Source organism: Hoplias malabaricus, chromosome 2 (assembly GCF_029633855.1).
Source record: "Hoplias malabaricus isolate fHopMal1 chromosome 2, fHopMal1.hap1, whole genome shotgun sequence".
Classification (NCBI taxonomy): Eukaryota; Metazoa; Chordata; class Actinopteri; order Characiformes; family Erythrinidae; genus Hoplias; species Hoplias malabaricus.
This window is the reverse complement of record NC_089801.1, coordinates 21,058,315-21,202,493: the sequence shown is the minus strand read 5'-3', so window position 1 is coordinate 21,202,493 and position 144,179 is coordinate 21,058,315. Positions and strand designations below refer to the sequence as shown.

At 39.0% G+C, this 144,179-nt stretch overlaps 8 protein-coding genes and 2 pseudogenes across 8 annotated transcripts; 1 reads left to right on the top strand and 9 right to left on the bottom strand.

Annotated features, from left to right (window-relative positions):
- Window positions 1–15,235: 15,235 nt before the first annotated feature.
- On the bottom strand, window positions 15,236–19,218 carry LOC136676152 (elastase-1-like; annotated as a pseudogene).
- A 17,650-nt stretch (window positions 19,219–36,868) lies between these two features.
- On the bottom strand, window positions 36,869–40,848 carry LOC136684907 (elastase-1-like). The gene is made up of 8 exons (XM_066659268.1): window positions 40,730–40,848; window positions 40,516–40,622; window positions 40,326–40,426; window positions 40,113–40,235; window positions 39,489–39,625; window positions 37,385–37,527; window positions 37,131–37,280; window positions 36,869–37,024 (listed from the first exon to the last, which is right to left on the bottom strand). Exons 1-8 carry the CDS (start codon window positions 40,767–40,769, stop codon window positions 37,013–37,015), a joined length of 813 nt encoding a protein of 270 aa, XP_066515365.1. The 5' UTR covers window positions 40,770–40,848; the 3' UTR covers window positions 36,869–37,012.
- Window positions 40,849–55,343: 14,495 nt separating this feature from the next.
- Window positions 55,344–57,939, bottom strand: LOC136686092 (elastase-1-like). The gene is made up of 8 exons (XM_066659609.1): window positions 57,788–57,939; window positions 57,574–57,680; window positions 57,384–57,484; window positions 57,171–57,293; window positions 56,544–56,680; window positions 55,861–56,003; window positions 55,609–55,758; window positions 55,344–55,502 (listed from the first exon to the last, which is right to left on the bottom strand). The coding sequence occupies exons 1-8, from the start codon at window positions 57,825–57,827 to the stop codon at window positions 55,491–55,493; spliced, it is 813 nt and encodes a 270-aa protein (XP_066515706.1). The 5' UTR covers window positions 57,828–57,939; the 3' UTR covers window positions 55,344–55,490.
- Window positions 57,940–82,034: 24,095 nt separating this feature from the next.
- On the top strand, window positions 82,035–85,603 carry LOC136685994 (elastase-1-like). The gene is made up of 8 exons (XM_066659492.1): window positions 82,035–82,114; window positions 82,222–82,328; window positions 82,439–82,539; window positions 82,630–82,752; window positions 83,555–83,691; window positions 84,939–85,081; window positions 85,186–85,335; window positions 85,442–85,603. Exons 1-8 carry the CDS (start codon window positions 82,075–82,077, stop codon window positions 85,451–85,453), a joined length of 813 nt encoding a protein of 270 aa, XP_066515589.1. The 5' UTR covers window positions 82,035–82,074; the 3' UTR covers window positions 85,454–85,603.
- A 2,509-nt stretch (window positions 85,604–88,112) lies between these two features.
- On the bottom strand, window positions 88,113–92,237 carry LOC136685072 (elastase-1-like). The gene is made up of 8 exons (XM_066659280.1): window positions 92,186–92,237; window positions 91,972–92,078; window positions 91,778–91,878; window positions 91,565–91,687; window positions 90,948–91,084; window positions 89,329–89,471; window positions 89,075–89,224; window positions 88,113–88,968 (listed from the first exon to the last, which is right to left on the bottom strand). The coding sequence occupies exons 1-8, from the start codon at window positions 92,223–92,225 to the stop codon at window positions 88,948–88,950; spliced, it is 822 nt and encodes a 273-aa protein (XP_066515377.1). The 5' UTR covers window positions 92,226–92,237; the 3' UTR covers window positions 88,113–88,947.
- Window positions 92,238–96,202: 3,965 nt separating this feature from the next.
- Window positions 96,203–109,195, bottom strand: LOC136676139 (elastase-1-like; annotated as a pseudogene).
- Window positions 109,196–112,448: 3,253 nt separating this feature from the next.
- On the bottom strand, window positions 112,449–115,673 carry LOC136686262 (elastase-1-like). The gene is made up of 8 exons (XM_066659926.1): window positions 115,610–115,673; window positions 115,396–115,502; window positions 115,202–115,302; window positions 114,989–115,111; window positions 114,246–114,382; window positions 113,073–113,215; window positions 112,819–112,968; window positions 112,449–112,712 (listed from the first exon to the last, which is right to left on the bottom strand). Exons 1-8 carry the CDS (start codon window positions 115,647–115,649, stop codon window positions 112,701–112,703), a joined length of 813 nt encoding a protein of 270 aa, XP_066516023.1. The 5' UTR covers window positions 115,650–115,673; the 3' UTR covers window positions 112,449–112,700.
- A 2,831-nt stretch (window positions 115,674–118,504) lies between these two features.
- LOC136686266 (elastase-1-like) lies at window positions 118,505–121,720 on the bottom strand. Its single transcript, XM_066659934.1, has 8 exons — window positions 121,659–121,720; window positions 121,445–121,551; window positions 121,251–121,351; window positions 121,038–121,160; window positions 120,295–120,431; window positions 119,122–119,264; window positions 118,868–119,017; window positions 118,505–118,761 (listed from the first exon to the last, which is right to left on the bottom strand). Exons 1-8 carry the CDS (start codon window positions 121,696–121,698, stop codon window positions 118,750–118,752), a joined length of 813 nt encoding a protein of 270 aa, XP_066516031.1. The 5' UTR covers window positions 121,699–121,720; the 3' UTR covers window positions 118,505–118,749.
- Window positions 121,721–126,297: 4,577 nt separating this feature from the next.
- On the bottom strand, window positions 126,298–128,759 carry LOC136676129 (elastase-1-like). The gene is made up of 7 exons (XM_066653001.1): window positions 128,720–128,759; window positions 128,280–128,383; window positions 128,086–128,186; window positions 127,886–128,011; window positions 127,630–127,766; window positions 126,877–127,019; window positions 126,298–126,468 (listed from the first exon to the last, which is right to left on the bottom strand). Exons 1-7 carry the CDS (start codon window positions 128,757–128,759, stop codon window positions 126,298–126,300), a joined length of 822 nt encoding a protein of 273 aa, XP_066509098.1.
- Window positions 128,760–138,085: 9,326 nt separating this feature from the next.
- Window positions 138,086–140,495, bottom strand: LOC136676122 (elastase-1-like). The gene is made up of 7 exons (XM_066652990.1): window positions 140,456–140,495; window positions 140,099–140,202; window positions 139,912–140,012; window positions 139,709–139,834; window positions 139,333–139,469; window positions 138,915–139,057; window positions 138,086–138,253 (listed from the first exon to the last, which is right to left on the bottom strand). Exons 1-7 carry the CDS (start codon window positions 140,493–140,495, stop codon window positions 138,086–138,088), a joined length of 819 nt encoding a protein of 272 aa, XP_066509087.1.
- Window positions 140,496–144,179: the final 3,684 nt, after the last annotated feature.

The following is a 144,179-nucleotide window of genomic DNA, read 5'->3' as shown; positions in this document are numbered from 1 at the left end:
GAACTGGATAAGCGGTTACTGATAATGAATGAATATATATATATATATATATATATATATATATATATATATATATATATATATATATATATATATATATATATTCACTCGGCAGGCTGCAGCTGCTCTTATTCGCGCGTGAAACTAAACTACAATCCGGCATTGTAGGAAATGTAGTTTAGTTTCACGCGCGAATAAGAGCAGCTGCAACCTGCCGAGTGAATATATATATATATATATATATATATATATATATATATATATATATATATATATATATATATATATATATATATATATATATGTGTGTGTGTAACATTTAGCCGTTGATTCAACGTTGAAATAATGTAATGACTGTTTTGAAAATTTGAAAAGACGTCCAAACACAGACATTGAAAAGACAGCTATTAGGCATATTTTGGACATTTAAAATATGTCCTTGATGGACAGACTCTTTTAGGCCTATTTTGAACGTCCAGGGACGTTCCTTGTTTACTGGGATATATATATATATATATATATATATATATATATATATATATATATATATATATATATATATATGTGTGTGTGTGTGTGTGTGTGTGTGTGTGTGTGTGTGTGTGTGTGTGCTTTTGTATACTGCATTTATTTGTGTTTATATACACATGGCTTATCAGTTGATTGCGAATTGCGAATTTTCCAAACACATTTTTTCACTAAAAAAAGTTAAATAATCTTCTACTAGAATGCTTTGGTTCAGCATGTCATTTTCCAAGCGGCCTTAGAGGCTAGGGGGCACATATCAAGTTAAACGTAATTAAATGTACGTTTTAGTAATACACACAAGGCAGTGTATTAGTATCTGCTATAAATTATTCTACATGTGTTGCACACTACTTTTGTCAGTGCATTGTGGGATTGTTTGAGGGCACTACTCCAAAGCGGAACCCCAAAATGGTGCACAATATCAGTGTCTGGTATATAATATCAGTATACAATATCAATCGGCTGCAGTTTTGGACATAGTGATGGTGTAGCTTTGGATGTGCTGATAGGCCGCCATCTTGTTTTGAGTTGCAAACTTGAGGTATATTTATCAGACGGCCTCATAAGACAGTATTAAGAAATGTTCAGTGTGTTTTTATGCTCAGCCATATGAACATAAGTATGTGCGTTACAGAGAGGGATGTTTAGGATAAGCTGTCAGTGAGGCAGGACACTATTAATTTTACACCCTCCCTTAAGTGCATGCAAATGTAAACTATTCTCTATGTTTGCCTTATTTGGAAAGGAGAGAACAATATAGGCAAAAGGATCCGAGCCAGCGGGGGAGAGAGACAAATAGACACGGGACAGAGATGATCGGAGCGCTCAAATTGAACACCCTCTCACGGGATCCTTAAGAACCTGTAAGACACTGTTTTGGTAAATAAAGATGTATTTACACTTTTAACCGTGTCTGCGGAGATTCTTTTCCATCACCTGTCTTCACAACACAGCAAAAGTTAACAACAAAGTTGGCGACGAGGATGGGATATGAGCTGTGACCTGTCTGCTTCAGATGACCCCTGCACTCAAACTCCCGCTTAAAAGCCGGCAAATAGAAGGTGAGATTTTCACAAATTTGAGCGCTGGTTGGGTGTTTGGGCTGTCTGATGCAGAAAGAGTTGCACCGAGATAGACTCATTAGTGTATGCAGTGTTGTGTTGGAAATGGTGTTGGATAAAGATTCTCCGTTCTAAATTTTTAACTATAGTCAAAATAATAGAGAAATGAAGGAAATAAAAGGGAATGATTAATAAGAGTAAAAAGGAAAAATAAAAGGAAAGGAAATGTTGAAGTATAAGTGTAGAATAGCTTAATTAGTAACGATAAGGTGAGCTGATGATGACATGCACGTTTGGGTAAACAGGGCCCTATTTTTGCTTAAACTGTAAGACATGAATCACAGTCATTGCGTGAAAGTAAGCTTTGAGTATTTTGGAATTGGATGATATTGAAATAGTGAGAAGCCCTGGGCCCAGTGGCATTTGGTTAAAATTTATTTAAGGTTAAATGGAATTTAAGGTTTTAAGGATAACGAAGAGAAATATATGGAAAATAGAGCAAAAGAGAGTTAAATAAAGAAAGGAAGCCGCAGATTTCGGATTTAAGCCCTCGTGGAGGCGGGGTTAGCCCGGCCGCAAATCCTGAAAAATTCACTAGGTGATTTTTTGGGTCAGTTTGATGAGAAACTGGAGGTGTGATGCAGAGATTTACTTAGGGGTGCCCACTCGAAACACTGTTGACGAACACTGTATTGATGCTGCCTCTTTTTGAATTATTACACCTCATAAGGTAGCATAAATTAAAATAAGGAATAAAGAAATAAGGAAATAAGGTAAGGGCGGCAATAAAAAGCATGCTGTTAATGTGTGAATGGGTCGACTATGAGAAATTGTGTTGAAAATGATGAGTGTGTGTAAGCGCTGTTTGGAGGATGTTGGATTATGTGTGTGTGCCTAGTGAGTTAAAAAAAAAAAAAAAAAAAAAATGTCTGGCTGTGCATGTGTGTGTGTCAGCTGAAAGAATTTTTTTTGGGAGAAAAAGGGGGAGTGATCAACCCCCTCCCTTCTGTGGTTGCTATTGAGTGTGTGTGGGGGAGAACTGGTCTCTCCCTTGCGCTGTAAAAGAGCCATGAATTTTCTGTGGGAGTGTTTTTAGAAAACGGGGGAATGTGATAAAGAATAAGAGATTTAGAAATTAATAGGGAAAGAAATTTGTAATGGTAAAAATTATGAGCTTCGTTCAAGGACAGTTATTTAAATGAATATGAACCTCAATAAAATGAGGGGTTTGTTTATTTATGACAATGAGCCTGAACGGAAGACGTTTTTAAAGTAAAAATATATAAAGTAAAAATAAATGAGCTTTCTGGGAGACAGTAAATTAAAGAAAACAGTAGAAAATGAGCTCCAGAAAGACGTTTTTATGAGCTTTCTTGGAGATTATACATTAAGAAAATATAGACAATGAGCTCCAGAAAGACGTTTTTAGATGCTGAGAATAGGAGAAAGGAGAGCAAGGTGCAAAGCTGAGTAATTAATAGGGTACATTGGGGAAACTGTAAGGTTTAATCATGGGAACTAAAGGGAAAATTGTTATTGGGGAAAGGAGAAAAATTTTTGAAATCTCCATATGATGGTTTTATTGGGAGAAAAAAGGGATCATGGGTCTAGTTCCTCTCATTTTATTGAACTTTTGAAATCTTATGCTTTGCAAGGGGGGTCTCTTTCTGCAAGTGTGTAAGGCCTAAAATTCACTCTTGAAAAAGGAGAGAAATGTCAGGACTTTGATTTGTGATGTACTGATAAAAGCCACGTTGATTTGATTTAAATAGAAACTAATAGTTATTGGGCAAATTAGAAAATATTGAGGTATAGTGCTGTGCAGGGGTTTGAAGCTCCTGATAATGGGTGTGGTGCTTGTGTTGTGCTTATGATCTAAAATAAAAGGGAATAGAGGATTAATTTAACATAGTGGGTGAGAGTGAATTGGTGGAGCAGTAATTTGTTTGTGTTCTCTTTGAATGCAATAGTTTGATGAAATTGAGATACATTGAATGGGGTAATTGTTTTAGGCCAGTGGAACTGAGGAATGGCCTTATATGGAGGGAGCTGCATTAAGGATGAACTTATTGCCATCAATCACTTTAGACCCTTTTAAGGGGGGTTGAGATTAAGGTCGTTTGGGCTTCAAGCCAATGAAGAGATTTGTTGGAGGTGTTTACAATATTGAATGAAGGGTAAAAATGTTATGAATGATCTAAATGTTGGTAAATAAAATACAAATACGCATATTGAATGTTTAATTACTAAGAAGTAAGCTGAATGTATTAAATTTATATTTGTCTTTTTATCCTGTGGGGTGTGTGTGTGTGAGTTCTCAAATTTTAAAGGAGACGGTGAGAAGAGGACCAGGAGGAGAAAAGGGGGGTCAAAATTTGCCCAGAACAGAGCAGACTGCACAAAGGCTAGTCGTTTTATCCACAAACTTCTTTCACAAACACCTGCATTGATACATTTAGATTAAATCATTAATAGGTCTCATTATTAAAAAGTAATAATTGGAAATTCATTGATTTGTTTATCTATTTGCATTTAGTTCATTAGAGGTGCTATAGTACATGACATAGACTTCTTCAAAGAAAGCTTGGCAACAGGTTGTTCATTTTTAAGGTAATAATTTGATTATAAAGAATTAACAACGTGGTTTATGAAGAAAAATTATTATTTGAAAAGGGATTTCTGATCTAAGCTTTGCTATAAGTGTATGGGGTTGCAAATATTTAGTGGTAATCATATTTAGAAGTGCTTGTAGAGTCTTATATAAGTTTGTATATTCTTTAATTACAAGATAGTTACTGAATGTTTAATAAATCTAGGTTTATGGTGCACTTAGTAGTTATATCACTTAGTAAAGGGGATTTAGTGGTGTGAATTGTATTGCATATTAAGGTTTGATTTCTCTGAAGTTGGCAAATTCAATTGGGGATTGATTTTTATTGATTGTGGTAATATAGTGGCATATAAACAGAGGAAAAAGGGGAGAGAAATAATTAATAAGTGTAAGTTGGGAACATAATTAGTCATTATTATGCCAAAAATGGGCACTAATGTTTCAAAAGGGGTTACTCCTGTTGATATAGTTAAGAAAAATAATCCTTTAATAAAAGGCATTGCAAGAATATCAGAAAAATTTTATAAGCGATGGCCTGACATAGACCAACCATGGCCGGTAGAGGGGACACTTAACCCAGATGTAATTAAAACAATAGAGGTACTTGTATCAACATATAAAGCAGGACAGAAAAAAGGGCGTCAAGGAGAAAAGCGAAAGGAAAAAAGAGAAATAGAGCTTGGCATTCTCCAGTTATTTGAACAAGAGAGTCAGAAACTGATGAAGGCAGCGAAGGACAAGAGGGAGAAAAGTGCAGACGCGATTAACCAACTTACGAAAAAAAACCGAAAGACAGATGGCCGAAGTTAATGTGTCTTTTTCACATGTGGACTCAGTTAAGACACCACCACCTTATGAGAAGGAAGTGAAAAGTGAAAAAGCCTATCCTCAGCTTCCAGTGATTAGTCAAGGAGGAAATTATCACATTGAAGATGAAGATGAATGCATCATTGAAACAGGACAAGCAGAGACAACGATAAAACTGTATCCAAGTTCCAAAAGCAAGAAGAAAACTCGACGTCTGCAGACTAGAGGTGAACTGAGAATGAGAAGGAGGACCATTGGAGATGAGGATCTGAGTGACCAGGAGGAGGCCATGGGTGGATATGACCCAGCCATCAGACGAATGCTAGCTAAAGCAGAAAAAAGAGGAGATGTGAGTAGAAGGAAAGAGGACTCAAAAGATGGAAGTTCTGATGAAACAGAGAATGAAGAAAGTGATGATGGATGGAAGAGTAAGGGATCTTTCTCTGAAAGAGGATTATTTCCTGAAACATCCAGCACAAAAGGAGAAGACAGACGAAGAACTTTGAGAGAAGTAGAAAAAAGTATAGACCAATGTTTATTGAACTTAGATAATGCTTCTAGCTCACTGGAGACACAACTGAAAGAGTTGCAGACATATGAGGAGGATCTGAAAAATGAAGACACTAAAAAATCTGAAAAACAATACACTTTGCGTCCAAGGAAAGGGAAATCACTTGAAAAGATGTGTCCAGTGATAGTCCGTGGACGGAATTTGGAATACAAGCCTTGGCAAAATACAGATATGTCAGATATCATGGAAAAGTTACCTACTTTGCAAGAAGGAGCACATCCTTGGATTTCAAAATTGGAAGAGCTTCTGGTGGGAACGCAGCCAGCAATAGGTGACATAAAGAGACTTTTAGCAAATCTCCTGGGAGTTCCAGCCATGGAAGAAATTCTACAGAAAGCGGGCCTAGAACGATATGTAAGAACTGCTGTTAATGATCCAGAGCTGTTTGCTGCAATCAGAGGTCGAATGTGGAGAGCATTGAAAGATTCATTTCCAACCAATGTGCATCCTGACAATATCCTGATTGAGCCTTTGGGAGAAGATGAGAACCCGAGAGCCTATGTGTCAAGAGTCCATCAGGTATGGAGAAATGTCACAGGAAATGATCCAGATTTAAATCAGATGGAACAGTCAATTTTGCGAGCCAAATTACAGAAGGGACTACCCTTACCAGTGAGAAGTAAACTGGCAGAAGTAGTGGGTCTCGGAAGCATGGCAAAGAGTGTCTATACAGATCATATAGCCCATCAAGTGGAGCTATATAGAAAGAAGGAACATGATCAGAAAATACAGGATGAAGAGACCCTCAGAAAGCTGAACCAAATACAACTGGTGGACAACAAGAAAAAAGAAAAGAAACAAGCTGTAGTCATACAAAGTCAGCCTCCTAATCAGCCAGGACCACATCTGGATCAGACTCAACCTCAAGTGAGCCAGTCAGCATCAGTTGCTCCAGTGACTCCCTGGCCACAGCCAGTGTTTGGTCAGGTGCAGACATGGAGAGGAAGAAGTCAGGGAAATCTAGGAAGAGGAAGACCAGGAAGATTCAGTCTGAACTTTCAACAGCCTCCTGAAGTGTGCTATAATTGTGGAAAGTTTGGTCATTTTGCTCGTGAATGCAACCGGCCAGGAGGAAACTTCAGGGGATACTTTAGAGGAGGATTCAGAGGAGGATTCAGAGGACAACAAAGGTCAATCAAGGGACCTGTGAACCCTTATAGGGGCCCGGAACCAGGATTCTAGGGATGCCCGGAGAACTCGTGTGGGAGGTGTCAGCTGGTAGCAATAGGGCCGGAGAGAGATCCAACAATAGAGGTGAAAATAAATAATCGACCATTGACAATGATGGCAGATAGTGGAGCTGCTTTCACCTGTATTCGGCCTGAAGATGCTATACACCTCCCCAAGTCTGGTCAGATGATTCGGACAATCGGGTTTGAGGGAGTAAAACAGCTGATTCCTCTCACAGAACCAATTGAGCTCTGCTATAAACATCTGAAGACTACAATACCCATACTGGTATCAGAACATACACCTATTGCACTTTTGGGAAGAGATGCTTTGTGCAGACTGAACTGTACAATAAAATGCACACCGGACGGCTGCCTGGTAGAAGTGCCGAGTGAAATGATTAATCAACTGATGATGAAAACAGAGACTGATGCTTCTTCAGTATTTTGGATTGGAAATCTTAGCGAAGAATTCTTGGAACCAGCCAAGATGTGGGAGAAGTTTATTGTAGCAAACATGCCTGATGCAAAGACTCCAGAGTATCCATTTCATTGTACACTGAAATACTTTAAGGATGCTGAACAATCAGATGGAGAACAATGGCTGAGTCATCAACCAAAGCAAGTTGAATTACGTTCATGTTGCATAATTTTGGGACCACAAGGAGCTGCTATGAAGATAGACAAAAATGATTACTTGCATAAAGAGTTTGAGATGGGAAAAAGTGTACCACATGTGACTTTGCTGGTGTCTGAAGACTGTGAGCAGAAACAAATAGGTGAAATGATGGCAGAAGCAGAAGAAGTTGTCTTTAAACCGTTTAAAGAGAATCTTTCCATCTGGAGGAGTGAAGATCAGCGATTTATCAAGATTATGATTACTGCTCAAGGACAAGGACAGCCACAAGTCGTCAGGATGACACATGAATCACTTTACAATGAGAAGATGGATTCAAACTCTTTGAAAGAGGAAATGCTGCGATGTGTTCCAAAATGTTTATGGTCACAACATAGCACTGACATTGGATTTGTGAAGTCAGCTCAACCAGTGAAAGTTGAACTCCGACCAGGAACAAAACCTCCGTGGAAGCCTCAGTATCCTTTGAATGAAGAAGCAATCAAAGGGATCGAACCACAAATTGAAGGTCTTGTGAAGGCAGATGTTCTGAAGATAACACAGAATCCGCAGAGTAATTCACCTTTGTTGCCTGTGAAGAAGCCAGATAACTCTTATCGTTTAGTACATGATTTGAGAGCAGTAAATGAAGTAGTCGCAGACTTTCCAGCAGAAGTGCCAGATCCACATGTTTTGTTAGCCCAAATTCCTCCGAATGCAAAGTATTTCACAGTATTAGATTTATGTGGTGCATTTTTTAGTGTTCCACTAAGTGTAGAAAGTCAGGGTTTATTTGGGTTTACTTACAAGGGACAATTCTATGAGTATAAGAGATTACCACAGGGATATAAACATAGTCCTCACATTTTCAATAAAGTATTGAAAGATGATTTAGTTGGGGTAGATCAGAAGTTAAAAAGTACTGTCATTCAATGCATGAATGATATTTTTCTTTAGAAAAATATCTAGAAAAAATGATATTTTTCTTTAGAGTTTAGCTCTTTTAGAAGATGATATGACAGCATATGTTGCATACTTAGCTAATTTACATAAAAGAATATCCACATACGTTTCAGAAAAGCAAAGAAAAGAGGAGGAGCAGGAGAGACTGGATGAGCAAAGGAAGAATACAGTGCAGCCTGGAGACAAGGTGTTTGTAAAGGTATTTAGAAGAAAATGGTATAACGAACGCAGAGAAGGACCTTTTGAAGTTGTTCGCAGTACTGGAACGGCAGTTCAAGTCAAGGGGTCTCCAACGTGGTATCATTTATCTCACTGTGTTAAAGCACCAAGTAAAGAGGAGCCTTTCTCAAAGGGAGGAGATGTTGCAGGTTCAGGAGAACCAAAAGAACATGAGGGAGAAGAGGTTGAAAATAACATGCAAGAAACAAATCAGAGTAGATCTCCTGAAGAGGAGATTGTCCCTGGTTTGGATGATGCTGATGACTCTGTGTATATTTCTGATGATGCCAGACATGACACAGCAGATTGTAAACGAGACAAAAGGTTTGGAGAAATTGAATTTCAATATGTCCCAGAAACAGCAGGTCCCATTCCAGAAAGCAGTAATTCCATTTCAAAACAGTTCAGAGACTTGGATCAAGAGAAGAGTCCAAGACCAGTTCGGAAAAAGGTTAGACCTAAACGGTATGAGAACTAAAGAGAATGAAACTTTAAAGAATTTTACTTTTTCAGTGTTGAAAGTTAGTGAGGGGGTAAATGGATCACATCTAACTACACTAGTGCCTTTAATAATTTCAACAACGTCATCACCTTTCAAGACAGTGGTTAAAGCTAAATTAGGTAAAGCAGTTCATCTTCCCTGTAAATGTGGAAGATTTAATACAGGGGGTAATAGTCCTCCTGAGTGGAAAAATAGTCGTGGTGAAAAAGTGGTGTTAACAGGACCTGAAGTTGATCATTTGCCTCATGACCAGAGAAAGTATCTTTTGTTTAATGCCTTTAGGTGGTTCAGAGTTAGAGATGATTGTTCAATTCTTTTACGTAATGTTACATGGGAAGATCAAGGGGAATACACTTGTACTTATTTGGAACCAGAGCTTAAGTTTGTGCCATTTCAAAATGTGTGGAGAGAAGGGTACATAACTCGTACAGTGATAGTGATGATAAAGGACCAGAGTCCTATTGAAGTTTTTACATCTATTAAAAGAGTTCAGGACCAAACCACTATGGCAATGACTTTAAAGGTTACTAAAGAACAAATTAAGCCAATTACTTTAGCTCCAGAAATAAGTAAAGGAAATAATGTAACTAATCGGATTACTACTATAGATATGCCATTAAAGGAGATGAATAGTACTACACTGACAATGATGACTTCTGCTTCGGGTACATCTGAGTCTAGCACAACTGTTGAAAATGGAAAAATAACAAGATCACATAATGTTGTAAAAGTAACCCAGACTCCAGAAGTAATGTTCTTTCCATTGCAGAAGGAAATAAACATAACACAGGGTCCAGAGTTAAATATGGAGCATGAAGTGAATATCAGTCAAGTGACTTTTGAAGCTAGAAACCCAATGGAAGACATGGATTCAAAGGGTTTAGTAACCACTGAGAAAATCACTTTAGAAGGGCAGAGTGAGTTTTTTGATTCTGACTGGACATCTGAAGAAATGACTGACCATTATCATGCATTACAGAAAAGAGAAGCAAAATGGAAAGCATAAGGATTTGATTCTTCAGTGTTACAAATCACAGACCCATGGGCATCTAGAAATTTATGGTTTCAGCAAATAACCCATTCCGTAAGAATGAGTACGAGGTTGACTGGTCCATGTGTGGTGAAAGTTCCATCACCAAGCACATGGCCATCAATTTTAGAGACAGTACCAGAACCATTGCATTCTATGTGTCAATCTTATGCTTTATCGTGGTTAATATATCAGCAAAACTCTGAAGAAGATATAATAATGGCTTTATCAGTGCATTTGTTTAGACCTAGATTAAATTGTACTTGGTTGATGAAGTTACCATATGTGAATTTCCTTAATCAGCATGAAAATATACTGACAGCACGGCCTGATGCGATGGAAGTAAAATCTGTGAAGACTAAAGACTGTTTTTGTTCCAATGATACTCACAATGGACAGGGGATGTTTATGAGAATATCTGATTGTGCTCGTTATAAGATGAATTTTAAAGAGCCTAAACCTAAGGACGTTTTGTTTAAAGTGAATTTTCATACACCAGATAGCAAACATAGTAGAACATTAATGGTGCAGTATGACATTTTGCCTGTAAATGTGACTATAGGAAATTTTAAGGATATTTGGTGGGTTTGTGGAGATAAAGCATACATATTTCTACCATATGGGTGGACAGGCTGTTGTTATATGGCAACATTAAAGCTTCCTTATGAGGTTTATACTCTCCAAAAAGTTGAAGCAACTGATGAAGGGAATTCTGAAGGTAATTCTGTGAGAAGAAAGAAAAGGGAAATGGCTCAGTTTCATAACTTGGAAGCATATCATTGGAGAATCAGTATAGGAGAAAAATGGGGTATAGGATTATTTCCATGGTATGGTGTGACATTTTTAGCAGATCATATAGATAATATTACGTACACTTTACAAGGGTTTGCTAATGAAACAATAAGAGGGTTTCAGTTTTTGTCAAATACTCAAAAAAGTCACAGATTAACATTGTTGAAACATGACATGGCTCTGGATTACATTTTAGCTAAACAAGGAGGTTTATGTGTAGCTTTGAATCTGACAGGGGATGCCTGTTATACTTTGATTCAGGATAATTCTGATAATATGACTAGTGTTATAGAAGCATTGAAGCATATAAGGGAGGAGTTTGGTCCATCAAAAGGAGCTGGATGGTCTGTGAATGCTTGGTTATTGGAGAAATTAGGACCACTAGGAGCAATGTTGGCTCAAGTTTTTGGAGCAGCTCTTTTAGCAGTGTGTATAATGTTTTGTTTTTGTACACTGTTGTTAACTTGTGCAAAAGCTATGATTTTGAAATGGGTTGGAGTGGTAATGCCTGGAAATCAAGTACAGATGCCATTATTAAGTAGAACCGACTCAGGCAAACATGAGGAGGAAATGTTGGAAAACAACCTGGTAGAAAGATATCCATTTTGAATATCCACTTTTATATATTTTTCCATTCACTTATGATATTATCTTTTATTTTGTTAGGTTTATTATAAGTAATCAAGTAAAATGATTGTAGGATGAAGTATACACTGTAGCTTATAAAACGTATTAATCCATTAATGTTACTATTATTAAAGTTTTATTTGATGTTTATTTGCATCTGTCATTTTTTGGAAAAGATACTGGCTGTTGTTTCTTTCTTCCAGAAAGAAAAAGGGGGGAAGAACACTGTAAGGGAGGATGGTTGTTTGAGATTCCTGAAATGCTACAGGGATCCAAAATCTCAAAAGAGGACAATAAAACAGAAGGACTTTGAAACAGAATGGTGAAGACTTGCTGAAGCTCAATATGTCATCAACATCACATCAGAAGACAAAATTGCTGAAAAGACAATATTATGTCATATGTCTCTATTGAATTGTTTATTATTAGTAATCTTTGATAGTGATAAACTATTATATGAGTGATATTAAAAATTGTAACAACTGTTTATTATGAAGATTTATAGACTGATGAAATGTAATCTGTGTAAGTGTATTGAAATCTCAGAGTTTTTGTTTGTTTTATCGATGTTAGGGCCAAGGGGTGTGTCAGGTAGGGACAGGTCCACTGGAAGGTCCGATGGGTCGACCAGCCTGAATTTGGACATTGGTTTGATTTTATTTTCTGAGATTTTTATATACATTTACTTAAGTCAACTCCCTACACATATAGAATAAATTTAATTGGATTGGAGTACAATTTTTTTGTGATCGCCTGGGCAGAGAGGGATTGTTGAGGGAATTTTTCCTGTCTAAAATGTTTGAAGGATTTTCAAGAAAGATTGCTGCCGGGCAGGTTTTTTCGCCCTCACACTCCATGACATTTTGTTACATCATAATGCAAGTGATGTTAAAATTGTGTGTAGGAAGGTATCACTTATTTGTTATGACATTTACATGTATGGGTTGCTTGAATTTTTACGAGACTTTAACAGTCTCGAAGGGAGGAAATTATGAGGTATATTTATCAGACGGCCTCATAAGACAGTATTAAGAAATGTTCAGTGTGTTTTTATGCTCAGCCATATGAACATAAGTATGTGCGTTACAGAGAGGGATGTTTAGGATAAGCTGTCAGTGAGGCAGGACACTATTAATTTTACACCCTCCCTTAAGTGCATGCAAATGTAAACTATTCTCTATGTTTGCCTTATTTGGAAAGGAGAGAACAATATAGGCAAAAGGATCCGAGCCAGCGGGGGAGAGAGACAAATAGACACGGGACAGAGATGATCGGAGCGCTCAAATTGAACACCCTCTCACGGGATCCTTAAGAACCCGTAAGACACTGTTTTGGTAAATAAAGATGTATTTACACTTTTAACCGTGTCTGCGGAGATTCTTTTCCATCACGTGTCTTCACAACACAGCAAAAGTTAACAACAAACTCCTCTCTGTATTGAGAAGAAAGTTTGATGCAGTCCACAAGCTTTTAAAGATACTAATTGTCTGTCCCGATGCTTACAGAAATGCCAAATATGTCCAAACACCCACCGCAGCAGAGGATAGCAATGTAAGTGAAATGCTACCTTCCCCAGTGTAGAGCACACATGCAGCAGTACATCACAAGCCTAACAAATGGAGTTGATTAACACAAGACTTGCTTTGGATATCCCAAACATGGTGCTCAGGATGAATTGTTATATTGTATTCAGTGAGGGACTAGAACATGATACAACCATCCTGTACATCATTTATGTGCCCAGCACCTCTTAGCAGGTAGAGCCCATTAAAATCATCCAGTGCCAATAAATAGACTATAACCTTCTGGACAGTCTGACACCTCTGTTAAACTTCCACTTCACTGTCTTTTTAAAAAGTCAAACAAATCTTGTTTACAGAGAACAGTGTAGGTGGTAGAAAATCGGCACCCAATGGGCTATGTCCATTCCAGTATCCAAAGAAATAGTTTAAAGGATGCACAGCACCTGCAGTAGCAATCCAACAGACACTATATGTCATCCACCCATGAAGATGCATGCTTCCCTGTCACTGCCTGTACCAGACAGCAGCTAGAGCTACATATTCTCGTTAAGTAAGATTTAATAACCCTACCATAGATTTGAGAGAAAAGTGGTTCACCAGTGCCTTTAACTCCACATTGTGTGCAGTTAAATGCCTTAAGATCTTATCTTTGACCTTTGTTGACCCAACTATTAATTTACTTCAAAGTATGGTCATAATGTGTGTTAAGGTTAGTTAATGCCATGGATCAGACACAGCAGTGCTGCTAGAGTTTCAAAACACTGAGTGCCTTTACATGCACTCAATAAACTGAAAAATACACAAAATCAGATGTTGTGAGTTATCTGATCTACACTTTCACACTCACTTGGGTAACCAGGTAATAGCCAAGCTCAGCATTTACATGAGTCTGGCAATTATCAGATTTCTTTTTTGTAACAGCCAATAATATCACAGAAAGATGTGCATGTCTCTCCATTACAGACAGAGACCCAAGCTGCTGTTCATGTTTGCGGCGAGGACTGGGGTAAAGAATTTTCAGATACATAACAATGAAAGAACTAAGTGTGTTTAACATATACATTTTCTGACCAACGTGTTTTGTTTTCCAATTAGAAAAAAGCCTGTCAAGAAATACACCAACACAAAATTATTTACTGTATTTAAATGACGTTTTTTCTGCTTGGATGCCAAGAATCATTTTGCCACAATGGTTTGCTAATAGATTGTTATTCATTAGCATGGTTTACAATCTACAAACGATATTTTTCTAAGTTCATTACACAATGTAAGATAATGTTCATTTACTCTTCTGTCTGGTTCCCAAGGATCAATAATAAGCCCAATATTGTTTTCAATATACAACCCCAGTTCCAAAAAAGTCAGGACACTGTGTAAAATGTACATAAATGTAAATAGGAACGGGATGCAATAACTTGCATATCTCATATTTTATTCAGAACAGAACAAAGATGTAGAAGGTAAGACTTTTTAACCATTTCATAAAAAAATATTAACTAATTTAGAAATTGATGGCAATAACACATCTCACAAAAGTTGGAAAAAAGGACAACAAAAGTCTGGAAGAAAAAGTGGTACTAATAAAAAAAATGTCAACACCAGAAATGCTGCTGTCTTCTCTGGTCCATCCAGTTCAAAAACCTGCATACCTGCGTTAATGCCTATGGCGTGGACAGCTTACACATCTGGAAAGGCACCATCAATGCTAAACCGTATGAAGAAGAGGTTTTAGAACATATGCTCCCATCCAGACTGTGTCTCTTACAGTGAAGGTATTTCAACAAGACATGCTTAACCACACACAGCATTCATCACAACACCGTGGCTTTGCAGAAGAAGAGTCCAGGTGCTGAACTAATAAAATACATTTGGTAGATCAGGAATTGAAAATTTCACCAAACTCAGGACTGTGGAGCGGACAAGAAAGGGACAACATTCCTCTTCCAAAAGCAGCTCATCTCCTCACTTCCCAGATGTTTACAGACAGTTGGTAAAAGAAGAGGGGATGCTACACAACAACAGACAGGGCCCTGTCCAAAGTGTATTGATATGTGGTTCTGCCATGAATTTCTGTATGGATTATTAATTTTTATGAAAACAAAAGTTGAAATGTATTATGATCAGCTTCTTATATGTACTCTATGTTCAATTGGGAATAAAATATATTGCCTGCATATAAGGGGGTTTGTTTGTTTTCATGGGGGTTGTTTGTTTTTTCAAGTCGAACAGAAAATTCTAAACGTCTTTGCATTGTATTGGTGCTTTCTACTTACGCTCTGAATCCAGGGAATGTAGGCAGACACACGGGTGAAGACGGTGGGTTTCAAGAAGGTGTTGTAACCAGCAGTGGACACAAAGCTCGTAATTCCATGGACCACATAGCGGTTAGCAACCAAACAGTTCAGAGGGCCACCACCATCCCCCAATGATGAGAGAAGACCAGACCAGTGTTTCATTTAGTAACACTGTCACTCAGAATCCGTGTGTATTTCACAGAGATAAGAAAGGGAACTGTAGCTCATCTCACATTGCAGCCTGAGTTGATGCTACCACCAGCACAGATCATGTTGGTCTTGACTGTAGCGCCCCACCAGTTGCTGCTAGAGCAGGTAGCATAATCGACTATAGGCAGCGGAGCCTGCCTCAGCTGAGCAGAGAGATAACCACCCGCTATGAGAGAGAATGAGAAAGAGAGAGAGGGGGAGATTTTTTACAAATTATTTTAGATGTAAACAATGTATTATTGAGTGCTGGGAATGACACTAGTAATTTCTTTACATATTCTGATTATTTAGGCTTTTGTAAGACAACTTTTTAACAATTTTTAAGCAGATCCTATCAAGCATTATGAAGTTATGCAGCATTTTCTGAAAGTAGGCAATATGTACCCAAAAGTGCTTATATATTTAATAGTCTGTCACAAATCATAAAGGTGCTATTGATTTTCTTTTTTTCAGTAATAAAACAAGTACATTCAGGTTTATTCTAAAATATTTTGATAGCTTTCCATAGGGCTCCTTCAGCAATCAGCACTTTTCCCCTCTCTTAGGCCCAGCGAGTGAGTGATCTCAACACGTTGCTTCTCTTTGTCTTTGTCTGTGTCCCTGCTATTGGTTTGTAGATGCATCAATCACTTCTGACCCGCCCACAGAGAGCTGTTATCGAATCCCTGTGGAGAGTGCGTACCACAGCAACCCACCCCACCCCCACATCCACCGCTGATTGGTCCACAGCTATACTGATGAATCTAAGAGGGAACGCCCTCAGCTTTGAATTCATGAAGGTTTTACATAACATTTAAGTCCCATTGCCAATGCTAGGGGCTCCTGATCACTGCGTTAATATTACACAGGAAAAAAAGGAATGTTTGCTGTGACATGGCGAGTAACGGATGGCAGACCTCTATCGATCTTTTTGGAGACTTTCTTTAGTGCGGCTTCTCTCCTGAGACTGTAAGTGATTTTGTAAAGACTGAGGTGATCTGTAATGTTTTAAATGGTGTTCTGCTGCAGGTGTAAACAATCGGTACTAACAGGCTGTGCCCTCTTTCTTTACTGTAAACGGTTGAAATTTGTTGTATGTGTAGTTAGATAACCCAGACAGCGAGCATATAAAATGATTATACTAAAAATGTTGACACTGTGCTGGATTAAAATGATTTACTAATCTTATTTATAAAGACAACAAAAGATGAATGAAGAAAAAAATGTGAATTGGACTGTGAATGGAAAAGTGCTAAAAGGTGGCATTTTGTCTAAAATTATGTTTAATCACCAGTGGTCTGCCCAGAAAATGCTGTGCAAAACACTAGTGAACCTCCAGCATTGCCCTCAGTGGATCAACAGTGGTGCATCGTCTCATTGCTATCAGGGAACTTTCTGAATAAAATAAGTTAGTGTTGAGAACCGTGTGATAAACTTTTTAAACGCTATTAATTTATTAACTTGTTAATTTTTATTAAGAAATAGGACCCCGGAGGTCCAGATTCATTTATACTCTTTGCCAGTGCTGCTACTACGTATGTGTGGCTCAGATTGAGATATACCTTATGTAAGACACAAACACACACAAGGCTTAATGCAATGCTTATTCTACTTATTTGGCAGCTCCTTATTCATATCTTCGGTACCACCTTAAATGACTCAATTTGTCCCAGTGGCAGAATAATGCTATGTCCCAAAACACACTACACTTCACTTTACCTCCTAAACTGCTGAGGAACCTTTTCTCTCATGTACAACTCTGAACGTTAAAACACACAGAGGCACTCAAAAAACAGTGGCTGTGCAAATCAATTTATGTTTGGAATTATCGGTTTCTTTACTATATTTTGGAGTGAAGGCAGTGAGTAAATCACCTGGTCATGGCTCAGCACAACTTGTGTAATTGGTCCAAAATGTCTGAACCAACCAAAAAGTGTTTTCACACTACACACAAATCAGACTTTGATTCAGTTTGTTCCAGACTGACATCATCTCTTTTGGTTGAACCAAGTTTTGGTCCTTTGGTCTAGACCACGGTCTTAGGCACCTTCCACATGTGCTATTTATTTTAATTCAGAACAAACTGATAAACCTGAAAGTCCAGACCAAACAGGGCATGTGTGAAAGCACACTATCTTCAAGAGAAAAACTGTAACTCACTCTGAGTGGCCCCCCAGCCGGTGACATAGCAGAATGTGCTTCCTGGGAGGATCTGACCAGTGGGTGGCAGGGTAGCCAACTGGACAAACGTGTTCAGGATGGCCTCTGAAGACAGATGGATCAGGGCAATGCCGTTCCTGAGGTAAGAAAACCACTACTGATCGTTTATAGGTAAAAGCTACTGGAAAAACTCATCAGGTTTTTGGAGAATAACCTACAGAGATCTTTACATGTGGAGTTATTGCAGTTTTAAAATAGGTTCTTTGCACTCACATCGTCTTCAAAGAACTCATTGTCCAAAGAAAAACAAGCATCTCAATTTTCACTTTATAGTTTACCACATTATTTAAACAGTCTATCACACTGTGCAAATTTCATGTTGAATAGACCAGAAAATTAATTTGGAATAAAATAATTTAACACTGACTTCCATTGTAAATTCATTCATTCATTATATGTAACCACTTATCCAACTCAGGGTTGTGGTGGGTCCAGAGCCTACCTGGAATCATTGGGCACAAGGCAGGAATACACCCTGGAGGGGCGGCAGTCCTTCACAGGGCAACACAGACACACACAGACATTCACACCTAAGGACACTTTTGAGTGCCAATCCACCTACCAACGTGTGTTTTTGGACTGTGGGAGGAAACCGGAGCACCCGGAGGAAACCCATGCGGACACGGGGAGAACACACCAACTCCTCACAGACAGTCACCCGGAGCGGGAATCGAACCCACAACCTCCAGGCCCCTGGAGCTGTGTGACGGCGACACACACCACCGTGCCGCCCCATTGTAGGTTAAGAAGGTTATTTATATATTCCTCTCCATTATATATTCCCCTACGTTTTGTTTTTTTTTTTTTTTTCGATGACACGACAAGTCAATTATTAAAAAAGAGAAAAAACAATTTACAACTGACCCTGAACTTAACACACCGTTCCAGCTGGGGTGGATGTACACAGCACTGACTCCATAGTACTGTTCCTTCTTCTCAGGTATAGTCAGATCAAAGTCTCCAAGAACAACAAGGGCCTCATTAATGCTACACAGGAGAACACAAAGACATGAGAGTTTAGAAGTGAGTACTCTTAGATGGTTGTTTACCCGTCCACACACTGAGCAGCGGCCAGCACCCAACCCTTTCTGATCAGAACTCCTCGCAGATGTGGTTATAGACCGTGCCAGATTGAGTTTGTATTGATGCCTTTTAGAAAGGAAGATCATCAGAGTTAACATTCATGAAATATATGTTTTAGTTAGTTGACAAGGCTTAGCTTGCATTAATGATGGTGTTCACCTGTCAGGGCCAAGCGTTGGGAGTGGACACAGAACCCCCAATGACTCTGGCCTGTGGATTCCCCTGCGTAGCATTTATGTAGGGAACAACATTACTGTCACCCAGCGCTGTTTTATGGAGACAACACACGTTTCTGTGACTACTCAATGTCTTTTATTTGGTAGTAATCAGAAAATAACAGATGCTCACCCAACTCGGTTCAGTCAGAACTTACCGAGGGCTGCAAAGGTGACAAAGTAGAGGATTCTCAGCATCTTTGCAAACTGTCAAGGAGGTGTGAAAATTAAAAAGTTCTGAAGCCTTTTATACAATTAGTGTGCATCAGGAGGGTGGGGTTGGACACAGTTGATGTAATCAGCAACAAAAAACTTTACAAAGGTTCATTGTACTTAAGGAAATGGCAGCCTAAAACATCCAAAAAATCTTCTGACCACAGAATGAAGAATCAAGTTTTAAAATGTTTTTAATTGTTGGCAGAGTATGACTTTTTTTCCACATTTTTCTGTGAAGTGAAAATGAAACGATACACTCCGAAGGTCTCCAAGATCTTTTTATAAATAACAATCTGAAAACATGGCATGAATTTTGTATTCAGCCACCTGTACTCTTATACCCATTAATAAAATCCAGTATTACCAACTGCTTTCAGAAGCCACCTAATTTTTTGTAGAGTCCACTTGTGTGCAGTTCTCAATGTAACTATAGCTGTTCAATGAAGGCCTCAGAGGATTGGTAGAGAACTTTAATAATCAAACAGCATCATGAAAACCAAGGAACACATGAGACAGGTCAGAGATAAAGTTGTGGTAGTGTAAAGCAGGGTTAGGCTATTAAAAAAAGGAGTATGGCACAACTGCAAACCTACCAAGACATGGCCGTCCACCTAAACTGACTGCCCAGGCAAGGACAGCATTGATTAGAGGAGCAATCAAGAGACCAATGGTCACTCTGGAGGAGCTGCAGAGATCCACATCTTGGGTGGGTTGAGTGAGTCTGTCCACAGGACCACCATTAGTCATGTACTCCACAAATCTGGCCTTTATGGAAAAGTGGCAAGAAGAATGCCAACTTAAAGCAAGCCATAAGAAGTCCCAATTCTATGTAGGGGACACAGTAAACATGTGGAAGAAGATACTCTGGTATCTGGATATAATGGAATAGTTTAGCTCAAAGTATGTGTTTGAATGGCCCAGACAACATCCAGACCTAAATCCTATTCAGATTCTGTGGTAAGACTTGAACATTGCTGTTCACAGAGGCTCTCCATCCAATCTGACTGAGCTTGAGCTATTTTGCCAAGAAGAATGGGCAAAAATGTCAGCCTCTGGAAGGTGGTCCTACAAAGTATTGACTCGGGGTGCGAAACACAAATACACACCACCATTTTCAGATATTTATTTATACAATTTTTGAAAAATGTATTATTTTTCATTTCACTTCACAATTAATTGCTACTTTGTGTTAGTCTGTCATTTAAAATCCCAATGAAAGACACTTAAATTTGTGGGTGTAATACGGAATTTTTTTTTTTAAATTTCAATGGGTATGAATAGTTTTGCAAGTCAAAGTACATACTTTAAAACAGAGGTCTCCTGAACCTGAACTTGGAGCCAGGTTCCAGGCCACGATTTTAAAATGGCCATCAAGAATAACACTAGAGTTGCAACTGTTAATGTACAGGCTGGACTTTTTAAAAGCTCGACCTGGAGCCTGGACACGGGCTGGATTAGAAGACCTCTGCTTTACAATTTTTTAATTTATCTACTACAGTGTGCACAGATTAAACAATTGTACACACAACTTGCGTAATTTGCTTCTAAAAATTCTAAGGAGACCACATGCCCACAAACCATTAGCTACATATAGTGTCTATATGAGATGTTTTTGTAACAAGTTCAAAGCACTGAAATACAGTTCAGAGATGTTTGGTCAGTGCTGAGCTCTGATGCTCTGATATGAGGGAACCTCGTCTAAGGCATGATTTGTGGGTTTTTTTTCATATATATATATATATACACAGGGGTTAGACAATGAAACTGAAACTTCGGTGCGTCACTTCAGTGCGGGAGGTTCCATGGCTAAATTGGACCAGACTTGTGGCCAATCTTCATTAATTGCACATTGCACCAGTAAAACCATGTGCACCCAATGGTTCAAACATTGTATCCTGAAGTCAGTGCCCTGTATCAGGACGACAATGCACCAATACACAAAGCAAGACTGGTGAAAGATTGGTTTGATGAACATGAAAGTGAAGTTGAACATCTCCCATGGCCTGCACAGTCACCAGATCTAAATATTATTGAGCCACTTTGGGGTGTTTTGGAGGAGCAAGTCAGGAAACGTTTTCCTCCACCAGCATCATGTAGTGACCTGGCCACTATCCCAGGTACAATCTTAAAATCCCTCTGACCACCGTGCAGGACTGGTATATGTCATTCTCAAGACGAATTGACGCTGTATTGGCCGCAAAAGGAGGCCCTACACCATACTAATTCAGTTTCATAACCCCTGTATATATACCATTATAACATTTTTGTCCATTTTTAAATTACTTAATTCATTTGAACACCCCAACTATTTATGTGAATATTCATGATGAATGAACTAATAAAAATACTTCACAATTACTTGGAATAAAATATTTTTACATTCACTTTTATTGAAAGTTAAAAGGGTATTTTTTTCTGCTGTAAAGTTATTATTTTGAGAGATGCATGTTTGCAAATTTTACAGAGTCAATTGTAGTCATGAATAAAAGACTTGGGTATTCTACAGAACAGGAATTTTAAAAGTTATTTGCTGTGGTTTCGTGTTTAACGCCTCATGAATTGCTAACATTTTGCAGACAGAACAGCTTGTTACAGCCAACCCAACTTGGCAACAATCACAATTCTTACCTGCACCCGTTCTAGTGTCTGCCCTCATGATCTGTGTTGCACCATCATCCTAGAAGTATGTTGTTGTCTCATTTCACTGTGTAAGAGTACATAGCTGGAATAAAAATACAGCCTCTGAACTTGAACCACAAGAGGAAGAAAATCTCTTTTTGAAAATAAAAAGGAAGAATTAAACTTCCATTTAAACTGACCTGAAGTAGCAGGGTTATAAGGAAGGGCATTCAGCATGGTGTTTTACCACAAGGAACCAGAAGCACATTTCTATGATCCACCAGATGCGGCAACAGGTCCTTAAAATGCTCAAAATATAGTTTCAGGATCATTCTAAACACTTCACTAGCCATATATTTAACTCCCCTCCAGGGTGTGTTCCCGCCTTGTGCATAGTGATTCCCGGGTAGGCTCCAGACCCACCGTGATCCGACAATGAATGAATAAATCAATTAATATTTTTATAATATAATTATTAATATTTTGTAATAACATTGTTTATCTCAAATTAAACCCATGTTGTGAAACCCAAGTGGAAAAGGAATTTCAAAGAGACTTACACTGTAAACCTTAATAAGTTAAGTTTACTCAAATAATTTAAGGTAGTTTGTTGCCTCAAATGAATTAAGTTTTCGAAATTTAGTTATTTAAGTTATAATAGTGCATTGAGTTAAACTAACACATGTCTTTAAGTTCAATATACAATCCAAAGTACCTGATACTCAAAATGTTCTTTTAACTTAATTTTTTAAGTTAAAGTAACTTCTGCAAAGCTGATCTAATTTACTCGGTTAAGTTAACTGCAATGATTATAAAACGTTTTTGGCACTCATCAAGATAAGTACATTGCACTAATTTTATACCCAAAATCATCTAAATTAAGATTTCACTAATATTACAACTGCAATAAATCCAAATAAACATAAGTACAAACAGTAATGGTATCAGATAATACTTTGATTGAAAAGAGTAGCATTTTCACACAATAGTTTGAAAAACGTGACAAAACTTTGACAATACTTCACAAAGCCCCATGCAGTGTGAATGTTGAACAATTATAAAAAGGAAATGGTCTTTACATTGTTTAAATAGTTTAGGGCAAATGGGCTACTAGAAATGCTGCCAAACTATTTTTAAAAATATTTTTATATTCTTTTGTATGCAAATTTCAGACTTTCTTTACCTTCTCCTATAAAGTTACCATTTTAGAAATGCATGGTTTTCTTTGGCATCAGCAGTACACATCATAAAATAAGAGATGGAAAAGTGAGAAGTGTTTGACATGCATGCTAGCCAAATGATTAGTCTGTATCTGCACTTACAAAATGCATCTCTTAAACAGATTAACAGATTAGTAAGTTACTAAGTATGTTACACAGATAGTATAACAAACTATAGAATAGAAAAGTTTACTTAAATAAGAAAAATACATACATGAACATTGGCTTGCTGGAGAAATCTTGACAGAATATGTCCAGTATGTCCCCTCTTGGTTCTGAAAACTTCAACGAGTCAAAAGTTGTGTTGATCAAGGCCTCCATATAAGTACTGCTTTAAATCAATCCCAGCAATTCTAGTGAATTCCATGTAAACCTTATAGAGAGAACAGGAAAAAATTTTTTTCAAAAGACATCATTACATTTCAAATAACATTTGGTCACAAATTCATACCTGATTTTCTTGGAAAAGTGCAGGCCATCATTCCTCTAGTTGGCAAACTGCAGGTTTCTCCACCACATCTTTTCGGCGAAGAGCAAAAGAGAGATCCGTGTCATCACACTTGGAGTTCTTTTCCACATTTCTTCAACCAAAACAATGCGGGCAGTTTCAAGGCTAGTTTGATCATGACCATCAGGTAAATCTGGCAAGAAATTTATCTTGCATTTTTTTGCCTTTTTTATATTCTATCTTGACGGTTCTCCATCAGGCAAATTCATTCCACGTTTTCGACCATTGGCTGCAACATCATGGCTTCCTGATTTCCGCCTTTTGGTCCTGTAGTGTCCCATCTTAAATTTGAGGCTGTTTTTCCATCCACTCCAACCATTACACGAAACACTCTCTGTGAGACATGGGTGTTTCTTTACAAATGCAGCAGCAACCTCATCATATTCTGCATCATCTGGACATGCTTTGAATGTGTACATTCTTTCTGCTATTCTCTTCAAGATTTTGCGCTTGAGCTCTTTAGTGTCTTTCAGAAGAGTACCATCTTTGAGATGAGACAAGTTTCCCTGTCGAAGCCTCTATTCTACATCGACGCTGAAAGGTGGGACATCAAACTCTTCTGGCCATTGACCAATTCTTTGAAGAGATGAAAAATTAGAAAGTATCTCAGTGTCAGCATTGCTGAGTGTATCACTAATTTGCTCATTGGGTGCACCTATACGCATCATCTGTAGTGTAGGGATAACTTTCAGTGTAGGTTTTTCAGGATGCTCTGATATGTCGGTCAGGTTGCACAACGAGTTATTGAAATCTGGATCCTCAAATTGTAGTGTGAAATTAAAATCAAATCCCAGAGTTTCTTGAAGTTGGCATATTAGCTCTTCAACTGAGGCTGGTTTTGCAGGCAAAATGCCTTTCCTAATGTCAGCTTCTGAGATAATGACCCTCATGAGCATTCTTGAATTTGTAGCCATCTAGTAGAAAAAAAAAACATAAAAGTAATAGTAAATTAAAAAACTACCCTTTCAGCAAAAAATAAATTGCTTTGGTGTCACCATCAGTTTTCCTTTTACTTTGTAAGCTGACAGGGAAAAGATATCGTTTAACTCTGATTTCCGAATAACACACAGAGGTGGCTGTTTGAATTCAGGGAGCCCTGAACATGAACCAGCAGAGAGTATCATATCTGCACTGTATTTAATTCCATCAATAGAGACAGAATTTGCAACAAGAACTGAAGGCATCTGTGAAGCTAGTTCATCAAATGTGTTCTGTATATTCTCAGGGTATGATGAGACCAATGCAGATCTAACCTTGTCCATCTCAATGCAGGGTTCGAAAAATGAGATGGAATCCAAATGGAAAGCCAACATTTTTTGGTGTTTGGTGGCCAATGTAAGAGCAACATTTTTGTAATTTTGAGAGAAACGAATTATCTTTTTTAATAACTTATGCTTGCCCTCAAAATGCATTGTCCACACATCTGAAAGAGGACCAAACATTCTAATCAGTTCAGGATAATGTTCCACAAAATGGTGTTTTGGTCGCAAGTGAAAATTAGGGAAAGTACTTTGCAGCACCTCTCTGTGCTCAATTCCAAGAAATTAACAGAATCTTCAGTGTGTCTTGGTGCCACAGACAATTCCACAATATCTTTGAGAATCATTAGAACTTCCCAAGCACTGTCCCCTGCAGGGAAACTGTGTAGCGTTGTAACAGTATTTGAATGCTTTCTGCTTAATGGTGATTATCAATTATAAATTATTATTATTATTACTAATTTCAGATAATAACAATATTAATAATTTATCAGAAATTGGGATACTGTTCACGCTAGGTAGTGAGTTTCAGGATTTTCAGACTTTATGAATAAACTCTATACACAGTATTATTTAAAATCAAAGAATATTTTATCAGGGCGGCACAGTGGCTTGGAGGTTGTCGGTTCGATTCCCACTCCGGGTGACTATCTGTGAGGAGTTGGTGTGTTCTCCCTGTGTCTGCATGGGTTTCCTCCGGCTGCTCCGGTTTCCTCCCACAGTCCAAATACACATGGTGGATTGACGACTCAAAAGTGTCTGTTTGTGTCTGTGTTGCCCTGTGAAGGACTGGTGCCTCCAGGGTGTATTCCTGCCTTGCGCCCAATGATTCCAGGTAGGCTCTGGACCCACCGCGACCCTGAACTGGATAAGTGGTTACAGATAATGAATGAATGAATGAATGAATACTTCATTAAAAAGGAATAATAATTATTTGATACATTGCATGATTATCAAATATTAACTGGGATCAATGAAGGTGAAGCCCATCTTCTGACTTAATAATTGGCTAGGCTATATGACCTGTGACTAATATGTGTTGCTAAATGAAGTTAATTAATATGTAAATTTATCAAGAGACTTAATAAGACATCAGCTTCTGAAAATGATGTTTTTATGAGCTTACGTGACGCAGGTGTTGTGGTGACAGCAGAAAGTCCAAGCCTAGCTCTTCTGATTCTCCCGGTGTTAGCTGCTGAGGCTGGGTTCGCTCAGGAGTCATCACTTATGGGGCAGGCCTCAGAGCGTTGTGACATCAGTTGAAAAATTTCCTCTGGCTCACTGTCCTGGTTGGGAGTCCCGAAATGAGGGTGCATCGAAATAAAGCTCTCTGTTTCTCTAATTTTCAGAAGTGACGTCTTGAAGTCTGCATCTACCGTTAATATTCTAATTATCAACTGATCTCAGAGGTGGCCCCTTATTCTGGCCAAAAATAGAATTCACTTTTTTGATCAGCCTTAAAAGGAGGCTTTGATTGGGCGACAAAAGAACGACAAACATAAAATAAATTGAGACTCGCTGACGGAGTTATTTCTACAGGCTTCTATCTAACTCAATCACTGTTTAAGCAATGCTAACTGGCCCAAGTCGTCCCTTGTTTGGTTGCATGAAGATCGTTTTTTTGTCAGAGCCTCTTTGAGAGTCGACTCCATTCAGCTGTTCCGAAGCGATTCTTTTCTCCTGCAGCAGCTCATTTTCCTGAAGAGAATCTTTTTTTCTGACGAGACTGACTCCTTCCGACGCGAACTCCTGTTTATAATGTGGCGTCATTACGCCCACTTGGGAGGTAGCCATTCTCTGATTGGCTACTGGGTTTGGGAAGTACATGTGACCGTCTCAAATTTTCCAGGGAAATAAAATTGCTTACTGCGGCTTGGGCGAATAGAACTAATTAGAATAGAATTAATACCTCATATATACTTGAATATAACATATTGAGAATACTTATGTAATTACACCAACTATTCTAGTTATTAGAGATTAATTAACATTCTTTTAAATTGAGAAAGGAATTGGTCTTCGTGATTTGGGCAAATCTATTCATGTTACCGTACATTCACCTGAGAGAGAGAGAGAGAGAGAGAGAGAGAGAGAGAGAGAGAGAGAGAGAGAGAGCGAAAGAGGAATGCTTTTGGTCACATATGATTTCACAAATGTCCACTTGGAGGCACTGTTGGTCCATGCTGTTTCTGCTGGGTTGAACTCCGATTAGAGAGAACAGTATTCGGGGGCAATCTGCCGATCTTGCGATCTTGTGATCTTGTAACCAAAGCTGGGTGATACGTGCTCCAGGTGGTCTGGGGGTCTCCTCACGTGGTGAGTTTTATGACTCAGTTCCCAAGGCTCTGTTGGCGTTATCTTTGGTTTAATGGTGGTTGTGACCACTTAGTATAGGTATGGACATGTTTGTGATCGTCATGAGGTCACTGGAAGGGGTTTTTTACGAGCTTCTAATCTTCAACAGACTAGGCGTGTGTGTGTGGGGGGGGGGGTGCATGTGTGTGGGGGTAGTTTTCAACACACACTGCTGTGGAATTCTCCATTTCTTGATCTAGATCCAGAGTCTTAAAAATAAGGTTCAGCATACCTGGACCTTCCTCCACTACATATATACAGGGGTTGGACAATGAAACTGAAACACCTGGTTTTAGACCACAATAATTTATTAGTATGGTGTGGGGCTTCCTTTTGCGGCCAATACAGCATCAATTCATCTTGGGAATGACATATACCAGTCCTGCACAGTGGTCAGAGGGATTTTAAGCCATTCTTCTTGCAGGATAGTGGCCAGGTCACTACGTGATGCTGGTGGAGGAAAACGTTTCCAGACTCGCTCCTCCAAAACACTCCAAAGTGGCTCAGTAATATTTTATCTGGTGACTGTGCAGGCCATGGGAAATGTTCGACTTCACTTTCATGTTCATCAAACCAATCTTTCACCAGTCTTGCTGTGTGTATTGGTGCATTGTCGTCCTGATACACGGCACGGCCTTCAGGATACAGTGTTTGAAACATTGGATGCACATGGTCCTCCAGAATGGTTCGGTAGTCCTTGGGAGTGTCCCAAGGGGGCACTACCTTGGGGGTAGTCCCATCTAGCACAAGTATTGGGCCAAGTGAATGCCATGATATGGCAGCCCAAACCATCACTGATCCACCCCCATGCTTCACTCTGGGCATGCAGTAGTCTGGGTCGTACGCTTCTTTGGGGCTTCTCCACACCGTAACTGTCCCGGATATGGGGAAAACAGTAAAAGTGGACTCATCAGAGACTCATCAGGACTCATCATGTTTCACATTGTCCACAGCCCAAGATTTGTGCTCCTTGCACCATTGAAACTGACGTTTGGCATTGGCATGAGTGACCAAAGGTTTGGCTAAAGCAGCCCGGCCTTGTATATTGACCCTGTGGAGCTCCCGACGGACACTTCTGGTGAAAACAAGAGAGCTGAGGTGCACATTTAATTCTGCTGTGATTTGGGCAGCCGTGGTTTTATGTTTTTTGGATACAATCCGGGTTAGCACCCTAACATCCTTTTCAGACAGCTTCCTCTAGCGTCCACAGTTAATCCTGTTGGATGTGTTTCGTCCTTTTTGGTGGTATGCTGACATTACCCTGGATACCGTGGCTCTTGATACATCACAAAGACTTGTTGTCTTGGTCACAGAGGCGCCAGCAAGACATGCACCAACAATTTGTCCTCTTTTGAACTCTGGTATGTCACCCATAATGTTGTGTGCATTGCAATATTTTGACCAAAACTGTGCTCTTACCCTCTGCTAATTGAATATATATATATATATATATATATATATATATATATATATATATATTAATTTTTTGGTGGCCTTGATAAAATCACAAATCATGCCTTGGATGAGGTTCCCTCGTGTCAAAGCAAAGAATCAGAAATTCAGAAATTGAACTGACTTATGGGTAGAGGTCAAGATAACTTCATCTACACAATAAATCATTGCTCTGCACTGACCAAACTTCTCTGAACTGTATTTCAGTACTTAGAAAAAACTTACACTATATGTTGCTAATGGTTTGTGGTCACGTGGTCTCTTTAGAATTTAAATTTGAAGCACATTTATTGGTTGGAAAGTGATAAATTGAATGTTCCTTCTTTGCTGCTTCTAGATTTCTTGGAAGATTTACACTAGATCATGGTGGATTGCTGTGGTGATTGGACTGCACTCAGCTTCAAGAACTTTATGCTGAAGTAAGATGATTCATTCTGGATCACAGCCACCAGTCCAACTCATCTCAAATGTATCGGACACAGGTCCATCCTGCTTGAGAATGCTGTAACCGGTCCCCGACTGCATGCTAAGAGGAGAGAGCTTTTACAACTCTTACTGACACTTTGTTTTCAGTATGTTGAGCTTAGGTTTGCATGCAGCTGCCTTAATGTCACATTTCATTTTATGTTGTTCTTTTCTTTGTGCAAATTAGACAAGTTGTGTGTACAACTGTTTAATCTGTGCACCCTGTAGTAGATGAATTTACATATTCAAAAGCAGAGGTCTTCTAATCCAGCCCGTGTCCAGGCTCCAGGTCGAGCTTTTAGAAATGTCGGCTTGTACATTAACAGTTGCAACTCTGGTGTTATTCTTGATGGCCATTTTAAAATCCTGGCCTGGAGCCTGGATCCAAGTTCAGGTTTGGGAGATCTCTGTTTTAAAAGATGTACAGTGCCTTGCAAAACTATTCATACCCCTTGAAATTTTCCACATTTTTTCATACTACACCCACAAACTTAAATGTCTTTTATTGGGAATTTAAATGACAGACCAACACAAAGTAGCAAGTAACTGTGAAGTGAAATGAAAAATAATACGTTTTTCAAAATTTGTATGAATAAATATCTGAAAATGGTGGTGTGTATTTGTGTTCAGCCCCCTGAGTCAATACCTTGTAGGACCACCTTCCAGAGGCTGACATTTTTTGCCCATTCCAGCAGTCAGCACACAACCCTTTCTGATCAGAGCTCCTCCGCAGATGTGGTTATAGGCCGAGCCAGATTGAGTTCGTAGTGATGCCTTTTGGAAAGTTAACTCAGCAAAGTTAACATTCAGGAAATATATATTTTAGTTAGTTGACAAGATTTAGCTTGCATTAATCATGGTGTATGGGCGGCACGGTGGCGCAGCAGGTAGTGTCGCAGTCACACAGCTCCAGGGGCCTGGAGGTTGTGGGTTCGATTCCCGCTCTGGGTGACTGTCTGTTAGGAGTTGGTGTGTTCTCCCCGTGTCCACGTGGGTTTCCTCCGGGTGCTCCGGTTTCCTCCCACAGTCCAAAAACACACGTTGCAGGTGGATTGGTGTCCTAGTGTGTGAGTGAATGTCTGTGTTGCCCTGTGAAGGACTGGCGCCCAATGATTCCAGGTAGGCTCTGGACCCCCGCGACCCTAGATTGGATAAGCGGTTACAGATAATGGATGGATGGATGGATAATCATGGTGTTCACCTGTCAGGGCCAAGCGTTAGGAGTGGATACAAAACCCCCAAAGACTCTGGCCAGTAGCTTCGCCTCTGTAGCATTTATGTAGGGAACATTACTGTCACCCAGCGCTGTTGTATGGAGAAAGCACACATTTCTGTGACTGCTCAATGTCCTTTATTTGGTAAAAATCAGAAAATAACCGATGCTCACACAGCTCATTTCAATCAGACCTTACCGAGAGCTGCAAAGGTAGCAAAGTAGAGGATTCTCAGCATCCTTGCAAGATTTCAAGGTGGTGTGCAAAGCAGAATGTTCTGAAGTCTTATTGTGCATCAGTGGGCTGGGGTTGGACACAGTTGATGTAATCAGCAACGAAAAACTTTACAAAGGTTCATTGTACTTAATGAAGTGGCAGCTTAAAGCATCCAAGAAATCTTCTGACCACGGAATGAAGAATCAAGTTTTAAAATTGTTTTAATTGTTGGCAGAGTATGATTTCTTGTAAAATGTGTTTCGCATAAAACCTGTTCTATCACTTGCCTTAATCATAAGACTCAGTTTCATCCAGAATTTCACTTTGTTATTTATTAAAAACAGACGATGGAGGCACTCTTTATGACATTTATATCAATCTGAAAACGTGGCATGAATTTTGTATTCAACCCCCTGTACTCTAATACCCATTAATAAAATCCAGTATTACCAACTGTTTTCATAAGCCACCTAATTTTTGTAGAGTCCACTTGTGTGCAGTTCTCAATGTAACTACAGCTGTACACAAGCTTCAATGAAGGCCTTAGAGGATTGGTAGAGAACTTTAATAATCAAACAGCATCATGAAAACCAAGGAACACATGAGACAGGTCAGGTATAAAGTTGTGGTAGTGTAAAGCAGGGTTAGGTTATTAAAAAAAGGAGTATGGCACAACTGCAAACCTACCAAGACATGGCCGTCCACCTAAACTGACTGCCCAGGCAAGGACAGCATTGATTGTCAAGAGGCCCATGGTTGAGTGGGCCTGTCCACAGGACAACTATTAGACATGTACTCCACAAATCTGGCCTTTATGGAAAAGTGGCAAGAAGAAAGCCAACTTAAAGCAAGCCATAAGAAGTCCCATTTCCATGTAGGGGACACAGTAAACATGTGGAAGAAGATACTCTTGTAGTGGAGGATGGATCCAGATCAAGAATGGAAAAATTAAGACTCTGACTCTCCATTCTTTTTTATATAAAAGGAGAAAACGGGACCTGCATTCCACAGAATGTGCATGCTGAAAGACTACGCACACATCCCCCCCCACACCCACACACACACACACAAACACAAACACAAACACACGCACACACCTATATCTGATAGCCAGAAGGCTAAGCAGAACACTTTTCAGTGACCCCCAGGATGACACTGAGTGGTCCTCTTCAAACTTTATGATGAACAGATGACTAATAAACCAAAAGATTACTCACCAGAGCCTTGGGAATGGGAAAATAAACTCACTCAGGGGGAAGACCCCAGGACCCCCCGAGACCCCGTGGACTCCCCAAACCCAGGAACCAATCAGAGGACGGAGACCTCCCAAGTGGGCGTGACTGTACCACCTATGAAAAATTCTAACCGGTTTCACCTGCATTGATTCCGTGAGACTTTGATGATTTTGCTATGTTTATCAGCTTATTATCATTCCTCTTAATAAAGTATTTCCATTATTTGAAATAATACAGTGTGTGGTGTCTATTCCTGAGAGTCTGAAAATCCTGAGAACTTACCTCTAGCGTTGAGAGTATTTCAATCTCTGACAAATTATTAATATTGTTTTCATCTAAATTCAGTATAATAATAATAATAATTATAAGTGATAATCACTATTAAACATAACTTACTCAAATACTGTTACTATGCTACACTTTGGTCAGATGAGACTTGGGCAAAGGTTCGCATTCCAGCAGAAGAACGACCCTAAACTTACAGCCTGGCCTACAATGTAATAGTTTAGCTCAAAGTATATTCATGTGTTTGAATGGCCCAGACAACATCCAGACCTAAATCCAATTGAGAATCGGTGGCAAGACTTGAACATTGCTGTTCACAGACGCTCTCCATCCAATCTGACTGAGCTTGAGCTATTTTGCCAAGAAGAATGGGCACAAATGTCAGCCTCTGGAAGGTGGTCCTACAAAGTATGACTCAGGGGGTGGAACACAAATACACACCACCATTTTCAGATATTTATTTATACAAATTTTGAAAAATGTATTATTTTTCATTTCACTTCACAATTAATTGCTACTTTGTGTTGGTCTGTCAATTAAAATCCCAATAAAAGACATTTAAGTTTGTGGGTGTAGCATAAAAAAATATGGAAAATACATCCTTTAAAACAGAGGTCTCCCGAACCTGAACTTGGATCCAGGTTCCAGGCCAGGATTTTAAAATGGCCATCAGGAATAACACTAGAGTTGTGTAACGGGTGTGCTTCTGGACTTTAAAGTTGTCAGGACTGTCCATCCGCACTCATATTAACCCATAAATACTCTGAGTTGTGTTCTGTGAGATCTGTGATGTGCAAAGGAAGGACTCGGACCGAGGCCACTGCTGGTTCGGGTTCTTTAATACTGTATAAACAGACAAATAAACTCAAATATCTGGAGTGAGCATGTAGCCCTGTAGTGAACATACACACTGCTCTCTCTCTCTCATACACGCAGGTTATCAGCCTCCTCCTCTCAACTAGGAATTCACAGACTGAGGTTTTCTAAATACTCTCTAAATTATATAAACGCACATGAAAATCACATAAAACTAAATTTGAATTTGTCATAAAATTACATAAACCAGCTCTGTATGTAAATACAATTAGCAAAAACACTGTAACTTAATAAATGTTTGTTTGAACAGTGAACAGAAATGACTGGGGGAATTACATGCCTGTATAAATAGACAAATAAACTCAAATTTCTGGAGTGAACATGTAGCCCTGTAGTGAACATACACACTGCTCTCTCTCTCATACACACAGGTTATCAGCCTCTTGTTAGCAGAAATGCACATGGCGGGCGTGCAGCCACAGAACACATATCTCAGTTAAAACTCAACACATTTTACAAGGTTCACTTTCAAACTACTACATATTTAAACGTTCAAAACCCTGCTTCTAGGGTTTAATACTGTCCATTTTATGTCACTTTACACAGAAAAAAATGTGTTTTAAGCACAACCATCAAAACTACCTACCTCCTCTCAATTAGGAACTCACAGACTGAGGTTGCTACAGAGATGGCACCAAGCAAAGCTACGTCTCTTAAAGAGACAGTGCACAATTAAACAACTCCTTAAAATAAAAGGTTCCCCAGTACAAATATGAAATCAGTGGAACACAAAACCAGTTATTTATATAAAAATCAGGATTTGTTGGAATTTTTAACAACAATAACATAAGTAATTTTTTTACTTGTTACAGTTGCAACTGTCGCCGGCCTTTTAAAAGCCCGACCTGGAGCCAGGACACAGGGGCTGGATTAGAAGACCTCTGCTTTAGAATCTGTGAATTCATCTACTACAGTGTGCACAGATTAAACAGTTGTACACACAACTTGTGTAATTTGCACAAAGAATAGAGCAACATAAGAAAATGATAAAATGAAATGTGACATTAAGGCAGCTGCACGCAAACCGAAGCTCAGCATACTGAAACTGAGTGTCAGAATTGTAAAAGCTCTTTCCCCTTAGCATGCAGTCGGGGACCGGTTACAGCATTCTCAAGCAGGATGGACATGCGCCCAATACCTTTGAGATGAGTTGGACTGGTGGCTGTGATCCAGAATGAATCAGCAACATCAGCTAACATCAGCATAAAGTTCTTGAAGATCTAGTGTAAATCTTCCAAGAAAACTAGAAGCAGCAAAGAAGGGAAATACAATTTATCACTTCCTAACCAATAAATGTGCTTCAAATTTAAATTCTAAAGAGACCACATGCCCACAAACCATTAGCTACATATAGTGTAAGTTTTTGTAACAAGTTCTAAATACTGAAATACAGTTCATATAAATACAGGGTTATAAGGAATTCAGCATGGTGTTTTACCACAAGGAACTAGTAGCACATTTCTATGATCTATGATTATGTGACAAAGCCATATTCAATATGTTGTTTTATTTTCTAAAGTCCCTTGGCTATTCAAATATGTAATCACTTGAAGTTTACATGCTGACCGATATTTAAATTTTTCTATAAATTTGTCATGTTTAGACTAAAATTTTACCAAGCACTTGCTTTTTTTTTTTTTTTTTGCATATTTCTCAATGTACAGCCTTGAAATCATATTCCCACCTCAGATACCTTTGCACAGTGTCACGCTCTTAGCACATGGCTCTGTTTGTAATTGTCCATGTCTCCGGCCATGTCCCGCCTTTGAACCTCCTCCTCATCTGTGTCTCATTTGTAGTCCTGCCCCCTCCTTATCAGTCTCAAGTGTCCTTGTGTGTATATAAGTCCAACAGTCTCTGTATGTTTGTCGGCCATTTGTTTCATTTCCCATGTCATGTTGTTTAGGTCTCTAGTCTGTCGGTCTGTCTCGTTTGCTTTAGTTCTCTGTGTTTAGGTTTAGTCTGTCTAGCTCTTTGTAATTTAGTTTAGTCTGCTTACCTCCCTTTGTCTGTCTCTGGTAGCTCCCTGAGTGTTGACTTTCTGTTGAAGTCCTTTTGTTTTGTTATTTTGTTTAAATAAATATAACTGTGTTTTAGCGTGTGTGTCCGCCTTCAACAGTCCGCCCCTGCGATCCTGACACACAGGTCTGTTAGTGTGATGTGTCTCTTGGTTGAAAAAATAAGCATCTTTGATGATAACTAATTACATGGCATATTACTGTGACAAAATAAATTTGTAGAATCAGACGGACTTATTTTTCTGGATATTCTAAACTCTGGGATGTATAACTGAAAGCTCTGACAGTCACAGCAGGCCCAGACTTTCAGGAATTTATTTCAGGGCAAATATGGACAATATCCCAACAAATAAAAATTGTTTTGGTATTTTGGCAGTTTTCTCAGCTGCTTATAATAATAACAACAATTATTATTATTTTTATCATTTTTTAAAAATATGATTAAATAATACTTGTTTATTTATAATATACACAAAGAATAATTATTTTAGCTTTTTAGTTTATATTTGTTGATCAAATGCAGTGTTATTTGATGTGAAACCTACAAAAACTTTGATCAAAAACTATCAATCAATAATAGGAATATGTTTTTGCTGATGTCTCATATTTTTCTGCCAGGAGACAGGTTGACATCATGTGACTCAAAACGAAACTGAAAGTAAACACCTCTTTCTTGTCCTGAGCAAAGATCTAATGTTATGATTATAGTGAATATAAAACAAAATAAAACATAGATTTTGAAGGAGCACCTTTTTTTTTAGGTGGTTTTTCACACTGGATTACTCACAGAGGCTACACAGCACCATGACGAGAGCGCTATTTTTAGAAACGGTAGGATCTGCGGTTTCTAATGGTATTCAGAGTTCACAGAAGCAGTCAGGCATTCAAGAATTATGAAGCTGATTATGTAAGTTGTGCTTTTTACCCCGCAAACTGCGGAGTTCTGGTCCAAAGAGTTAAAAGGGTAAAAAAAATGTCTACTTGTGGCAAAGAAAAGGCATCTGGAGTTTTAGACAATGTAGAGAACTCCAAACATTCAAAAGCATGACCCGAGATGAGGCTTTTGCTCTATTCCTGCTCCATAGGTGGATAATATTGACTTATTTTTGCTCTTTTGGATCACTTAAGGTGGAAATGACTCCAAACTCAGTAAACAGCTAACTGCATTACTGACAGTACTACAAAACTAAACAACTCGACTTACAATTTGTTTATTCAAACTGTGAATATAACTTAGACAAACCATTTTATTCCCTCTCTAACAAACCGCTTCTCCTTAAAAGATGCAGAGCTTCTGAATGAAAACAAATCAAAGAGAACATCGTTTCCCTACAACTGTAGGCAGTCCCTTTAATGTGGATTGCAAAATTCCAGTAAGAAGTCAGAATACTTAATGTTTGGAATTAAAAATTACTTATACAGGGGTTGGACAAGGAAACTGAAACACCTGGTTTTAGACCACAATCATTTATTAGTATGGAATAGGGCCTAATTTTGCAGCCAGTACAGCGTCAATTTGTCTTGGGAATGACATACACAAGTCCTGCACAGTGATCAGAGGGATTTTAAGCCATTCTTCTTGCAGGATAGTGGACAGGTCTTTACATGGAGGAAAACGTTTTCTGACTCGCTCCTCCAAAACACCCCAAAGTGGCTCAATTGTAGGCATTCCCTTTAATGTGGATTGCAAAATTCCAGTAAGAAGTCAGAATACGTAATGTTTGGAATTTAAAATTACATGTATATGATTGTGTCATATACATTAGTTGGTTTGTGTTAGAAAATAAGGAAATCAATTTAGTTTAACGAAATGTAATTGTTCCACAAGAACCTTAAAAGCCTGAAAGCAAAGAACTAAACACTAAATACCATATGACTCAAATAAAAACGCTTAAAACAATGGACTTTAGATTTCTTTTTTTATTAATTTTATAAGGTAGTAAATCATGTGGATACATATTGGATAATTTGATTACATGTTTGGAATAGATGATAAAAGAATCTCTAGGAGTCCCTCCGGGTCATGGCACCATCTCTCCCCTGCTTGGCTCCATTTAGCCAGCGATCTGATGAAGATAAAGTGTAGATTGTATTAAACAATAAGTAATAAGTATTAGTAGCTTGTGGTTGAATTAAGGACTCATTTGCATTGTATTGGTGCTTTCTACTTACGCTCTGAATCCAGGGAATGTAGGCAGACACACGGGTGAAGACAGTGGGTTTCAAGTAGGTGTTGCAACCAGCAGCGGACACAAAGCTCGTAATTCCATGGACCACATAGCTGTTAGCAACCAAACAGTTCAGAGGGCCACCACCATCCCCCTATGATGAGAGAAGACCAGACCAGTGTTTCATTTAGTAACACTGTCACTCAGAATCCATGTGTATTTCACAGAGATAAGAAAGGGAACTGTAGCTCATCTCACATTGCAGCCAGAGTTGATGCTACCACCAGCACAGATCATGTTGGTCTTGACTGTAGCGCCCCACCAGTTGCTGCTAGAGCAGGTAGCATAATCGACTATAGGCAGCGGAGCCTGCCTCAGCTGAGCAGAGAGATAACCACCCGCTATGAGAGAGAATGAGAAAGAGAGAGAGGGGGAGATTTTTTACAAATTATTTTAGATGTAAACAATGTATTATTGAGTGCTGGGAATGACACTAGTAATTTCTTTACATATTCTGATTATTTAGGCTTTTGTAAGACAACTTTTTAACAATTTTTAAGCAGATCCTATCAAGCATTATGAAGTTATGCAGCATTTTCTGAAAGTAGGTAATATGTACCCAAAAGAGCTTTTATATTTAATAGTCTGTCACAAATCACACAGATGCTATTTGATTTTTTATTTGGTGATAAAACAAGTACATTTAGGTTTGTTCTAAAATATTTTGACCCGGATAGCTTTCCATATCAGCAATGAGCTCTTTTCCCCTCTCCTAGGCCCAGCGAGTGAGTGATCTCAACACATTGCTTCTCTTTGTCTTTGTCTGTGTCCCTGCTATTGGTTTGTAGATGCATCAATCATTTCTGACCCACCCACAGAGAGCTGTTATCAAATCCCGGTGGAGAGTGCGTACCACAACAACCCACCCCACCCCCATAGCCGACTCTGATTGGTCCACAGCTTTACTGATGAATCTAAGAAGAAACACCTTCAGCTTTGAATTCACAAAGGTTTTACATAACGTTTAAGTCCCTTTGCAAATTCTAGGAGCTCCTGAGCACTGCGTTAATATTACATAGTAAATAAAGGAATGTTTGCTGTTACATAGTGAGTAACGGATGGCAGACCTCTATTGATGTTTTAGGAGACTTTCATCAGTGTGGCTTCTCTCCTGAGACTGTAAGTGATTTTGTAAAGACTGAGGTGATCTTTAATGTTTTAAATAGTCTCCTGCTGCAGGCGTAAACAATTAGTACTAACAGGCTGTGCCCACTTTGTTTACTGTAATCGGCTGAAATGTGTTGTGTGTGTAGTTAGATAACCCAGAAAGCGAGCATATATCGGTCCGCTGGCATACAAAGGCTGGGACACCACTGACTGTAGACCAAAGCTGGTCCTCTATCGGACCACTCAGAATACTGTCCTGTACAGGATATAACTCATTTTTAATCTCCTCAAACAGATTTTAAATTTACAGAGACTTTTTTTCTAGAAAACAAACTAATACAAATATTAAAAACAACTATGAGAGATATAATAATGAGTATAAACCTGATATACAATGATTATACTAAAAATGTTGACACTGTGCTGGAGTAAAATGATTTACTAATCGTATTTATAAAGACAACAAAAGAACCTAAAGAAGGAAAAAATCTAAATTGGACTGTGAATGGAAAAGTGCTAAACTGTGTTATTTTGTCTAAAATTCTGTTTAATCACCAGTGATCTGCACAGAAAACACTGTGCAAAACAATAGTGGACCTCCAACTTTGCACTCAGTGAGACAACAGTGGTCCGCTGTATCCTTACTATCAGGGAACTTCTGGATAAAATAAGTTGGTGTTGAGAACCGTGTGATAAACTTTTGATGCTATTAGTTCATTAACTTATTCATTTTTATTAACAGAAAAGGACCCTGGAGGTCGAGATTAATTTCTACTGTTTACCAGTGCTGATACTACTTATGTGTGGCTCAGATCGAGATATATCTTATGTAACACACACAACGCTTAATGCAATGCTTATTCTACTTATTTGGCAGCTCCTTATTCATATCTTCGGAACCACCTTAAATGACTCAATTTGTCCCTGCGGCAGAATAATGCTATGTCCCTAAACACACTACACAAAAAGTGTGTTTACACTACACACAAATCAGACTTTGATTTAGTTTGTTCCAGACTGAGAACATCTCTTTTGGTTGAACCAAGTTTTGGTCCTTTGGTCTGAACCACGGTCTTAGGCACCTTTCCCATGTGCTGTTTATTTTAATTCAGAACAAAATGATAAACCTGAAAGTCCAGACCAAACAGGGCATGTGTGAAAGCACAATATCTTCAAGAGATAAACTGTAACTCACTCTGAGTGGCACCCCAGCCGGTGACATAGCATAATGTGCTGCCTGGAAGGATCTGACCAGTGGGTGGCAGGGTAGCCAACTGGACATACGTGTTCAGGATGGCTTCTGAAGACAGACGGATCAGGGCAATGTCGTTCCTGAGGTAAGAAAATCACTACTGGTCATTTACAGGTAACATCTACTGAAAAATCTCATAACTACTAAAGCAAATTGGTCTAGGTCCTTCACAAAAGTGTCACAAAGGTTTTTGGAGAATAACCTACAGAGATCTTTACATTTGGAGGTACTGCAGTTTTAAAATAGGTTATTTGCACGCACATCATCTTCAAAGAACTCATTGTCCAAAGAAAAACAAGCATCTCAATTTTTGCTTTTTAGTTTACTACATTATTTGAAAACAGGAGCTGTCAATCACACTGTACAAATTTCATGTTGAATAGACCAGTAAAAATGCTCCAAATTAATTTGGAATACAATTATTTAACGCTGATTTCCATTGTAAATTAAGAAGGTTATTTATATATTCCTCTCCTGTAAAGTTACGTTTTGAAAGATGCACGTTTTTACTTTTGATGACATGACAAGTCAATTTTTAAAAAAGGGAAAAAACAATTTACAACTGACCCTGAACTTAAGACACCGTTCCAGCTGGGGTGGATGTACACGGCGCTGACTCCATAGAACTGTTCCTTCCGCTCAGGTACAGTCAGATCAGATTCTCCAAGAACAACAAGGGCCACATTAATGCTACACAGGAGAACACAAAGAGACACTGTTCAGTGTGTGAAACTCAAAACATGAGATTTTAGAAGTGGCTACTGTTAGATGATTGTTTACCCGTTCACACACTGAGCAGCGGTCAGCACCCAACCCTTTCTGATCAGAACTCCTCCGCAGATGTGGTTATAGGCCGTGCCAGATTGAATTCGTAGTGATGCCTTTTGGAAAGGGAAATCAGCAGAGTTAACATTCAGGAAATATGTGTTTTAGTTGACAAGGCTTAGCTTGCATTAATGATGGTATTCACCTGCCAGGGCCAAGCGTTGGGATTGGACACAAAACCCCCAATGACTCTGGACTGTGGATTCCCCTGCGTAGCATTTATGTAGGGAACAGCATTACTGTCACCCAGCACTGTTTTATGGAGAAAACACACATTTCTGTCACTGCTCAATGTCCTTTATTTGGTAGTAATCAGAAAATAACAGATGCTCACCCAACTTGGTTCAGTCAGAACTTACCGAGGGCTGCAAAGGTGGCAAAGTAGAGGATTCTCAGCATCTTTGCAAGCTGTCAAGGTGGCGTGCAAAGCAGAAAGTTCTGAAGCCTTTTATACAATTAGTGTGTATCAAGGGGTGGGGTTGGTCACAGTTGATGTAATCAGCAACAAAAAACTTTACAAAGGTTCATTGTACTTAAGGAAATGGCAGCCTAAAAAATCCAAGAAATCTTCTGACCACAGAATGAAGAATCAAGTTTTAAAATTTTTTTAATTGTTGGCAGAGTATGATTTCTTGTAAAATGTGTCCTTCCTGTTCCTCGCATCAAACCTGTTTTATCACTTGCCTTAATCATAAGCCTCAGTTTCATCCAGAATTTCATTTTGATGTAAATGTCATAAAGAGTGCCTTGAAAAACACCAGACAGGTCAGGGATAAAGTTGTGGTAGTGTAAAGCAGGGTTAGGCTATTAAAAATGGAGTATGGCACAGCTGCAAACACAGTAAGCATGTGGAAGAAGACACTCTGGTCAGATGAGACTTGAGCAAAGGTTCACATTCCAGCAGGAGAATGACCCTAAACTTACAGCATGACTTAGGAATAGTTTAGCTCAAAGTATATTCATGTGTTTGAATCGCCCAGACAACATCCAGACCTAAATCCTATTGAGAATCTATGGCAAGACTTGAACATTGCTGTTCACAGACGCTCTCCATTCAATCTGACTGAGCTTGAGCTATTTTGCCAAGAAGAATGGGCAAAAATGTCAGCTTCTGGAAGGTTGTCCTACAAAGTATTTACTCAGGATTTTAAAATGGCCATCAAGAATAACACTACAGTTGTGACTGTTAATGTTAACTGTTAAAGCCCGACCTGGAGCCTGGACACAGGGGCTGGATTAGAAGACCTCTGCTTTAGAATTTGTGAATTCATCTACTACAGGTGCACAGATTAAACAGTTGTATACACAGCTTGTGTAATTGCACAAACAAAAGGCCAACATAAGAAAATGATAAAATGAAATGTGACATTAAGGCAGCTGCATGCAAACCTAAGCTCAGCATGCTGAAAATGAAGAGTCAGTTAGAGTTGTAAAAGCCCTCTCCCCTTAGCATACAGTCAGGGACCGGTTACAGCATTCTCAAGCAGGATGGACCTGCGTCTGATACCTTTGATGAGTTGGACTGGTGGCTGTGATCTGGAATGAATCATCTTACATCAGCATAAAGTTCTTGAAGCTGAATGCAGTCCAATCACCACATCAATCCACCCAGATCTAGTGTAAATCTTCCAAGAAAACTAGAAGCAGCAAAGAAGGGACATACAATTTATCACTTCCCAACCAATAAATGTGCTTCAAATTTAAATTCTAAAGAGACCACATGCCCACAAACCGTTACCTACATATAGTGTATATTTGAGAAATTTTTGTAACAAGTTTTAAGTAGTGAAATACAGTTCAGAGAAGTTTGGTCAGTGCAGAGCAATGATTTATTGTGTAGATGTCGTTTTGTTTTCCTCTACCCATAAGTCAGTTCAATTTCTGGTTTTCTGATTCTATGCTTTGACATGAGGGAACCTCATCTAAGGCTTGATTTGTGATATTATCAAGGCCACCAAACAATTTATATAAAAGGGTATTTTTTTCTGCAGTAAAGTTATTATTTTGAGAGATGCATGTTTTTAATTGGACAGCAACAGTTTGCAGGTGTTACAGAGTCAATTGCAGTCATGAATAAAGACTTGGGTATTCTACAGAACAGGAATTTTAAAAGTTATTTGCTGTGGTTTTGTGATTAATGCCCCTGAATTGCTAACATTTTGCAGACAGAACAGCTTGTTACAGCCAACCCAACTTGGCAACAATCACAATTCTTATCTGCACCCGTTCTAGTGTCTGCCCTCATGATCTGTGTTGCACCATCATCCTAGAAGTATGTTGTTGTCTCATTTCACTGTGTAATTGTACATAGCTGGAATAAAAATACAGCCTCTGAACTTGAACCACAAGAGGAAGAAAATCTCTTTTTGAAAATAAGAAGGAGGAATTAAACTTCCATTTAATATAACCTGAAGTAGCAGGGTTATAAGGAAGGGCATTCAGCATGGTATTTTACCACAAGGAACTAGTAGCACATTTCTATGATCCACCAGATGTGACAACAGGTCCTTAAAATGTTCGAAGTATAGTTTCAGGATCATTCTAAACACTTCATTAGCCCGATGGACCCTATCTTTATAGCTATTTTGCAATTCTGCATTTTTTGCAGTGCATTTTTCAAATGCATTCAAACAGTAATTATGTGACATAGCCATATTCAATATGTTATTTTATTTTCTAATGTCCCTTGACTACTCAATGTAATCACTTGAGGTTTACATGCTGACTGATATTTAAATCTTTCTATAAATATGCCATATTTTGACCAAAATTTTAACAAGCGCCTGCTTATTTTGGCATATTTCTCAATGTACAGCCTTGAAATCATATTCCCACCTCAGATAGTTTTGCACAGATTGTTAGTGTGAGGTGTCTGTTGGTTGAAACATAATCATTTTTATGCTAATCTATTACATAACATATTACTGTGACAAAATAAATTTGTAGCATCAGACAAACTTATTTTTCTTGATATTCTAAGCTCTTCGATGTATGACTTAAAAAGCTCTGATAGTCACAGCAGGCCCAGACTTTCAGGAATTTAGTTCAGGGCAAATACGGACAATATCACAACAAATAAAAATTGTTTTTGTACTTTGGCAGTTTTCTCAGTTGCTTATAATAATAACAACAACTATTATCCATTCATCCATTATCTGTAACTGCTTATCGGGTGGTCCAGAGCATACCTGGAATCATCGGGCGCAAGGCAGGAATAAACCCTGGAGGGGACGCCAGTCCTTCACAGGGAAACACACATTCACGGACACTTTTGAGTCGCCAATCCACTTGCAATGTGTGTTTTTGGACTGTGGGAGGAAACCGGAGCACCCGGAGGAAACCCACGCGGACACGGGGAGAACACACCAACTCCTCACAGACAGTCACCCGGAGCGGGAATCGAACCCACAACCTCCAGGCCCCTGGAGCTGTGTGCTTGCGACACTACCTGCTGTGCCACCGTGCCGCCCCACAACAACTATTATTATTTTTATAATGTTTTAAAAGTATGATGAAATAATACTTCTTCATTTAGAATGCACACAATGAAGAATTATTTAAGCTTTTTAGTTAATATTTGGGGATCTAATGCAGTATTATTTGATGTGAAACCTACAAAAACTTTGAAAAACTATAAATCAATAATAGGAATATGTTTTTGCTGATGACTCATATTTTTCTGCCCGGAGACAGTGGGTAGACATCATGTGAGTCAAAGCGAAACTGAAAGTAAACAGGTGCTTTGCACGCACATCATCTTCAAAGAACTCATTGTCCAAAGAGAAACAAGCTTCTCAATTTTCGCTTTTTAGTTTACTACATTATTTGAATTCATTTTGATTAGACAAGTAAAAATCCTCCAAATTATTTGGAATAAAATTATTTAACGCTGACTTCCATTGTAAATTAAGAAGGTTATTTATATATTCCTCTCCTGTAAAGTTACGTTTTGGAAGATTCACTTTTTTTATTTTGATGACATGACAAGTCAATTATTAAAAAAGAGAAAAACAATTTACAACTGACTCTGAACTTAAGACACGGTTCCAGCTGGGGTGGATGTACACTGCGCTGACTCCATAGAACTGTTCCTTCCGCTCAGGTATAGTCAGATCAAAGTCTCCAAGAATGATAAGGGCCACATTAATGCTACACAGGAGAACACAAAGAGACACTGTTCAGTGTGTGAAACTCAAAACATGAGAGTTTAGAATTGGCTACTGTTAGATGGTTGTTTACCCATCCACACACTGAGCAGCGGTCAGCACTCAATCTTTTCTGATCAGAACTCCTCCACAGATGTGGTTATAGGCCGTGCCAGTTTGAGTTCGTATTGATGCCTTTTGAAAAGGAAAATCAGCAGAGTTAACATTGAGGAATTATATGTTCTAGTTAGTTGACAAGGCTTAGCTTGCATTAATGATGGTGTTCACCTGCCAGGGCCAAGCATTTGGGAGTGGACACAGAACCCCCAATAACTCTGGCCCTTTGCCTGCGTAACATTTATGTAGGGAACAACAACTGTCACCCAGCGCTGTTTTATGGAGAAAACACACATTTCTGTGACTGGTCAATATCCTTTATTTGGTATTAATCAGAAAATAACAGATCCTCACCCAACTTGGTTCTGTCACAACTTACAGAGGGCTGCAAAGGGCTCCTCTCAGAGCTGCTGAGAGAAGATGGCGAAAAACAAAAGACCCATCACACCTGACACAACTGTAATCTCTGTTCTCAGCCTCCTCATCAAACGCCACCTCTGCAAAAAAGAAATTCTACCAAGACAAAATCAACAACGCTACTGACACCTTGAAGCTGTTTTCAACCTTCAAGTCTTTACTGAACCCTCCACCTCCACCCCCTGCAACCAACCTCACTGCTGACACATTTGTTAACTTCTTCATCAGCAAAGTTTCTGCAATTAGCAGCCGGTTTTCTGACCCTTCTACACAGCCTCCAGCTCTCCCTTCGAATCCTCCTAAACCCACTGCTTCCTTCCCTTCTTTCACTCTTCTCACAGAAGATGAGGTATCAAATCTTCTTAGAGGCGGCTGTCCTATATGCTGTCCACTGGATCCCATTCCTACCACCCTACTGCAAACGATAGCTCCGTCCATTGTGTCCGCAGCCACTCATGTAATCAATTCTTCACTAACCTTGGGAACATTTCCAAACACCTTGAAGCAAGCTCAGGTAAGACCTCTACTCAAAAAACCTTCTCTTGCTCCTTCTATAGTAGAGAACTACCGACCAGTCTCTCTCCTCCCCTTCCTGTCTAAAATCTTAAAAGAGCTGTCTTTAAGCAGGCAACAAAATTCCTCTCCCAACATAACCTCCCAACATAACCTCTAACCAATCCGGCTTCAAGAGTGGCCACTCCATGGAAACTGCGCTTCTGTCAGTAATGGAAGCTCTTAAAGATGCCAAAGCAACAGGCCAGTCCTCAGTTCTCATCCTTCTTGACCTATCAGCACCATTTGACGGTCAACCATCACATCTTACTAAACAAACTTACTGACATGGGCTTCAAGAACAATGCACTCTCCTGGTTTGAGTCTTATCTCACTGGACGATCCTTCAATGTGTCATGGCTTGGACAAACATCAGCGCGACACCACCTCACCACAGGTGTGCCCCAAGGCTCAGTGCTGGGTCCCCTCCTCTTTGCCTTGTACACCACCTCTCTAGGCCCAATCATACATTCATACGGCTTCTCCTATCACTGCTATGCAGATGACACACAGCTCTATTTATCCTTTCCTCCAGGTGACACTTCAGTGGCAACTTGAATTTCTGACTGTCTCTCTGACATATCTACATGAATGAAGTAAGATCACCTCCAATTGAATTTATCCAAAACTGAACTGCTGGTCCTCCCAGCCAAGCAAGCTATTCTCCACAACATCAGCATCAAGCTAGAGTCCCTATCAGTGGCTCCCACCAAGGTTGTAAGAAACCTGGGTGTCATTGTTGATGACCAGCTGACCTTCGCAGATCACGTTACCGCTGTAGCTCGATCGTGGCGCTTCGCCCTATTCAACATAGGGAAGATTAGGCCATACCTAACTCAACATGCAACACAGCTCCTTGTTCATACGTTAGTAATCTCCTGTCTTGACTATTGCAACGCCCTCCTGACAGGTCTTCCGGCCTGTGCTGTGAGACCGCTACAGATGATCCAGAATGCTGCAGCATGCCTGGTTTTCAACCAGCCAAAAAGAGCACATGTCACGCCCCTATTAGTTGAGCTGCATTGGCTACCCTTAGCTGCTCGCATCAAATTTAAATCACTAATGATGGCCTTCAGAGTATTCACTGGTTCTGCTTCCATCTACCTTAATAGACTCTTAAAAGCATATGTTAGCGCCCGCCCTCTCCGTTCCTCAAAGGAGCGCCAACTAACACGGCCAACCCCCCATACAGGTCAGTCAAGGCTATTCTCATCTCTGGTACCACGCTGGTGGAATGAGCTTCCAAGCACCATCAGAGCAACAGGAACCCTCTCCGCATTCAAGAAATCCTTGAAAACCCAGCTCTTCCGAGAGTATCTCTTGCACTGAAAGTCTTTCTTTAATGCACTTATTACTTCCTGGCATATTATACTCAATGTAAGGTAATTTGTATAAATTGTGCTGTAGTTTGAATGTTAGATCCTCTTTTGTAAGTCAAAATGGATAAAAGCGTCTGCCAAATGCATAAATATAAAAGTAAATGTAAATGCAAAGGTGACAAAGTAAAGGATACTCAGCATCTTTGCAAGCTGTCAAGGTGGTGTTAAAAGCGAAAACTTCTGTAGCCTTAGTGTGCATCAGTGGGGTGGGGTTGTACACAGTTGATGTAATCAGCAACAAAAAACTTAACAAAGGCTTATTGTACTTAAGGAAATGGCCGCCTAAAAGCATCCAAAAAATCTTCTGACCACGGAATGAAGAATCAAGTTTTACATTTTTTGTTTAATTGTTGGCATGATTGGAGTATGATTTCTTGTAAAATGTGTCCTTCCTGTTCCTCGCATCAAACCTGTTCTATCACTTGCCTTAATCATAAGACTTTCATCCAGAATTTCACTTTGATGTAAATGTTATAAAGAGTGCCTTGAAATTCTCCTGTGAAGTGAAAAGGAAACGATAATCTCCGATGGTCTCCAAACTATTTAATAAATAACAATTTATATTGTTATAATAATATAAAATCCATTAATAAAATCCAGTATTACCAACTACCTTCATAAGCAACCTAATTATTTCTAGAGTACACTTGTGTGCAGTTCTCAATGTAACTACAGCTGTTCAATGAAGGCCTCAGAGGATTGTTAGAGAACTTTAGTGATAAAACAGCATCATGAAAACAAAGGAACACACCAGACAGTTCAGTGGTAGTGTAAAGCAGGGTTAGGCTATCAAGAACAGGAATATGGCACAACTGCAAACCTAACAACACATGACCTAAACTGACTGTCCAGGCAAGGACAACATTGATTAGAGAAGCAATCAAGAGGCCCATGGTCACTCTGGAGGAACTGCAGAGATCCACAGCTTGGGTGGGTTGAGTGAGTCTGTCCACAGGACAACTATTAGACATGTACTCCACAAATTTGGCCTTTATGGAAGAGTGGCAAGAAAGCCAACTTAAAGCAAGCCATAAGAAGTCCCATTTCCATGTAGGGAACACAGTAAACATGTGGAAGAAGATACTCTGGTCAGATGAGACTTGGGCAAAGGTTCACATTCCAGCAGGAGAATGACCCTAAACTTACAGCCTGACCTACAATGGAATAGTTTAACTCAAAGTATATTCATGTGTTTGAATGGCCCAGACAACATCCAGACCTAAATCCTATTGAGAATCTCTGGCAAGACTTGAACATTTCTGTTCACAGAGGCTCTCCATTCAATCTGACTGAGCTTGAGCTATTTTGCCAAGAAGAATGGGCAAAAATGTCAGCCTCTGGAAGGTGGTCCTACAGAGTATTGACTCGGGGGGTGGAACACAAATACACACCACAATTTTCAGATGTTTGTTTATACAAATTTTGAAAAACGTATCATTTTTCATTTTACTTCACAATTACTTGCTAATTTGTGTTGGTCTGTCATTTAAAATCCCAATAAACGATATTTAAATTTGTGGGTTGTAGCATTAAAAATATTTCATAATATTCAAGGGCATTGAATGGTTTTGCAAGGCATTGTACATCCCTTAAAACAGAGGTCTCCCGAACCTGAACTTGGATCCAGGTTCCAGGCATGGATTTTAAAATGGCCATCAGAGATAACACCAGAGTTGCAACACTTAATGTACAGGCCGACCTTTTTAAAAGCCCGACCTGGAGCCTGGACACAGGGGCTGGATTAGAAGATCTCTGCTTTTGAATTTGTCAGTTCATCTACTACAGGTGCACAGATTAAACAGTTGTACACACAACTTGTGTAATTTGCACAAAAAAAAGAGCAACATAAAATGAAATGTGACATTAAAGCAGCTGCATGCAAACCTAAGCTCAACATACTGAAAACAAAGTGTCAGCAAGAGTTGTAAAAGCTCTCTCCCCTTAGCATGCAGTCAGGGACCGGTTACAGCATTCTCAAGCAGGATGGACCTGTGTCCGATACCTTTGAGATGAGTTGGACTGGTGGCTGTGATCAGGAATGAATCATCTAACATCAGCATAAAGTTCTTGAAGCTGAATGCAGTCCAATCACCACATCAATCCACCAAGATCTAGTGTAAATCTTCCAAGAAAACTAGAAGCAGCAAAGAAGGGACATACAATTTATCACTTCCTAACCAATAAATGTGCTTCAGATTTAAATTCTAAAGAGACCACATGCCCACAAACCATTAGCTACATATAGTGTAAGTTTTTGTAACAAGTTCTAAGTACTGAAATGCAGTTCAGAGATGTTTGGTCAGTGCAAAGCAATGATTTATTGTGTAGATCTGTGTAGAGTTGTTTTCTTGTCCTCAACCCGTAAGTCAGGCCAGTTTCTGTTTTTCTGATTCTTTGCTTTGACACGAGGGAACCTCGTCTAAGGCATAATTTATGATTTTATAAAGGCCACCAAAACAATTTATATATATACATGCCATTTTGGTCGATTTTTATTTACTTCTTGAGTTGAACACCCCAGCGTTTTATGTGGTACTTCATAATGAATGAACTAATAAAAATACTTCAAGATTACTTGGAATAAAAAATTTTACATTCAGTTGTAAAATCATTATTGAAAGTTAAAAGGGTAGTTCTTCTGCTGTAAAGTTATTATTTTGAGAGATGCATGTTTTTAATTGGACAGCAGGTTTTGTGATTAATGCCCCTGAATTGCTAACATTTTGCAGACAGAACAGCTTGTTACAGCCAACTCAACTTCATAGCAATCACAATTCTTATCTGCACTCATTCTAGTGTCTGCTCTCATGGTCTGAATTGCACCATCATCCTAGAAGTATGTTGTTGTCTCATTTCATTGTGTAAGTGTACATAGCTGGGATAAAAATACAGCCTCTGAACTTGAACCACAAGAGGAAGAAAATCTCTGTTTGAAAATAAGAAGGAGGAATTAAACTTCCATTTAATATGACCTGAAGTAACAGGGTTATAAGGAAGGGCATTCAGCATGATGTTTTACCACAAGGAACTAGAAGCACATTTCTATGATCCACCAGATGTGACAACAGGTCCTTAAAATGGCCAAAATATAGTTTCAGGATCATTCTAAACACTTCATTAGCCTGATGGACCCTATATATATAGCTATTTTGCTATTCCGTTTTTTATTTTTTCAGTTGCATTTAAACAGTAGTTATGTGACATTGCCATATTCAATATGTTGGGTTTTTTTCTAAAGTTCCTTGGCTACTCAAATATGTAATCACTTGAGGTTTACATGCTGACCGATATTTAAAAATTTCTATAAATTTGTCATGTTTTGACCAAAATTTTAACAAGCGTCTGCTTTTTGTTTTTTGTTTTTTTTGCATATTTCTCAATATACAGCCTTGAAATCATATTCCCACCTCAGATATCTTTGCACAGATTGTTAGTGTGAGGTGTCTGTTGGTTGAAACATAAGCATTTTTGATGCTAATTTATTACATAGCATATTACTGTGACAAAATAAATTTGTAGCATCAGACGGACTGAAGCTGGCGGCGCGCGCGTCAACACACGTGCAGCGGCCGCTCCGGAACCAAGCAGGCTTTTGTTTGTTTAAAAAACGTTTTTTTCATTTTATTTATAATATATGGACGCAGGAACACCTGCAGTTCATATATATCACCGCCAGACACTGCTTCAATGTCGCAAACAGGAAATTTACAGTATCAGCGATGACCTCCAGGAGACGCTGTGGAACCTCCGCTTGCTTCGGAGGCCTAGCCCTGAAACCTCGACGTTTCCTGATGCCGGCGGCCGGGGAAGGAGACGACGCAAGCGGTGTGAGAGGAGACAGAAGCGCGGCAAGCGAGGGGGGATCCGTGCTAGGCTAAGAGCTAACCCGAGCCGGCAAGCTATCCCTTCTCTCTTTCTCTCCAATGTCTGCTCGCTGGATAAACTGGACTATATCAAACTTCAGCAAACTACACGGCGAGAATACAGAGACTGCTGTGTTTTTGTTTTTACGGAGACATGGCTCAGCGACAGTATTCCCGACGCCGCCATTCAGCTAGATGGGCTAGCCGCATTTCGAGCCGACAGAGACCCAGCGCTATGCGGTAAGACTCGCGGTGGTGGTTTATGTGTCTATATTAACACTGAATGGTGTAAGAACTCTATGCTAGTCTCTGCTTATTGTTCACCGTTAGTGGAGTTTCTGGCTGTGAGATGTAGACTTTTTTATTTACCTCGAGAATTCTCCGTTGTTTACTTAATCGCAACCTATATCCCTCCCGATGCAAACACAAAACAAGCGCTGTGGGAATTATATGAAGCCATAAGTGACTTCCAAAACACACACCCGGATGGTCTGTTTATTGTTGCTGGAGATTTTAATCATGCAAATCTCAAGAAAGTGTTCCCTAAATATGTTCCACCAGTATGTGAACATTGCTACGAGAGGAGCGAACACGCTGGATCTTGTTTACACAAACGTTCCAGACGCGTACAGGGCAGATCCCCAACCCCACCTCGGACACTCAGATCACATGTCTGTTATGCTAATTCCTGCATACAGACCCATCATCAGGCGATCAAAACCTATCCTGAAAGAGGTGAAAATCTGGCCATCAGAAGCAATCTCTACTCTTCAGGACTGTTTCGAGTGCACTGACTGGGACATGTTTAGGGAAGCTGCAACTTACAGCAACACAATAAACCTGGAGGAGTACGCATCATCAGTGACCAGCTACATAGAGAAGTGCATCGATGATGTGACCATCTCCAAGACCATCACCATCCGCTCCAACCAGAAGCCGTGGATGAATGCAGAGGTGCATGCGCTGCTGAAGGCTAGAGACGTTGCTTTCAAATCAGGCGATAAGGCGGCCCTGAGAACAGCGAGGGCCAAACTCTCCAGAGCTATCAGAGAGGCAAAGCGTGCACACGGCCAGATCATTCACAGCCACTTCCAGAGCAGTAGAGACACTCGGCGCATGTGGCAGGGCATCCAGAGCATCACCAGCTACAAGACTACACCACCTGCTTGTGACGGAGATGCTTCCCTACCAGACGTGCTGAACCATTTCTATGCACGGTTTGAGGCACAGAACAATGTAATGGCGAGAAAGTCCACCCCTTCTCCCAGCCACCAGGTGCTGTCTTTTACTGCAGCTGACGTGAGGAAAACTCTATGCAGAGTTGACCTGCGGAAAGCTGCTGGACCAGACAACATTCCTGGCAGAGTGCTCAGAGAATGTGCAGACCAGCTTGCTGATGTCTTCACTGATATCTTCAATATCTCTCTTAGCAGCGCCGTTGTTTCAACATGCTTCAAGAACACCACAATCATCCCGGTGCCTAAGAATTCTTCTGTGTCCTGCCTCAATGACTATCGTCCCGTTGCACTCACACTGGTCATCACAAAGTGCTTTGAGAGGCTCGTCATGAGGCACATCAAAACCCTATTTCCCCCCACACTGGACCCTCTACAGTTCGCGTATCGTCCTAACCGTTCAACGGACGATGTCATATCCACCACGCTGCACCTGGCACTCACCCACCTGGACAAGAAAGACACATATGCCCGAATGCTGTTCATAAACTTCAGCTCAGCATTCAACACCATCATTCCTCAGCATCTGATCGGGAAGCTGAATATACTGGGCCTCAACACTTCTCTCTGCAACTGGATCCTGGACTTCCTGACTGGGAGACCTCAGTCAGTCCGGATCGGTAGGAACACCTCCAGCACCATCACACTGAACACTGGAGCCCCCCAGGGCTGCGTGCTCAGTCCACTGCTGTTCACACTGCTGACCCATGACTGTGCGGCGATGCACAGCTCAAATCATATCATCAAGTTCGCTGATGACACGAATGTGGTGGGTCTCATCAGTAAGAATGACGAGTCAGCATACAGAGAGGAGGTGCAGCGGCTAACTGACTGGTGTGAAGTCAACAACCTGTCTCTGAACGTGGACAAAACCAAACAGATGGTTGTAGACTTCAGAAAAACAAGGGGTGAGCACTCGCCGCTGAACATCGACAACTCTGCTGTGGAGATTGTAAGGAATACCAAATTCCTTGGTGTTCACCTAGCGGATGATCTCACCTGGTCCACTAACACCAGTAACATCAAAAAGAAAGCCCAGCAACGCCTCTACTTCCTGCGAAAGCTGAAGAAGGCTCATCTCCCCCCTCCAATTCTCACCACTTTCTACAGAGGAGTCATCGAGAGCATCATGACCAGCTGCATCACTGTCTGGTTTAGAAACTGCACTGGGGCAGATCGCAAGTCCCTCCAGCGGATCGTGAGGACAGCTGAGAAGATTATCGGTGTGTCTCTTCCCTCCATTACAGACATCTACACCACTCGCTGCACCCACAAAGCACTCAGCATTGTGGGAGATCACACACACCCTTCACACACACTCTGCAACCTACTGCCATCTGGAAAAAGGTATCGAAGCATTCGAGCCCTCACATCCAGACTCCGTAACAGCTTCTTCCCACATTCTATCAGACTCCTAAACATCTAGAGACTGAGACTGGACTGAAGAAGCACACACACACACACACACACACACACACACACACACACACACACACACACACACACACTTCTTCACGCAAACACTGGTCTGTTGGACTGTAAATGAGTGTACTGTTTACACATATCCTGTTTACATCATGTTTACATCCAGTTACCATTTACAGCACAAATACACTTTAAATTGCAGTGTCTCTCTCCCTCACTCCCTCCGTACTTATGGTTTTTGCCTTGTCTTGTATTACATTGTATTGTATTGTACTGTAGGGACATTGTTTTGTATTTTTCTTAGCCATATCTCTTGCACTTTAATGTGTATGCACTGTTTTATGTTGCACTAGATTTGTACTAGTTGCACTTTAATGTTGTGTATTGTTTTGTGTTCTATGTCCTTTGCACTTTAATGCGTGTGCACTGTTTCATGTTGCACTAGCTTTGCACTAGTCGCACTTTAATGTTGTGTATTGTCTTATGTAGCACCTTGATCCTGGAGGAACGCTATTTCGTTTCACTGTGTATTGTAAACACTGTATACTGCTGAAATGACAATAAACTTCGTCTTTCTTGTCCTGAGCAAAGTCTTCATGTTATGATCATAGGGAATATGATTAGAATCCTTAAAGAGAGCAAAATAAAACATAAATTTTGAAGGAGCGCCTTGATTTTTAGGTGGTTGTTCACACTGGATTACTCCCAGAGTCTTTACAACACCGATAAGATAACTATTTTTAGATATGGTAGGATCTGCCATTTCTAACGGTATGCAGAACTCACAGACGCATTCAGGCATTCAAAAATTAGGAAGCTGATTATATAAGTTGTGTTTTTGACCCCGCATACTGTGGAGTTCAGGTCCACAGAGTTAGTCATGAATTTAACTACCTTCCAAGGTGTGTTCCCACTTTGTGCATAGTGATTCCCGGGTAGGCTACAGACCCACCGTGATCTCGATCAGACAATGAATGAATAAATCAATTAATATTTGTATGATATAATTATTAATATATTCAAATAAAATTGTTTAGCTCAAATTAAACCCACATTGGTTCAGGTGGAACAGGAAATTCAAAGAGACTTACTGTAGAATTTTAAAGGCGAAATTCACAATTTAAGTGAAAAAAATATTTTTATAAATTTCTGAGGATGTTTCTTCATTTCCTAAGGCTCCAGTCTCTGGACCTTCCCAAAACTGGTCTAATGTTTACAAAGCCCCAGTGTCAGTAAAAGGGTAAATAAATGTCTTGATGTGGCAAAGAAAAGGCATCTGAAGTTTTTAGACAACATAGAGAACTCCAAACATTCAAAAGCATGAACCGAGATTAGGCTATTGCTCTATTCCTGCTCCATAGGTGGATAATATTGACTCATTTTTGCTCTTTCGGATCACTTAAGGTGGAAATATCTCCAAACACAGTAAACAGATAACTGCATTACTGACAGTACTACAAAACTAAACAACTTGACTTACAATTTGTTCATTAAAACCGTGAATAAAACTTAGACAAATCATTTTATTCCCTCTCTAACAAACCGCTTCTCCTTAAAAGATGCAGAGCTTCTGAATGAAATCAAATCAAAGAGAACATCTTCTCTACAACTGTAGGCAGTCCCTTTAATGTGAATTGCAAAATTCCAGTAAGAAGTCAGAATACTTAATGTTTGAAATGTATAATTACATATATATGACTGTGTCAAATACATTGGTTGGTTTGTGTTAGAAAATAAGGAAATATAATTGTTCCACAAGAACCTTAATAGCCAAAAAGCAAAGAACTAAACACTAAAAACCATATGACTCAAATAAAGACGCTTAAAACAATGGACTTTAGATTTATTTTTTAATTGATTTTATAAGGTAGTAAATCATGTGGATACATATTGGATAATTTGAATACATGTTTGGAATAGATGATAAAATAATCTTTTGGAGTCCCTCCGGGTCATGGCACCATCTCTCTCCCCTGCTTGGCTCCATTTAGCCAGCGATCTGATGAAGATAAAGTGTTTATTGAATTAAACAATAAGTAATAAGTATTAGTAGCTTGTGGTTGAATTAATGACACATTTGCATGGTATTGGTGCTTTCTACTTACGCTCTGAATCCAGGGTATGTAGGCAGACACACGGGTGAAGACAGTGGGTTTCAAGTAGGTGTTGCAACCAGCAGCGGACACAAAGCTCGTAATTCCATGGACCACATAGCTGTTAGCAACCAAACAGTTCAGAGGGCCACCACCATCCCCCTATGATAAGAGAAGACCAGACCAGTGTTTCATTTAGTAACACTGTCACAGAATTCATGTGTATTTCACAAAGAAAAGAAAGGGAATTGTAGGTCATCTCACATTGCAGCCTGAGTTGATGCTACCACCAGCACAGACCATGTTGGTCTTGACTGTAGCGCCCCACCAGTTGCTGCTAGAGCAGGTAGCATAATCGACTATAGGCAACGGAGCCTGCCTCAGCTGAGCAGAGAGATAACCACCCGCTATGAGAGACAATGAGAAAGAGAGAGAGAGGGAGATTTTTTACAAATTATTTTAGATGTAAACAATGTATTATTGAGTGCTGGGAATGACACTAGTAATTTCTTTACACATTCTGATTATTTAGGCCTTTGTAAGACAACTTTTTAACAATTTTTAAGCAGATCCTATCAAGCATTATGAAGTTATGCAGCATTTTCTGAAAGTAGGCTATATGTACCCAAACGTGCTTTTATATTTAGTACTCTGTCACAAATCATTGTGGCTCAGCACAATTTCGGTAATTGGTCCAAAATGTCTGAACCAACCAGAAAAGTGTTTTCACACTACACACAAACCAGTCCTTGATTCATTTTGTTCCAGACTGAGAACATCTCTTTTGGTTTGACCAAATTTTGGTCCTTTGGTCTCGACCACGGTCTTAGGCACCTGTCGCATGTGCTGTTTAATTTAATTCAGAACAAACTGATAAACCTGAAGGTCCAGACCAAACAGGTCATGGGTGAAAGCACACGATCTTCAAGAGATAAACTGTAACTCACTCTGAGTGGCCCCCCAGCCGGTGACATAGCAGAATGTGCTTCCTGGGAGGATCTGACCAGTGGGTGGCAGGGTAGCCAACTGGACAAATGTGTTCAGGATGGCCTCTGAAGACAGACGGATCAGGGCAATGTCGTTCCTGAGGTAAGAAAACCACTACTGGTCATTTACAGGTAACACCTACTGAAAAATCTCATATCTACTAAAGCAAATTGGTCTAGGTCCTTCATAAAAGTGTCACAAAAGTTTTTGGAGAATAACCTACAGAGTTCTTTACATGTGGAGGTACTGCAGTTTTAAAATAGGTTCTTTGCACGCACATCATCTTCAAAGAACTCATTGTCCAAAGAAAAACAAGCATCTCAATTTTTGCTTTTTAGTTTACTACATTATTTGAAAACAGGAGCTGTCAATCACACTGTACAAATTTCATGTTGAATAGACCAGTAAAAATGCTCCAAATTAATTTGGAATAAAATTATTTAACTCTGATTTCCATTGTAAATTAAGAAGTTTATTTATTTATTCCTCTCCTGTAAAGTTACGTTTTGGAAGATGCACATTTTTACTTTTCGATGACATGTAAAGTCAATTATTAAAAAAAGAGAAAAAATCAATTTACAACTGACCCTAAACTTAAGACACGGTTCCAGCTGGGGTGGATGTACACGGCGCTGACTCCATAGAACTGTTCCTTCCTCTCAGGTATAGTCAGATCAAAGTCTCCAAGAACGACAAGGGCCACATTAATGCTACACAGGAGAACACAAAGAGACACTGTTCAGTGTGTGAAACTCAAAACATGAGAGTTTAGAAGTGGCTACTATTAGATGATTGTTTACCCATCCACACACTGAGCAGCGGTCAGCACCCAACCCTTTCTGATCAGAACTCCTCCGCAGATGTGGTTATAGGCCGTGCCAGATTGAATTCGTAGTGATGCCTTTTGGAAAGGGAAATCAGCAGAGTTAACATTCAGGAAATATATGTTTTAGTTGACAAGGCTTAGCTTGCATTAATGATGGTATTCACCTGCCAGGGCCAAGCGTTGGGAGTGGACACAAAACCCCCAATGACTCTGGACTGTGGATTCCCCTGCGTAGCATTTGTGTAGGGAACAGCATTATTGTCCCCCAGCACTGTTTTTTGGAGAAAACACACATTTCTGTCACTGCTCAATGTCCTTTATTTGGTATTAATCAGAAAATAACAGATGCTCACCCAACTTGGTTCAGTCAGAACTTACCGAGGGCTGCAAAGGTGACAAAGTAGAGGATTCTCAGCATCTTTGCAAGCTGTCAAGGTGGTGTGCAAAGCAGAAAGTTCTGAAGCCTTTTATACAATTAGTGTGCATCAGGAGGGTGGGGTTGGTCACAGTTGATGTAAGCAGCAACAAAAAAACTTTACAGAGGTTAATTGTATTTAAGGAAATGACAGCCTAAAAAAATCCAAGAAATCTTCTGACCACGGAATGAAGAATCAAGATTTACATTTTTTTAATTGTTGGCAGAGTATGATTTCTTGTAAAATGTGTCCTTCCTGTTCCTCACATCAAACCTGTTTTATCACTTGCCTTAATCATAAGCCTCAGTTTCATCCAGAATTTTACTTTGATGTAAATGTCATGAAGAGTGCATTGAAACACACCAGACAGGTCAGGGATAAAGTTGTGGTAGTGTAAAGCTGGATTAGGTTATTAAAAAATGGAGTATGGCACAGCTGCAAACACAGTAAGCATGTGGAAGAAGATACTCTGGTCAGATGAGACTTGGGCAAAGGTTCATATTCCAGCAGGAGAATGACCCTAAACTTACAGCCTGACCTACAATGGAATAGTTTAGCTCAAAGTATATTCATGTGTTTGAATTGCCCAGGGGGGTGTGCACGGTGGCGCAGCAGGTCGCAGTCACACAGCTCCAGGGACCTGTAGGTTGTGGGTTCGATTCCTGTTCCGGGTGACTGTCTGTGAGGAGTTGGTGTGTTCTCTCTGTGTCCGCGTGTGTTTCCTCCGGGTGCTCCAGTTTCCTCCCACAGTCCAAAAACACATGTTGGTAGGTGGATTGGCGACTCAAAAGTGGCCGTAGGTGTGAGTGTGTGAATGAATGTGTCTGTGTTGCCCTGTGAAGGACTGGCGCCCCCTCCAGGGTGTATTCCTGCCTTGCGCCCAATGATTCAAGGTAGGCTCTGGACCCCGCGACCCTAAATTGGATAAGCGGTTACAGATAATGGATAGATGAATGGCCCAGACAACATCCAGACCTAAATCCTATTGAGATTCTGTGGCAAGACTTGAACATTGCTGTTCACAGAGGCTCTCCATCAAACCTAACTGAGCTTGAGCTATTTTGCCAAGAAGAATGGGCAAAAATGTCAGCCTCTGGAAGGTAGTCCTACAAAGAATTGACTCAGGGGGCGGATCACAAATACACACCACAATTTTCAGATATTAATTTATATAAATTTTGAAAAACGTATTATTTTTCAATTCACTTCACAATTACTTGCTACTTTGTGTTGGTCTGTCATTTAAATTCCCAATAAAAGACATTTAAGTTTGTGGGTGTAGCATGAAAAAATTTGGAAAATTTTAAGGGATATGAATAGTTTTGCAAGGCACTTTAAAACAGAGGTCTCCCGAACCTGAACTTGGATCAAGGTTCCAGGCCAGGATTTTTAAATGGCCATCAAGAATAACACTTCTAACATCAAGAATAATGGCCATCAAGAATAACAGTTGCAACTGTTAACGTACAGGCCGACCTTTTAAAAGCCCGACCTGGAGCCTGGACACGAGCTGGATTAGAAGACCTCTACTTTAGAATTTGTGAATTCATCTACTACAGTGTGCACAGATTAAACAATTGTACACACAGCTTGTGTAATTTGCACAAAGGAAAGGGCAACATAAGAAAATGATAAAATGAAATATGACATTATGGCAGCTGCATGCAAACCTAAGCTCAGCATGCTGAAAACGAAGAGTCAGTTAGAGTTGTAAAAGCTCTCTCCCCTTAGCATGTAGTCGGGGACCGGTTACAGCATTCTCAAGCAGGATGTACCGGCATCCAATACCTTTAAGATGAGTTGGACTGGTGGCTGTGATCCAGAATGAATCATCTTACATCAACGTAAATTTCTTGAAGCTGAATGCAGTCCAATCACCACATCAATCCACCAAGATCTAGTGTAAATATTCCAAGAAAACTAGAAGCAGCAAAGAAGGGACATAAAATTTATCACTTCCCAACCAATAAATGTGCTTCAAATTTAAATTCTAAAGAGACCACATGCCCACAAACCATTACCTACATATAGTGTATATTTGAGAAGCTTTTGTAAGTTCTAAGTACTGAAATACAGTTCAGAGAAGTTTGGTCAGTGTATAGCAATGAATTATTATGTAGATGTTGTTTTCTTGTCCTTTACCCGTAAGTCAGTTTAGTTTCTGATTCTTTGCTTTGACATGAGGGTACCATTATACCATTTTAATTACTTCTTCATTTGAACACCCTGGCTATTTATGTGAAAATTACTTCAAAATTACTCAAAAAATTACTTGGAATAAAATATTTTTACATTCACTTTTATTGAAAGATAAATGGGTATTTTTTATGCTGTAAAGTTATTATTTTGAGAGATGCATGTTCTTAACTGGACAGCGACAGTTCACAGATTTTACAGAGTCAACTGTAGTCATAAATAAAAGATTTGGGTATTCTACAGAACAGGAATTTTAAAAATTTGCTATGTTTTCTTGATTAACACCTCATGAATTGCTAACAATTTGCAGACAGAACAGCTTGTTACAGCCAACCCAACTTCATAGCAATCACAATTCTTATCTGTACTCATTCTAGTTTCTGCCTTCATGATCTGAGTTGCACCATCATCCTAGAAGTATGTTGTTGTCTCATTTCAATGTGTAATTGTACATAGCTGGAATAAAAATACAGCCTCTGAACTTGAAACACAGGAGGAAGAAAATCTCTTTTTGAAAATAAGAAGGATAAATTAAACTTCCATATAATATGACCTGAAGTAGCAGGGTTATAAGGAAGGACATTCAGCATGAGGTCTATGATCCAGCATGACCAGATGCGACAACAGGTCCTTAAAATGTTCGAAGTATAGTTTCAGGATCATTCTAAACACTTCATTAGCCCGATGGACCCTATCTATTTAGCTATTTTGCTATTCCGTTTTTTATGTTTTCAGTGCATTTTTCAGTTGCATTTAAACAGTAATTATGTGACATAACCATATTCAATATATTGTTTTATTTTCTAAAGTTCCTTGGCTACTCAAATATGTAATCACTTGAGGTTTACATGCTGACCGATAATTAAATTCATTCATTCATTCATTGATTCATTATCTGTAACCCTTATCCAGTTCAGGGTCGTGGTGGGTCCAGAGCCTACCTGGAATCATTGGGCGCAAGGCGGGAATACACCCTGGAGGGGGCGCCAGTCCTTCACAGGGCAACACAGACACACACACACACACATTCACTCACACACTCACACCTATGGACACTTTTGAGTCGCCAATCCACCTACCAACGTGTGTTTTTGGACCGTGGGAGGAAACCGGAGCACCTGGAGGAAACCCACGCGGACACAAGGAGAACACACCAACTCCTCACAGACAGTCACCCGGAGAGGCAATCGAACCCACAACCTCCAGGCCCCTACCTGCTGCCACACCGATAATTACATTTTTCTATAAATTTGTCATGTTTTGACCAAAATTTTATGTAGTGCCTGTTTTTTGTTTTCTTGCATATTTCTCAATGTACAGCCTTGAAATCATATTCCCACCTCAGATATCTTTGCACAGGTGTGTTAGTGTGAGGTATCTGTTGGTTGAAAACAAGCATTTTTGATAATAATTTATTACATGGTATGTTACTTTATATATTATTTTTCTTGATATTCTAGCCTCTGGGATGTATAACTGAAAGCTCTGACAGACACAGCAGGCCCAGAATTTCAAGAATTTATTTCAGGGTGTCAGGAACGCGGGGCAGACTGACGGAGGTGGACGCACTTGCTAAACCACAGTGACTTTATTGAAACATAAGATAACCAGACAAAAAGAGACATAACAGACAGAATACTTAAACAAAGAAAGACTGACACAGACTTGGACAGGATGACCTGGACAGAGGGGCTTAGACAGAGAGAGCGAACTGGACAGACTAAACCTAGACAAAGATAGATAGACAAACCTAAATAGAGAGAACTGAACAGAGACCTAAACAGACAAAGCTAAACAGACTGAAACTAGACAGAGAACCAAACAGAGAACTAAACATGGAAGAGCTAAAGCAGACTAAACTTGAACACACACAAACAGACAAGAGACAAAAGAGATACAAAGACTGACTTTGAGGGCATAAGAAATAGACAAAACAAAGGTGGAGAGAAACAGACAAACTGAAGAGCAAACCAATGACAGAGGAAACGAAACGATTGACCGACAAGAAGAAGTGAGACAAGGGAACTTAAATACATAATGCAGACAAGACACACCTGAGACAGATAACAAGGGGGACAGATTACAAATGACACTGACGAGGAGGAGGAACAAAGGTGGGACATGGGTGGAGACATGGACAATAACAAACAGAGCCATATGCTAAGAAAGCATATGGTGGGGAAAACAGACACGACAGGACAAGGGCGTGACAGATGTCCCCTCCTGAACGCACAACTCCCAGGGCGCGTACACCTAGACCCTCCAGGAGCTGGCTCAGGAGAGAGCACGGAAAACAAGACAGAACAAGACTAGACAACGAACTGTCAGGAGACAGGACACAGGACAAGATAGGAACAGACACAGGAACTGGAGACATGACAGGACCGGATACAGGAGACTGGACTCGGGACAGGACAGGAGATTAACCAAGGGGAGCGACAGGAGACTGAACAGGTGACGTACGAAAGGGAACAGGAGATGGGACGCGGTACAAGACAGGACTAAACAAGGGTGACAAAACACTGGACTGAAGAGGGGAAGATACTGGAGACAAAACCTGAGTGGGGACAGGTAGAAACGGTAGACTGGACATGGGACAGGACAAGGTGCTTGACATTGGACTGGATACTGGATGGGGACAGAGACTGGACAGGCATAGACAACGGAGACAAGACTGGGGACAAAACGGGACTAGAGACAGAATGTTGTACAGAGGACAGGCTCCAGACCCACCACGACCCCAATCAGACAATGAATAAATAAATCAATTAATATCTGTATAATGGGCGGCACGGTGGCGCAGCAGGTAGTGTTGCAGTCACACAGCTCCAGGGACTTGGAGGTTGTGGGTTTGATTCCCGCTCCGGGTGACTGTCTGTAAGGAGTTGATCAGGTGCTCCGGTGTCCTCCCACAGTCCAAAAACACACCTTGGTAGGTGGATTGGCCACTCAGCTGAGCAGAAAGATAATCACCCGCTATGGGAGAGAATGACAAAGAGAGAGATTTTTTCTTTTTTTTATAATTATTTTCGATGTAAACAATGTATTATTGAGTGCTGGGAATGACTCTAGCCATTACTTTACATATTCTGATTAATTAGGCTTTTGTAAGACAAATTTTTAACAATTTTTAAGCAGAACCTATCAAGCATTTTGAAGTTATGCAGCATTTTCTGAAAGTAGGCAATGTGTACCAAAAAGTGCTTTTATATTTAATAGTCTGTCACAAATCATAAAGGCGATATTTGATTTTTTTTTTCTGTGATAAAACAAGTACACTTAGGTTTAATCTAAAATATTTTGACCCAGATAGTTTTCCATAGGGCTCCTTCAGCAACGAGCTCGTTCCCCTCTCCTAGGCCCAGCTAGTGAGTCATCTCGACACATTGCTTCTCTTTGTCTTTGTCTATGACCCTGCTATTGGTTTGTACATACATCAATTACTTCTCACCCGCCCACAGAGAGCTGTTATCGAATCCTTGTGGAGAGTGCGTACCACAGCAAAGTGCTAAAATGTGGCATTTTGTCTAAAATTCTGTTTAATCACCAGTGGTGTACCCAGAAAATGCTGTGCAAAACACTAGTGGACCTCCAACTTTACCCTCATTGGGCCAACAGTGGTCTGCCGTCTCCTTGGTATCAGGGAACTTCTGAATAAAATAAGTTGGTGTTGAGAACCGTGTGAGAAATCTTTGAAGCTATTAGTTGATTAACTTATTAATTTTTATTAACAAAAAAGACCCCAGAGGTCCAGATTCATTTCTACTGTTTACCAGTGCTGCTACTACTTATGTGTGGCTCAGAACGAGATATACCATATGTAAGACACAAACACACACATTGCTTAATGCAATGCTTATTCTACTTATTTGGCAGCTCCTTATTCATATCTTCGGTACCACCTTAAATGACGCAATTTGTCCCAGTGGCAGAATAATGCTATGTCCCAAAACACACTACACTTCACTTTACCTCCTCCACTGCTCAGTAACCTTTTCTCTCATGTAGAACTCTGAACGTTAAAACACACAGAGGCACTCAAAAAACAGTGGCTGTGCAAATCAATTTATGTTTGGAATTATCGGTTTCTTTACTATATTTTGGAGTGAAGGCAGTGAGTAAATCACCTGGTCATGGCTCAGCACAACTTGTGTAATTGGTCCAAAATGTCTGAACCAACCAGAAAAGTGTTTTCACGCTACACACAAATCAGACTTTGAATCAGTTTGTTTCAGACTGAGAACATCTCTTTTGGTTGAACCAAGTTTTGGTCATTTGGTCTGGATCACGGTCTTAGGCAAATTTCCCATGTGCTGTTTAATTTAATTCAGAACAAACTGATAAACCTGAAAGTCCAGACCAAACAGGGCATGGGTTAAAGCACTATCTTCAAGAGATAAACAGTAACTCAGTCTGAGTGGCCCCCCAGCCGGTGACATAGCAGAATGTGTTTCCTGGGAGGATCTGACCAGTGGGTGGCAGGTAGCCAACTGGACAAACATGTTCAGGATGGCCTCTGAAGACAGATGGATCAGGGCAATGTCGTTCCTGAGGTAAGAAAAGCACTACTGGTCATTTACTGTTAATAGCTACTGGAAAAGCTCATAACTACTAAAGCAAATTCGTCTAGGTCCTTCATAAAAGTGTCACAAACATTTTTGGAGAATAACCTACAGAGATCTTTACATGTGGAGGTACTGCAGTTTTAAAATAGGTTCTTTGCATGCACATCATCTTCAAAGAACTCATTGTCCAAAGAAAAACAAACATCTCAATTTTCACTTTTTAATTTAATACATTATTTGAACAGGAGCTGTCTATCACACTGTGCAAAATTCATTTTGAAAAGACCAGTAAAAACGCTCCAAATTAATTTGGAATAAAACAATTTAACACTGACTTCCATTGTAAATTAAGAAGGTTAATTATATATTCCTCTCCTGTAAAGTTACGTTTTGTAAGATGCACATATTTCTTTCAATGACATGATCAGCTGGGGTGGATGTACACTCCATAGAACTGTTCCTTCCTCTCAGTTATAGTCAGATTAAAGTCTCCAAGAACAACAAGGGCCACATTAATGCTACACAGGAGAACACAAAGAGACACTGTTCAGTGTGTGAAACTCAAAACATGAGAGTTTAGAAGTGGCTACTATTAGATGATTGTTTACCCATCCACACACTGAGCGGCGGTCAGCACCCAATTCTTTCTGATCAGAACGCCTCCAGATGTGGTTATAGAGTGTGCCAATTAGAGTTTTTATTGATTTTGAGTTAACATTCGAGAAATATATGTTTTAGTTAGTTGACAAGGATTACCTTTCATTAATGATGGTGTTCACCTGCCAGGGCCAAGCGTTGGGAGTGGAGACAGAAACCCCAATGACTCTGGCCAGTAGCTTTGCCTGCATAGCATTTATGTAGGGAACAACATTACTGTCACCCATCGCTGTTTTATGGCAAAAACACACATTTCAGTGACTGGTCAATGTCCTTTATTTGGTAGGAATCAGAAGATAACAGATGCGCACCCAACTTGGTTCAGCAGCAACTTACAAAGGGCTGCAAAGGTGGCAAAGTAAAGGATTCTCAGCATCTTTTCAAGCTGTCAAGGTGTGCAAACCAAAAAATTCTGTAGCCTTAGTGTGCATCAGTGGGGTGGGGTTGTACACAGTTGATGTTATCAGCAACAATAAAACTTAACAAATGTTTATTGTACCTGAGGAAATGGCAGCCTAAAAGCATCCAAAAAATCTTCTGACCACAGAATGAAGAATAAAGTTTAAATGTTTTTAATTGTTGGCAGAGTATGATTTCTTGTAAAATGTGTCCTTCCTGTTCCTCGCATAAAACCTGTTCTATCACTTACCTTAATCATAAGACTCAGTTTCATCCAGAATTTCACTTTGATGTAAATGTCATAAAGAGTGCCTTGAAAGTCTCCTGTGAAGTGAAAAGGAAATGATAAGGAAATAACAATCTGAAAACATGGCATGAATTTTTTATTCAACCCCCTGTACTCTAATACCCATTAATAAAATCCAGTATCACCAACTACCTTCATAAGCCACCTAATTTTTTGTAGAGTTCACTTGTGTGCAGTTCTCAATGTAACTACAGCTGTTCAATGAAGGCATCAGAGGATTGTTAGAGAACTTTAGTGATAAAACAGCATCATGAAAACCAAGGAACACCAGACAGTTCAGTGGTAGTGTAAAGCAGGGTTAGGCTATTAAAAATAGGAGTATGGCACAACTGCAAACCTAACAAGACATGGCTGTCCACCTAAACTGACTGCCCAGGCAAGGACAGCATTGATTAGAGAAGCAATCAAGAGGCCCATGGTCACTCTGGAGGTACTGCAGAGATCCACAGCTTGGGTGGGTTGAGTGAGTCTATCCACAGGACAATTATTAGACATGTACTCCACAAATCTGGCCTTTATGAAAGAGTGGCAAGAAGAAAGCCAAATTAAAGCAAGCCATTCATTCATTCATTCATTATCTGTAACTGCTTATCCAATTCAGGGTCGCAATGGGTCCAGAGCCTACCTGGAATCATTGGGCGCAAGGCGGGAATACACCCTGGAGGGGGCGCCAGTCCTTCACAGGGCAACACAGACACACACACACACATACCTACAGACACTGTTGAGTTTTGAACTACCAACATGTGTTTTTGGACTGTGGGAGGAAACCGGAGCACCCGGAGGAAACCCACGTGGACACAGGGAGAACACACCAACTCCTCACAGTCACCCGGAGTGGGAAACAAACCCACAACCTTCAGGTCCCTGGAGCTGTGTGACTGTGACACTACCCGCTGCGCCACCGTGCCGCCCTAAAGCAAGCCATAAGAAGTCCCATTTCCATGTAGAGGAAACACTAAACATGTGGAAGAAGATACTATGGTCAGATGAGACTTGGGCAAAGGTTCACATTCCAGCAGGAGAACGACCCTAAACGTACAGCCGGACCTACAATGGAATAGTTCATCTCAAAGTATATTCATGTGTTTGAATGGCCCAGACAACATCCAGACCTAAATCCTATTGAGAATTTCTGGCAAGACTTGCTGTTCACAAAGGCTATATATATAGAAATTTTAAGATTCAGACTTTCTTTTATCCAGGCCTCACATTCCACAGCAGTGTGTGTTGAAGACTACCACCACACACACGCACCCCCCCACACACACACACCTAGTCTGTTGAAGATTAGAAGCTCGTAAAAAAAAAACCTTCCAGTGACCTCATGACACTCACAAAAAGGTCAGTACCTATACTAAGTGGTCACAACCACCACTAAACCAAAGATAACGCCAACAGAGCCTTGGGAACTGAGTCATAAAACTCACCACGTGAGGAGACCCCCAGACCACCTGGGGCACGTATCAACCAGCTTTGGTCGCAAGATCACAAGATCAGCAGATGGCCCCCGAGGAATGCGCTAATATTGTTCTCTCCAATCGGAGTTCAACCGAGCAGAAACAGCATGGACCAGCAGTGCTTCCAAGTGGACATTTGTGAAATCATATGTCACCAAAAGCATTACTCTCTCTCTCTCTCTCTCTCTCTCTCTCTCTCTCTCTCTCTCTCTCTCTCTCTCTCTCTCTCTCTCTATCTCTCTCTTTCTCTCTTTCACTCTTGGGTGAATGTACGCTAAAAAGAATAGATTTGCCCAAATCATGAAGACCAATTCCTTTCTCAATTTAAAAGAATGTTAATTAATCTCTAATAACTAGAATAGTTGGTGTAATTACATCAGTAAACTCAATATGTTATATTCAAGTATATATTCTAGGATGTTCTATTCACCCAAGCCGCAGTAAGCAATTTTATTTCTCTGGGAAATTTGAGACGGTCACGTGTACTTCCCAAACCCAGTAGCCAGTCAGAGAATGGCTTCCTCTCAAGTGGGTGTAACGGCACCACATTGAAAACAGGAGTTCGCTTGGGAAGGAGTCAGTCTCGTCAGAAAAAAAAGAGTCTCTTCAGGAAAATGAGCTGCTGCGGGATAAAAGAGTCACTTCGGAACAGCTGAATGGAGTCGACTCTCAAAGAGACTCTGACAAAGGTCCAATCTTCATGCAACCAAACAAAGGATGCCTTGGGCCAGTTAGCATTGCTTAAACAGTGCTTAAGTCAGATAGAAGCCTGTAGAAATAACTCCGTCAGCGAATCTCAATTTATTTTATGTTTTTCGTTCTTTTGTTGCCCAATCAAAGCCTCATTTTAAGGCTGATCAAAGAAGGTGAATCCTATTTTTGGCCAGAATAAAGGACCACCTCTGAGATTAGTTGATAATTAGAATATTAATGGTAAATGCAGAGAAACAGAAAACTTTATTTCGATGCACCCTCATTTCATACAATACAATACAATACAATACAATACATACAATGTATTGTAATAAAGCATTCTTTGATTTTAAATAATACTGTGTATAGAGTTTATTCATAAAGTCTGAAAATCTTGAAACTCACTCCCTAGCGTGAACAGTATCCCAATTTCTGATAAATTATTAATTCATTCATTCATTATCTGTAACCACTTATCCAGGGTCGCGGTGGGTCCAGAGCCTTCCTGGAATCATTGGGCGCAATGCGGGAATAAACCCTGGGGGGGGTGCCAGTCCTTCACAGGGCTGATAAATTATTAATATTGTTATTATCTGAAATTAGTAATAATAATAATAATGTATAATTGATAATCACCATTAAGCAGAAATCATTCAAATATTGTTCACATGCTACACAGTGTCCCTGAAGGAGATCGTGCCTGGGAAGTTCTAATGATTCTCAAGGATATTGTGGAATTGTCTGTGGCACCAAGACACACTGAAGATTCTGTTAATTTCTTGGAATTGAGCACAGAGAGGTGCTGCAAAGTACTTTCCCCAATTTTCACTTGTGACCAAAACACCATTTTGTGGAACCTTATCCTGAACTGATTAGAGTGTTTAGTCCTCTTTCAGATGTGTGGACAATGCTTTTTGAGGGCAAGCATAAGTTATTAAAAAAGATAATTCGTTTCTCTCAAAATTACAAAAATGTTGCTCCAAATTGGCCACCAAACACCAAAAAACACATTTGATGAAGTAGCTCCACAGATGCCTTCAGTTCTTGTTGCAAATTCTGTTGCTATTGATGGAATTAAATACAGTGCAGATATGATACTCTCTGCTGGTTCATGTTCAGGGCTCCCTGAATTCAAACAGCCACCTCTGTATGTTATTCAGAAATCAGAGTTAAATGATATATTTTCCCTGTCAGCTTACAGAGTAAAAGGAAAACTGATGGGGACACCAAAAGCAATTTATTTTTTGCTGAAAGGGTAGTTTTTTTAATTTACTATTACTTTTATGTTTTTTTTCTACTACATGGCTACAAATTCAAGAATGCTCATGAGAGTCTCAGAAGCTGACATTAGGAAAATCATTTTGCCTGCAAAACCAGCCTCAGTTGAAGAGTTAATATGCCAACTCTGGGATTTGATTTTAATTCACACTACAATTTGAGGATCCAGATTTCAATAACACATTGTGCAACCTGACCAACATATCAGAGCTTCCTGAAAAACCTACACTGAAAGTTATCCCTACACTACAGATGATGCCTATAGCTGCACCCAATGAGCAACTTAGTGATACACTCAGCAATGCTGACACTGAGATACTTTCTAATTCTTCATCTCTTCAAAGAATAAGTCAATGGCCAGAAGAGTTTGACGTCCCACTTTTCAGTGTCAATGTAGAATAGAGGCTTCGACAGGGAATCTTGTCTCATCTCAAAGATGGTACTCTTCTGAAAGTCACTAAAGAGCTCAAGCATGAAATCTTGAAGACAATAGCAGAAAGAATGTACACATTCAAAGCATATCCTGATGATGCAGAATAAGATGAGGTTGCTGCGGCATTTGTAAAGAAACACCCATGTCTCACAGAGAGAGTTTCGTGTAATGGTTGGAGTGGATGGAAAACAGCATCAAATTTAAGATGGGAAACTACAGGACCAAAAGGTGGTAATCAGGAAGCCATGATGTTGCCACCACTTTGTGGCATCCGCCCTTCTTACAACGCTCAACAGACGTCTGGGGACAGAGGACACCAGTTTCTCAAGTTTAGAAATAGGAATGCTCTCCCATTCATGTCTAATACAGGCCTCTAACTGTTTAATTGTCTTGGGCCTTCTTTGTCACACCTTCCTCTTTATGATGCGCCAAATGTTCTCTATAGGTGAAAGATCTGGACTGCAGGCTGGCCATTTCAGTACCCGGATCCTTCTGCTACGTAGCCATGATGTTGTGATTGCTGCAGAATGTGGTCTGGCATTATCTTGTGGAAAAATTCAGGGTTTTCCCTGAAACAGATGACGTCTAGATGGGAGCATATGTTGTTCTAGAACCTGTACACAGTTCTCTGCATCAATGGAGACTTTCCAGACATGCAAGCTGCCCATGCCACAAGCAGTCATGCAACTCCATACCATCAGTGATGCAGGCTTCTGAATGGAGCGTTGATAACAACTTGAGTTATCCTTGTCCTCTCTGGTCCGGATGACATGGCGCCCCAGTGTTCCATAAAGAACTTCAAATCGTGACTCATCTGACCACAGAACAGTCTTCCATTTTGCCACACTCCATTTTAAAAGACCCCTGGCCCAGTGCAAATGTCTGAGCTTGTGGAGCTTGCTTAGAAATGGCTTCTTCTTTGTACTGTAGTGTTTCAACTGGCAATGGCGGTTGGCACGGTGGATTGTGTTCATTGACAATGCTTTCTGGAAGTATTCCTGAGCCCATTCTGACAGTGGCATTCCTGTTTGAGGTGTAGTGACGTTTAAGGGCCCGGAGATCATGAGCATCCAGTAGAGTTTTACGGCCTTGACCCTTACACACAGCAATTGTTCCAGATTCTCTGAATCTTTTGATGATGTTATGCACGGTCGATGATGATATCTTAAAAGTCTTTGCTATTTTACGCTGGGTAACACCATTCTGGTATTGCTGCACTCTCTTTCTGCACAACAATGGTGGAATTGGTGATTCTCTTACCATCTTGGCTTCCGAGAGACACTGACACTCCGAGAATTTCTTTTTATACCCAATCATATTGTCAATTGACCTAATTCGTGTTAATTGGTCTTCCAGCTGTTCGTTATATGCTCAATTTCCTTTTTTTCCAGCCACTTATTGCTACTTGTCCCAACTTTTTTGGGATTTGTTGACACTGTGAAATTTTGCACAATTTTACACAATTTGACACTTTAAAATGTTACATTTACTCAGATTAAACTTTTGATCTGTCATCTATGTTCTTTTACGAATAAAATATAGACATTTGCCATCTCCACGTCATTGCATTCAGTTTTTATTCACAATTTGTTTAGTGTCTCAACATTTTTGGAATCCGGTTTGTAAAAAAGGCAAAAAAATGCTAGATACATTTTTTGCCAGACTTTCCTGATGGTCGTGATCAAACTAGCCTTGAAGCTGCCCGCATTGTTTTGATTGATGAAATGTGGAAAAGAACTTACAGTGTGATGACTGTAAAACAAAACATGGGTCTCTCTTTTGCCCTTTTCCGTGCCGTAAAGAAGTGGTGGAGAAACCTGCAATTTGCCAACTAGTGCCTAGTTGGCAGGCAAATAATTTGCCTGCACTTTTCCAAGAAAGTCATGTATGAATTTGTGACCAAATGTTATTTGAAATGTAATGATGTCATTTGAAAAAAAATTTTCCTGTTCTCTCTGTAAGGTTTACATGGAATTCACCAGAATTGCTGGGATTGATTTAAAGCAGTACTTTTATGGAGGCCTTGATCAACACAACTTTTGACTCGTTGAGGTTTTCAGAACCAAGAGGGGACTTACTGGACATATTCTGTCAAGGTTTCTCCAGCAAGCTAATGTTCATGTATGTATTTTTCTTATTTAAGTAAACATTTCTATTCTATTGTTTGTTATACTATCTGTGTAACATACTTAGTAACTTACTATCTGTGTAAGAGATGCATTTTGTAAGTGCAGATACAGATTAATCATTTGGCTAGCATGCATGTCAAACACTTCTCACTTTTCAACATGCATTTCTAAAATGGTAATTTTATAGGAGAATGTAAGGAAGGTCTATAATTTGCATAAAAAAGAATATAAAAAATATTTTAAAAAAATAATTTGGCAGCATTTCTAGTAGCCCATTTGCCCTAAACTATTTAAACAATGTAAAGACCATTTCCTTTTTATAATTGTGCAAAAAAAAATCTCCATTCAAAAATAGCAAGCCAGTATTGGTCCAGCATAAGGAAACTGAGCATTGATAAAAGTCAAAATGTGTTTCACAAGTGATTTAGCAAGTGGGATATATACTAATATAAAAAATTACCTTTTAGCACTTCCTCTTGTATATAATTGCTTAAACATTCACTATATTTTCGACTACAAAATAAGAATACACTATATTGCCAAAAGTATTTGCTCGCCCATCTACTCTCTACACTCATTGCCCATTTTCTCAGTTCCACTCACCATATAGCTGCACTTCCAAGGTGTTTCCAAGGTGTACATTCGCACTGCATGGGGCTTTGTGAAGTATTGTCAAAGTTTTTTCACGTTTTTCAAACTATTGTGTGAAACTGCTGCTCTTTTCAATTAAAGTATTTTTTGATACCATTATTGTTTGGATTTATTGCAGTTGTAATATTAGTGAAACCTTAATTTAGAAGATTTTGGGTATAAAAATTAGTACAATGTGCTTTTCTTGATGAGTGACAAAAATTTTTATAATCATTGCAGTTAACTTAACCGAGTTAATTACATCAGCTGTGCAGAAGTTACTTTAACTTAAAAACACAACATTTACTTAAAAGTACACAACATTTTGAGCATCAGGTACTTTGGATTGTATATTGAACTTAAAGACATGTATTAGTTGAACTCAATGCACTATTATAACTTAATAAAATAACTAAATTTCGAAAACTTTATTTATTTGAGGCAACAAATTTCCTTAAATATTTGAGTAAACTTAACTTATTAAGGTTTACAGTGTAAGTCTCTTTGAAATTACTTTTCCACCTGAACCAACATGGGTTTAATTTGAGCTAAACAATGTTATTACAAAATATTAATAATTATATTATAAAAATATTAATTGATTTATTCATTCATTGTCAGATCACGGTGGGTCGCGATGGGTCTGGAGCCTACCCAGGAATCACTATGCACAAGGCGGGAACACACCCTGGAGGGGATTTAAATATATGGCTAATGAAGTGTTTAGAACAGTGGCGATTGCTCTAAGACTGCAAGGGAAGCTCAGCTTCCCCTACAATGTCAAAATATAAGTGATCAAATATATACTGTTGTGTGTACATGTCATTGAATAAATATGGAGTACAACGCGATTAACTTTTGTTCAAAATCAGCTTCTTATCACGCGGCTTTCATCTCAATCATTCGCGCAGATTCACAGTGACTTAAACAGTGCGGACGCTGAGCGTCCACAGAGCTCAATAGCAAAGCAGCAAAGGGCAGCGAAACGAGACGAGTCATTGGATAAATTCTGGCTTTTGTCCCACCCATCGGACGCTCAGCGTCTCTGGGGGTCTATGGGGCAGTGGGCTGGCCTCGGCTGGCCCGGACGCTCAGCGTCTGCATGATGATTGGATGATCTGTCTGAGGATGAATCCCATTTGGATTGACAGCGAAATGAGCGAATCAGCGATCCTTTGGTTTAAAGATCTGTGGGAGCATTACATTTTCATTCTGTTCTGAGTTGAACCAGACTTTCTTAAACCTCTTAGCGGCATTGTCTTTGTTAAAAACGACTAGTGACAAATCGAGCTTCTATTTCTGGTGGGTTTTTTTGTAGCTGCTTGTGTTTGGAGACTGACTTCTATCACTCTTTCTGACTTCTATCGCAGTTTCTGTCCAGTGGTTGCTGCTGAGCCCCTCCACCGTCACAAAGCACTCACAGGCGGACACACTTCACATGGGCAAAGACCGTTTAAGCAGCCTAGCTCTGCTGGCCATGGAGAGGACACTAGTCAAGTCCCTGGAAAAGACGTCTTGTTGGTACGACATGGTCACAGATCATTTTCTGGAAAAGGAACGGAGGGTAGAATTTACGTATAAATAAACCGACACATTTTATGATGTAGGCCGAAATTGAGCTTCCCCTGCTTGAAAGACCAGCATCCGCCACTGGTTTAGAATGATCCTGAAATTATATTTTGAGCATGAGTTGTCGCATCTGGTGGATCATAGAAATGTGCTTCTAGTCTCTTGTGGTAAAACACCATGCTGAATGTCCTTCCTTATAACCCTGCTACTTCAGGTCAGTTTAAATGGAAGTTTAATTCTTCCTTCTTATTTTCAAAAAGAGATTTTCTTCCTCCTGTGGTTCAAGTTTAGAGGCTGTATTTTTATTACAGCTGTGTACATTTACACAGTGAAATGAGACAACAACATACTTCTAGGATGATGGTGCAACACAGATCATGAAGGCAGACACTAGAACGAGTGCAGATAAGAATTGTGATTGTTGCCAAATTGGGTTGGCTGTAACAAGCTGTTCTGTCTGCAAAATGTTAGCAATTCATGAGGCGTTAAACACGAAACCACAGCAAATAACTTTTAAAATTCCTGTTCTGTAGAATACCCAAATCTTTTATTCATGACTACAATTGACTCTGTAAAATCTGCAAACTCTCGCTGTCCAATTATAAACATGCATCTCTCAAAACAATAACTTTACAGCAGTAAAAAATACCCTTTCAACTTTCAATAAAAGTGAATGTAAACATGTTTTATTCCAAGTAATTGTGAAGTATTTTTATTAGTTCCTTCATCATGAATATTCACATAAATAGTTGGGGTGTTCAAATGAAAATGTTATAAAGGTATATATATATATATATATATATATATATATATATATATATATATATATATATATAATTGTTCTGGTGGCCTTGAAAAAGACACAAATCATGCCTTAGACGAGGTTCCCTCATGTCAGAGCATCACTGCTCTGCACTGACCAAACGTCTCTGAACTGTATTTCAGTGCTTAGAACTTATTACAAAAATTTCTCATATATACACTATATGTAGCTAATGGCTTGTGGGTATGTGGTCTCTTTAGAATTTAAATTTGAAACACATTTATTGGTTGGGTTTAGGCTTAGGTTTGCGTGCAGCTGCCTTAATGTATAGCCTAAACCTGCTTTACACTACCACTACTTTATCCCTGACCTGTCTGGTGTGTTCCTTGGTTTTCATGATGCTGTTTTTGTCACGCCTGTCTCTGCGGACGTCTCGCTTCCTCCCTCAGTTCAGGATGCAGTACCACTTGAGTCTGGGAACGACTCAGAAGACTTCAATTCCCATGATTCAGCTGATGGTCACATGACTTCACCAACCAATAGAACCCCTCTCACACGCTCCAGGTCACCTGAGTTTTAATTCACAGGTGTTTCGTTTTAGTCATAATCACTCACTCACTATATAAACCCGGACTGTTGCATTCACCATTTGCAAAGTATTGCTAACCTTTCCTGTTACATATCGAGCGAACCTTATGAATGAAAGCCAAACCGTGTATGACCCTACTTTACGTTCTTCTCGACTCTGTGTTTTGGGATCCGGACTGCTATTGTTTAGTACGTTGTGTTTTTGACCCCAGCCTGTCTCTCACTACTCTTTGGATTGCCCCTTTTGCTCTGTTTGCCTTCTGTTTACGGTGTACTTTGCACATCCCTAAAGTAAATCTCTTCTTGTTAAACACCCGCGAGCGTCTCTCTTGTTTACCAAGCCTGACAGTTTTATCGCTGTTTTATATATTGAGAACTGCACACAAGTGGACTCTACAAAAAATTAGGTGGCTTCTGAAGGCAGTTGGTAATACTGGATTTTATTAATGCATATTAGAGTACAGGGGGCTGAATACAAAATTCATGCCACGTTTTCATGCCATTGTTATTTATTAAAAATCTTGGAGACCATCGGACATTATCGTTTCATTTTCACTTCACAGAAGAATGTGGAGAACAGGATTTCTGGTTTGATGCGAGGAACAGGAAGGACACATTTTACAAGAAGTCATACTCTGCCAACAATTAAAAACATTTTAAAACTTGATTCTTCATTCTGTGGTCAGAAGAATTTTTGGATGCTTTTAGGCTGCCATTTCCTTAAGTACAATGAACTGTTGTTATGTTTTTTTGTTGCTGTTTACATCAGCTGTGAACAACCCCACCCTGCTGATGCACACTAAGGCTTCAGAACTTTCTGCTTTGCACACCGCCTTGACTGCTTGCAAAGATGCTGAGAATTAGCTACTTTGTCACCTTTGCAGCCCTCTGTAAGTTCTGATTGAACCAAGTTGGGTGAGCATCTGTTAGTTTTTGATTAATACCAAATAAAGGACATTGAGCAGTCACAGAAATGTGTGATTTCTCCATAAAACAGCACTGGTTGACAGTAATGTTGTTCCCTACATAAATGCTACACAGGCAAAGCTACAGGGCAGAGTCATTGAGGGTTCTGTCTCCACTCCCAACGCTAGGCCCTGGCAGGTGAACACCATCATTAATGCAAGCTTAGCCTTGACAACTAACTAAAACATATTTCCTGAATGTTAACTCTGCTGATTTTCCTTTCCAGAAGGCATCACTACGAACTCAATCTGGCACGGTCTATAACCACATCTGCAGAGGAGTTCTGATCAGAAAGAATTGGGTGCTGACCGCTGCTCAGTGTGTGGACGGGTAAACAACCATCTAACAGTAGCCACTTCTCATTTTTTGAGTTTCACACACTGAACAGTGTGTCTTTGTGTTCTCCTGTGCAGCATTAATGTGGCCCTTGTTGTTCTTGGAGAATCTGATCTGACTATACCTGAGAGGAAGGAACAGTTCTATGGAGTCAGTGCCGTGTACATCCACCCCAGCTGGAACCGTGTCTTAAGTTCAGGGTCAGTTGTAAATTGTTTTTTCTCTTTTTTAATAATTGACTTGTCATGTCATTGAAAGAAAAATGTGCATCTTCCAAAACGTAACTTTACAGGAGAGGAACATATAAATAACCTTCTTAATTTAGAAAAGAACTTATTTTAAAACTGCAGTACCTCCACATTCAGAACAAACTGATAAACCTGAAAGTCCAGACCAAACAGGGCATGTGTGAAAGCACAATATCTTCAAGAGATAAATCTGGACCTCCGGGGTCCTTTTTGTTAATAAAAATTAATAAGTTAATGAACTAAAAGCGTCAAACGTTTATCACATGGTTCTCAACACCAACTTATTTCATTCAGAAGTTCCCTGATAGCAAGGAGACAGCGGAGCACTGTTGGCCCACTGAGGGTAAAGTTGGAAGTCCAATAGTGTTCTCTGGGCGGACCACTGGTGATTAAACAGAATTTTAGACAAAATGCCACCTTTTAGCACTTTGCAGTGTTACGCACTCTCCACAGGGATTCGATAACAGCTCTCTGTGTGTGGGTCAGAAGTGACTGATGCATCTACAAAACAATAGCAGGGACACAGACAAAGACAAAGAGAAGCAATGTGTTGAGATCACTCACTCGCTGGGCCTAGGAGAGGGGAAAAGAGCTTGTTGCTGAAGGAGCCCTATGGAAAAATATCTGAGCCAAAATATTTTTGAATAATGCTAAATGTACTTGTTTCATCACCAAAAAAAAAAGAATAAAATAGTGCCTTTATGATTTGTGACAGACTATTAAATATAAAAGCACTTTTAGGTACATATTGCCTACTTTCAGAGAATACTGCATAACTTCATAATGCTTGATCGGATTTGCTTAAAAATTGTTAAAGATTTGTCTTACAAAAGCCTAATTAAACAGAAAAGGTAAATAAATGGCTAGTGTCATTCCCAGCACTCAATAATACATTGTTTACATCTAAAATAATTTGTAAAAAATCTCCCTCTCTCTCTTTGTCATTCTCTCTCATAACGGGTGGTTTTCTCTCTGCTCAGCTGAGGCAGGCTCCACTGCTTATAGTCGATTATGCTACCTGCTCTAGCAGCAACTGGTGGGGCGCTACAGTCAAGACCAACATGATCTGTGCTGGTGGTAGCATCAACTCTGGCTGCAATGTGAGATGAGCTACAATTGCCTTTCTTCTCTCTGGGCAATACACACGGATTCTGTGTGACAGTGTTACTAAATGAAACGCTGGTCTGGTCTTCTCTTATCATAGGGGGATGGTGGTGGCCCTCTGAACTGTTTGGTTGCTAAAAGCTATGTGGTCCATGGAATTATGAGCTTTGTGTCCACTACTGGTTGCAACACCATCTGGAAACCCACTGTCTTCACCCGTGTGTCTGCCTACATTCCCTGGAGCATAAGTAGAAAGCACCAATACAATGCAAATGAGTCCTTAATTCAACCACAAGCTGCTAATACTTATTACTTATTGTTTAATTCAATCAACACTTTATCTTCATCAGATCACTGGCTAAATGGAGCCAGGCAGGGGAGAGAGATGGTGCCATGACCCGGAGGGACTTTAAGAGACTTTTATCATCTATTCCAAACATGTAATCAAATTATCCAAAATGTATCCACATGATTTATTACCTTATGAAAGCAATAAAAAACGAAATCTAAAGTCTATTGATTTAAGTGTCTTTATTTGAGTCATATGGTAATCAGTGTTTAGTTCTTTGCTTTCAGGCTTTTAAGGTTCTTGTGCAACCATTACATTTCATTAAACTAATTTGATTTCCTTATTTTCGAACACAAAGCAACCAATGTATATGACACATATATATACAATTTTAAATTTCAAACATTAAGTATTCTGACTTCTTACTGGAATTTTGCAATCCACATTAAAATGAATGCCTACAATTGTAGGGAAAGGATGTTCTCTTTGATTTGTTTTCATTCAGAAGCACTGCATCTTTTAAGGTGAAGCGATTTGTTAGAGAGGGAATAAATTGATTTGTCTCGTTTTAAAATAACATATTGTGGTCGTGTTGTTTAGTTTTGTAGCACTGTCAGTAATGCAGTTAGTGTTTATTGAGTTTAGAAACATTTCCACTTTAAGTGATCCGAAAGAGCAAAAATAAGTCAATATTATCCACCTATGGAGCAGGAATAGAGCAATAGCCTCATCTCAGTTCATGCTTTTGAATGTTTGGAGTTCCCTACATTGTCTAAAACTTCAGATGCCTTTTCTTTGCCACTTTTTACCCTTTTACTGACACTGGGGCTTTGTAAACATTAGACCAGTTTTGAGAAGGTCCAGAGACTGGAGCCTTAGGGAATGAGGAAACATCCTCAGAATTTTATAAAAAATATTTTTTTCATTTAAATTGTGAATTTCGCCTTTAAAATTCTACAGTAAGTCTCTTTGAATTTCTTATTTCACCTGAACCAATGTGTGTTTAATTTGAGCTAAAAAATTTTATTACAAAATATTAATTTTTATATTATACAAATATTAAATGATTTATTCATTCATTGTCTGATCGGGGTCGCGGTGGGTCTGGAGCCAACTACTATGTACAAGGCCGGAACACACCCTGGAGGGATGTTAAATTTATGGCAAATGAAATGTTTAGAATGATCCTGAAACTATATTTTGAGCATTTTAAGTACCTGTTGTCACATCTGATGGATCAATTCATGAAGCGTTAACCACAGAATCACAACAAATAACTTTTAAAATTCCTGTTCTGTAGAATACACAAGTCTTTTATTTATGTCTGTAAAATCTGCAAACTGTCGCTGTTCAATTAATAATTTGCATCTCTCAAAATAATAACTTTACAGCAGAAAAAATACCCTTTTAACTTTCAATAAAAGTGAATGTAAAATTATTTTATTCCAAGTAGTTTTTAAGTGTTTTTATTAGTTCATTCATTATGAATTAACACATAAAACGCTGGGGTGTTCAAATCAAGAAGTAAATAAAAATGGACCAAAATGGCATGTATATATATATATAAATTGTTTTGGTGGTCTTGATAAAATCACAAATTATGCCTTAGATGAGGTTCCCTCAAGTCAAAGCAAAGAATCAGAAAACCAGAAATTGACCTGATTTACGGGTAGAGGACAAGAAAACAACTCTACAGAGATCTACACAATAAATCATTGCTTTGCACTGAAAAAACTTCTCTGAACTGTATTTCAGTACTTAGAACTTGTTACAAAAACTTACACCATATGTAGCTAATGGTTTGTGGTCATGTGGTCTCTTTAGAATTTAAATTTGAAGCACATTTATTGTTTGGGAAGTGATAAATTGCATGTCCCTTCTTTGCTGCTTCTAGTTTTCTTGGAAGATTACACTAGATCTTGGTGGATTGCTGTGGTGATTAGACTGCATTCAGGTTCAAGAACTTTATGCTGATGTTAGATGATTCATTCCTGATCACAGCCACCAGTCCAACTCATGTCAAAGGTATTGGACACAGGTCCATCCTGCTTGAGAATGCTGTAACCGGTCCACGACTGCATACTAAGGGAAGAGAGCTTTTACAACTCTAACTGACTCTTCATTTTCAGTATGCTGAGCTTAGGTTTGCGTGCAGCTGCCTTAATGTCACATTTCATTTTATCATTTTCTTATGTTGCTCTTTTCTTTGTGCAAATTACACAAGTTGTGTGTACAACTGTTTAATCTGTGCACACTGTAGTAGATAAATTAAAAAATTGTAAAGCAGAGGTCTTCTAATCCAGCCCCTGTGTCCAGGCTCCAGGTCGAGCTTTTAAAAATGTCGGCCTGTACATTAACAGTTGCAACTGTAGTGTTATTCTTGATGGCCATTTTAAAATCGTGGCCTGGAACCTGGATCCAAGTTCAGGTTCAAGAGACCTCTATTTTAAAGGATGTACAGTGCCTTGAAAAACTATTTAAAATTGTAAAAATTGAAATTTACCACATTTTTTCATGCTATACCCACAAATTTAAATATCTTGTATTTAGACTTTAAATGACAGACCAACACAAATTAGCAAGTAACTGTGAAGTGAATTGAAAAATAATACGTTTTTCAAAATTTGTATAAGTAAACATCTGAAAATTGTGGTGTGTATTTGTGTTTCACCCTCTGAGTCAATACTTTGTAGGACCACCTTCCAGAGGCTGACATTTTTGCCCATTCTTCTTGGCAAAATAGCTCAAGCTCAGTCAGATTGGATGGAGAGCCTCTGTGAACAGCAATGTTCAAGTCTTGCCACAGAATCTCAATAGGATTTAGGTCTGGATGTTGTCTGGGCCATTCAAACACATGAATATACTTTGAGCTAAAACATTCCATTGTAGGTCAGGCTGTAAGTTTAGGGTCATTCTCCTGCTGGAGTATCTTCTTCCACATGTTTACTGTGTCCCCTACATGGAAATGGGACTTCTTATGGCTTGCTTTAAGTTGGCTTTTTTCTTGCCACTCTTCCATAAAGGCCAGATTTGTGGAGTACATGACTAATAGTTGTCCTGTGGATAGACTCACTCAACCCACCCAAGCTGTGGATCTCTGCAGCTCCTCCAGAGTGACCATGGGCCTCTTGATTGCTCCTCTAATCAATGCTGTCCTTGCCTGGGCAGTCAGTTTAGGTGGACGGCCATGTCTTGGTAGGTTTGTTGTTGTGCCATACACCTTTTTTTAATAGCCTATCCCTGCTTTACACTACCACAATTTTATCCCTGACCTGTCCGGTGTTTTTCAAGGCACTCTTTATGACATTTACATCAAAGTGAAATTCTGGATGAAACTGAGACTTATGATTAAGGCAAGTGATAGAACAGGTTTGATGCGAGGAACAGGAAGGACACATTTTACAAGAAATCATACTCTGCCAACAATTAAAAAAAAATTAAAACTTGATTCTTCATTCTGTGGTCAGAAGTTTCTTGAATGTTTTTAGGCTGCCATTTCCTTAAGTACAATGAACCTTTGTAAACTTTTTTCTTGTTGATTACATCAGCTGTGTCCAACCACACCCTCCTGATGCACACTAATTGTATAAAAGGCTTCAGAACTTTCTACTTTGTACACCTCCTTGACAGCTTGCAAAGATGCTGAGAATCCTCTATTTTGCCACCTTTGCAGCCCTCGGTAAGTTCTGACTGAACCAAGTTGGGTGAGCATCTGTTATTTTCTGATTAATACCAAATAAAGGATATTGAGCAGTCACAGAAATATGTGTTTTCTCCATAAAACAGTGCTGGGTGACAGTAATGCTGTTCCCTACACAAATGCTACGCAGGGGAATCCACAGGCCAGAGTCATTGGGGGTTTTGTGTCCACTCCCAACGCTTGGCCCTGGCAGGTGAACACCATCATTAATGCAAGCTAAGCCTTGTCAGTTGACAAAGCTAAGCCTTGTCAACTAACATATATTTCCTGAATGTTAACTCTGATGATTTTCCTTTCCGAAAGGCATCACTACGAATTCAATCTGGCACGGCCTATAACCACATCTGCGGAGGAGTTCTGATCAGAAAGGGTTGGGTGCTGACGGCTGCTCAGTGTGTGGATGGGTAAACAAGCATCTAACAGTAGCCACTTCTAAACTCTCATGTTTTGAGTTTCACACACTGAACAGTGTCTCTTTGTGTTCTCCTGTGTAGCATTAATGTGGCCCTTGTTGTTCTTGGAGAATCTGATCTGACTATACCTGAGAGGAAGGAACAGTTCTATGGAGTCAGTGCCGTGTACATCCACCCCAGCTGGAACCGTGTCTTAAGTTCAGGGTCAGTTGTAAATCGTTTTTTCTCTTTTTTTAATAATTGACTTGTCATGTCATAAAAAAAAACAATTAAGTGCATCTTCCAAAACGTAACTTTACAGAAGAGGAATATATAAATAACCTTCTTAATTTACAATGAAAGTCAGAGTTAAATTATTCATTAGTCATTATCTGTAACCGCTTATCCAGTTTAGGGTCACAGTGGGTCCAGAACCTACCTGGAATCATTGGGCGCAAGGTGGGAATGCACCCCTGAGGGGGCGCCAGTCCTTCACAGAGCAACACAGACACACACACATTCATTCACACCCACTTACACTCTTGAGTCGCCAACCCACCTACCAACGTGTGTTTTTGGACTGTGGGAGGAAACCAGAGCACCCGGAATCGAACCCACAACCTCCAGGCCCCTGGAGCTGTGTGATTGCGACAATACCTGCTGCGCCACCGTGATGCCCAGAGTTAAATTATTTTATTCCAAATTAATTTGGAGCATTTTTACTGGTCTATTCAACATGAAATTTGCACAGTGTGATTGACAGCTCCTGTTCAAATAATGTAGTAAACTAAAAAGCCAAAATTGAGATGCTTGTTTTTCTTTGGACAATGAGTTCTTTGAAGATGATGTGCATGCAAAGAAACTATTTTAAATCTGCAGTACCTCCACATGTAAAGATCTCTGTAGGTTATTCTCCAAAAACCTTGTGACACTTTTATGAAGGACCTAGACGAATTTGCTTTAGTAGATATGAGATTTTTCAGTAGATGTTACCTGTAATTGACCAGTAGTGATTTTCTTACCTCAGGAACGACATTGCCCTGATCCGTCTGTCTTCAGAGGCCATCCTGAACTCGTATGTCCAGTTGGCTACCCTGCCACCCATTGGTCAGATCCTTCCAGGAAACACATTCTGCTATGTCACCGGCTGGGGTGCCACTCAGAGTGAGTTACAGTTTATCTTTTGAAGATATTGTGCTTTCACTCATGCCCTGTTTGGTCTGGACCTTCAGGTTTATCAGTTTGTTCTGAATTAAATTAAACAGCACATGCAGAAAGTGCCTAGACCATGGACCAGACCAAAGGATCAAAATTTGGTCCAACCAAAAGAGATGTTCTCAGTCTGGAACAAACGGAATCAAGGTCTGGTTTGTGTGTATTGTGAAAACACTTTTCTGGTTGGTTTAGACATTTTGGACCAATTACAGACATTGTGCTGAGCCATGACCAGGTGATTTACTCACTGCCTTTACTCCAAAATATAGTAAAGAAACCTATAATTCCAAACATTAATTAATTTGCACAACCACTGTTTTTTGAGTGCTTCTGCGTGTTTTAACATTCCGAGTTGTACATGAGAGAAAAGGTTATTCAGCAGTGTAGGAGGTAAAGTGAAGTGTAGTGTGTTTTGGGACATAGCATTATTCTGCCACTGGGACAAATTGAGTCATTTAAGGTGGTACCGAAGATATGAATAAGGAGCTGCTAAATAAGTAAAATAAGCATTGCATTAATTGATGTGTGTGTTTTTGCCTTACATAAGGTATATCTCAATCTGAGCCACACATAAGTAGAAGCAGCAGCACTGGTAAACAGTAGAAATGAATCTGGACCTCCAGGGTTCTTTTTCTTAATAAAAATTAATAAGTTAATGAACTAATAGTGTCAAAGGTTTATCACATGGTTCTCAACACCAACTTATTTCATTCAGATGTTCCCTGATAGCAATGAGACGATGGACCACTGTTGGCCCACTGAGGGTAAAGTCGGAGGTCCACTAGTGTTTTGCACAGCATTTTCTGGGCGGATCACTGGTAATTAAACAGAATTTTAGACAAAATGTCACATTTCGTCGATTGACTATAGGAATAGAACAATAGCCTCATCTCGGTTCATGCTTTTGAATGTTTGGAGTTCTCTACGTTGTTTAAAATTAAATTAAAATTAAAGACTATTAAATATAAAAGCGTTTTTGGCTACATACTGCCAACTTTCAGAAAATGCTGCATAACTTCATAATGCTTGATAGGATCTGCTTAAACATTGTTAAAAAGTTGTTACAAAAGCCTAATTAATCAGAATATGTAAAGAAATGGCTAGTGTCATTCTCATCACTCAATAATACATTGCTTATATCTAAAATAATTTGTAAAAAATCGACCTTTCTCTCTCTTTCTCATTGTGTCTTATAGCGGGTGGTTATCTCTCTGCTCAGCTGAGGCAGGCTCCTCTGCCTATAGTCGATTATGCTACCTGCTCTAGCAGCAACTGGTGGGGCAGTACAGTCAAGACCAACATGGTCTGTGCTGGTGGTAGCATCAACTCAGGCTGCAATGTGAGATGACCTACAATTCCCTTTCTTTTCTTTGTGAAATACACATGGATTCTGTGTGACAGTGTTACTAAATGAAACACTCGTCTGGTCTCCTCTTATCATAGGGGGATGGTGGTGGCCCTCTGAACTGTTTGGTTGCTAACAGCTATGTGGTCCATGGAATTACAAGCTTTGTGTCCATTGCTGGTTGCAACACCTACTTGAAACCCACCGTCTTCACCCGTGTGTCTGCCTACATTCCCTGGATTCAGAGTGTAAGTAGAAAGCACCAATACCATGCAAATGTGTCATTAATTCAACCACAAGCTACTAATACTTATTACTTATTGTTTAATTCAATCAACACTTTATCTCCATCAGATTGCTGTCTAAATGGAGCCAAGCAGGGGAGAGAGATGGTGCCATGACCCGGAGGGACTCCAAAAGATTCTTTTATCATCTATTCCAAACATGTAATCAAATTATCCAATATATATCCACATTATTTACTACCTTATAAAATCAATAATAAAAAAAAATCTAAAGTCCATTGTTTTAAGAGTCTTTATTTGAGTCATATGGTATTTAGTGTTTAGTTCTTTGCTTTCAGGTTATTAAGGTAATTAAGGTTCTTGTGCAATCATTACATTTCATTAAACTATTTTGATTTTCTTATTTTTTGACTTGTTTTCATTCAGAAGCTCTGCATCTTTTAAGGAGAAGCGGTTTGTTAGAGAGAGAATAAAATGATTTGTCTAAGTTATATTCACGGTTTTAATGAACAAATTGTAAGTCGAGTTGTTTAGTTTTGTAGTACTGTCAGTAATGCAGTTAGCTGTTTACTGAGTTTGGAGACATCTCCACCTTAAGTGATCCGAAAGAGCAAAAATAAGTCAATATTATCCACCTATGGAGCAGGAATAGAGTAATAGCCTCGTCTCAGTTCATGCTTTTGAATGTTTGGAGTTCTCTACATTGTTTAAAAACTCCAGATCCCTTTTCTTTGCCACAATAAGACAATTTTTTTTACCCTTTTACTGACACTGGGCCTTTGTAAACATTAGACCATTTTTGAGAAGATCCAGAGACTGGAGCCTTAGGAAATGGATTAGGAAAGAATTTTATAAAAAAATAAATAAATAAATTCAAATTGTGAATGTAGCCTTTAAATTTCTACAGTAAGTCTCTTTGACATGACTGTTCCTCCTGAACCAACATGGGTTTAATTTGAGCTACACAATTTCATTACAAAATATTAATAATTATATTATACAAAAATTAATTGACTCATTCATTCATTGTCTGATCGGGGTCACGGTGGGTCTGGAGCCTACCCAGGAACCACTATGCAAAACGCCGGAACACACCCTGGAGGGGAGTTAAATTTATGGCTAATGAAGTGTTTAGAATGATCCTGAAACTATATTTTGAGCTTTTTAAGGACCTGTTGTCACAATGCAGCCTTAGGAAATGAAGAAACATACTCAGAATTTTATAAAAAATACATATTTTTTATTTAAATTCTGAATGTCGCCTTTAAAATTCTACAGTACACTGTAAAACCTAACACTGTATGCATTTAAAAAATCAAGTAGACATCACTCATTTTCTTACAATTAGCAGACATCTCTTAATCTTGGTAAGTAGTTTGTACTATCTCTTTGAATGACCATGTGTACTTGATGTTACAAGAAAAAATAACTCAATAACCCAAGTTTTAGCTTTCTTGTCGGTCACGTGAACACACCCAGTTTTAGAACATTTCAAATGGCGGGCACGGATTCCAGCAGAGCTTTTTGTGTTGGCTGATGGAGACCTGAATTTTACTCATTTCCTTTCTCATATTTAGTAAGCATTCCCATTTATAGTTGTATGTAAGTTTATTTTCTGAGAACATATTCAAAGACTGTCTGTCAACAAGTGTTAACAGACAGTTAAAACAGATAGCTAGCAGGATATGTTCTATCTGCTGAAGCCTAACCTAGCTAACTAAACAAGTGCTAAAGTGCTGCAGTTCTACTGAAAAGTGAAATGGTTAAAAGGGTTCAATTTGATATGTAACTAGCTAATTATATCTACACCACTCATGATTGCTCAAGACATTTGATTTGTTTTTCTGGGTTGGTTCTTTTGTGGTCGCCTTTTTGATAGACTCTGATTCTGTTTCGTCTGATTCAACATACTGCTGCTCATTCCCAAGTTTCGGCGGGGCTGCGAAGCTGGTGTGTCACAACGCACAAAATAAGCTAAGCTATCCCTGGATTATCCCTTGCATTTATTAAGCATAGCTGCTAGATATTGACAGTAGATATGTATTGGTTCAATCTTTTCAAGCCATGTTAATGACAAACAAGATGTCTCATGCAAAAAATGCAAACACTTTGACCCGTTCTTTCTTAACTGGAGCTCTAGTTTGCTAGTTACAGTTTAATGCTCCATTCAATTTTATTCAGGCTTCAATTACATTCGGGTGGCTTTAACCATTTTTTTTTCAACCAGACTCATATGGTCTTTATATTAGTATGGGATTCCCATGTGGATTTATAGGAAGGCAGAATAAACAGCTTGTTCGTTCACGTTTGTCTATCTTGCAGACTGAGAAAGCATGTTGTGGAAAAGCAAATACTGTCAATTCAGCACTGAAAAAAGGGCACAGCTACATTATCGCTTAAAACATGGCGGCTACACAAAAACGGTCCCCTTCCCATGCCTTCATGATAAATGCATGTGCACATTTAATTCTGTGAATGCACTTAGGGCTTATTTATCTAGAGTCAAACACTCAAATTTATCACGTTCAAACACTCGTGATAACCAACCTGATAGTTTTAAGTTAAGTTTCAGTTGTCAGCTGTGTGAATTTACTGAACCTTGCACTATGGCAGATTTTTTTTTCTCACCTTTGCAGTATTCACCTAAGAGTTAATCAAAGAGTCCTTTTGCAGACTGTTGATTCAAAACTACTGTGTATTCAACATTCAATGCTCATCAAACTAAACAACACAGGACACACTTGAAGAATGTTTAATGTTTAACATTTCATGATCATGCATATAATCTTGCACAAGAAAGAATGTCAGATGTAGACACTCTTGAGCTAGAGGACACTGAAGAATCCACAGTTACAGATCTTTGGAAACTAAAAAGTCAGTTGGATCAGAATTTAACATCTCGTTTTTTAAAGATGCAAACCATTCTTCATGTACCAGAGAAAGCTCCGTAAGAAAATGAGTAATGTCCACTTGATTTTTTAATGCTTACAGTGTTAGGTTTTACAGTGTAGGTGGAAAGTAAGGTGGAAATGTCTCAGTAAACAGTTAACTGCATTACTGACAGTGCTACAAAACTAAACTACTCGACTTACAATTTGTTCATTCAAACCGTGAATAAAACTTAAGACAAATCATTTTATTGCCTTTCCAACAAACCGCTGCACCTTAAAAGATGCAGAGCTTCTGAATGAAAACAAATCAAAGAGAACATCGTTTCCCTACAATTGTAGGCATCCCCTTTAATGTGGATTGCAAAATTCCAGTAAGAAGTCAGAATACTTAATGTTTGAAATTTATAAATACATATATATGACTGTGTCAAATAAATTGGTTGGTTTGTGTTAGAAAATAAGGAAATGTAATTGTTCCACAAGAACATAAACATGTCTCACATAAAAAAAAATTTTATTGCTTAAAAGCCTGAAAGCCTGAAAGCAAAGAACTAAACGCAAAATTACCATATGACTCACATAAAGACGCTTAAAACAAATGACTTTAGATTTCTTTTTTTATTGCTTTTATAATGTAGTAAATTATTTGGATATATATTGGATAATTTGATTATATGTTTGGAATACATGATAAAAGAAGAAAAATTCTTGAAGTCCCTCCAGGTCATGGCACCGTGCCAGCGATCTGATTAAGATAGAGTGTTGATTGAATTAAACAATAAGTAATAAGTATTAGCAGCTTGTGGTTGAATTAAGGACTCATTTGCATTGTATTGGTGCTTTCTACTTACGCTCTGAATCCAGGGAATGTAGGCAGACACACGGGTGAAGACAGTGGGTTTCAAGATGGTGTTGCAACCAGCAGCGGACACAAAGCTCGCAATTCCATGGACCACATAGCTGTTAGCAACCAAACAGTTCAGAGGGCCACCACTATCCCCCTATGATGAGAGGAGACCCGACCAGTGTTTCATTTAGTAACAGTGTCATTCAGAATCCATGTGTATTTCACAGAGATAAGAAAGGGAACTGTAGCTCATCTCACATTGCAGCCAGAGTTGATGCTACCACCAGCACAGATCATGTTGGTTTTGACTGTAGCGCCCCACCAGTTGCTGCTAGAGCAGGTAGCATAATCGACTATAGGCAGCGGAGCCTGCTTCAACTGAGCAGAGAGATAACCACCCGCTATGAGAGACAATGAGAAAGAGAGAGAGAGAGGGAGATTTTTTACAAATTATTTTAGATTTAAACAATGTATTATTGAGTGCTGGGAATGACACTAGCCATTTCTTTACATATTCTGATTAATTAGGCTTTTGTAAGACAACTTTTTAACAAAAAAAAAGCAGATCCTATCAAGCAATATGAAGTTATGCAGCATTTTCTGAAAGTATTTTCTTTATATATAGTGCTTTTATATTTAATAGTCTGTCACAAATCATACAGGCGCTATTTCATTTTTTTTTTTTTCGGTGATAAAACAAGTACATTTAGGTTTGTTCTAAAATATTTTGGCCCGGATAGCTTTCCATTTCAGCAAGGAGTTCTTTTCCCCTCTCCTAGGCCCAGTGAGTGAGTGATCTCCACACATTGCTTCTCTTTGTCTTTGTCTGTGTCCCTGCTATTGGTTTGTAGATGCATCAATCACTTCTGACCCGCCAACAGAGAGCTGTTATCGAATCCCTGTGGAGAGTGCGTACCACACCAATCAGTACTAACAGGCTGTGCCCTCTTTGTTCACTGTAATCGGCTGAAATTTCTTGCGTTGTGTAGTTAGATAACCCAGACAGCGAGCATATATATCGGTCCGCTGGCATAAAAAGACTGGTACAAAAAGGCTGGGTCACCACTGACTGTAGACCACAGCTGGTACTCCATCGGACAACTCTGATTACTGTCCTGTACAGGATATAACTCATTACTAATCACCTCAAACAAATTTTTAATTCACAGAGACTTTTATTCTGGAAAACAAACTAATACACCTATTAAAAACAATATTCTGTTTAATCACCAGCGGTCTGCACAGAAAACACTGTGCAAAACACTAGTGGACCTCCAACTTTGCCCTCAGTGAGCCAACAGTGGTCTGCCAACTCCTTACTATTAGGGAACTTCTGAATAAAATAGGTTGGTGTTGAGAACCATGTGATAAACTTTTGATGCTATTAGTTCATTAACTTATTAATTTTTATTAAAAAATAGGACCCCAGAGGTCCAAATTCATTTCTACTGTTTACCAGTCCTGATACTACTTATGTGTGGCTCAGATCGAGATATATCTTATGTAAGACACAAACACACACAACGCTTAATGCAATGCTTATTCTACTTATTTGGCAGCTCCTTATTCATATTTTCGGTACCACCTTAAATGACTCAATTTCTCCCAGTGCCAGAATAACGCTATGTCCCAAAACACACTACACAAAAAGTGTGTTTACACTACACACAAATCAGACTTTTATTCAGTTTGTACCAGACTGAGAACATCTCTTTTGGTTGAACCAAGTTTTGGTCCTTTGGTTTGGACCACGGTCTTAGGCACCTTTCCCATGTGCTGTTTATTTTAATTCAGAACAAACTGATGAACCTGAAAGTCCAGACTAAACAAGGCATGTGTGCAAGCACAATATCTTCAAGAGATAAACAGTAACTCACTCTGAGTGGCCCCCCAGCCGGTGACATAGCAGAATGTGCTTCCTGGAAGGATCTGACCAGTGGGTGGCAGGGTAGCCAACTGGACAAACGTGTTCAGGATGGCTTCTGAAGACAGACGGATCAGGGCAATGTCGTTCCTGAGGTAAGAAAACCACTACTGGTCATTTACAGGTAACACCTACTGGAAAAACTCATAACTACTGATGCAAATTTGTCTAGTTCCTCCATAAAAGTGTCACAAAAGTTTTTGGAGAATAACCTAGAGATCTTTACATGTGGAGGTACTGCAGTTTTAAAATAGGTTCTTTGCACGCACATCATCTTCAAAGAATTCATTGTCCAAAGAAAAACAAGCATCTCATTTATCGCTTTTTAGTTTACTACATCGTTTGAACAGGAGCTATCAATCAGACTGTGCAAATTTCATGTTGAATAGACCAGTAAAAATGCTCCAAATTAATTTGGAATAAAATTATTTAACACTGACTTCCATTGTAAATTAAGGTTATTTATATGTTCCTCTCCTGTAAAGTTACATTTTGGAAGATGCACTTTATTCTTTTAATGACATGACAAGTCAATTATTAAAAAACAGAAAAAAACTATTTACAACTGACCCTAAAATTACGGCACGGTTCCAGCTGGGGTGGATGTAAACTGCGCTGACTCCATAGAACTGTTCCTTCCTCTCAGGTATAGTCAGATCAAATTCTCCAAGAACAACAAGGGCCACATTAATGCTACACATGAGAACACAAAGAGACACTGTTCAGTGTGTGAAACTCAAAACATCAGAGTTTAGAAGTGGCTACTCTTAGATGGTTGTTTACCCATCCACACAATGAGCAGCGGTCAGCACCCAACCTTTTCTGATCAGAACTCCTCCGCAGATGTGGTTATAGGCCGTGCCAGATTGAGTTCGTAGTGATGCCTTTTGGAAAGGAAAATCAGCAGAGTTAACATTCAGGAAATATATGTTTTAGTTAGTTGTCAAGGCTAAGCTTGCATTAATGATGGTGTTCACCTGCCAGGGCCAAGCGTTGGGAGTGGACACAGAACCCCCAATTACTCTGGACTGTGGATTCCCCTGCGTAGCATTTATGTAGGGAACAGCATTACTGTCACCCAGCGCTGTTTTATGGAGAAAACACACATTTCTGTCACTGCTCAATATCCTTTATTTGGTATTAATCAGAAAATAACAGATGCTCACCCAACTTGGTTCAGTCAGAACTTACCGAGGGATGCAAAGGTGACAAAGTAGAGGATTCTCAGCATCTTTGCAAGCTGTCAAGGTGGTGTGCAAAGCAGAAAGTTCTGAAGCCTTTTATACAATTAGTGTGCATCAGGAGGGTGGGGTTGGTCACAGTTGATGTAAGCAGCAACAAAAAAACTTTACAGAGGTTAATTGTACTTAAGGAAATGACAGCCTAAAAAAATCCAAGAAATCTTCTGACCACGGAATGAAGAATCAAGATTTACATTTTTTTAATTGTTTGCAGAGTATGATTTCTTGTAAAATGTGTCCTTCCTGTTCCTCACATCAAACCTGTTTTATCACTTGCCTTAATCATAAGCCTCAGTTTCATCCAGAATTTTACTTTGATGTAAATGTCATGAAGAGTGCATTGAAACACACCAGACAGGTCAGGGATAAAGTTGTGGTAGTGTAAAGCTGGATTAGGTTATTAAAAAATGGAGAATGGCACAGCTGCAAACACAGTAAGCATGTGGAGGAAGATACTCTGGTCAGATGAGACTTGGGCAAAGGTTCATATTCCAGCAGGAGAATGACCCTAAACTTCCAGCCTGACTTACAATGGAATAGTTTAGCTCAAAGTATATTCATGTGTTTGAATGGCCAAGACAACATCCAGACCTAAATCCTATGGAGAATCGGTGGCAAGACTTGAACATTGCTTCACAGACGCTCTCCATCCAATCTGACTGAGCTTGAGCTATTTTGCCAAGAAGAATGGGCAAAAATGTCAGCCTCTGGAAGGTGGTCCTACAAAGTATTGACTCAGGATTTTAAAATGGCCATCAAGAATAACACTACAGTTGCAACTGTTAACGTTAACTGTTAAAACCAGACCTGGAGCCTGGACACAGGGGCTGGATTAGAAGACCTCTGCTTTAGAATTTGTGAATTCATCTACTACGGTGTGCACAGATTAAACAGTTGTACTCACAGCTTGTGTAATTTGCACAAAGAAAAAGGGCATTAGAAAATGATAAAAAGAAATGTGACATTAAGGCAGCTGCACACAAACCTAAGCTCAGCATGCTGAAAATGAAGAGTCAGTTAGAGTTGTAAAAGCTCTCTCCTCTTAGCATGCAGTCGGGGACCGGTTACAGCATTCTCAAGCAGGATGGACCTGCGTCTAATACCTGATACCTTGAGTTGGACTGGTGGCTGTTGGACTGGTGGCCACCAAAACAATTTATATATATATATATATATATATATATATATATATATATATATATGCCATTTTGGTCCATTTTTATTTACTTCTTGATTTAAAAACCCCAGTGTTTTGTGTGTTAATTTATAATGAATGAACTAATAAAAATACTTAAAATGACTTTTATTTTTACATTTACTTTTATTGAAAGTTGAAAGGGTATTTTTTACTGCTGTAAAGTTATTGTTTTGAGAGATGCATGTTTATAATTGGACAGCGACAGTTTGCAGATTTTACAGAGTCAATTGTAGTCATGAATAAAAGATTTGGGTATTCTACAGAACAGGAATTTTAAAAGTTATTTGCTGTGGTTTCGTGTTTAACGCCTCATGAATTGCTAACATTTTGCAGACAGAACAGCTTGTTACAGCCAACCCAACTTGGCAACAATCACAATTCTTATCTGCACCCGTTCTAGTTTCTGCCCTCATGATCTGTGTTGCACCATCATCCTAGAAGTATGTTGTTGTCTCATTTCACTGTGTAATTGTACATAGCTGGAATAAAAATACAGCCTCTGAACTTTTGAAAATAAGAAGGAGGAATTAAACTTCCATTTAATATGACCTGAAGTAGCAGGGTTATAAGGAAGGGCATTCAGCATGATGTTTTGCCACAAGGAACTAGAAGCACATTTCTATGATCCACCAGATGCTACAACAGGTCCTTAAAATGTTCGAAGTATAGTTTCAGGATCATTCTAAACACTTCATTACCCCAATGGACACTATCTATATAGCTATTTTGCAATTATTTTTTTTTCAGTGCATTTTTCAGTTGCATTCAAACAGTAATTATGTGACATAACCATATTCAATATGTTCTTTTATTTTCTAATGTCCCTTGACTACTCAAATACGTAATCACTTGAGGTTTACATGCTGACCGATAATTAAATCTTTCTATAAATTTGTCATGTTTTGACCAAAATTTTAACAAGCGCCTTCCTTTTTTTTTATGCATATTTCTCAATGTACAGCCTTGAAATCATATTCCCACCTCAGATAGTTTTGCACAGATTGTTAGTGTGAGGTGTCTGTTGGTTGAAACATAATCATTTTTATGCTAATCTATTACATAACATATTACTGTGACAAAATAAATTTGTAGCATCAGACGGACTTATTTTTCTTGATATTCTAAGCTCTGGGATGTATGACTTAAAAAGCTCTGATAGTCACAGCAGGCCCAGACTTTCAGGAATTTAGTTCAGGGCAAATATGGACAATATCACAACAAATAAAAATTGTTTTAGTACTTTGGCAGTTTTCTCAGCTGCTTATAATAATAACAACAACTATTATTAGTTTTATAATGTTTTAAAATATGATATAAGGTTTGAAAAGTATGATGTAAAAGTAATGCACACAATGAAGACTTTTTAAAGCTTTTTAGTTTACATTTGTTGATCAAATGCAATGTTATTTGATGTGAAACTTACAAAAACTTTGAAAAACTATAAATCAATAATAGGAATATGTGTTTGCTAATGACTCATATTTTTTCCGCCTGGAGACAGTGGGTTGACATCATGTGACTCAAAACGAAACTGAAAGTAAACAGTTTCTTGTCCTGAGCAAAGTTCTAATGTTATGATTATAGTGAATATTATTAGAATCCTTCAAGAGAGCAAAATAAAACATAGATTTTGAAGGAGCACCTTGATTTTTAGGTATTTTTTCACACTGGATTACTCCCAGAGGCTTCGCAGGACCGCGATGAGAGCGCTATGTTTAGAAACGGTAGAATCTGCGGTTTCTAACTGTATGCACAGCTCACAGAAGCATTCAGGCATTCAAGAATTCTGAAACTGATTATGTAAGTTGTGCTTTTTACCCCGCAAACTAAGTTCTGGTCCAAAGAGTTAGTCATAAATTTAACTCCCTTCCAGGGTGTGTTCCCACCTTGTGCATAGTGATTCGCGTGTAGGCTCCAGACCCCAGACAATGAATTAAAAAAATCAATCAATAATTGTACAATATAACTATTAATATTTTAATAAATGTGTAGCTCAAATTAAACCCATGTTGGTTCAAGTGGAACAGGAATTTCAAAGAGACTTACTGTAGAATTTTAAAGGTGACATTCACAATTTAAATGAAAACAAATATTTTTATAAAATTCTGAGGATGTTTCCTCATTTCCTAAGGCTCCAGTCTCTGGACCTCAAAACTGGTTTAATGTTTACAAAGCCCCAGTTTCATCAAAAGGGTAAAAAAAATGTCTTGATGTGGCAAAGAAAGACATCTGGATTTTTTAGACAACATAGAGAACTCCAAACATTCAAAAGCATGAACCGAGATGAGGCTATTGCTTTATTCCTGCTCCATAGGTGGATAATATTGACTTCTTTTTGCTCTTTTGGATCACTTAAGGTGGAAATGTCTCCAAACTCAGTAAACAGCTAACTGCATTACTGACAGTGCTACAAAACTAAACAACTCAACTTACAATTTGTTAATTCAAACCGTTAATAAAACTTAATAGATATTTTATTCCCTCTCTAACAAACCACTGCACCTTAAAAGATGCAGAGCTTCTGAATGAAAACAAATCAAAGAGAACATCGTTTCCCTACAATTGTAGGCATCCCCTTTAATGTGGATTGCAAAATTCCAGTAAGAAGTCAGAATACTTAATGTTTGAAATTTATAAATACATATATTTGACTGTGTCAAATACATTGGTTGGTTTGTGTTAGAAAATAAGGAAATATAATTGTTCCACAAGAACATAAACATGTCTCACATAAAAACATTTTTATTGCTTTTATAATGTGGTAAATCATGGTCATGGCACCATCTCTCTCCCCTGCTTGGCTCCATTTAGCCAGCGATCTGATGAAGATAAAGTGTTGATTGAATTAAACAATAAGTAAAAAGTATTAGCAGCTTGTGGTTGAATTAAGGATGCATTTACATTGTATTGGTGCTTTCTACTTACGCTCTGAATCCAGGGAATGTAGGCAGACACACGGGTGAAGACGGTGGGTTTCAAGATGGTGTTGCAACCAGTAGGGGACACAAAGCTCGTAATTCCATGGACCACATAGCTGTTAGCAACCAAACAGTTCAGAGGGCCACCACCATCCCCCAATGATGAGAGAAGACCAGACCAGTGTTTCATTTAGTAACACTGTCACTCAGAATCCGTGTGTATTTCACAGAGATAAGAAAGGGAACTGTAGCTCATCTCACATTGCAGCCAGAGTTGATGCTACCACCAGCACAGATCATGTTGGTCTTGACTGTAGTGCCCCACCAGTTGCTGCTAGAGCAGGTAGCATAATTGACTATAGGCAGCGGAGCCTGCCTCAGCTGAGCAGAGAGATAACCACCCGCTATGAGAGACAATGAGAGAGAGAGAGGGATATTTTTACAAATTATTTTAGATGTAAACAATGTATTATTGAGTGCTGGGAATGACAATAGCCATTACTTTACATATTCTGCTTAATTAGGCTTTTGTAAGACAACTTTTTAACAAATTTTAAGCAGATCCTATCAAGCATTATGAAGTTATGCAGCATTTTCTGAAAGTATGCAATATGTACTTAAAAGTGCTTTTGTATTTAATATTCTGTCACAGTAAGGAGTAAAATGATTTAATAATCTTATTTATAAACACAACAAAAGAACATAATGAAGGGAAAAAAATATCAATTGGACTGTGAATGGAAAAGTGCTAAAATATGGCATTTTGTCTAAATTCTGTTTAATCACCAGTGATCCGCCCAGAAAACGCTGTGCAAAACACTAGTGGACCTCCAACTTTACCCTCAGTGGGCCAACAGTGATCTGCCGTCTCCTTGCTCTCAGGGAACTTCTGAATAAAATAAGTTGGTGTTGAGAACCGTGTGATAAAATATTGATGCTATTAGTTCATTAACTTATTAATTTTTATTAACAAAAAGGACCCTGGAGGTCCAGATTCATTTCTACTGTTTACCAGTGCTGCTGCTTCTACTTATGTGTGGCTCAGATTGAGATATGTTAGACACACACACGCATCGCTCTATGCAATGCTTATTCTACTTATTTGGCAGCTCCTTATTCATGTCATTGGTACCACCTTAAATTACTCAATTTTTCCCTGTGGCAGAATAATGCTATCCCAAAACACACTACACAAAAAGTGTGTTTACACAAAAATCAGACTTTGATTCAGTTTGTTTCAGACTGAGAACATCTCTTTTGGTTGGACCAAATTTTGGTCCTTTGGTCAGGAGCACGGTCTTAGGCACCTTCCACATGTGCTATTTATTTTAATTCAGAACAAACTGATAAACCTGAAAGTCCAGACCAAACAGGGCATGTGTGAAATCACACTATCTTCAAGAGATAAACAGTAACTCATTCTGAGTGGCCCCCCAGCCGGTGACATAGCATAATGTGCTGCCTGGAAGGATCTGACCAGTGGGTGGCAGGGTAGCCAACTGGACAAACGTGTTCAGGATGGCTTCTGAAGACAGACGGATCAGGGCAATGTCGTTCCTGAGGTAAGAAAACCACTACTGGTCATTTACAGGTAATGGCTACTGGCAAAATTCATAACAACTAAAGCAAATTCGTCTAGGTCCTTCATAAAAGTGTCACAAAAGTTTTTGGAGAATAACCTACAGAGATCTTTACATGTGGAGGTACTGTAGTTTTAAAATAGGTTCTTTGCACGCACATCATCTTCAAAGAATTCATTGTCCAAAGAAAAACAAGCATCTCAATTTTCGCTTTTTCATTTACTACATTATTTAAACAGGAGCTGTCAATCACACTGTACAAATTTCATGTTGAATAGACCAGTAAAAATGCTCCAAATTAATTTGGAATAAAATTATTTAACACTGACTTAACACTGATTCTCAGCATCTTTGCAAGCTGTCAAGGTGGTGTGCAAAGCAGAAAGTTCTGAAGCCTTTTATAAAATTAGTGTGCATCAGGAGGGTGGGGTTGGACACAGTTCATGTAATCAGCAAGAAAAAACTTTACAACTGTTCATTGTACTTAAGGAAATGGCAGCATAAAACATCCAAGAAATCTTCTGAACATGGAATGAACAATCAAGTTTTAATTGTTTTTTTAATTGTTGTCAGCGTATGACTTCTTGTAAAATGTGTCCTTCCTGTTCCTCGCATCAAACCTATTCTATCACTTGCCTTAATCATAAGTCTCAGTTTCATCCAGAATTTCACTTTGATGTAAATGTCACTTTACACAGAAAAATGTGTTTTAAGCACAACCATCAAAACTACCTACCTCCTCTCAATTAGGAACTCACAGACTGAGGTTGCTACAGAGATGGCACCAAGCAAAGCTACGTCTCCTAAAGAGACAGTGCACAATTAAACAACTCCTTAAAATAAAAGGTTCCCCAGTACAAATATGAAATCAGTGGAACACAAAACCAGTTATTTATATAAAAATCAGGATTTGTTGGAATTTTTAACAACAATAACATAAGTAATTTTTTTACTTGTTACAGTTGCAACTGTCGCCGGCCTTTTAAAAGCCCGACCTGGAGCCAGGACACAGGGGCTGGATTAGAAGACCTCTGCTTTAGAATCTGTGAATTCATCTACTACGGTGTGCACAGATTAAACAGTTGTACACACAACTTGTGTAATTTGCACAAAGAAAAGAGCAACATAAGAAAATGATAAAATGAAATGTGACATTAAGGCAGCTGCACGCAAACCGAAGCTCAGCATACTGAAAACGGAGTGTCAGAATTGTAAAAGCTCTCTCCCCTTAGCATGCAGTCAGGGACCGGTTACAGCATTCTCAAGCAGGATGGACATGCGCCCAATACCTTTGAGATGAGTTGGACTGGTGGCTGTGATCCAGAATGAATCATCTAACATCAGCATAAAGTTCTTGAAGCTGAATGCAGTCCAATCACCACATCAATCCACCCAGATCTAGTGTAAATCTTCCAAGAAAACTAGAAGCAGCAAAGAAGGGAAATACAATTTATCACTTCCTAACCAATAAATGTGCTTCAAATTTAAATTCTAAAGAGAGACCACATGCCCACAAACCATTAGCTACATATAGTGTAAGTTTTTCTAACATGTTCTAAATACTGAAATACAGTTCATATAAATACAGGGTTATGAGGAAGGGCATTCAGCATGATATTTTACCACAAGGAACTAGTAGCACATTTCTATGATCCACCAGATGCGACAACAGGTCCTTAAAATGCTCAAAATATAGTTTCAGGATCATTCTAAACACTTCATTAGCCCGATGGACCCTATCTCTATAGCTATTTTGCTATTCCATATTTTTTTCAGTGCCTCTTTCAGATGGATTTAAACAGTAATTATGTGACAAAGCCATATTCAATATGTTGTTTTATTTTCTAAAGTCCCTTGGCTACTCAAATATGTAATCACTTGAGGTTTACATGCTGACCGATATTTAAATTTTTCTATAAATTTGTCATGTTTTGACTAAAATTTTACCAAGCACTTGCTTTTTTTTTTTTTTTTGCATATTTCTCAATGTACAGCCTTGAAATCATATTCCCACCTCAGATACCATTGCACAGTGTCACGCCTTTGTCCTGTCTTGTCCTGTTTTCTCCGCCATGTGCTCTCTTAGCACATGGCTCTGTTTGTAATTGTCCATGTCTCCAGCCATGTCCCGCCTTTGAACCTCCTCCTCATCCGTGTCTCATTTGTAGTCCTGCCCCCTCGTTATCAGTCTTAAGTGTCCTTGTGTGTATATAAGTCCGACAGTCTCTGTATGTTTGTCGGCCATTAGTTTCATTTCCCATGTCATGTTGTTTAGGTCTCTAGTCTGTCTGTCTGTCTCATTTGCTTTAGTTCTCTGTGTTTAGGTTTAGTCTGTCTAGCTCTTTGTATTTTAGTTTAGTCTGCTTAGCTCCCTTTGTCTGTCTCTGGTAGCTCCCTGGGTGTTGACTTTCTGTTGAAGTCTTTTTGTTTTGTTTTGTTTTTTTTAATAAATATGACTGTGTTTTAGCGTGTGTGTCCGCCTCCTTCAGTCTGCCCCCACGATACTGACAGAATGACCGACCCATATAAGGACACAGGTAGCACAGAAAATCCGTGTGACAGGGCTGTGATATGGAGTAGCCGGCTCCGGCAGATACATGCCCGTGTTGCTCAGCACCTACAGGAAGAGGCAACTAATGAACTGAGTGACTGCTCCAACGGGAGATGTAGGAGCAAAAAGAGCAGGCAAAAGCAACGTGTTGGAGTCTCCCCCTCACTGGAGGATTACCCCCTCAGGTCTGGGGAAATTTTAAGGGGGTGGTTAAGGGTAGGGGCTGTTAGCCTCCATCCTCAGGACAAGGGAGGTGAGGCTAACAGGGGCACACTTCTGGGGGATCCATGGCTGAAGAAATCCTTCAAGAGTGCGCCCATCAGACACCCTAAACCCTCAACAGCTCCAGCACGTGCCCTTCGAGCAGCACAAGCCCCTAACTCCGTGGATGTCGTCGAAGGGCCCCCTGCCTCCCTGGACATCGCTGCAGGATCCCCTGCCTCTGTGGATGTCATTGCAGGACTGCCTACCGCTGCTGTGTCCGCAGCGCCTCCAGCTGCTCCTGTCCCCATGATGGCAGCGAACGCCGCCGCTCCTGTTCCTGTGAAGGCGATGAACCCAGCCTCTCCTGTCCCTGTCAAGGCGGTGAACCCAGCCACTCCTGTCCCTGAGATGGCGGCGAACCCAGCCGCTCCTGTTCCTGAGATGGCGGTGAATCCAGCCGCTCCTGTCCCTGTAAGGGCGGCTTTCTTAGCCGCTCCTGTTCCTGTGAGGGTGGCTTACTCAGCCCCTCCTGTTCCTGCGAGGGCGGCTTGCTCAGCCGCTCCTGTTCCTGCGAGGGCGGCTTCTTCAGCTGCTCCTGTTTCTGCACCCGTGACTGTGGCCCCGGCCACTTCAGTTCATGTCTGTAGGTCAGCCCTAAGGACTTCGGGGCAGATCACTAAAACTGTGCCCAGGCTGGCTTCCCGGACAGTACCGCAGACTTTTGCCAGACCTGGGCATCCCCCAGTTGTGTTGATTTCTCTGTCCATTCCTGTCCTGGTTCCTGTCTCTGTCCTAGGTCCTGTACCTGTGTCTGCCTTTGTCTCCGTCCCTGTCCCTGTCACTGTGTTTGTGTCTGTCCCCATAAATGTCCTGGTCCCTGTTCCCATTCCAAGTCCAGTCCAGTCCCAGTTTCTGTCCAGTATCTTGTCTCCTGTCTCTTCTTCCCCAGTAAACAAGGAACGTCCCTGGATGTTCAAAATAGGTCTAAAAGTAGTCTGTCCGTCAAGGACATATTTTAAACGTCAACGGACGTCCAAAATCCATCTTAAAAATTGTGACCAATTGATAAAGTCAGTGGACCTCCAAAATGCGTTTCAAACAAGTCATTTATTTCGGGACCAATTAATAACGTCAATGGACATCCAAAATACGTCTAATAGTCGTCTTTTCAACGTCTGTGTTTGGACATCTTTTCAACTTTCATTTTCAACCTTAATAATACGTTGATTAGACGGCAGTCATTACGTTATTTCAAAGTTGAATCAACGGCAAAATGTTTACTGGGTTCTGTCCTGTCCCAAGTCCTGTCCCCTGTACAGTCCCAGTACCTAGCCGCAGTGCCGTCACCAGTTTTGTCTCTGTTTTCTTCACCTGTCCTGTCTCCAGCCTCTCCTCCCGTCCAGTCTCTAATCATATCCAGTCCCTGTAACCTTCCAGTGTCCAGTCTAATGTCCTGTCCCCTGTTCAGTCACCTGTCTTGTCTACCTTCCAGTCAACTGTTTCTGTTCCTGTTTTGTCCCCAGTTCAGTCTACTGTCCCCACTCAGGTTTTGTCTCCAGTATGTTCCCCTTTTCAGTCCAGTCTTTTGTCTCCCTTCTCTAGTCCTTTCTTGTCCCAGTTCCTGTGTCTGTTACTGTCTTGTCCTGAGTCCTGTCACCCATTGGTTAGTTGTCTTGTCTTGTTCTGTCTTGTTTTCCGTGCTCTCTCCTGCGCCAGCTCCTGGGGGGTCTAAGTGTACTTTCTGTTGAAGTCCTTTTGTATTGTTATTTTGTTTAAATAAATATAGCTGTGTTTTAGCGTGTCCGCCTCCATCAGTCCGCCCCCCGCGATCCTGAGGTCTGTTAGTGTGAGGTGTCTGTTGGTTGAAAAAATAAGCATTTTTGATGATAACTAATTACATGGCATATTACTGTGACAAAATACATTTGTAGAATCAGACGGACCTATTTTTCTGGATATTCTAAACTTTGGGATGTATAACTGAAAGCTCTGACAGTCAAAGCAGGCCCAGACTTTCAGGAATTTATTTCAGGGCAAATATGGACAATATCCCAACAAATAAAAATTGTTTTGGTGCTTTGGCAGTTTTCTCAGCTGCTTATAATAATAACTTATTATTATCTTTATATTTGTTTAAAAATATGATTAAATGATACTTGTTTATTTAGAATATACACAATGAAGAATTATTTTAGCTTTTTTAGTTTACATTTGTTGATCAAATGCAATGTTATTTGATGTGAAACCTACAAAAACTTTGAAAAACTATAAATATATAATAGGAATATGTTTTTGCTGATGACTCATATTTTTCTGCCCGGAGACAGTGGGTTGACGTCATGTGACTCAAAACGAAACTGAAAGTAAAACACTTCTTTCTTGTCCTGAGCAAAGTCCTAATGTTATGATTATAGTGAATATAAAACAAAATAAAACATAGATTTTAAAGGAGCACCTTGGTTTTTAGGTGGTTTTTCACACTGGATTACTCACAGAGGCTTCACAGCACCGTGACGAGAGCGCTATTTTTAGAAACGGTAGGATCTGCGGTTTGTAATGGTATTCAGAGTTCACAGAAGCATTCAGGCATTCAAGAATTATGAAGCTGATTATGTAAGTTGTGCTTTTTACCCCGCAAACTGCGGAGTTCTGGTCCAAAGAGTTAGCCATAAATTTAACTCTCCTCCAGGGTGTGTTCCCGCCTTGTGCATAGTGATTCCTGGGTAGGCTCCAGACCCACCGCGACCCAAATCAGACAATGAATGAATAAATCAATTAATTTTTGTATAATTATAATAATAATAAAAATAATATAATTATTAATATTTTCGAATAAAATTGTGTAGCTCAAATTAAACCCACGTTGGTTCAGATGGAACAGGAAATTCAAAGAGACTAACTGTAGAGGCGAAATTCACAGTTTAAATGAACAAAATATTTGTATAAAATTCTGAGGATGTTTCCTCATTTCCTAAGGCTCCAGTCTCTGGACCTTCTCAAAACTGGTCTAATGTTTACAAAGCCCCAGTGTCGGTAAAAGGATAAAAAAAAAATATCTTGGTTGTCTACATCTGGAGTTTGTAGACAACATAGAGAACTCCAAACATTCAAAAGCATGAACCGAGATGAGGCTATTGCTCTATTCCTGCTCCATAAGTGGATAATATTGACTTATTTTTGCTCTTTTGGATCACTTAAGTTGGATATGTCTCCAAACTCAGTAAACAGCTAACTGCATTACTGACAGTGCTACAAAACTAAACAACTTGACTTACAATTTGTTAATTCAAACCGTGAATAAAACTTAATAGATATTTTATTCCCTCTCTAACAAACCACTTCACCTTAAAAGATGCAGAGCTTCTGAATGAAAACAAATCAAAGAGAACATCTTTTCCCTGCAATTGTAGGCATCCCCTTTAATGTCAACTGCAAAATTCCATAAAGAAATATATTTCATATTTGGAATTTATAATTATATATATTTGACTATGTCAAATACATTGGTTGGTTTCTGTTAGAAAAAAAAATCAAAGAACTAAACACTAAATACCATATGACTCAAATAAAGACGCTTAAAACAATGGACTTTAAATTTCTTTTTTTATTTCTTTTATAATGTAGTAAATATTGTGAATATATATTTGATAATTTGATTACATGTTTGGAATAGATAATAAAAGAGGAAAAAACTCTTGGAGTCCCTCCGGGTCATGGCACCATCTCTCTCCCCTGCTTGGCTCCATTTAGATAGCGATCTGATGAAGATAAAGTGTTTGATTGAATTAAACAAAAAGTAATAAGTATTAGCAGCTTGTGGTTGAATTAAGGACTCATTTGCATTGTATTGGTGATTTCTACTTACGCTCTGAATCCAGGGAATGTAGGCAGACACACGGGTGAAGACGGTGGGTTTCAAGTAGGTGTTGCAACCAGCAACGGACACAAAGCTCATAATTCCATGGACCACATAGCTGTTAGCAACCAAACAGTTCAGAGGGCCACCACCATCCCCCTATGATGAGAGAAGACCAGACCAGTGTTTCATTTAGTAGCACTGTCACTCAGAATCTGTGTGTATTTCACAGAGATAAGAAAGGGAACTGTAGCTCATCTCACATTGCAGCCAGAGTTGATGCTACCACCAGCACAGATCATGTTGGTCTTGACTGTAGCGCCCCACCAGTTGCTGCTAGAGCAGGTAGCATAATCGACTATAGGCAGCAGAGCCTGCCTCAGCTGAGCAGAGAGATAACCACCCGCTATGAGAGAGAATGAGAAAGAGAGAGAGAGGGATATTTTTTACAAATTAATTTAGATGTTAACAATGTATTATTGAGTGCTGGGAATGACACTAGCTATTTATTTACATATTCTGATTATTTAGGCTTTTGTAAAACAACTGTTTAAGCAGATGCTATCAAGCATTATGAAGTTATGCAGCATTTTCTTAAAGTAGGCAATATGTACCCAAAAGTGCTTTTATATTTAATAGTCTGTCACAAATCATAAAGGCGCTATATTTTTTGATGATGATAAAACAAGTACATTTAGGTTTGTTCTAAAATATTTTGACCTGGATAGCTTTCCATTTCAGCAACGAGCTCTTTTCCCCTCTCCTAGGCCCAGCGAGTGAGTGATCTCCACACATTGCTTCTCTTTGTCTTTGTCTCTGTCCCTGCTATTGGTTTGTAGATGCATCAAACACTTCTGACCCGCCCACAGAGAGCACCTCATGAGCACTGCGTTAATATTACGTAGTAAATAAAGGAATGTTTGCTGTGACATAGCGAGTAACGGGTGGCAGAGCTCTGTCGATGTTTTAGGAGACTTTCATCAGTGTGGCTTCTCTCCTGAGACTGTAAGTGATTTTGCAAAGACTGAGGTGATCTTTAATGTGTTAAATGGTGTCCTGCTGCAGGTGTAAACAATTAGTACTAACAGGCTGTGCCCGCTTTGTTTACTGTAATCGGCTGAAATGTGTTGTGTGTGTAGTTAGATAACCCAGAAAGCGAGCATATATCGGTCCGCTGGCATAAAAAAGCTGCCACAAAAAGGCTGGGACACCACTGACTGTAGAACACTGCTGGTCCTCCATCAGACCACTCAGAATAGTGTTCTGTACAGGATATGTCATTTTTAATCTCCTCAAACAGATTTTAAATTTACAGAGATTTTTTTTCTGGAAAACAAACTAATACCAATATTAAAAACAACTATGAGAGATATAATAATGAGTATAAACCTGATATACAATGATTATACTAAAAATGTTGACACTGTGCTGGAGTAAAATGATTTACTAATCGTATTTATAAAGACAACAAAAGAACCTAATGAAGGAAAAAATCTAAATTGGACTGTGAATGGAAAAGTGCTAAAATGTGACATTTTGTCTAAAATTCTGTTTAATCACCAGTGATCCGCACAGAAAAACAATAGTGGACCTCAAACTTTGCCCTCAGTGGGCTAACAGTGGTCCGCCATCTCCTTGCTATCAGGGAACTTCTGAATGAAATAAGTTGGTGTTGAAAACCATGCGATAAACTTTTGATGCTATTAGTTCATTAACTTATTAATTTTTATTAACAAAAAGGACCCCAGAAGTATAGATTCATTTCTACTGTTTACCAGTCCTGCTACTACTTATGTGTGGCTCAGATTGAGATATACCTTATGTAAGACACAAACACACACAAGGCTTAATGCAATGCTTATTCTACTTATTTGGCAGCTCCTTATTCATATTTTCGGTACCACCTTAAATGACTCAATTTTTTTGGAGAATAATCTACAGAGATCTTTACATGTGGAGGTACTGCAGTTTTAAAATAGGTGCTTTGCACGCACATCATCTTCAAAGAACTCATTGTCCAAAGAAAAACAAGCATCTCAGTGTCACACCCTCGTCCTGTCAGGTCTGTTGTCCCCGCCATGTGCTTTATCTGCACATGGCTTTGTCTTTTATTGTCCTTGTCTCCACCCTTGTCCCACCTTTGTTCCGCCTCCTCGTCTGTGTCATTTGTTAACCTGCCCCCTCGTTAGCTGTCCAGGTGCATCTTGTCTGTGTCTTGTATTTAAGTTCCCTTGTGTCTCTCCTGTTTGTCGAACACTTCACCTTTGTTTTGATCTTTCCCAGTCGTGCTGTTTCTCCTTTGTATTATGTCTAGTTGGTTGTGTTATTTAGTCTGTCTGTCTGTCTCTGCATTTTCCACGTGTCTAGTTTAGCCTGCTTAGCTCCCTGTTTTCCTTCTGTTAAAGTTTCTTTGTTTTGTTATATTTCGTTAATTAAAAGTACTGTGTTTTAGAGAGTGTGTCCGCCTCCATCAGTCCTCCCCGCTAATCGTGACACTCAGTTTTTGCTTTTTTGTTTACTACATCATTTAAACATGAGCTGTCAATCAGACTGTGCAAATTTCATGTTGAATAGACCAGTAAAAATGCTCCAAATTAATTTGGAATAAAATTATTTAACGCTGACTTCCATTGTAAATTAAGGAGGTTATTTATATATTCCTCTCCTGTAAAGTTACATTTTGGAAGATGCACTTTTTTCTTTCGATGACATGACAAGTCAATTATTATGAAACAGAAAAAAAAATTTACAACTGACCCTGAACTTAAGACACGGTTCCAGCTGGGGTGGATGTACACGGCGCTGACTCCATAGAACTGTTCCTTCCTCTCAGGTATAATCAGATCAAAGTCTCCAAGAACAACAAGGGCCACATTAATGCTACACAGGAGAACACAAAGAGACACTGTTCAGTGTGTGAAACACAAAGCATGAGAGCTTAGAAGTGGCTACTTTTAGATGGTTGTTTACCCATCCACACAATGAGCAGCGGTCAGCACCCAACCTTTTCTGATCAGAACTCCTCCACAGATGTGGTTATAGGCCGTGCCAGATTGAGTTCATATTGATGTCTTTTGGAAAGGAAAATCAGCTGAGTTAACATTCAGGAAATATATGTTTTAGTTAGTTGACAAGATTTAGCTTGCATTAATGATGGTGTTCACCTGCCAGGGCCAAGCGTTGGGAGTGGACACAGAACCCCCAATTACTCTGGACTGTGGATTCCCCTGCGTAGCATTTGTGTAGGGAACAGCATTACTGTCACCTTTTAACAAAGAAAATGCCGCTAAGAGGATTACGATAGTCTGGTTCAACGCAGAACAGAATGAAAAAGTAATGCTCCCACAGATCTTTACACCAAAGGATCGCTGATTCGCTTATTTCGCTGTCAATCAAAAAGGGATTCAGCCTCAGACAGATCATCCAATCATCATGCAGAAGCTGAGTGTCCGGGCCAGCCGAGGCCAGCCCACTGCCCCATAGACCCCCAGAGACGCTGAGCGTCCGATGGGCGGGACAAAGCCCAGCATTTATCCAATCACTTGTCTCGTTTCCCTGCACTTAGCTGCTTCTCCGTTGAACTCTGTAGACGCTCAGCGTTTAAATCACTGATAATCTGCCAATGATTGAGAGGAAAGCCGCGTATTTACCAGTGATAAGAAGCTGATTCTGAACAAAAGTTAATCGCGTTGTAGTTATTCAATGACATGTACACACAACAGTATATATTTGATCACTTATTTTCTTTTACATTTTAGGGGAAGCTGAGATTTCGTTGCAGTCTTAGAGCAATCGCCACTGTTCAGGATCATTCTAAACACTTCATTAGCCCGATGGACCCTATCTCTATAGCTATTTTGCTATTCCGTATTTTTTTCAGTGCCTCTTTCAGTTGTATTTAAACAGTAATTATGTGACATAGCCATATTCAATACATTTTTTTATTTTCTAAAGTCCCTTGGCTACTCAAATATGTAATCACTTGAGGTTTACATGCTGACCGATATTTAAATTTTTCTATAAATTTGTCATGTTTTGACTAAAATTTTATCAAGCGTTTGCTTTTTTTTTTTTTTTTTTTTTTTTGTGCATATTTCTCAATGTACAGCCTTGAAATCATATTCCCACCTCAGATATCTTTCCACAGTGTCACGCCTTTGTCCTGTTTTGTCTGTTTTCTCTGCCATGTGCTCTCTTAGTGTCTCATTTGTAGTCCTGCCCCCTCGTTATCAGTCTCAAGTGTCCTTGTGTGTATATAAGTCCGATTGTCTCTGTATGTTTGTCGGCCATTAGTTTCATTTCTTATGTCATGCTGTTTAGGTCTTTAGTCTGTCTGTCTGTCCCATTTGCTTTAGTTCTCCGGCAGATGCATGCCCATGTTGCTCAGCACCTACAGGAAGAGGCAATTTATGAAATGAGTGACTGCTCCAGCAGGAGACGTAGGAGCAAAAGCAACATGTTGGAGTCTCCCCCTTGCTGGAGGATTACCGCCTCAGGTCTGGGGAAATTTTTGGGGGGTGGTTAAGAGTAGGGGCTGTTAGCCTCCATCCTCTGGACAAGGGAGGTGAGGCTAACAGGGGTGCACCTCTGGGGGATCCATGGCTGAAGAAATCCTTCAAGAGTAGCACAAGCCCATGCCTCCGTGGACGTCATCGCAGGGCCCCCTGCCTCCCTGGACTTCACTGCAGGATCCCCTGCGGAACTCAGGGCTACTCAGTCATTGCAGGACTGCCTACCGCTGCTGCTCTAGTGTCCGCAGTGCCTCCAGCCGCTTCGGTTCCCGCAATGACGGCAAATGCCACCGCTCCTGCTCCTGTGAAGGCGGCGAACCCAGCCGCTCCTGTCCCTGTGTTGGCGGCGAACCCAGCCGCTCCTGTCCCTGTCAAGGCGGCGAACCCAGCAGCTCCTGTCCCTGTGAGGGCGGCTTGCTCAGCCGCTCCTGTTCCTGTGAAGGCGGCTTCCTCAGCTGCACCCATGACTGTGGCCCCGGCCACTTCAGTTCGTGTCCATAGGTAGGCCCTAAGGACTTCAGGGCCGATCACTAAAACTGTGCCCAGGCTGGCTTCCCGGACAGTACCACAGACTTTTGCCAGACCTGGGCATCCCCCAGTTGTGTTGATTCCTCTGTCTGTTCCTGTCCTGGTTCCTGTCTCTGTCCTAGGTCCTGTACCTGTGTCTGCCTTTGTCTCTGTCCCTGTCACTGTGTTTGTATCTGTCCCCGTAAATGTCCTGGTCCCTGTTCCCATTCTAAGTCCAGTCCAGTCCTCATTTGTGTCCAGTATCTTGTCTCCTGTCTCTTCTTCTGTCCTGTCCCAAGTCCAGTCCCCTGTACAGTCCCAGTACCTAGCCTCAGTGCCGTCACCAGTTTTGTCTCCCTTTTCTACACCTGTCCAGTCTCCAGCCTCTCCTCCTGTCCAGTCCCCAGTCTCTAATCATATCCAGTCCCCGTACCCTTCCAGTGTCCAGTCTAATGTCCTGTCCCCTGTTCAGTTACCTGTCTTTTCTCCCTTCCGGTCTACTGTTTCTGTTCCTGTTTTGTCCCCAGTTCAGTCTACTGTCCCCACTCAGGTTTTGTCTCCAGTATGTTCCCCTCTCCAGTCCAGTGTTTTGTCACCCTTCTCTAGTCCTTTCTTGTCCCGCGTCCCATCTCCTGTTCTCTTTCGTACGTCACCTGTCCAGTCTCTTGTTCGGTCTCCTGTCCTGTCCCGAGTCCAGTCTCCTGTATCCGGTCCTGTTATGTTCCCAGTTCCTGTCACCCATTGCTTAGTTGCATGCTCTCTCCTGCACCAGCTCCTGGGGGGTCTAAGTGTGCGCGCCCCAGGAGTTGCGCCTTCAGGATGGGGCATCTGTCACACCCTTGTCCCGTCGTGCCTGTTTTCCCCGCCATATGCTCTCTTAGCACATGGCTCTGTTTGTTATTGTCCATGTATCCGCCCATGTCCTGCCTTTGTTCCTCCTCCTCATCCATGTCTTATTTGTAGTCCTCTCCGTCGTTATCAGTCTCAAATGTCCTTGTGTGTATATAAGTCCCTTTGTCTCTGTATGTTTGTCGATCATTGGTTTCATTTCCCATGTCATGTTGTTTAGGTCTCTAGTCTGTCGGTCTGTCCCGTTTGCTTTAGTTCTCTGTGTTTAGGTTTAGTCTGTCTAGCTCTTTGTATTTTAATTTAGTCTGCTTAGCTGCCTTTGTCTGTCTCTGTATCCTGACACACAGGTCTGTTAGTGTGAGGTGTCTGTTGGTTGAAAAAATGAGCATTTTTGATGATAACTAATTACATAGCATATTACTGTGACAAAATACATTTGTAGAATCAGACGGACTTAATTTTCTTGATATTCTAAGCTCTGGGATGTATAACTGATAAAGCTCTGACAGTCAAAGCAGGCCCAGACTTTCAGGAATTTATTTCAGGGCAAATATGGACAATATCCCAACAAATAAAAATTGTTTTGATACTTTGGCAGTTTTCTCAGCTGTTTATAATAATAACAACAACTATTATTATTATTATTATTATTATTATATTATATTAAAAAAATGATGAAATAATACTTGTTTATTTAGAATACACAAAATGAAGTACATTTAAGATTTTTAGTTTATATTTTGTGATCTAATGCAGTGTTATTTGATGTGAAACTTACAAAAACTTTGAAAATCTATAAATCAATAATAGGAATATGTTTTTGCTGATGACTCATATTTTTCTGCCCGGAGACTTGACATCATGTGACTCAAAACGAAACTGAAAGTAAACAGCTCTTTCTTGTCCTGAGCAAAGTCCTAATGTTATGATTATAGTGAATATGGTTAGAATCCTTCAAGTGAGCAAAATAACACGTAGATTTTAAAGGAGCACCTTCATTTTTAGGTGGTTTTTCACACTGGATTATTCCCAGAGGTTTCACAGCACCGATGAGAGCGGTATATTTATGTTTCTAACAGTATGCGGTGCGCACAGACATTCAGGCATTCAAGAATTATGAAGCTGATTACGTAAGTTGTGCTTACGTAAACTGCAGAGTTCTGGTCCAAAGAGTTAGCCATAAATTTACCTCCCCCCCAGGGTGTGTTCCCTTGTGAATAGTGATTCCCGGGTAGGCTCCAGACCCATCGCGACCCCGATCAGACAATGAATGAATACGTCAATTAATATTTGTATAATTATAATAATAATAATAATATATAATTATTAATATTTTGTAATAAATTTGTTTAGCTAAAATTAAACCCACATTGGTTCAAGTGGAACAGGAATTTCAAAGAGACTTACTGTAGAATTTTAATGGCGACATTCACAATTTAAATGATTTTTTTTTTTTTATAAAATTCTGAGGATGTTTCCTCATTTCCTAAGGCTCCAGTCTCTGGACCTCAAAACTGGTTTAATGTTTACAAAGCCCCAGTTTCATCAAAAGGGTAAAAAAAATGTCTTGATGTGGCAAAGAAAGACATCTGGATTTTTTAGACAACATAGAGAACTCCAAACATTCAAAAGCATGAACCGAGATGAGGCTATTGCTTTATTCCTGCTCCATAGGTGGATAATATTGACTTCTTTTTGCTCTTTTGGATCACTTAAGGTGGAAATGTCTCCAAACTCAGTAAACAGCTAACTGCATTACTGACAGTGCTACAAAACTAAACAACTCGACTTACAATTTGTTAATTCAAACCGTGAATAAAACTTAATAGATATTTTATTCCCTCTCTAACAAACCACTGCACCTTAAAAGATGCAAAACTTCTGAATGAAAACAAATCAAAGAGAACATCGTTTCCCTACAATTGTAGGCATCCCCTTTAATGTTGATTGCAAAATTCCAGTAAGAAGTCAGAATACTTAATGCTTGAAATTTTTAAATACATATATTTGACTGTGTCAAATACATTGGTTGGTTTGTGTTAGAAAATAAGGAAATATAATTGTTCCACAAGAACCTTAAAAGCCTGAAAGCAAAGAACTAAACACTGATTACCATATGACTCACATAAAGACACATAAAAATGTTTTTATTGCTTTTATAATGCAGTAAATCATGTGGATATATATATTCGATAATTTGATTACATGTTTGGAATAGATGATAAAAGAGGAAAAATCTCTTGAAGTCCCTCCGGGTCATGGCACCATCTCTCTCCCCTGCTTGGCTCCATTTAGCCAGCGATCTGATGAAGATAAAGTGTTGATTGAATTAAACAATAAGTAAAAAGTATTAGCAGCTTGTGGTTGAATTAAGGACACATTTGCATTGTATTGGTGCTTTCTACTTACGCTCTGAATCCAGGGAATGTAGGCAGACACACGGGTGAAGACGGTGGGTTTCAAGATGGTGTTGCAACCAGTAGGGGACACAAAGCTCGTAATTCCATGGACCACATAGCTGTTAGCAACCAAACAGTTCAGAGGGCCACCACCATCCCCCTATGATGAGAGAAGACCAGACCAGTGTTTCATTTAGTAACAGTGTCACTCAGAATCCATGTGTATTTCACAGAGATAAGAAAGGGAACTGTAGCTCATCTCACATTGCAGCCAGAGTTGATGCTACCACCAGCACAGATCATGTTGGTCTTGACTGTAGTGCCCCACCAGTTGCTGCTAGAGCAGGTAGCATAATCGACTATAGGCAGCGGAGCCTGCCTCAGCTGAGCAGAGAGATAACCACCCGCTATGAGAGAGAATGAGAAAGAGAGAGAGGGATATTTTTACAAATTATTTTAGATGTAAACAATGTATTATTGAGTGCTGGGAATGAAACTAGCCATTACTTTACATATTCTGATTATTTAGGCTTTTGTAAGACAACTTTTTAACAAATTTTAAGCAGATCCTATCAAGCATTATGAAGTTATGCAGCATTTTCTGAAAGTATGCAATATGTACTTAAAAGTGCTTTTGTATTTAATATTCTGTCACAGTAAGGAGTAAAATGATTTAATAATCTTATTTATAAACACAACAAAAGAACATAATGAAGGGAAAAAAATATCAATTGGACTGTGAATGGAAAAGTGCTAAAATGTGGCATTTTGTCTAAATTATGTTTAATCACCAGTGGTCCGCTTAGAAAATGCTGTGCAAAACATTATTGGACCTCCAACTTTACCCTCAGTGGGCCAACAGTGGTCCGCCATCTCCTTGCTATCAGGGAACTTCTGAATAAAATAAGTTGGTGTTGAGAACCGTGTGATAAACATTTGATGCTATTAGTTCATTAACTTATTAATTTTTATTAACAAAAAGGATCGCGGACGTCCAGATTCATTTCTACTGCTTACCAGTGCTGCTACTACTTATGTGTGGCTTAGACTGAGATATACCTTATGTAAGACACAAACACACGCATCGCTTTATGCAATGCTTATTCTACTTATTTGGCAGCTCCTTATTCATATCTTTGGTACCACCATAAATGACTCAATTTCTCCCAGTGGCAGAACAATGCTATGTCACAAAACACACTACACAAAAAGTGTGTTTACACTACACACAAATCAGACTTTGATTCAGTTTGTTCCAGACTGAGAACATCTCTTTTGGTTGAACCAAGTTTGATCCTTTGGTCTGGACAAAGTTCTTAGGCACCTTTCGCATGTTCTGTTTATTTTGATTCAGAACAAACTGATAAACCTGAACGTCCAGACCAAACAGGGCATGTGTGAAAGCACACTATCTTCAAGAGAAAAACTGTAACTCACTCTGAGTGGCCCCCCAGCCGGTGACATAGCAGAATGTGTTTCCTGGGAGGATCTGACCAGTGGGTGGTAGGGTAGCCAACTGGACAAACGTGTTCAGGATGGCATCTGAAGACAGACGAATCAGGGCAATGTCGTTCCTGAGGTAAGAAAATCACTACTGGTCATTTACAGGTAACACCTACTGGAAAAACCCATATCTACTAAAGCAAATTCGTCTAGGTCCTTCATAAAATTGTCACAAAGGTTTTTGGAGAAGTCCCCTCCAGGGTGTATTCCCGCCTTGCGCCCGATGATTCCAGGTAGGCTCTGGACCACCCGTGACCCTAAATTGGATAAGCGGTTACAGATAATGGATGGATGGATGGTTTTTGGAGAATAACCTACAGAGATCTTTACATGTGGAGGTACTGTAGTTTTAAAATAGGTTCTTTGCACTCACTTCATCTTCAAAGAACTCATTGTCCAAAGAAAAACAAGCATCTCAATTTTGGCTTTTTAGTTTACTACATTATTTAAATAGGAGCTGTCAATCACACTGTGCAAATTTCATGTTGAATAGACCAGTAAAAATTCTCCAAATTAATTTGGAATAAAATTATTTAACACTGACTTCCATTGTAAATTAAGGAGGTTATTTATATATTCCTCTCCTGTAAAGTTACGTTTTGTAAGATGCACATTTTTTCTTTCGATGACATGACAAGTCAATTATTAATAAAGAGAAAAAACAATTTACAACTGACCCTGAACTAAAGACACCGTTCCAGCTGGGGTGGATGTACACTGCGCTGACTCCATAGAACTGTTCCTTCCTCTCAGGTATAGTCAGATCAAAGTCTCCAAGAACAACAAGGGCCACATTAATGCTACACAGGAGAACACAAAGAGACACTGTTCAGTGTGTGAAACTCAAAACATGAGATTTTAGAAGTGGCTACTTTTAGATGGTTGTTTACCCATTCACACACTGAGCAGCGGTCAGCACCCAACCCTTTCTGATCAGAACTCCTCCGCAGATGTGGTTATAGACCGTGCCAGATTGAGTTCGTATTGATGCCTTTTGGAAAGGAAAATCAGCAGAGTTAACATTCAGGAAATATATGTTTTAGTTAGTTGACAAGATTTAGCTTGCATTAATGATGGTGTTCACCTGCCAGGGCCAAGCGTTGGGAGTGGACACAGAACCCCCAATGACTCTGGCAAGTAGCCTTCCCTGCGTAGCATTTGTGTAGGGAACAGCATTACTGTCACCTAGTGCTGTTTAATGGAGAAAACACACATTTCCGTGACTACTCAATGTCCTTTATTTGGTATTAATCAGAAAATAACAGATGCTCACCCAACTTGGTTCAGTCAGAACTTACCGAGGGCTGCAAAGGTGGCAAAGTAGAGGATTCTCAGCATCTTTGCAAGCTGTCAAGGTGGTGTGCAAAACAGAAAGTTCTGAAGCCTTTTATACAATTAGTGTGCATCAGCAGGGTGCGGTTGGACACGGTTGATGTAATCAGCAACAAAAAACTTTACAACTGTTCATTGGACTTAAGGAAATGGCAGCCTAAAACATCCAAGGAATCTTCTGACCACGGAATAAAGAATCAAGTTTTTATTGTTGTCAGCGTATGACTTCTTGTCAAATATGTGCTTTCTGTTCCTCGCATCAAACCTGTACTATCACTTGCCTTAATCATAAGTCTCAGTTTCATCCAGAATTTCACTTTGATGTAAATGTCATAAATGTCAAATTTATTTTTAATAAAAAACTATTTGAAAACATGGCATGAATTTTGTATTCAGCCCCCTGTAATCTAATACTAATAAAATCCAGTATCACTAACTGCTTTCAGAAGCCACCTAATTTTTTGTAGAGTTCACTTGTAGAGTATGCAGTTCTCAATGTAACTACAGCTGTTCAATGAAGGCCTCAGAGGATTGTTAGAGAACTTTATTAATCAAACAGCATCATGAAAACCAAGGAACACATGAGACAGGGATAAAGTTGTGGTAGTGTAAAGCAGTGTTAGGCTATTAGGCTATTAAAAATACGAGTATGGCACAACTGCAAACCTACCAAGACATGGCTGTCCACCTAAACTGACTGCCCAGGCAAGGACAGCATTGATTAGAGGAGCAATCAAGAGGCCCATGGTCACTCTGAAGGAGCTGCAGAGATCCACAGCTTGGGTGGGTTGAGTGAATCTGTCCACAGTACAACTATTAGACATGTACTCCACAAATCTGGCCTTTATGGAAGAGTGGCAAGAAGAAAACTTAAAGTCATAAGAAGTCCCATTTCCATGACACAGTAAACATGTGGAAGAAGATACTCTGGTCAGATGAGATTTGGGCAAATGTTCACTTTCCAGCAGGAGAATGACCCTAAACTTACAGCCTTACTTACAAAGCTCAAAGTATATTCATGTGTTTGAATGACCCATGCAACATCCAGACCTAAATCCTATTGAGAATCTATGGCAAGACTTGAACATTGCTGTTTACAGAGGCTATCCATCCAATCTGACTGAGCTTGAGCTATTTTGCCAAGAAGAATGGGCAAAAATGTCAGCCTCTGGAAGGTGGTCTTACAAAGTATTGACTCGGGGTGCGAAACACAAATACACACCACAATTTTCAGATAATTGTTCATACAAATTTTGAAAAACATATCATTTTTCATTTCACTTCACAATTACTCGCTACTTTATGTTGGTCTGTAATTTAAAATCCCAATAAAATACATTCAGGTTGGTGGGTGTGGCATGAAAAAATTTGGAAAATTTCAAGGGGTATGAATAGTTTTGCAAGGCACTGTACATCCTTTAAAACAGGTCTCCCGAACCTGAACATGGATCCATGTGTCACAATTAGCGGGGCGGACTGATGGAGGCAGACGCACTTGCTAAAACACAGTGAAATTTATTTAGGAAAGAATAACAAAACAGAGAGATAACTGAGACATAGACAAAAGAGCTAAGCAAACTAAACTAGGACATAAAGTAAAATAGACGAAACCTAAACACAGAGTACTAAACAGACTAAATCTAAACACTGAGTACTAAACAGACAGAGAAACAGACTCAACCTAGACATAGAACTAAATAGATAAACCTAGACACAGAGCTAAACAGAGACCTAAACCTGAACACGGAGAGCTAAACAGACTGAACGGTATTGACAACGAGAGACACAAGGAAGGAAACAGACAGAGAACAAACTGAAGCGAGGGACAGACAGACTGGACTGAGCAACATGACAATGGACGCAACAGGACTGAATTGTAACGAGAACGAATGACCGACAAGAGGAAGTGAGACAAGGGGACTTAAATACTTAACACAGATGAGGCACCTGAGACAGATAACGAGGGGGAGGAAGAAAGGCAAGACATGAGCGGAGACATGGACAACAACAAACAGAGCCATGTGCTAAGAGAGCACATGGCGGGGAAAACGGACATGACAGGACGAGGGCGTGACACTAGGTTCCAGGCCAGGATTTTAAAATGGCTATCAAGAATAACCCTACAGTTGCAACTGTTAATGTACAGGCTGACCTTTTTGTTGTTTTCTAGTCCTCTATCCATAAGTCAGTTCAATTTCTGATTCTGTGCTTTGACATGAGGGAATCTCATCTAAGGAATGGTTTGTGATTCTATCCAGGCCACCAAAACAACTAGTCAGTGTCCAATTAAGAAAAAAAAAAAATATATATATATATATATATATATATATATATATATATATATAAAGTTATACAGCAGAAACTTTTTTTTCTGCTGTAAAGTTATCATTTTGAGAGAGGCATATTTTTAATTGGACAGCGACACTTTGCAGATTTTACAGACTCAATTGTAGTCATGAATAAAAGACTTGGGTATTCTACAGAACAGGAATTTAAAAAGTTATTTGCTGTGGTTTCGTGGTTAACGCCCCATGAATTGTGAACATGAATTGTGTACAGAACAGCTTGTTACAACCAACCCAACTTGATGACAATCGCAGTTTGTCGCAATCGCAATATGTTATTGTTTCATTTCACTGTGTAATTATACAGTTGGAATGAAAATACAGCCTCTGAACTTGAACCACAGGAGGAAGACAATTTCTTTTTGAAAATAAGAAGGAAGAAAACCTTGAGTTCTTAGATATTTTGCACACAAGGCACACTTGTGTTAACAATGGAAATATTTTGCTTGAATGCTTGAAATTTTTAAATACATATATTTGACTGTGTCAAATACATTGGTTGGTTTGTGTTAGAAAATAAGGAAATATAATTGTTCCACAAGAACCTTAAAAGCCTGAAAGCAAAGAACTAAACACTGATTACCATATGACTCACATAAAGACACATAAAAATGTTTTTATTGCTTTTATAATGCAGTAAATCATGTGGATATATATATTCGATAATTTGATTACATGTTTGGAATAGATGATAAAAGAGGAAAAATCTCTTGAAGTCCCTCCGGGTCATGGCACCATCTCTCTCCCCTGCTTGGCTCCATTTAGCCAGCGATCTGATGAAGATAAAGTGTTGATTGAATTAAACAATAAGTAAAAAGTATTAGCAGCTTGTGGTTGAATTAAGGACACATTTGCATTGTATTGGTGCTTTCTACTTACGCTCTGAATCCAGGGAATGTAGGCAGACACACGGGTGAAGACGGTGGGTTTCAAGATGGTGTTGCAACCAGTAGGGGACACAAAGCTCGTAATTCCATGGACCACATAGCTGTTAGCAACCAAACAGTTCAGAGGGCCACCACCATCCCCCTATGATGAGAGAAGACCAGACCAGTGTTTCATTTAGTAACAGTGTCACTCAGAATCCATGTGTATTTCACAGAGATAAGAAAGGGAACTGTAGCTCATCTCACATTGCAGCCAGAGTTGATGCTACCACCAGCACAGATCATGTTGGTCTTGACTGTAGTGCCCCACCAGTTGCTGCTAGAGCAGGTAGCATAATCGACTATAGGCAGCGGAGCCTGCCTCAGCTGAGCAGAGAGATAACCACCCGCTATGAGAGAGAATGAGAAAGAGAGAGAGGGATATTTTTACAAATTATTTTAGATGTAAACAATGTATTATTGAGTGCTGGGAATGAAACTAGCCATTACTTTACATATTCTGATTATTTAGGCTTTTGTAAGACAACTTTTTAACAAATTTTAAGCAGATCCTATCAAGCATTATGAAGTTATGCAGCATTTTCTGAAAGTATGCAATATGTACTTAAAAGTGCTTTTGTATTTAATATTCTGTCACAGTAAGGAGTAAAATGATTTAATAATCTTATTTATAAACACAACAAAAGAACATAATGAAGGGAAAAAAATATCAATTGGACTGTGAATGGAAAAGTGCTAAAATGTGGCATTTTGTCTAAATTATGTTTAATCACCAGTGGTCCGCTTAGAAAATGCTGTGCAAAACATTATTGGACCTCCAACTTTACCCTCAGTGGGCCAACAGTGGTCCGCCATCTCCTTGCTATCAGGGAACTTCTGAATAAAATAAGTTGGTGTTGAGAACCGTGTGATAAACATTTGATGCTATTAGTTCATTAACTTATTAATTTTTATTAACAAAAAGGATCGCGGACGTCCAGATTCATTTCTACTGCTTACCAGTGCTGCTACTACTTATGTGTGGCTTAGACTGAGATATACCTTATGTAAGACACAAACACACGCATCGCTTTATGCAATGCTTATTCTACTTATTTGGCAGCTCCTTATTCATATCTTTGGTACCACCATAAATGACTCAATTTCTCCCAGTGGCAGAACAATGCTATGTCACAAAACACACTACACAAAAAGTGTGTTTACACTACACACAAATCAGACTTTGATTCAGTTTGTTCCAGACTGAGAACATCTCTTTTGGTTGAACCAAGTTTGATCCTTTGGTCTGGACAAAGTTCTTAGGCACCTTTCGCATGTTCTGTTTATTTTGATTCAGAACAAACTGATAAACCTGAACGTCCAGACCAAACAGGGCATGTGTGAAAGCACACTATCTTCAAGAGAAAAACTGTAACTCACTCTGAGTGGCCCCCCAGCCGGTGACATAGCAGAATGTGTTTCCTGGGAGGATCTGACCAGTGGGTGGTAGGGTAGCCAACTGGACAAACGTGTTCAGGATGGCATCTGAAGACAGACGAATCAGGGCAATGTCGTTCCTGAGGTAAGAAAATCACTACTGGTCATTTACAGGTAACACCTACTGGAAAAACCCATATCTACTAAAGCAAATTCGTCTAGGTCCTTCATAAAATTGTCACAAAGGTTTTTGGAGAAGTCCCCTCCAGGGTGTATTCCCGCCTTGCGCCCGATGATTCCAGGTAGGCTCTGGACCACCCGTGACCCTAAATTGGATAAGCGGTTACAGATAATGGATGGATGGATGGTTTTTGGAGAATAACCTACAGAGATCTTTACATGTGGAGGTACTGTAGTTTTAAAATAGGTTCTTTGCACTCACTTCATCTTCAAAGAACTCATTGTCCAAAGAAAAACAAGCATCTCAATTTTGGCTTTTTAGTTTACTACATTATTTAAATAGGAGCTGTCAATCACACTGTGCAAATTTCATGTTGAATAGACCAGTAAAAATTCTCCAAATTAATTTGGAATAAAATTATTTAACACTGACTTCCATTGTAAATTAAGGAGGTTATTTATATATTCCTCTCCTGTAAAGTTACGTTTTGTAAGATGCACATTTTTTCTTTCGATGACATGACAAGTCAATTATTAATAAAGAGAAAAAACAATTTACAACTGACCCTGAACTAAAGACACCGTTCCAGCTGGGGTGGATGTACACTGCGCTGACTCCATAGAACTGTTCCTTCCTCTCAGGTATAGTCAGATCAAAGTCTCCAAGAACAACAAGGGCCACATTAATGCTACACAGGAGAACACAAAGAGACACTGTTCAGTGTGTGAAACTCAAAACATGAGATTTTAGAAGTGGCTACTTTTAGATGGTTGTTTACCCATTCACACACTGAGCAGCGGTCAGCACCCAACCCTTTCTGATCAGAACTCCTCCGCAGATGTGGTTATAGACCGTGCCAGATTGAGTTCGTATTGATGCCTTTTGGAAAGGAAAATCAGCAGAGTTAACATTCAGGAAATATATGTTTTAGTTAGTTGACAAGATTTAGCTTGCATTAATGATGGTGTTCACCTGCCAGGGCCAAGCGTTGGGAGTGGACACAGAACCCCCAATGACTCTGGCAAGTAGCCTTCCCTGCGTAGCATTTGTGTAGGGAACAGCATTACTGTCACCTAGTGCTGTTTAATGGAGAAAACACACATTTCCGTGACTACTCAATGTCCTTTATTTGGTATTAATCAGAAAATAACAGATGCTCACCCAACTTGGTTCAGTCAGAACTTACCGAGGGCTGCAAAGGTGGCAAAGTAGAGGATTCTCAGCATCTTTGCAAGCTGTCAAGGTGGTGTGCAAAACAGAAAGTTCTGAAGCCTTTTATACAATTAGTGTGCATCAGCAGGGTGCGGTTGGACACGGTTGATGTAATCAGCAACAAAAAACTTTACAACTGTTCATTGGACTTAAGGAAATGGCAGCCTAAAACATCCAAGGAATCTTCTGACCACGGAATAAAGAATCAAGTTTTTATTGTTGTCAGCGTATGACTTCTTGTCAAATATGTGCTTTCTGTTCCTCGCATCAAACCTGTACTATCACTTGCCTTAATCATAAGTCTCAGTTTCATCCAGAATTTCACTTTGATGTAAATGTCATAAATGTCAAATTTATTTTTAATAAAAAACTATTTGAAAACATGGCATGAATTTTGTATTCAGCCCCCTGTAATCTAATACTAATAAAATCCAGTATCACTAACTGCTTTCAGAAGCCACCTAATTTTTTGTAGAGTTCACTTGTAGAGTATGCAGTTCTCAATGTAACTACAGCTGTTCAATGAAGGCCTCAGAGGATTGTTAGAGAACTTTATTAATCAAACAGCATCATGAAAACCAAGGAACACATGAGACAGGGATAAAGTTGTGGTAGTGTAAAGCAGTGTTAGGCTATTAGGCTATTAAAAATACGAGTATGGCACAACTGCAAACCTACCAAGACATGGCTGTCCACCTAAACTGACTGCCCAGGCAAGGACAGCATTGATTAGAGGAGCAATCAAGAGGCCCATGGTCACTCTGAAGGAGCTGCAGAGATCCACAGCTTGGGTGGGTTGAGTGAATCTGTCCACAGTACAACTATTAGACATGTACTCCACAAATCTGGCCTTTATGGAAGAGTGGCAAGAAGAAAACTTAAAGTCATAAGAAGTCCCATTTCCATGACACAGTAAACATGTGGAAGAAGATACTCTGGTCAGATGAGATTTGGGCAAATGTTCACTTTCCAGCAGGAGAATGACCCTAAACTTACAGCCTTACTTACAAAGCTCAAAGTATATTCATGTGTTTGAATGACCCATGCAACATCCAGACCTAAATCCTATTGAGAATCTATGGCAAGACTTGAACATTGCTGTTTACAGAGGCTATCCATCCAATCTGACTGAGCTTGAGCTATTTTGCCAAGAAGAATGGGCAAAAATGTCAGCCTCTGGAAGGTGGTCTTACAAAGTATTGACTCGGGGTGCGAAACACAAATACACACCACAATTTTCAGATAATTGTTCATACAAATTTTGAAAAACATATCATTTTTCATTTCACTTCACAATTACTCGCTACTTTATGTTGGTCTGTAATTTAAAATCCCAATAAAATACATTCAGGTTGGTGGGTGTGGCATGAAAAAATTTGGAAAATTTCAAGGGGTATGAATAGTTTTGCAAGGCACTGTACATCCTTTAAAACAGGTCTCCCGAACCTGAACATGGATCCATGTGTCACAATTAGCGGGGCGGACTGATGGAGGCAGACGCACTTGCTAAAACACAGTGAAATTTATTTAGGAAAGAATAACAAAACAGAGAGATAACTGAGACATAGACAAAAGAGCTAAGCAAACTAAACTAGGACATAAAGTAAAATAGACGAAACCTAAACACAGAGTACTAAACAGACTAAATCTAAACACTGAGTACTAAACAGACAGAGAAACAGACTCAACCTAGACATAGAACTAAATAGATAAACCTAGACACAGAGCTAAACAGAGACCTAAACCTGAACACGGAGAGCTAAACAGACTGAACGGTATTGACAACGAGAGACACAAGGAAGGAAACAGACAGAGAACAAACTGAAGCGAGGGACAGACAGACTGGACTGAGCAACATGACAATGGACGCAACAGGACTGAATTGTAACGAGAACGAATGACCGACAAGAGGAAGTGAGACAAGGGGACTTAAATACTTAACACAGATGAGGCACCTGAGACAGATAACGAGGGGGAGGAAGAAAGGCAAGACATGAGCGGAGACATGGACAACAACAAACAGAGCCATGTGCTAAGAGAGCACATGGCGGGGAAAACGGACATGACAGGACGAGGGCGTGACACTAGGTTCCAGGCCAGGATTTTAAAATGGCTATCAAGAATAACCCTACAGTTGCAACTGTTAATGTACAGGCTGACCTTTTTGTTGTTTTCTAGTCCTCTATCCATAAGTCAGTTCAATTTCTGATTCTGTGCTTTGACATGAGGGAATCTCATCTAAGGAATGGTTTGTGATTCTATCCAGGCCACCAAAACAACTAGTCAGTGTCCAATTAAGAAAAAAAAAAAATATATATATATATATATATATATATATATATATATATATATAAAGTTATACAGCAGAAACTTTTTTTTCTGCTGTAAAGTTATTATTTTGAGAGAGGCATATTTTTAATTGGACAGCGACACTTTGCAGATTTTACAGACTCAATTGTAGTCATGAATAAAAGACTTGGGTATTCTACAGAACAGGAATTTAAAAAGTTATTTGCTGTGGTTTCGTGGTTAACGCCCCATGAATTGTGAACATGAATTGTGTACAGAACAGCTTGTTACAACCAACCCAACTTGATGACAATCGCAGTTTGTCGCAATCGCAATATGTTATTGTTTCATTTCACTGTGTAATTATACAGTTGGAATGAAAATACAGCCTCTGAACTTGAACCACAGGAGGAAGACAATTTCTTTTTGAAAATAAGAAGGAAGAAAACCTTGAGTTCTTAGATATTTTGCACACAAGGCACACTTGTGTTAACAATGGAAATATTTTGTATCATTTTAATTTGTTCCTTCCAAAAAACAAAATCCATTAAAATAAGATCAAGATATTTTGGAAAATCCTCCATAAATCCATGCTTAGCTCCTGTTGAGATTCCTCTGGATTAATTCTCTGAAAATGTGCCTTTGAAGGGGATATTGGTAATTAAACTTCCATTTAATATGATCCGAAGTAGCAGGGTTATAAGGAAGGGCATTCAGCATGATGTTTTACCACAAGGAAGTAGTACATTTCTATGATCCACCAGATGCGACAACAGGTCCTTAAAATGCTCAAAATATAGTTTCAGGATCATTCTAAACACTTCAGTAGCCATAAATTTAACTTTTTAAAAAATCATATAAAAAGAATTTAATAATTCATATTTTTGTGCTGCATGGTGGAGCAGCAGGTAATGTCACAGTCACACAGCTTCAGGGACCTGGAGGTTGTGGGTTCGAGTTCCACTCCGAGTGAATGTCTGTGAGGAGTGTGGTGTGTTCTCTTTGTGTTCACGTGGGTTTCCTCCGGGTGCTCCGGTTTCCTCCAACGGTCCAAAAACACATGTTTTTGGGTGGATTGGTGACCATAGGTGTGTGTGTGTGTGTCGCACTGTGAAGGACTGGAGTCCCTTCCAGGGTGTGTTCACGCCTTGTGCATTGTGTTTCCCAGGTAGGCTCCAGACCCACCGTGACCCTGAACTGGAAAAGCAGTTACAAACGATGAATGAATAAATCAATTAATATTTGTACTAAAAAAAAAATATTATTAATATTTTGTGTAGCTCAAATTAAACCCATGTTGGTTCAGGTGGAACATGAATTTCAAAGAGCTTTGCTGTAGAAATTTAAAGGACATTCAAAATTTAAATGAAAAGAAATTTTTATAAAATTCTGAGGATCTTTCTTCATTTCCTAAGGCTGCAGTCTCTGGACCTTCTCAAAACTGGTCTAATGTTTACAAAGCTCCAGTGTCAGTAAAAGGGTAAAACATGTCTTGATGTGGCAAAGAAAAGGCATCTGGAATTTTTTAACAACATAGAGAACTCGAAACATATAAAATCATGAGTCACCAAGAATCACCAAGATGAGGCTATTACTCTATTCCTGCTCCATAAGTGGATAATATTGACATATTTTTGCTCTTTCAGATCACTTAAAGTGGAAATGTCTCCAAACTCAGTAAACAGCCAACTGCATTACTGACAGTGCTACAAAACTAAACATTTCGAGTTAATTCAAACCATTTTTAATTCAAACCATGAATGAAAACCTCTCTAACAAACCGCTTCACCTTAAAAGATGCAGAGCTTCTGAATGAAAACAATTCAAAGAGTAGGCATTCCCTTTAATGTGGATTGAAAACTTCCAGTAAGAAGTCAGAATACTTAATGTTTGAAATGTAAAATTACATGTATATGACTGTATCATATACATTGGTTGGTTTGTGTTAGAAAATAAGGGAATCAAATTAGTTTAATGAAATGTAATTGTTCCACAAGAATCTTAAAAGCCTGAAAGCAAAGAACTAAACATTAATTACCATATGACTCAAATAAAGACGCTTAAATCAAATGACTTTAGATTTCTTTTTTTATTGCTTTTATAAGGTAGTAAATCATGTGGATACATATTGGATAAATTGATTACATGATTGGAATAGATGATAAAAGAGGGAGAAACTGTTGGAGTCCCTAAGGGTCATGGTACCATCTCTCTTCCCTGATTGGCTCCATTTAGCCAGTGATCTGATGGAGATAAATATTCATTGTATTAAAGAATAATTAATAAGGATTATTAACTTGTTAGATTGAGGACTCATTTGTCTCTTATTGTTGCCTTGTACTTACACCAATCACCCAAGGAGTGTAGGCAGACACACGGGTGAAGACGGTGGGTTTCCCGATGGTGTTGCAGCCAGCAGCGGACACAAAGCTTGTAAGTCCATGGACTACATAGCTGGCACCCACCATACAGTTCAGAGGACCACCAGCATCTCCCTACAATGAGAGAAGAAAAGATTATAGTGAATCATTACATGCAGTTATCAATCAGAGTTAAGGATTTTTAACTGAAATATGAAAAAAGTTGATGTGTATTTTTGTCTAATAACTGTAATTATACAGAAAGAACGTATATAATAGTAATATAACACCGGTTGGTGTAGTCGCTATTACAGATCACAGTAGTGCAGCTTCTGTGACTGCACGTGTATCAGTTCAGTTTAAATTATGATAATTACATATGGTTATACCATGACTTTCAAGATCCAAACTCTTTATCTCTTTATGTGCAAAAGTAACCACATCGCCTGTAGTTATGGTGGTGTTTTGTGATTCATTAATATGTCAGTACTCAGTTATTGGATAAAGTATAATTAATGCATAGAGGAAAAAAAAACATCTCACATTGCAGGCAGAATTGGTGCCACCACCAGCGCAGATCATGGTGCTTTTAACTTTAGAGCCCCACCAGTTACTGGTAGAGCAGGTAGCATAATCTACTGTAAGCAGTTGAGCATACTTCAGCTGAGCAGAGAGGAAGCCACCAGCTGCAAAAGAGAGGGTTGCAGGCACGAATTAATAGTCTGAACTAACTTGGGCATCAGTCAACCTACACCCCACTTGCAGTATAAACAAAGCTACCTTCTATGGGGCCAAATATACACTCTCAGAAACAAAGATATGGTAGAGGTACATTATTGGTCACCAAATGTACAGAGAGTTGTGTTAAAGTCCAGTTATATTCCTTAAAGGTGTGCATTACATTCTCTTTTCCACAAGGATAGTTGAATATTGGTAATCTTTTATTATTGAACTCTGTAAAGACAAAAATCTTTATTTAGTCCTGGAGATGGCATGGGGCAAATGAAACAGATTTATAATCAACAATTATAATAGAGTACAGTTATATAATAGGTAAAATTATGTACCCTTGTGGGAGATACCACCACAGTGACAGTTTGTTTCTGACAGTGTAGGATTCAGATCCTTGTTCAAACATCAACGTGTTTAAAAAAAAAATCCAATAATTTTCCTTGAGCGAGACTCCAAGCAGATTGTTTACCTTTGCTGCAGCATTAAAATATTCAGGATAAAAGTGTTTTCCAAATATTACTGAATAAATTATTAGATTTATCATGAGATAAAGCAATTGCTCACTCTGAGTGACTCCCCAACCAGTGACATAGCAGTTAGTGTTTCCTGGGAGGATCTGGCCAGTGGAAGGCAGGGGAGCCAGCTTGACATAAGCGTTCAAGATGGCCTCCGAGGTCAGACGGATCAAGGCAATGTCATTCCTGAGGTCAGAAGCAAAACATGCTTTTATGGTAATCTCTTTTAAATTAAAGCTTTTCAAATTGTGTATACATTTGTAACCTCAAATCCAAAAATTACTCAGAAGCAATGTATAACTGACCCAGCAGTCAAGTCCCGGTTCCAGCCGGGGTGGATGTAGACAGAACTGACTCCGTAGTACTGCTCTTTGCCCATTTCAGCTGAAGTAAGGTCATGATCTCCAAGAACCACCGTGGAAATTTGAATGCTGCGCAAGAAAACATATTTAGTAGGAAATTCATAATATTTCTAAGCAGTTAGCATTGTGAGATGCTCACTTACCCGTCCACACACTGAGCGGTGGTCAACACCCACTGCTTTCTGATCAGAACTCCGCCACAGACATGGACGTAGCATATGCCACTTTGAGTTCGCAGTGAGGCCTGTAGAGTTTAGCAATGTTCACATTTTACTTTCAGAAAAAGCATGTTTTATCGAATATTAAAGTAATATATTTCATTATTTATGGTGTTTACCTGCCAGGGCCAAGCATTGGGAGCAGACACATAACCCCCAATGACTTTGCCCTGTGGTTTTACATTTGTGACATTTTTATAGGGAACAACAGTATCACCCAGCACTGTTTTAATAGAAAAGAAACACACAGTTAAATCACCAAAGATGATCATAATCATAATTTGTGCCCCGTCTCTTAAACACTGTACAAAAATAATGTGTTGGCTAGTAATAGCATTTTGAACAGACTGAGGTTTGATTGATTGAAAACTAAGCACCAAACACTGTAAAAGTTCTTGGCCAACAGATTACACTAGGCCTTGTCTTTCTGGAAACTGTTAACAGCCAAATGGCTTCACAGAAATGCAGATCTTACATATGTCTTATAACATTTCATATTATGACATAGCTATGAGAATATGATCAAATTAATCAACTTAGTTCTAGCAGTAGATATTACCGAGTGCTCCGAATGTGGCGAAGAGAAGGAATCTCAGCATCTTTGCAGGTGTTCAAGATGATGTGCAGCACAGAAAGCCATGAGGACTTTTATACAGTTAGAAGTGGGCACTAAGGGTGGGGTTTGGTGCGTATGTCCACACTGAATTACAGGTTTCAAAACTTTAACAAAATTACTGTATCAGATTTCCAATAAGTACATTCAGTTGCAGGGACACACACAGGGTCATGGCCTTGTTCAAAGGGGCATTCCAGTAATGTTTGCTGAAATGTTTTGCCTCAGTAAATTTTGTCAATGGACAATCTGAGCCTTTTCTCCACAAAACCTTGTCCTTTCCTACCCATAAATCAGCCAGACAATAAACTCCATTATCAACCTGCATTAGAGGAAGCAAAGTGTTCTTATAAGGAATGAACCAATTTGGCCTTATTTTCATCAGTTGCTGTTCTTATATATTGGCTTTAATGATGCAGCTATTGTGCTTCACATTACAGATGTTAATAAATATGCAATAATATGAAAACTAGGTGTAATCCCACATATATTAATGTCAGTTTCCATAGTTATTCAGTATTTGTAGCTGCAGCTAAGTGTAAAAAAGTATTACATTAAACCGGCATCATTTTATTGAAATGAGGTTTTAGTGTAAATTACTCTTTTTTCTGCTTAATTTCTAGGGATTTTTTTAAATAGTTACATTGTGGTGGACAGTCAGAATTACAGACTGAAATTACTAAATTGTGAAATTACATGGTGTTTATAGCTGCTAAATAGAAAAAAAAGATTCTAAAAATAGGTATAAATTAAAAAGTAGCACCAGACACTTGTTTAAAATGGATGTTTCTATTCTATTCTATTCTATTCAACGTTTCCCTTTTCTTATTGGTAACACAAACCTCAGTATTTCATGTGCATTAGTGAAAGCACCATTTTATGATATAAGTAAAACAACCCGTGAGATCATGTTTCATCTGGGGGTCATGAGTTTGTGATAGAGCTTTACATCAAATATTTTTTTTTATTTATATTTATTTTTATTATTATTTTAAATATATTTATTGACATAAATTAGGTGATTTAGCTTTTTTTCCCAGAGTTAAACCAGTTTTCCTTTATAGAGCAGCATGAGCTGGTAATATCATAATTATATAGTAATAAATTTGTATTTTACCCATAAATTAAATCAGTTTCCTTGTTTTTATAAAATAACAGTTCATTAACTTCAGCTGTAGGTAGGCGTGTTAAGTGAGAGTCATTACTCCAAACACAGAGTAGTAGTTCTGCTGAAATAAAGTTGTTTTTTTGTTTGTTTGGTTGTTTGATTTTTCTTGTTTATACTACATAATTTAATCATTTTTATCTTGTTTTACTCTTTTCATGCATTTCCATTTACTGCAATATTATAATTGTTTTACTGGACTTTTATGATTTGTATTTTTGCTTTTAATTTAACTGTTTCTTCTGTAAATCGCTTCGAATTGCTTTTGTATGAAAGGTGCTCTATAAATAAGCTTGCCTTGACTTGCCTACATTTCTAGGCTGTTATTCTGTTAAATGGTCAGCAAGAGTTTAAAGGACAATCATAATAACTGAATGAAATAACAGTAAAAATACAGCCCTTACTACTTTCATCTTATTTGGGCAAAATAAGATCTGCTAAAATTAGTGATCGAAAGGAGCTCCAGATTTTTATAATATTTTTTTTTAATTGCAGTGATTTGTTGAAATGCACAAACTGGGATGAGGATATTGTTCTATACATGCTCCATAGGCGGGTATTATTGGCTTATTTTCAGCTCACTTAAGGTGGAAGTGTGTCCATATTTGGGAGACAGCTAACTGCTTTACCAAAAGAAAAAAAAAAGATTAGATCCCAGTCTTAAACATGCAGAACAGTGTTGCCAGGACTATGTTGTTCAACCCAGTGTAGATGTACTGTAAAAAAAAATAAAATGAATGGCAGCAATGTCTGCCAAACCAAAACCATAAAATTAAAGTCAAATATACTTATTTAAATTCAGAGGAAAAACAATAAATTTACAGAAAATGCCAATCAAATTTATACAGAGAAATACCATTTGTTTACAGATTTTTCTCTGAATTATTATGAAAAAACACTGTCAATATAGTGATGGCACTAAAAGTTCTGCATAGAAATACCTTTATTTTACAGATTTTTTTGAATTATTATGAAAAATTTCAATAAAATGAAAACACTAAAGGTTTTACAGAGAAATACCTTCATTTAACATATGTTTCTTGAATTATTACAATTACGCGCTTTGAACAAAGTGACAGCATTACAAGTTATGCAGAGAAATACCAATATTCCTGAATTGTTCCAATCATACACTTTCAATAAAGTGATGACAGTACATGATTTACAGAAAAAAACTTTTAACAGATTTTTCCTGAATTAATACAATTAAGCACTTTGAATGAAGTGATGCTGCCAGGTCTGCAGAGAAATACTGTTAATGTACAGCAACCCCCAGAAAACATTCACATATGGTTCTAAACTTCACATTCATCCTAACTCAGCAGATCAACACAATTAAATTGAAATCAGTTTCTAATGTGTTGAACAGAATGTATAAATCGACTCTAAATCTAAATCTAAATAATTAAACACTAAATTGAGCAGATACAGTATTATGTACTAATTCAAATTAAAGAAAAAAAAATTGTTAATTCTCTAACATCCTTGGTTGAGTTTTATCTGTTTATGCACAAATGTTGTCAAGAACTGTTCAGGTTTTAAATATAAACAGCTGTAGACTGATTGTTTACAACAATTAACTAAAATCCAAAACAACGGGTTCTCAGACTTTCGTGACAAGAAAATTAGGCAATATAAATTTCTACCTCCATCTTGTAATTGGTTTTATTATCCTAATATTAACTCCTACTTCCCTGACCCCAGTCAAGACTTAAAACCGGAAAAAACGATTCAAAATATTATTTCAAATATCAGCATTTGCGCAATTATCATTTACAAAAGCAACATGAGCATAAAGACTGAACTCTGACAACACATGCAAATTTTTTGTGTATATTATATGCATTCAAATTAATCAGGATTTCCAGGACCAAGTCAAATTAAAATTGTCAGGAACACAGAGAGCAATGGAATAAATGAATTAAAAACCATTATGAGGGCAAAAATGTTGAGCACCTTAATGTCCTCTATAATAATGACAAAGTCCTGTGGCTCAGCATCATCTTCATTACCATTACTTTGAATTGTGTAAATTGCCATGACTCTGCACTCAGTGTCTTTCTCCACTTCACCAATAGCAGCAGCCTGAACACAAATACAAACACACTGATGTGAAACAAACTTACAGTAAGGTTATCAATGACAACTCAGAAAAGTGGATGTTTGCTGCTGTTAATTATGTGCCAATAACTTTAGAAATACTACAGTGCTTATGCACTGAAGTGATTACTACGATTTGATATTACTGATTAGTCTCTGATTCATCGTTTACTTAGAGTCTGAATCTCTGAATGCTGAATATTTATTGATGTTGAAATTACATCATAAATTTCATCCTTGGAAAAAATGGATGTCTGGGGGCACAAATGTGCCGGTTACTGAAGCTCCATTTTTAAAGGGACAAAAATTAGGTGTGGCTGTGAAAATTTCTGAAGAAAATTTTCATGAAGTCCTGGCAAGCTCACCCTATCTGAGTCTCTTTGAAAACCTAAAGAGCTTTGTTTATGCCTCTAAACATCAGATTTCTTCCAAGAATGAACACTGCAAATTCATTTCAACAAGAGCATTATGTATTCAAAGCAGGTAGGGTCGCAGTCACACAGCTCCAGGGACCTGGAGGTTGTGGGTTCGATTCCCGCTCCGGGTGACTGTCTGTGAGGAGTTGGTGTGTTCTCCCTGTGTCTGTGTGGGTTTCCTGGGTGCTCCGGTTTCCTCCCACGGTCCAAAAACACACGTTGCTAGGTGGATTGGTGACTCCAAAGTGTCCGTAGGTGTGAGTGTGTGAGTGAATGTGTCTGTCTGTGGTGCCCTGTGAAAGACTGGCGCCCCCTCCAGGGTGTATTCCTGATTTGCGCCCAATGAGGTAGGTCCCACTGCGACCCTGAATTGGATAAGAGGTTACAGATAATGAATGAATGAATCAATCAATCAATGCCTATGACATCTGTGAATTAGGCACAAAAAGTGACCTACATTAGAAAAAACAAATTTGTTTTTCATAGGCTGTGCTGCTGCTGCTCTGATCTCTGGGCTGTGCTGCTGCTACACTGGTCTCTGAGCTGTGCTGCACTAATCTCTGGGCTGTGCTGCTGCATCTGCTCATGCTCTTTCTCTGGGCTGTGCTGCGCCGTTGCTGCTCTGGCTGTACTCTAAACAAACTCTAGGCCAACAGTGTTATGCATTATTTTACTTTGCGTTTTTAGTATACAGGACAATTGATACCATTAGGACTAAATAAGCTGTGATGTACAAATTCCTTACATTGACCACAATAATGTAAATCCTCATTATAAACACCTTCGGTATTTTCCTGCTCAGTGTAAACCATAGCCAGAAGGAAGTGATTGTGTAATTTTATGGTTTGAGTTACTCTTATCTAATCAGCTCTAATCAGTTTAATGCTGGAATCTCTGTGAGAATTGGCCTTGTCTGATTTACCAGGCTAAGATAAATAGATTCCAGTCTCAAATGCACAGGTTGAGGTTGTTATCCACTATGCTACAGTGTTGTACTGTTCTAACATTAAGAGTGCAGATTAGTCTTGACAAAGGTGCCCCCCTTGCTAGAGGAGGTAGCAAAACCTACTGTAGGTAGAGGAGCCTGCTTCAGCTGCGCAGAGAGAAAACCACCCACTGTAAGATAGTAAGCGATAGTTCAGATTATTCTCTATAGCATTCTCTCTTTAGCATCAGTAACCAACCTCACTATTGCCATCAGATCTTCAGAGCAATATTCTACCGTCCAGTGCAAAGCCTTCTTATAACAGTAGAGGCTCTTATTTAGGTCAAAATTTATAACATTATATATTTGGTCAGAAGTAAAATAGTTCTGATCTCTAACTCTCACCCTGAGGTCAACCCACTCACTTTGTTTTCAGCTCCTTGAAAGTAAAGTGAAATCTAAAGAAGTGGTTCCACTTCTTGTATATTGTTCATGAAAATTAGTGGCACATGTTTGCATTCCTTTGTTGAGATGTGGCATGACGGGGTGTGGAAAGGTGGTTGCTTTTTGAACAGACTGTAAATGTTCTTGGCCAACAGGCTACATCAGGCCTTGTCTTACTGGAAACTATTAACAGACAAATGGCATCAGCAGAAATGCAGATCTTACATATGTCTTAAAACATGTCGTATTACAACATAGCTATGAGAATATGATCAAGTTAATCAACTTAGTGCTCCGTTTTCCTCCCACAGTCCAAAAACACATGTTGGTAAGTGGATTGGCGACTCAAAAAAGTGTCCATAGGTGTGAGTGTGTGAGTGAATGTATGAGTGTGTTCGTTGCCCTGTGAAGGACTGGCGCCCCCTCCAGGGTGTATTCCCGCCTTGTGCCCAATGATTCCAGGTAGGCTCTGGACCCACCAAGACCCTGCACTGGATAAGCGGTTACAGATAATGAATGAATAATCAACTTAGTTCTAGCAGTAGATCTTACAGAGTGCTTTGAAGGTGGTGAAGAGAGGGATTCTCAGCAGCTTTGCAGGTGTTCAAGATGATGTGCTGCACAGAAAGCCATGAGGATTTTATCCAGTTAGAAGTGGGCATTAAGGGTGAGGTTGGGTGCGTATGTCCACACTGAATTACAGGTTTCACAACTTTAAATAATTTATTGTACTCAGGTTTCCCATAAGTGCTTTCAGTTGCAGGGACACACACAGGATCATGGCCTCGTTCAAAGAGGCATTCTAGCAATTTATCATTTATCATTAGAGGAAGCAAAGTTTTCTTATAAGAATTGAACCAATTTGGCTTCATTTCCATCAGTTGTTTTGGGTTTCTTTTTTCTTTTTAAGCAGATAGTGTTGAAAAAAAAAGAATAATAATTGAAAATATTGATAAGCATTAACCAATGAAAGAAGCTTATCCAAATAAAAATAAGTTCTTATTTATTGGCTTCAACAATGCAGCTTTTCTGCTTCACATTAAACATGTTAATAAACATGTAATAATATGGTAACAAGCTGTAATTCCAAATATATTAATTTCAGTTTCCATATGTAATCAGTATTTGTAGCTGCAGGCAGGTGTAAAAGATTATTAAATTAAACACAGGCATAAGTTTATTGAAATGAGGTTTTAGTTTAAATTGATGTTCTGCTTAATTCTAGAGTTTTTTAATAGCTAGATTGTGATGGATAGTCATAATTACTGACTGAAATAACTACAAGGTGAAATTAAATGGGGTAATAGCTGCTAAATACAAATCTTACTTTATTTCTTATTGGTTATTCACATCTAAAAAATCACAAATTGTTTATACTATTTAAATATTTTTATATTTTTATTTTTATTCAATTTTTAGAAATTAAAAATTAGCACAAGACACTTGTTTAAATCCTATAGCATAAATCCACACAAATTATGTGCAGTGTACTTGAAAAAAGTACCACAGAAACATTACCCAGTAAAACACATCGGCTTCTCCTAATTCATTAGAGTTTAGAATTTGGCTCATGTTTTGTTTTTGTCTGATTCTACATGTTTGGTAGGCATTTATTTTGATGTATACAACCACAAAGTATGAACAAAATGTCATACATCTTGAATGAACCAATGAATCCTGGTAAAGGACATTTATTATAATACTTACCAATTCACCCTGAGACCAGGCTGCTTTGAAATACTGAGTGCAGTTGATGCAGTGTGTAACTAATGTATTGTGTGGTAGGTGCAGGGTGGGTTTGGTGTTGTGTATCATGGGTGAAGTGGGTAAAGCCACTGCATTCTGCACAATACTGAATGATATAAATATTATCAATATTATTAAAACATTTTATTACCATATTATTACTTACTCTGTACAGTGCTACTTTTTAAATTCTATCATACATGCTGTTTATAAATTGAATGACTAATTAATTTTCCTAAATAACAAATGGTGAAACAAGCTTTCATTTTCAGTTTGAGTGTAACTCAAGACCTCATAATGGCAAGATGAAATGCAATTTCTTTGATTGTTTCCTGTAATTCCTCATTGTGGTCAGATAAACACCTTTGGTATTTTCCTGCTCAGTGTAAACCATAGCCAGGAGGAAGTGTTTGTGTAATTTTATGGTTTGAGTTACTCTTATCTAATCAGCTCCTGTTGGTAGACTTTGACACAAGTGTAATGCTGGAATCTCTGTCAGAATTGGTCTTGTCTGATTTACCAGGGTAAGATAAATAGATCCCAGTCTCAAACACACAGGTTAAGGTTGTTATCCACTATGCTATAGTGTTCTACTGTTTTAATATTAAGAGTGTAGAATAGTTGAAAAATTGGGTATTTTGGTGTGGAATCATGTGGAATACTGTGATTTCTTTAGGCAGAGTTAGTGCAAAAACCCTAATACTGTGTTCACATATTGTCACTGTCCAATTAAAACATGTATCTCCCAAAATAGTAACTTTACAGCAGAGGGAAAATAACCTTCTTGAATTTCGGTGGAAGTGAATGTAAAAAGATCTTATTCCGAGTAATTTTGGGGCATTCCTATTGGTCCATTCACCATGAAATCTTCACACAGTGTGAAGAACAGTGTTAGTTTACTATATCGTTTGACTATCGACAAAACTCGAGATATGTGTTTTTAATTGGACCACAATGATAGGCAGAATGTAAAGACCTATCTTTTCAGACAGATCACACAAAATCCTAGTTCTAAAATTACATTTTCTTCTCTTTTGTTGGACTCATCTTCTGTCATTCTTCATTTTCATAGATTTGTTTAAGTCAGTGTAAAATTTAATGCTTTGGGTCTGTGTATTAAACTTTTTTTGTATAATTTCAATATAATCAAAGACAGAGAACTGTTCAGAGAACTGCAGCTGTACTCTGTCAGGCACTTCCTCCTTCTCTTGAACATCTATCTGAAGGAAGTCACACAGGTGTAATGTGTGCTGTTTAATTATGAACAATGCTTTTATTAGTGAAACAGTGAATTTAGCCACTACTATGTTCAGCATTGGTCTTGGAGTCCAGGCTCAAGTTTATGTTCCCAAACTAAAGGTACTGAACATGTCTTTCAGAACTAATCAAACTACATCAGTACTAGCTCTCACTAATGACTGGCCCATTCTTACTTTAGACTCCAAGGTGTATATTTTAAACCCAAACCTGACCTGTTGTTGGATTAGGTGGGTCATGGAAATGCAGTTCTAATATCTGTGTTGAAAGAAAATGTTGAATGGCCTTCCTAATGCAATCTCAGTTTATTGAAAGTATAATAACCAATATTTGTTTCAAATCCAAAGAGCCTGAAGACTCTCAGATTGAAATAAGCAGTGATTCATGAATGATTTTCCAAAATATCTCAACCTTATTTGATAGGACTTGTTTTTCTGGGTTAAAGAAATGTTTTTATTTTTTCAGAGATTTATTTATTTGCAACTAAAGTACAAATGCTGAGTGAACATACTATCGTTGTGCAGATTTCATCATTTTTTTTCTTTTCCCAGAAATAGTAATGTTCTCAAGAAAGAATGCAATCAAATCCATGCAGCAGTGTTCCAACATCTTATTTAAAGCCTTCACAAAAGCATCATGCTTCAAAATTGTAAGTACAAAGACTTATCTTTTGGAATCTGCTTATAATATATCACTGTCTTTCACTGTTAATTAATGGGATATTCATAAACAGTAAGTCAGTGGTCTGTTAGGAGCAGATTATATTATTAATATTATTATTACTAATTAATTTCTTATTAGTTTGTAAAATGCAATAATAACTAGTATCTGTAAGTTGATAACTTATGAAAATCTTTCTTTGTGCTTTTGTATTTAAATTTTCTTTGACGAACTTGGATAGAATTTGAAGCTGTGTATAAATTTTCATAAAGTTGGTCAGTGTATATGTAAATGTGAATAAAACAGGCAGAGATCACAGTAACAGAAAAACAAAAGATTTAATGTTTAACATATTTTTTTATTATTATTTTAATGTGGGTACTACTTTGATCATTTGCATACAGTTGTGAATTAATTGGATCCAAATAAGAAATGTTTGTGGGAATCCCTTCTTCTCAGTATGCCCTTGTCTTGTCTGTGCACCATTTAGCCAGTGATCTGTTTGGGGTAAGAATAGACAGAATCAAACATGGAGACTTGTGGATTGTTTAAATGTATAATTGATACTGTTTCCTTGTACAATTCAATTAATAAATGAATCAAAGATTTCTTTTTACGCTCTGAATCCAGGGAATGAAGGCAGACACACGGGTGAAGACAGTGGGTTTGTAAATGGTGTTGCAGCCGGTTCCGGACACAAAGCTCACAAGTCCTTGGACCACGTAGCTGTTCCCAACCAAACAATTCAGAGGACCACCCGAGTCCCCCTAGAGTGAGAGACAAGAACATCAGAGTATTATTCAGGACATTAACAGGAATTTAAAAATAATAATCCACTTTTATATAATTTTTCTACGTACTACTTAGTCTAACAGAAGTGTAGTTACATTTTAAAAACACATGCAATAGCATTTTAAATACTGTTGATATAGCCATTGTTAATAACAGATAATAATGTAATGTGCAATTATTTGACATTGTACAATGCATTTAATTCATCTGTGGCAGTGAGGCACACACACATACACACACTAGCGCACTAGGGGCTGTGAACACACACCCAGAGCGGCGGGCAACCTTCCCTGGCACCCAGGAAGCATTTTGGGGTTCAATGCCTTGCTCAAGGGCACTACAGCCGTGGATGTTCCAAGATGCATTCTGGTACCAAGCCGGTCCTCTGACCTTTAAGACAAGGCTGCCCCCTCGGCCTAATGGTACAGTGGTACAGATTCTGTGAGTGTGCATCACTTTGGTATAAACTTGTGTAATTACATGTAATTATGCAGTAATAACCAAGACCTTGACACACTGTTTGTAATGGTGACAACACCTGCATTTTTATTGTTGTTGACTGTGTGGTTAATGTGTAACTCCACAGTTAATTCAGACATTGTTGTTGATGCAAAGAGAATGGAAATATGCTCTCACCATGCAGGCAGAATTGATGCTTCCACCAGCACAAACCATGTTGGTCTTGACAAGGGTGCCCCACCAGCTGATGCTAGAGCAGGTAGCAAAATCCACTGTAGGTAGAGAAGCCTGCTTCAGCTGAGCAGAGAGGAATCCACCCGCTGTAAGAGAGAAAGAGATAGTTTAGACTATGGATTCATGACTCTCTTTTCATGCACATTTTGGAAAAGCCTAGTGGATAACATCGCTGCCCTCTATAGATTTGAATATGGGGTTCAGATCCGTGTTACTTTTATGAACAAAATGCTACACCGGTAGGACTTCTAACAGTTTGCTTAATTTTATTACAGCATTAAAACAGCATTGGTTGCTTTGTATTTTCCAAATTCCATTAAAGGAGTGTGTGGTATTAGCAGGATATAGAGCAGTAGCTCACTCTGAGTTGATCCCCAGCCAGTGACATAGCAGTTAATGTTCCCTGGGAGGATCTGGCCAGTGGGAGGCAGGGTAGCGAGCTGGATGTAAGAGTTCAGGGTGACGCTGGATGTCAGACGGATCAGGGCGATGTCATTCCTGAGGTCAAAAGAGCAGTATTGGTCGTTTCCTGTTTAATCTACTGTTTCTTTAATTCATAGCACGCATTCTTAAAAATAAAGATTCTCAAATACTATGCTGTTATAGGAAAAACTGTGTAAGTACAATTGGTATTAGAAAACATTTATTTCCATGTCCTAAAACACAGTCTGCCTGCATTTGTAACATGCAGAGTCCAAACTTATATTGAGATGAATAAAAGGCATTGTACAACTGACCCGGCAGTCAAGTCCTTGTTCCAGCCGGGGTGGATATAGATGTCGCTGACCCCATAATACTGATCCTTTCCACTTTCATATAGAGTCAGATCATGTTCCCCAAGGACAACAAGAGCAATGCGAATGCTGCATAAGACAAGAAGTATTCAGTATATGAAATTCAAAACATCATTGTTCAGCGGATTCTACTGTGAGTTGCTCACCCGTCCACACACTGAGCGGTGGTCAGCACCCACTGCGGTTTGATCAGAACTCCTCCGCAGACGTGGTTGTAGCAGGTGCCACTTTGAGTTCGAAGTGAGGCCTGTAAAATGCACACATTTTACTTTCAGGAAACAAATGTTTAATTGAATGTACAAGTCACATGTTTAACTACTTGATGGTGTTTACCTGCCAGGGCCAAGCATTGGGAGGGGACAGAGAACCCCCAATGATCCTGTTCCCTGGCCGTTCCTTTGTGGCATTGTTATAAGGAACAACAGTATCACCCAGTGCTGTTTTAATGGTGAAGAAACACACATTCAATTAAATCACCTAAGATAGCACAATCATGATTTTTATTTTCACGTCCCATCTCAAGAAACGTCATGGCACACTAGACTAGCCCACATCTTTCTGGAAAGCAACGGCCAAATGCAATCAGCAAAAATGAAGATCTTATATACAGCTTCTAAAAATAATTATTTTATGATATTGCCATGACAATATTATAACGTTAGTCAAATTAGATCTAGCAGTAGAGCTTACCGAGTGTGGTGAAGGCAGCGAAGAGAAGGATTCTCAACATTTTTGCAGGTGTTCAAGATAATGTGCAGCAAAGAACATCCTCAAAGCTTTTATTCTCTTGAAAGTGGTCATCAAAGGGTGGGGTTGGATATATTTGATTACACTGGGATAGGGATGATAAGTTTAACAATAAACACTGTACTCTGGTTTCCCAAATTGTCAGAAAAATGTATACCCCAGGGTTGTGGCCTTGTTCAAAGAGCAAAAGCTTTCTAAGAGTTTTTGTATTCAATAAACAAGACACATTGTCAGTAGACACTCCATTTTATTCATCTACAAAGTTATTTGCTTTTCTTATTGTTAACACAAACCTCAGTATTCCATGTGCATGTTTTTTATATTTATTTTTATTATTATTTTAAATTTATTTATTGACATAAATTAGGTGATTTAGCTTTTTTTCCCAGAGTTAAACCGGTTTTCCTTTATAGAGCAGCATAAGCTGATAATATTGTATTTATATAGTAACAATTTGTATTTTACCCATAAATTAAATCAGTTTCCTTGTTTTTATAAAATAATAGTTCATTGACTTCAGCTGTAGGTATGCGTGTTAAGTGAGAGTCATTACTCCAAACACAGAGTAGTAGTTCTGCTGAAATAAAGTTGTTTTTGTTTGTTTGTTTGTTTTTTCTTGTTTCTACTACATAATTTGATTATTTTTATCATGGTTTCTTTTACTCTTTTTATGTATTTACTTTTACTGCAATATTATAATATTGCACTTTGAAATGCTTTTGTATGAAAGGTGCTCTATAAATAAACTTGCCTTGACTTGGTCAGCAACAGTTTAAAGGACAGTCATAATAAATGAATGAAATAACAGTAAAAATACAGCTCTTACTATTTTCATCTTATTTGGGCACTTATTTTAGTGTCTCCATATTTGGGAGACGGCTAACTGCTTTACCAAAAGTGCTTCAAAACTAAACTCAAGTTACAAATGTCATACTGTTTCTCATTAAAAGACATTTGGCTTCGGAATGTAACAAACCAGAGAGAAGTGCAATCATAGACATTACTTTTAATTTGTGATATAACACAATTTGCAATATTATTACCTTAATATTAAGATATGTTTACCTACTTATTCCGTACTTACTAAAATCTATAGTGTTTTTTAGCTTTCTGCTACTTTTAATCCAAATTATAATATATTTTAATAATAATAATAATTAATATTATTATTTTTATTATTATTATTATTATTATTATTATGTTTACTACTACTATTTTTTTCCGTTTGAATGTAACCCAAGACTTCATAAGAGTGAGATGAAATTAAATATTTCAGCCTTTTTCCTGCTTCCTATTCAGTTGTTCATTGTAGTCAGTTGAAACTAGATACTTTCAGTTTTTCCCTGCTCACTATAAACAACAGGTATTGGGTATTTTTTAGGAATTGTTTGTAGTGATTTACTGTTAGCGGTATATATCCTGCTGGTAAAGGTAGTCTGTCCTATTCAGTGTTGTCCCACAGTCCTGATTGTCCTTAACAGTATAAAAAAAGATTAGATCCCAGTCTCAAACATGCAGAACAGTGTTTCAAGGACTATGTGGATGTACTGCCCTATTTAACTGTGGGAGTGGAAAACAAAGGCAAAATTGGATGTTTAGTTGTGGTACATTACCACTGTTAGGCAGTGTAGGTATGGTCTAATATTGTGTTCACATGTGGGAAACAGACACTGTCTCTTTATCAAAAAAATCTAAAAGAGACATTCAGAATGTAACTTTACAGACAGATCCCATGAAATCCACCATCTTGCCTTCTTCCACACTGGACTCATCTTCTATTGTTCTCAATGTTCACAGATTTTTAAAAGCCACTGTAACTTTCTTTTTTATGTATGGAAATTCTTTGTATAATTCCTTCACGTCCTCAAAGAGCCTGCAGCACACAGTTCAGGGAACTGCAGCCTTGCTCCCTCAGACGCATCCCTGCTTCTCTTGAAAAATCTATAGACAGCATCATAAATTAAGGTTATGCAAATACATGTGCTGTTTCATCATGAACAATTGTGCACTCATTCTGATACAGTACAATGAGAAACCCTGAGGCCATTTTCCACGTGTTTCACTTCAGTTCAATTAACTCCCATTAAAATAAGGAATCAGCTGTTTAGGAGATGTTTTTAGAGTCATTAACAAGACTAACCACTTGAATATGGAAGGGAAAAGCCAAAGGAACAAGTGGATGTTTGTATACAGATAAAAACATGAGACTCTTAACAACTATGAGGCCTGATAGGGCACCAGATGCACGTTTATTCATTCATTCAGCTCCTGTGACTGCTTCATCTTGATCAAGATCTCCGTGGGTCCATAGGAACACACCCTGGACAGGGCAGCAGTGCATCACAATACACACTCACTCATATCATACAATAACCTGTAGTACTGTAAGTACGAGTGGAAATATGTGTCTCTATGCTCTGTACCAAGTATCAAATGGAGGGATATAAAGCTCCAAACACCGGGCTATGGAGCCCTGGAACTGCATCCTCTGGAGTGATATCTCCATCCAGCACATTTGATATGTTTGTAAATCCAGAATTCTAATCATTCAGCATCAGTAACCAACCTCACTATTGCCATCAGATCTTCATAGCAATGTTCTACCGTCCAGTGTAAAGCATTCCTATAACAGTATAACTCTTATTTAGGTCAAAATTTATAAACTTATATCTTTGGTCAGAGGATAAATGGTTCTGATCTCTAACTCTCACCCTGAGGTCAACCCACTCACTTTGTTTTCAGCTCCTTGAAAGTAAAGTGAAATCTAAAGAAGTGGTTCTTCAAGTTCCACTTCTCGTATCTTGTTCATGAAAATAAGTGGCACATGTTTAGATTCCTTTGTTGAGATGTGGCATGACGGGGTGTGGAAAGGTGGTTGCTTTTGGAACAGACTGTAAAAGTTCTTGGCCAACAGCCTACACCAGGCTTTGTCTTACTGGAAACTATTAACAGACAAATGGCTTCGTAGAAATCCAGATATTACATGTTATACAACATGTTGTACAAACCGGATTCCAAAACAGTTGGGACATTAAACAAATTGTGAATAAAAACTGAATGCAATGATGTGGAGATGGCAAATGTCAGTATTTTATTCGTAATAGAACATGGATGACAGATCAAATGTTTAATCTGAGTAAATGTAACATTTTAAAGGAAAAATATGTTGATTCAAAATTTCACAGTGTCAACAAATCCCCAAATAGTTGGGACAAGTAGCAATAAGTGGCTAGAAAAAGGAAATTGAGCATATAACGAAGAGCTGGAAGACCAATTAACACTGATTAGGTCAATTGACAACATGATTGGGTATAAAAAGAGCTTCTCAGAGTGTCAGTGTATCTCTGAAGCCAAGATGGTAAGAGGATCACCAATCAGCAAAGACTTTTAAGTTATCATCATCAACCGTGCATAACATCATCAAAAGATTCAGAGAATCTGGAACAATTGCTGTGCATGAGGGTCAAGGCCATAAAAGTCTACTGGATGCTTGTGATCTCCGGCCCTTAAACGTCACTGCACCTCTAACAGGAATTCCACTGTCAAGGAAATAACAGAATGGGTTCAGGAATACTTGAAAATACTTGTTGGAAAAAAAAGAATAATAATTGAAAATAATGGTAAGCATTAACTAATGAAAGAAGCTTATACAAATAAAAACAAGTTC

Bases quoted from the DNA above. Each gene is read 5' to 3' on its own strand.
- LOC136686262 (XM_066659926.1), bottom strand. From the start codon at position 115,649: ATGCTGAGAATCCTCTACTTTGCCACCTTTGCAGCCCTCG. The intron at 115,112-115,201 runs GTAAACAACCAT...TCTCCTGTGTAG, and splicing joins GCTGCTCAGTGTGTGAATGG to CATTAATGTGGCCCTTGTTG. The intron at 113,216-114,245 runs GTGAGTTACAGT...TCTCTCTCATAG, and splicing joins CGGCTGGGGGGCCACTCAGA to CGGGTGGTTATCTCTCTGCT.
- LOC136684907 (XM_066659268.1), bottom strand. From the start codon at position 40,769: ATGCTGAGAATCCTCTACTTTGCCACCTTTGCAGCCCTCG. The intron at 37,528-39,488 runs GTGAGTTACAGT...TCTCTCTCATAG, and splicing joins CGGCTGGGGTGCCACTCAGA to CGGGTGGTTATCTCTCTGCT. The intron at 37,281-37,384 runs GTGAGATGAGCT...CTCTCATCATAG, and splicing joins GCATCAACTCTGGCTGCAAT to GGGGATGGTGGTGGCCCTCT.
- LOC136676122 (XM_066652990.1), bottom strand. From the start codon at position 140,495: ATGTTGAGAATCCTTCTCTTCGCTGCCTTCACCACACTCG. The intron at 140,203-140,455 runs GTAAGCTCTACT...CCATTAAAACAG, and splicing joins CGCTGCCTTCACCACACTCG to CACTGGGTGATACTGTTGTT. The intron at 138,254-138,914 runs GTGAGAGCATAT...CTCTCACTCTAG, and splicing joins GCATCAATTCTGCCTGCATG to GGGGACTCGGGTGGTCCTCT.
- LOC136676129 (XM_066653001.1), bottom strand. From the start codon at position 128,759: ATGCTGAGATTCCTTCTCTTCGCCACATTCGGAGCACTCG. The intron at 127,767-127,885 runs GTCAGTTATACA...TTCTGACCTCAG, and splicing joins AACCGGGACTTGACTGCTGG to GAATGACATTGCCTTGATCC. The intron at 126,469-126,876 runs GTGAGATGTTTT...CTCTCATTGTAG, and splicing joins GCACCAATTCTGCCTGCAAT to GGAGATGCTGGTGGTCCTCT.
- LOC136686092 (XM_066659609.1), bottom strand. From the start codon at position 57,827: ATGCTGAGAATCCTCTACTTTGTCACCTTTGCAGCCCTCG. The intron at 57,681-57,787 runs GTAAGTTCTGAC...TCCAAAAAACAG, and splicing joins TGTCACCTTTGCAGCCCTCG to TGCTGGGGGACAATAATGCT. The intron at 55,759-55,860 runs GTGAGATGACCT...CTCTTATCATAG, and splicing joins GCATCAACTCAGGCTGCAAT to GGGGATGGTGGTGGCCCTCT.
- LOC136685072 (XM_066659280.1), bottom strand. From the start codon at position 92,225: ATGCTGAGAATCCTCTACTTTGTCACCTTTGCATCCCTCG. The intron at 91,879-91,971 runs GTGAACACCATC...CCTTTCCAAAAG, and splicing joins CCAACGCTTGGCCCTGGCAG to GCATCACTACGAACTCAATC. The intron at 88,969-89,074 runs GTAAGTAGAAAG...TATCTTAATCAG, and splicing joins ACATTCCCTGGATTCAGAGC to ATCGCTGGCACGGTGCCATG.
- LOC136685994 (XM_066659492.1), top strand. From the start codon at position 82,075: ATGCTGAGAATCCTCTATTTTGCCACCTTTGCAGCCCTCG. The intron at 82,753-83,554 runs GTCAGTTGTAAA...TTCTTACCTCAG, and splicing joins AACCGTGTCTTAAGTTCAGG to GAACGACATTGCCCTGATCC. The intron at 85,082-85,185 runs GTGAGATGACCT...CTCTTATCATAG, and splicing joins GCATCAACTCAGGCTGCAAT to GGGGATGGTGGTGGCCCTCT.
- LOC136686266 (XM_066659934.1), bottom strand. From the start codon at position 121,698: ATGCTGAGAATCCTCTACTTTGCCACCTTTGCAGCCCTCG. The intron at 121,552-121,658 runs GTAAGTTCTGAC...TCCATTAAACAG, and splicing joins TGCCACCTTTGCAGCCCTCG to CACTAGGTGACAGTAATGCT. The intron at 121,161-121,250 runs GTAAACAACCAT...TCTCCTGTGTAG, and splicing joins GCTGCTCAGTGTGTGAATGG to CATTAATGTGGCCCTTGTTG.